This window comes from Mesoplodon mirus, assembly GCF_964341445.2.
Source record: "Mesoplodon mirus genome assembly, chromosome: 1".
Taxonomy (NCBI): Eukaryota; Metazoa; Chordata; class Mammalia; order Artiodactyla; family Ziphiidae; genus Mesoplodon; species Mesoplodon mirus.
The window spans coordinates 19,127,663-19,271,841 of NC_138976.1; the positions used below are offsets into that span (position 1 = coordinate 19,127,663).

General features: G+C 45.3%; 1 protein-coding gene across 5 annotated transcripts; it reads left to right on the forward strand.

Moving 5' to 3' along the window:
• The first annotated feature begins 6,080 nt into the window (after positions 1–6,080).
• TNC (tenascin C) lies at positions 6,081–100,753 on the forward strand. Of its 5 annotated transcripts, XM_082617862.1 has the most exons (28): positions 6,081–6,264; positions 33,072–33,665; positions 36,480–37,889; positions 39,188–39,451; positions 40,541–40,656; positions 41,404–41,560; positions 45,983–46,252; positions 47,010–47,195; positions 47,440–47,529; positions 48,977–49,240; positions 57,034–57,306; positions 57,866–58,138; positions 58,753–59,028; positions 61,831–62,103; positions 64,439–64,711; positions 72,779–73,051; positions 74,608–74,880; positions 80,767–80,889; positions 82,033–82,176; positions 84,033–84,152; positions 86,153–86,296; positions 87,062–87,192; positions 90,680–90,812; positions 92,419–92,570; positions 93,347–93,443; positions 94,322–94,483; positions 97,276–97,439; positions 100,030–100,753. In XM_082617862.1, the coding sequence occupies exons 2-28, from the start codon at positions 33,209–33,211 to the stop codon at positions 100,138–100,140; spliced, it is 6,609 nt and encodes a 2,202-aa protein (XP_082473988.1). In that variant the 5' UTR covers positions 6,081–6,264; positions 33,072–33,208; the 3' UTR covers positions 100,141–100,753. The 5 variants fall into 5 exon arrangements, with proteins under 5 accessions (XP_082473988.1, XP_082473990.1, XP_082473991.1 ...); XM_082617864.1 differs by lacking the exon at positions 58,753–59,028; XM_082617863.1 differs by lacking the exon at positions 72,779–73,051 and having other exon boundaries at positions 6,082–6,264.
• The last annotated feature ends 43,426 nt before the right edge of the window (positions 100,754–144,179 follow it).

The window sequence follows — 144,179 nt, forward strand, 5'->3', positions numbered from 1 at the left end:
AAACTCCATAATCACTCAGGGTAGTCCGTCCGAGTCCAAGAATGTCATTTTTGCCTTTGGGTACCTGTTAAATTAAGTACATGAGGAAGCACCTCCAATCACAGGAGGTTGGGGATGGAGCCCACAGCCAGGGTTTGGATCTTCTTGCTGTCATTTATTACTCACATGACTCGGACAATTTACTTAAGCTCTCTGTTCCTCACCGTTCCCATCTGCAAAATGGGAATAATGATAGTATCAACCCAATGGGCTGACTGTACAGATCGCTGAACTTCATATATGCAAACTACTTAAAAAGTGCCTAACAGGAACAACTCAGTCAATGTGAGCCACTCTAATCCATCTTTGTCCACAAAAGAAATCTAAGAAAAACCAAGAAGAGAAATAAAGAAAAGGGACAAATTAAACATCCTCACAAGTATCTAACTCAGTTGTGACAAATCAGTCAAAAAAATTCAATCTGCCTTGGCTTCAAAGCTGTGTATTCCCTCGGCAACCTGTATTAAGTCCTGAGATCCTTTGACTACTCATATTCATCACAGTAGCCTGCGTGCACACCAGTAAACATGACCAAAACCATCCCCTCAGCTCTTCTACAACTCCAGACCTTCCAACTCAGCACTGGTCAATGATCATCGTTTGAATCCTTCCCTCTTCCCCTTTGGCTCCAGCTAAGAGGTCATCCTTAGAAAGTATTAGCAAACAAGACAGCACCTGGTGGTTTCAACTCCCTTCTCTCCCCTGCTAACCCCTGCAGAGCCCAGAAATACTTTAGGTGGAAGCTGGGATTCATGCACAACACAGCTGTGCCAAGTGTGAGCTTTCGACTGCAATTTGGGGCAGGGGATCATTCATCATCAAAAAAATCTGCATAAGGCATCACAGTTTACTGAGCACTTTCTCTTCCACTCTGTTACTTGGTCTTCACACCAACTCTGGGAGGTACTCGAGGTAGGGATTTTTATCTGTCTCACTAATGAGGAATCTGAGTTTCAGAGAAGCGATATGATTTTCTCAAGATAATTCACCTTGTAAATGGTCAAGATGATTGGAACCCAAAACTGCTTGTGCCAGTCTTATGCCTTTTCCATCTTCCCCATCATTCGGCCAGTCAATCACTCATTTCATGGGAACATTAATTGACTTCCCGGTGCTTTGAGAAGGAAGGCACAGTTCTTGGCCCCAGGGAACTCTCATAGTCCCTTTGGGGAATTGGGTGAGTAAATCAGTGATAACAGTAAACACTCTAATCATCTAATAAATCATTTCAAGGAAGTTTTATGGTTTACCTAAATTCTGCCACAGATCACATGCCATTCTAAAAACCATGATATGCAGGAACGATATTAAAAATAATTAACTAGTGGCATGGCCTAGGCGCCAACAATAAACAGACACTGGCTCTAAACAGATCTGTTAGTAAGCACTTGAAAAGTGACAGGGCCTACCCTCAAAGTGTTCATGGCCTAATGAGCTAAAAAGGCAATTATACAGTATGCTAAAAATAAAAGATGGAAGTCTGGATGAGCATGGATGAGGTGCCCTTCTCTCTGAATGTAAGGTTATGGAAACTGTCTTAGAAGTCAATCTTGAAAAACAATATAGGAACTTGCCATGAGGATAAAGTCCAGGGAGGGTTATTCTAGGGACTGGGAATGTACAAAGGCTTAGAGGCCTCTAAATTATCCTTTTGATTTTTTTACTTAGCATTTTTAAGTTGCTAAGATCCTTAGGAATTGCTCATTTTGTAACCAGTACACCAAGAGCCAGAGAAGAGAAGAGATTTGCCCAAAGTCACACAGTAAGTTATGCATCCTCAGGACTCAAACCTACTGTAAACCAAAGTTCTTTCCACTTTTCCACGTTGACCACAGAGCCTACTTATTGGCTGATTCACCCTATTCCAGCTGGCAGGGAAGCTCTCCTCTATCTTGCCACTCATTCAGTGACCAATGACGTCTTTGAGCTTTTTTGTCCTTTCTTGTCTAAGGAGAAGTGAGAAGAGATGGAGAAGAAGAACACTGAACAAAGCCTTGCAGACAGCAAGTCGGGGAAACTTGACCTTAAACAAATGCATCGAATTGAATGACTAGCCCACTGTGTTGGACCCAAGCTCCTTCATTGCTTTGGGAGAGATTTCTGGCAACTATAGAGTCACATGGGACTTTTGGACGGGAGTTAGCACACTAGATGAATCCCAAAAAGAGGAGGAAGAGGTTGGGAGCAGTGGGTAAGCAAGGGGCGGGGAGGTGGAAATCAAGGGCTCCCGTGGGAAGTAAATGCTAGACTTGTCAAAGAAATGGACGCCCAGCTTCCTCAGAGAGTGCCAGTCCTGGCCGATATTCTACTCCCTGGATGATCTATCTCGGGAAAGAAAAAAAAGTATTGCATCTAACAGACCTTCAAGGTAATGAGAATGATCTCCCCTGAGGTGAGCCTCCACACTCCCTCGGGCCTCCAAACCACGTCCTCCACTGGCACCCTGTGAATGAGGATAGCAAACGAGCAACAACAAAATCAGGCTTTGGCCAAGAACTCCGTGCAGAAGTGGAGTTTGCAAGCGTTCACTGTGCCCTCTCACCTTCCTGCTGAGTTGGAAGGTCTGGAGTTGTGGAAGGGCTGAGGGGCTGGTTTTGGTCATGTTTACTGGTGTGAGCACCGGCTGCTGTGATGAATGCAAGTGAGTCAAAGGATCTCAGGACTGAACGCAGGTTACAGAGGGAATACACAGCTTTGGGAAAAAGTGTTTACCGTACTGAGCAGAGGGCCACCGTAAGACACCGGATGCCAAGAGGTGCAGCCTCTGCCAGACAGGAGGGTGAATGGGTATTGATTCCATAAGCATCCTCCGCTGTAATGTCTAATGTGGTTTGGTTGCTCAGTTTTGACCTTGATGACCATCTTCACGGAAAGCAGCCGTGGTGGCCTTGGATAAGTCATTTCTCTGCTCTGGGCCCTCTCTCCTCACCTGTGAAATGGATGTGTTGGGGAATCTAGTTTCTCTCTTATGTTCTAAGGGTGAAAAAAGAAGAATTTAATTATAAAGCACAGCATGTCAAACATTCACTTGTTCCTTCATTACTTCTTTCATTCAATAAACATTTACTGAGCTCCTACAATACCCAAGGCTCTGTGCTAGGCAAGGAAAAGCAGGTGTGATCACTGCCCTCTGGAGGCCTAGCATGTAGGAAGAAAAATGAGACATACATATAATTATACCATGTAGAGGCAATGAATGTCCTAAAAGAGTTACAACATGCATGGAAGCATTTGTTGCGGAAGACATCTAGGAAGCAACATGGTGAAGTTAGATCAGAATTGGATGCCAAGTGGATGTGAGAAGGTGGAGGTGAGGATTCCAGGTAGAGTACGGCGTTAGCAAAGGTTCAGGTATTGGAGAGCACAAGGTGTATGCAGACCCATTTGCCTGGAAGGGAGGCTGAAAAATGTCCAGAGATAGATGAAAACAAGTGCCTTATCTGGGCCCTTCTTACTTAAAAGCCAAGGTATGGCTTAAGATGCCACATAAGTTTTGGAGAAAACTCCTTTTACAAGTAGCCTCTGCTAAAAATACACAAATAAAGCTAATCACCTCTGGAATATACTTCTTTTTTTTTTTTTAATAATGGTAACATTTTTATTTATTTATTTATTTTTATATTTATTTTTGGCTGTGTTGGGTCTTCGTTTCTGTGCAAGGGCTTTCTCTAGTTGCGGCACACGGGCCTCTCACTATCGCGGCCTCTTTTGCTGCGGAGCACAGGCTCCAGATGCGCAGGCTCAGTAGTTGTGGCTCACGGGCCCAGTTGCTCCGCGGCATGTGCGATCCTCCCGGACCAGGGCTTGAACCCATGTCCCCCGCATTGGCAGGCGGATTCTCAACCACTGTACCACCAGGGAAGCCTGGAATATACTTCTATGATAGTTAACTTAATGTTTAATAATATTCTTGTTTGTTTGTTCCACTGGCCTGTTTCCTGCCTTGAGGGCCAGCCTGGTCATCTTTGGCTTTGTTTTCCCTGTGATTGGCTAAGCCACTTGTAGTAGGAATACTACAAGGATGGGGGGCTGGGTTTGGGAGGTTCCCAGAAGAAGCCATATGTTATCACCCAGCTTTCTAGCACGTGCTCTTATTCCATTTAAATATACATATGACTGCAAATATGCATTATATGTAAATGTAGTCTATATGCCATATGACATGTATAATATACTATTCTAATATTTCTATTCCCTAACCCAGGAGATAAACTCAGTAGACCTTGAGAAGCCAAGAGAAATGGAAACACTCACTACTGGTAAAAAGACACGGCCTCATGCTACTACAATATGCTTTAGCTAAAACACAGAGTTTAAAACTTCCAAAACAACTAACACTTGAATCAGCCAAAATAGTTCAAAAGTTCAAATGAATTGCCTTATGACATGACTATTTATGGGCTTTCTTGTTGTCTGGGAGGGTCACTTAAGCAGAGAATCCTAGGATACTGGGGCCAGAGAGACCATAGGGATGACCTAATCTTGTCCCCCTTTTTTCAGATTGGGAAACTGAGGCCCACAGCAATAATAATAAGTATGGGGGTGATATCATTCAGTACTGAAAATAGGCAGATAATTGAAACCTCTGTTATTCATACTTGATTTTTTAAAAAATCAAGGATCTCTGAATTAGCTCTATGGAACAAAGAAACATATCTTCCATATACAAATATGGCAGTGGTTTTTAGACAAGCAGTGTTACAATCTAACAGGGCATAAAACATTGTTTAAATATCATCTTACAATGTTCCTGGGCAGTAATGTGTAATAGAAAGAACTGTGGAGCCCAGTGTTGTCATTTAAATGCTCCCCAGGTGTATTCCCTCAGTGAGGCTCCATTACTTCTCTGAACTTCAGTTTCTTCGTCTGTAAAAAGGGGACAGCGCATGTGCCTATCACACTTTCTGGTTGTGAGGATGTAATGAAATAACGTCTAGAAAGTACCTTGGGTGGCACCTAATATAGACTTAATAAAGGAGGGTCCAGCGATAGCTACAGGTTACATGATGCCTCATTTCCCTCCAGGATCCCCAAAAGTACTAAGTGCTGTGACAAGCTCAAGCGTGGGTGCCCTGGCCTGACCGCTTCCCCCGCTCCCTCCCACGTCTGTGTGTGCCCCGAGGATACCCGATGCATGCTAACCACCAAACTCACCGATGACTCAGAGCTTGGAAAGAATCCACAGCCGGCTGGAGAGCAAAGGCGCAGCTTATGTTTCAAAGATTAACTTGTTACTTTTTTTCTTATGGAGGGCACCTTTCAGCATTGAGAAGAAACCTTGGAGACCTTTCTTTAGGAGACGAAGCTTAGAAGACAGGACCAGGCACAGGCCCTGTGCCAGCAGTCAAAAAGCTGCTCCCCTGTAGTGCAACGGGGCTGGGACAATACCGCCTCCAGGCAGCTGGACAGGACTGTGGCTGTCTCCCCAAAAGAGACTCCAGACTGATCTGTGTTCCCAGTGCTTTTCCCACCTGCTGAGAACTACTCCCTTATCTCTCTGCTGGCCCTGAGAAACCCCAAACACCCCAGGCTTTCGAAAGGCTTTATCTCCTCTTTCCAGGAATTCGGCTCAGTCCCTCTGCTCTCTCCGAGGGGCCACTGAGCAGCTGCTGCCCAGCGCCCAGGCAGGCTAGCCCCCGGTCTCGTTTCCATGTTTCTAGCCTGCCTGGTGAGACAGCCAGAGCTACTGATTCTTCTCCCTCTCGCTCCCTGGGCTTCTGTCTCACAATTAGAAAAACCAAACGGTTTGCGGAGCAAAGCAAAAATCCCACTTTACTAACAGCTGCTCCCAGCCAGGGGCAGGAGGCGAGGGGAGAGGGAATTCTTACTTTTGCAATAAATTGTATGCAAATAAGTTCTTCTCCTGGCAGAGAGCAGGGAGTGAGTGCGTCTTTCATGAGCTAACCCTGTTCCGCTGGGAGGGCTGTTCCTTTAATTCACCAACTGAAAAAGTGGGAAAGGATGTCTGGAGGCGAGGCGTCCCATTACAGAGGAAGGAGCTCGCTATATAAGCCAGCCAAAGCTGGCTGCACTGGCCACAGCCTGCCTACTGGCACAAGCTCTCCCGCGCGCGCAGACACACACCCCCGCCTGTCCTCCACACAAAGACAGCAGGCTCGGGGTGACACTGGGGCAGCGCACCGGGAGCCCCGCTGCTCACATCCAGGTACTTATTCCATGGAGCTGGTTCACTCAAGGATCTAGGTCTTTCCTAACTCCGAAAAGGTAAGTCTGTTTCACCCCATTTCCAAAGATGTGATACACTGTTTGCATTTCTGGGACCAAATAGGTTGTGGTGTTCTAATTCTAAAACTTTTGCTTTATCTTGGCTGCTGGCAAAATGGTATTTGCTGTGATCGGATGCACCTTGACTTGTTTTCTACTTGCCCCCTTCCAGTCTCGTGGATTTCTGTCTGCTTGTTTTAGTTCTATGAATAGTTCCACGTGCAAGGAACTTTTTAGGAAGTTTTTATCTCTGTCCTTCTTCTGAGGGAAAGTAAGAATTTACTCTTAACTCCCTACCTGACTGATTCACCTGTGAATATTTTTGTTTGAGGGTTAAGGAAGTAGCGTTTGAAAGTGGAGTTTGCTCATGGCCTTACTTTGGGGTGGGTTGGGGGAGACTGATAGACAATGGTAGAAGAACAATAAAATTTTGCATCTCAACAGCCCTTACCTTACAGTTTACAAAGAGCTGTGTATCCATCCTTGTGCTCCACAATATCCACCTTGCAGTCAGACATGGAAAGGGATGAGGGTTGGGGGACAGAACAGAGAAGATAACTCCTAGGGCCAGGTGGACAAGTGCAGACTAGGAGACAGGAGTGGTGGACACTGGCTTCTGTTCTGAAGGGCCGGGGGACTCCCCATGGATGCCTCCTGATTCATTGATCCCTGGGCTGGGAACCTGGGCATGTTTGGGGTGCTTAGAGCCAGCAGTATCCCGTATTTTTCTAGAATCACCTCTCCTTCCTCATCTCTCATTGCAGAAAGCCCTGAGAAACAATTGCCCCTAGGGATGGGAAGCACATCTCCCCTGGCCGTCGGAGGAAGGAACGCAGGGGTTTCTTGTTCCCAGCCGTGCTGTAAGGGGATTAGGAACTTGGGTTTTGAGGCCAGGGATCCTTTTAGTGTCCCCACCACCAAGACCACCACACATGTGACCCTGATGAAAATATGTGACCTCTTCGAGTCTCAGTTTTCACTTCTCTAAAATGGGGACAATAACTTCTGTTGTCATTATGAGAAAATGAAATATGGAGATTGGAAGAGCGAGGGCTCAAGAACTGGAAGTTTGGGTAGTCGGTGTCATTGCCCCAAACTGCTACCACTTTGGAAGTTAAAAGAGGCACTTAGCCAATCTTGGATTGTTTCTTCTGTGTTCCTCACCCCCCATACTCCCGCTCCCTGTCTTTTTATCTCACCAGGTCTGAGGGCATCTCACTACCTGGCAGGTCAGATTCTTGGCTGTATTTTACAAGCTGCAGGTTATGTTAGCACAGGTTGGGAGAAAAGGGAGAGGCCTGGGTTGGATGTAAATGTTTGAGTTTGGGCATTTGCAGATTCTGAAGCTGTCGGCTATAAAGTACCATGCTGCCAGGGGACTCTTTGGAAATGCGTTCCGTCCAGAGGGAGAGCGGGACAGGGAGCCCCATTTGAAGAATGAATGCCTCTTTTTCACGTTTTTGTGGACCCTTTCCCCCTTTTTTTGGAGTTTACCCATATATGCTTTAGAAATAAAACCTGCTGCCCACCCCAGCCAGCTTCCTGCCTCGTCCTGCAGTGTGGCAAGGCCAACTCAGGAGTGGCGAGAGCTTTGTTCGGGGCTATTGAAAGCTGTGACATGTTTACTAGCCTTGTGTGCATCCAGCCCTTTGAAGGAGACAACGGAAGTGAGTGTGCTTTGAACCTGTGCATTGCAGGGAGGTGATGGCATTTGGGGAAAGAAAGTGAGTATGAATGTTCTCTGATTTGCTCAAACAATGTGAATTGGATAAGGATTGAGAGGGGGGTTGCCAAACTCTACAGTTGTTAAAGATTACTTTTTTCTATGCTTTGCAAAACCTAGCTTCCTTATCTCGTCTCCCACTAACTGCCTCCCCCGCCCAAAGTGACCAACTTTCCAGCCGGCAGCTTTGTCATCCATATAAAGAGGATGACCATCTATAGCTCATAGGGTGCTTGTGACACTCAAGTGAGATAATATGTATACCAAACTTCGCACAGAACCTGGCACATAGTTGGAGCTCAATAAATGGAGATTTTCCTTGGTTTTCCTGCTTATCAATTTACTAGGACTTGTCCAAGATTAATGTTCTAAGACAGTGGTTTTCAAAGTTACTTTTAGCAGTGGAAATATTCATTAAATGAAATCGAAATGAATTGGCAAGACCCTAATATACGGCAGGTAAATGTGGGCCCGATTTGATTGAAGCAGGGGGTGGAGGGTCTAAAACTCACCCCATGGCTCTCAGCCTCTGGGACATTTCCACAGAATCCTGAACACATAAAAAAAACACAGTTAAAGATCATGAAACCAGGTGGTGTGCATTCAGGCTGCAGTTTTGCACTTTGACAGGATTTGTGCCCCTCCATGTCCAGTGGAAGTCCGAGCAATTTCCCAAGTAGTACGGTAGACAGACATATATGTGGGGAGTTTAAAATGCTTAGCAAAGGATGATTCTTTTAATTAATTGTAATGATAGCAATAGACAAAACATACGGAGAACCCACGCTCTCTTTGTATACCTCATCTTACTAAATATCCACATGTCTCTGAGAAAGGGACCGTACCTATTTGACAAAGGTTGAAAAGCAGAGAGAATGAGTAACAGAACTCAGAGGGATGGAGCCAGTTTTCAGACCCAGGTCCCCATGACCCCCAAATCAGGGCCCATTCCGCCACGTTCCTTCTGAATGCTGCTGCTTCTTGAACTGCCTTTAGAAGGGAAGAAAACGTTCTTTCTGACTAAATCCGCCCCTCCAGCCAGACTGTGGCTACCCATAAATGCAGCGGTAGCCTGATCATATAACCAGAATGGAATTTGGAAAGGGAATTCAAGCTGTCGGAATGAAAAACATATCCTCCTTAATCTTACCCTTTCTAATGCTCACAATGGACTATGAACACCTATTCTCTCCTTCCCCCTGGATTTCTACAAATAGCCATGTTTTCTTATAGGAAAAAATATGCAGCTGGCTTAATACATAAGTCATGCTGAAGTCACGGCAGTTTGAAATGCAGGGAGTAGGGAACAAACATTTAGATGACTCAGTACACAACCCCTCTGTGATGATAATACACACACACACACACACTCAAAATAGTTAACGTGGAGGGTTAACTACGTATCACATATGTGATAGGATGGTTTGCCTATGGTTTCTCATCAAATTCTCACTCTCACACTGCAAGTTATAAATTACTAGCCCCATTTTATGGCCAGAGAAATCAAGGCCCAAGGAGGTGAAATGATACGTCTGAGGATTTCCATAAGAGGGAAGCAGAGTTGGCTTTGAACCCAAACTTGTGGACCAAAACCCTACCCTTCTTTCCCTTATGCTGCATCGTCTCCTGATGTCAAGCTCTATGGGACCTTGAACGATGTCTTTCGGTGGCTGGCCGAGATGGCAGAGAAGCCCTCAGTTGGCATTGGTGTCTATTGATTTTGCAGAATAGCCCTGCGTATATCACTTTTCATGGTGCTCAGGAAAGGTCAGCTCATGGTGGTAAAATTCTCTGCCTGGAAACAGAAACGTTCAAATTTCAAGCCCCGAGAGAGAGAAGAATGACACTAGAGGCAGCGGTCAGGTCATTACTGCTGAGTTTCATCCCACCCTTGGCCGAGCTTGACAGGTGGGAGCTCTGACTGGGAAAGCAGGGCTGTACCTGTGCCTGCACCCTCTCTGAGAGCCAGGTGAACGGAGCATCTGGTTTTAAAAGAGCTGATTGGGAGATAAATTGAAATCAGTGTGCCCAGCCTCGGGGCAGTGAATCCCAGGATGGCCAGGAAATGGTTGTAAGCTCTGAGCCACAAGTCCCCCTGGGTTATGGTTCAATCACTTCTCACTTTAACATCACAGGGAATCCCCTTGAATTTAATCCCAGGCTAGTACGAACACCTTCAACATGTGGGAAACATTAGATGAAGGCTCCTTTCCAAGGAGGAAACCCCTCCAAACTCCTGCAAACTATAGGCAATAATTCCATCCGAGACAAAGAGCGGTGGCCTTACCTACCATAAGGGGTTCTACACACCCTATGACCTTCTTTGCAGAGGAGAAAAGCCTATGCGCCTACCTGATTCTAACCCTGAGGACCAGACTATTTTTTTCAGTTATGCCCTGAAGCCTTGCTCTGTTTCTTCCTCTGTTGTCTCATTTTTCCGCCTCTCCTTAGCTTTAGCAACAACCTAAGTTCAACACTTCATCACTCCCTTTGACCCTCCCATTACGGAAAAAAATTCAAATGCTCACACTGAAAGCAGATTGTGAACGGAAAATCCCTTCCATGTGTATTTTTAGTCTATTTGTGAGTGAAAATGAAAAAAAAATCATTTCATGCCAAGTTGTCTCAGATTTTTTTTTGAAATATACTGAAATTCACAGGCCCTTAATTATGCAGCCATGGTTGGTCCTTGAACTTCCCCTATGTCAACAGCCAGAGATATTTCCTAAACTCTGAAAGTAGACAGCTTGTTTCAGAATTAACCACTGACCAACCCTTACCCTGGAAGAGGTGAGTTGGCTGCTACTGAGTTCTACATGAACGTGTCTAAAACGTTTTTCAGGGAGGGGCTGAGGGGCTGATGGCAATAACTAATATTTACTGAGTACTCTACAGGCATTATGCCATTTAATCAGCAACAATTGCTTCCAGCAAGTGTAACTGCTCCCCGAATTCAAACCTAGGGGACCTGGGGCTGGAAAAGTTTAAGTAGCTTCCCCAAGGCCGCTCAGAGGGTGATTGCCAGAGCCAGAACTCAAACCCACTTCCAAGTCCTGAGCAAGTGGTTATAACCGTCACGCTCCACACTGAAATTCTGTTCATCTCTGACAACAGACGGGGCTAGACAGAGCAGAGCCCAGAAAGAGTCAGAGGCGTGTCTTTCAGACCCTAGTGTTACCTTCAGCAGGTGGCCACTGTTGCTGTCTCCAACTTGCTCCTTCAGGGCCCACTTCCTGCAGAAACTGTAATTAAATAAGTAGTGTATGATTTCAAGTGTAATATGTTTCCCCTACTGGGCTGGATGCTGCAGGAGGGTGAAGCCCTCCTGCCAGCCTGAGACATGAAGCATGGACGCACACATAAGCAAGTGCTTGCCCTGCAGACGGGCTTACACACCCCTCTGACAGTTCCTGCACAGGCTCTGCACTTCTCCCACTGACCTCTGCACATCATAACTGCGCTGATGATGTCCTCCCCTGCCCCACCTGACTGTATGCCATTGAGGCCAAGATCATCAGTGAGGCAGGAACCCTGTGTGCTGGAGCTCATTCTCCCCAGAGGTTAGCTACCTGCTGGCAGGTATCAGGTCCTCAGAAAGGTATTGTTGAAGAGACTCTGCTGTCCTAACTGAAATGAACAATAGCGCAACGCCGCTTGGCTTCTGAACTGTGTCCCACGGTGAATGAAGCATTTTCACATGCCAGATAGTTTTAATAAAGCAGGATTCTAATGAATTTATAAATGTATGAAATAACTTTTCTTTGCATCACTCTCAGAGTTTCCCAGCAACCAAATATTTTTTCACAGTTAAGTAAACTGAGGCCACAAAAGGTTGTCACTTGCACAAAGCAGAAAGTGGTAGCATTGGGATTCCTCTCCAGGCACTCCCCAAACTGCCTAACTCCCAGAACTGCACTTCTTCTGCTGTGTCATTGGGTATTCAGGTATTATTCCCATTTTCCAGATGAGAAAAGAGGTTAGAGGTAGCAGGCTACTTGCTAGAGGAAGAGTCACATTTTAAAAGGGTGGTTCAGTAGAGAGGGTGATGCTTGATACAAATACGAGAATTGCCAGTGATAGACATTAGGCAAGGGGATACTTTGGAGAGCTTAAATTTAATCACCCAGGGATGTGTTCCGGGTAAAATATTTAGTAGGTAGAAAAAAAGATGGCAGACTGAATATTGAGTGCAAGTCAGTATATTTTGGTTGAAAGCTCTATGCCTACGGATGCCACCCAGGGAAAGCCTGGCTAATAGCAGTGCCCTGGGAACTCTGCTAGGCACTTCAGGCAATATGCACACGCGTAACCTCACTGCAGAAGCGACACACCACAGCCAGCGCAAGAGAACCTAGAGCAGCACTGGACTCCCTGCCAGCCAGAGACCCTCAGGAACACTGCATCCAGGGTAGGCACCAAGATACAAAACAACAACAACAATAATAATAAAGCCCGTGAGTACAACCAGACAAGGAAGCCATGACTTTCCACCTAGGGAAGAGACAGTCCAGTAGAGGCAAATACCTAAGCAGCTCCCCCTGCTGGGGAGGTGGCTCATGGTGGGCAGAGACACCTTTAGTGCTGCCCCCAAGCAAGTGGCCTGCTCTCCGAGGCACTTATGCCCTGGGTCCTGGGATGGTCACACAGAGGTAGCTCTATGCAGAAATGTCACAGAAGAATGCTCCAATTTATAGGTAGGGTGTTTAAAAAAAATTCCCTTCAACCCATAGAATGTTGAAACTGAAAGGGTTCATTGGTAACCTCCAAGCCAGGGGCTTGGAGACTAGACTTAAAAGGCTCTTCCGAGGTATTAGGGGGCTGCCGTGGAGAGATGGGGAGGCCAAGCACTCAACCTCATTTCAACTAAAGCCCCTCCTCTTTTATCTGTTTTATGCACTGAGCCTCCTTGTGAAATGTCATTTGATGAAAGAGTTCTGCGGCCAAAAAAAAAAAAAAAAAAAAATTGGAAACCGCTGGCCTAGTTTATCTTCCCTCATTTTAAAGATGGTGAAATGGAGACACAGAGAAGGGGGAAAAAAAGTCCTAAGATCTCATGCCATTTGGCAACAGGGTCAGCACTGAGTCCTAGGTCTTCTCTTGTGCTCTTAGAAGATGGGGGCAATGTAAAAAATATCAGAGTTAATACATTCTTTAGAAAGGAAAAATTAGCAGAGTTTTATTCTCTGAACAGCTTTAGCACACATGGACTGAGCCAAGGAGTCCTCTGTATCAGTGATCTATCGTTGCACAACAAATTCCCACAAAACTTGATCATTTAGAACAACACACATTAATTACCCTACAGTTTCTGTAGGTCAGGATTCCAAGCACAGCTTAGATGGATGTCCTGCTTCGTGTTCTCTCATGAGGCTACAGTCACAGAGTTGGCCAAGACTGGGGTCTCATCTGAAGGCTCAACAGGAGAATGATTAGCTTCCAAGCTCACTTGTGTGGTTGTTGGCTGGATTCAATTCCTTGCTGGCTGTTGTCCTGAGGCCACCCTCAGTTTATTGTCACATGGGCCTCTCCAACATAGCCATTTGCTTCATCAAAGCCAGAGAGAGAGAGAGAGAGAGAGAGAGAGCTTGCAAACAAGACAGATATCACAATCTTGAGTAGCCTGATGGTGGACGTGACATCCCATTACCTTACCCATATTCTACTGGGAAGAAGCAAGCCTGTGAGCTATCCCACACTCAAGGAGAAGGAATTACACAAAGATGCGACCATCAGGAGGTAGGATCAGTGGCACCAGTCTTAGAATTTGCCTGTTATTGCCTCCAGCACTCCACTGTCACCGATTCTGACAACTTCTTATCAATCAGTTCATCCAACCCAACTGCACTCGTATTGATTAGCAGTTGGTACTTATGGCAGCCACTAGCATGGACTGTGTCTTATTTAAGCTTCCTATCCATTGATGAGGTGGAGCCAGATATCTTGCATTAGATGTCATAGTTCACTGGGGAGCCATGATTCCTCTTGAATATAACCCCAGAGTAGGATCTTCCAAGGCAATGACTTCAAATGTATTTTATTCAAGGGCAAGACAATTCAAAGGGACCAAAACTGAAACTCACCCATTGTGAGTTTCCTCTCTTAGCAGATATTATAATGAAGACGACGCTCTAGGATTAATTCCCTCTCCTTTTCCAACTTTTGGTTACTACCTCATCATACACCAAACCTGCAGACTCTACTGCCTTGACAAGTAAAACAGTTCACTGCCTCTCACCCTCCCCATCATCAGGCTAGTTCAGGCTGCAGCATCTCACAGAGGGACCACTGCAACAGTTTCCCCACTACTCCCCATCCACCAGCCTTCCCTTCCAATCTGTCCCTCAACGTTGGGTTGTAGAAATCAACATTCCTAGGCATAAAGTTTTCCAAATGGTTCCCTTTTGGCCATAGGAAGAATTCACATCCCCAGCCTGGCATTCAGTTTTCTCCATGATCTGGCCCTGGTCTCCAAACAGACCTTGTAACTTCAGCTCTCATTCAGGCTTTCCACACCAACCAGTTCATGCTTTTTATGCCCTTCCAAATGCCATTCCTTCCTTCCTAGAATGTCTTTCCCTGTGGTTTCACCTACTCATATCCCTCTTCAGTTCAGGATCTACCTCCTGCTGCAGAGTAGATGGCCCCTCATGTCACCCCTTCCCACCCCGTGTGTCTCTCTCTCATCACTTCATCATTCTAGAATTGCCTGTCTGCTCACAGGTCAACTCCTCCTGCCAATAAATTTTTAAAAGGAGAATTTGTATCTAGTTGATCTAAAATCAAGTACAACTGGAATAAAACCCATTGTCTTCAACAACGGGCAGCAGTCCTTGCTGTGTCCCAGATTTGGACTTCCCCTTCCTCATCAGAGTTTGTTCAGCAAGCCCGGAACTTGACATTGTTTTCATGCTCAGCCCTCTAGGCTGTCAGCTGTGCAAAGTGCTGTCACAACGCGTGACGGGGAGGGGAAAGGCAGCCCAGCCCTGAGACAGGAAACCATCTCAGGATGCAGACTTCAAGGAATGCCCTTACTTTCAGAGGTGGCCCCTAGGATCAAAGTTTGAACTGCCTGGAATTTTGAAAAACCAGTACCAAGGACAGAGGAGGCCCGTCTGGGGAATTTGAGGCTGAGTCACATGAGACGGCGGAAAATCTGGCAGTTGTAACAAAGATCTGTGTACAACTAGTGGGAGGAAGGAGAGGGTAAAGGAGGGATGAAGATAAGGAGTTCTCTAGCTTAGGGCACGGAGAAATTCACAGCCCAGGAGAAGGATTGCGTAATGGTTAAGAGTATGGCTCTGCCATCAGAAAGCTCTGGGTTTGAGAGCTCGCTATTTGCTCTAAGCCTCATTTTCTTCATCTGTATTAAAGGCAAAATAGTAACACCTACTCCATAAGGCTGTGGGGATGATTAACTGACATAGTGAAAGTGCATCGCTTCACACAGATGCACTCAATATCAGTATGTTACTGCTGCTGTTGTCATCTGTTGTTGAAGTAGTTCTTGGCAATAAGACTCCACTAGAGGAGCAGTTCCCCAAAGTGCGTCCTGTGGAACAGCCTTCCCATGAGATGCACCTAAAAAAGTGTTCTGTGGCTGAAAGAGCGGAGAACACTTGACACTGTGTCCTGTTCTTGGAGATTCATAGCTCATATGTTCACTCAATATGTAATTCTAAGGGTTAGAGATACAATGGAAAACAAGACTTGCAAGGCCCTTTTATTCATGGAGCTTAATGGTGAAAGAGGTAGACAACAAAAAAGGAGTCAAACTTACAATACAATCTCCGGTAGATACTTGCTAAGAAGAAATCTAAAATGAGGTAAGGGATCGGTCAATGGCTGGTGGTGAGGGGGGTGCTCTTTTAATTAGGAGGAGACATGGAGATGACCTTTGAGCAGAGATCTGAATGAAATGAGGAAATGAGCTCGGTAGGGAGCGGTGAGGAGTTAGGATTTTATTCGGAGTGTGATTAGAAGCCAATGGGAGATTTGAGGTAGAGGAGTGCATGATCTGAGAAATCCTACAGCAGTTAGTGTTCAGCTTTGTTTAATCCAGTACCCTCAAACTTACTTGAACACAAACACCCTTGTCCACAGAACATCTACCTAAGAACGTCTTGGAACATAGTCTGGTAAATTCTGCACTGGAGCACAAGGCTTCATAGATTTTAAAAGGACTGTAAATTTGCTCTCCAGATCTATGGTAAAAAGCCAAGCAAACCATTTGGGCTGAAACGGGCATGCCCAGAGTGGGAAAACCAGCTCCAGAGATAGAGACAAGGAGAGTATCACCCTAATTAGCAGCTCTTTTTGGCTAAGATGATCAGTGAGCACAGCCAGTCTTCAGCAGACTCTGGAACTCCATCTCGGGCCAAATAAAACTTGCCAACATCTGCCTAGAATCTAATAAGCATTTGAAAACAATACACCTTGGCTTAAGCATGCTCCAAGGGGGGAGTGTTTGAAACTTGAGGTCCAGCCAGAGGCTCTGGGAGAAAGACAGAGGTCAAATATTTCTGCGCTTACACATGGACAGCCACCAGATTGCTGCTGAAGCTCTGGGAAATGGAAGCTGAGGTATCTGCTCTCTTTATCAAGAAGCGCTCATTTAAGTTTTCACCTTATATGAACTGCGGGAAGTTGCTTGATGAGTCACCCCAGTGTAGTAGTTTAGAGCACACACTTTAGAGTCACAAATCAGGGTCCAAAAGCTGCCTTTGCCCTTATGTCAGTTGCAGAACCTCCCTGAGTCTAGATTTAACATCCAAATAGGCATAATGATACCTGTTGTCATGACAAATGACAAGATAAATGATTACATGTATAAAAAAGCATCTGGCATAAGGCTTGGCACTAAATAGGTATGCAGTAGGCCTTCAAAAAAATGTTAGTTTCCTTCCTGTCCATTTCAATCTGTATTTGCTTTTATAATAAGGTCATCATTTATTTTTTTTTATTTATTTTTTTTTTTTGCGGTATGCGGGCCTCTCACTGTTGTGGCCTCTCCCGTGGTGGAGCACAGGCTCTGGACGTGCAGGCTCAGTGGCCATGGCTCACGGGCCCAGCCGCTCCGCGGCATGTGGGATCTTCCCGGACCGGGGCACGAACCCGTGTCCCCTGCATCAGCAGGTGGACTCTCAACCACTGCACCACCAGGGAAGCCCGGTCATCATTTATTAACTACCTGCTATATTCCAGCAAGTGTCAGCAAACCATGGGGTGGCAGCCTATTTTTGTAAATAAAGTTTTATTGGAACACATCCATGATCATTCATTTATGTCATGTTTAGGGCTACTTTATCTACTATTGTAGAATTGAATGGTTGTGACAGACCATCTGGCTGCAAAGCCAAACGTATTTACTGTCTGGTCACTTAAGAAAAAGTTTACTGACTCCCACAAGTCAGTGTGTTAAATTTATGTATGTAATTTCCAATCATCACAACCTAGCAAGTTGTATATTATTATACTTATATGTATGAAGAGATTGAAGCAGAAATAAAGGTTCATCTAGTAAGTCTTCCTCCAAAAACATGAAGCCAAACTCTATACCTAAAGGAAGCTTAGAAAAATGATAGAAAAGTTATTCATTTGTATGATTCAGCCTCGATTTGCTCCAGACTACCTCTGAATTTTATCTCTCGGGCTAAATTTCTTGACTTTCCTGCCATATGCTGAACTAAATGATCCTATCTAGAAGGGAATCCACCCCCCATCCCTGCTTCCTTATTTATTTATTTGTTTGTTTGCTCATGTAAGTCCATTCTTTCAAAAATGAGAGTTGTAATTTCTAGACCCTCTAAAATGCTCTCATGTCTTAACTAATTTCTTGGAAGCCATACATTTATATTTAGCACGAGGCCCAATTTTCCATAAAGGAGAGATTTTTAAGCTCCCCTGTCTGCTACTTCTCACTTTATCTCCCTCTCACTTACTCACTTTCTTTCTCTCCAGGCCAGACTCACGGAGAATAGGCTGTTTCCAGGGGCTTTACAGATTTGCCTGACACATAGATATTGTAGCGCATTTGGCTTCGTGCCTTCCCTTCAAGTTCAAAACTGTAACTAAAATGGTTACGTGCACCCCAACGTCACCTTCCCAAGAGGTCCCATTTTAGGAATCCAATAACTCTCTTTATGTCAATGATGGTGGATGTCCTGCTGATGTTTATTGCATAAATATTAATTTTTTAAACTGAACAATGACTCTTGTTTCAAAAGATAACTTGGTATGGCAGAAAAAGCATAGGGTTTGGAATTAGACTGGGTTCTTAATTCTGAGTCAAATGATTACTGACTAGGCAACTAATTTAACCTTCCCAAGCCTTCAGTTCTCTTAACAGTAAAATACAAACAGTGCTTCCTAACTCATAAGGTTGGTGTCAAAGTTAAATGGCATCCCTAAAGTTCCAGGCACAGGACACATGTTCAACCATTTGCCTCACTCTTACTTTAAATTGCTAGAGAGGCACCATCCTGGAGCTTCACACTTATCACAGACCAGTCATAGCTGGGTATACCATTACTCTCATCTAACATATAAGGAAATGAAAGAGGAAAGGGTCTAGGATTTCTTCCAAATCTGTACTTTCCCCATTGTGTGCCATCAAACCTAATCCTGTGACATACTTCAAACACAGAATAATCAAGTAAGTTTGGGAAACACTAAACTCTCCCTTTCTTGGAGATTTCGGATAAACACAAACATATTAAAGACCCTAGAAAATCCTGAAGTAACGAAAGCTGGGTAATTTGTTTGGTATAAATAACATTTGGTTCAAAATATCATTTTCCAAATATGTTGAATTAGTCATCTCTTCCCCTTGCATTATTACAACATGTTGTAACTTACACCCTAGGAAAGGCTGCTTAAAGTGACCCAGCTAGGACTTCCCTGGTGGCGCAGTGGTTGAGACTTTGCCTGCCAAGGCAGGGGACACGGGTTCGTGCCCTGGTCCGGGAGGATCCCACATGTCACGGAGCAGCTGGGCCCGTAAGCCATGGCCGCTGAGCCTGCGCGTCCGGAGCCTGTGCTCCGCAATGGGAGAGGCCATAAGTGAGAGGCTCGTGTATCGCAAAAAAAAAAAAAAAGTTACCCAGCTAAATTAAGCCCAAGGCAAGGGTTGAAAATAATCTCTATTTTTCAGGCTCATGCGCAGCTTCTCCTGTTCTCTCTGTAAGTCATAAAGGTCTTTCATTGCTGATAGTCATTCTGGACCCTGATCACTGAGTCCTTCTGAAATTCGGCCTTTTAACTCAGTCATGCAAACCACTCCTTGACATCATTAAAGGATGGCAGCAAAGCCGATGGTTAGGAATGGGGCGTCCGATTCCGGAGTCAGTCCACCCGAATTAAATTCCTGCTCCTTTTCAGCTCTGTGGCCTTGAGCTGTGTGAGCCTCCGTTTTCTCATTTGTAAACTGAGGGGGAAAAGGTAGTTACCTCAGAGGTCTTGAAGAAGATTCAATAAGATAATCCACGTAAGATACGTAAAGCAGTTCCTGGCGCAGATGTGTTCAATCAATGTTAGTTATTATTGTAGCATTTAAATCGCCCCTTTTTGAGCAAGAAAAAGTAGACACTGAAAGTACGTTTGCCTTGCCTGGGGTCACACACATTAATTACTGGAGTAGTCTTAGCTTTCCCTGAGAGTCTAGTTTCCTGCTTCCAGTCTTAGAGGCATATTTTCATTTCAGGAGTCAACTTTCATCAAAATGTGTCAAACTTTATTGAAGTTGATTCATACAGGCTTTTAGAACCGTCAGTGACTCCATCTGGCTCCCTCGGACCTAGGCATCAGTCAAGCCGCATTCTATCCATTTAAATATCAGCACATTGGGTTGGAAAAGATTGCCAAAGCTATCTAGTCTTGCTATACCAAATACTTGGCACACATACCAACATTTCTGTACCCATAGCAGACATTGTTAATCCATCAAAACACCTTTCACCTTGAGTCCAAACATGGCCACAGAATCTTTCTCAAAGCAGCTCCAGGGCTTCCCTGGTGCCGCAGTGGTTGAGAGTCTGCCTGCCAATGCAGGGGACACGGGTTCGTGCCCCGGTCCGGGAAGATCCCACATGCCGCAGAGCGGCTAGGCCCGTGAGCCATGGCCGCTGAGCCTGCGCGTCCGGAGCCTGTGCTCCGCAACGGGAGAGGCCACAACAGTGAGAGGCCCGCGTACCACAAAAAAAAAAAAAAAAAAAAAGCGGCTCCAGGCAGCCATTAGTAGGTAATTGAAGTTGACACATAAACTGAAACTTGTCATCCCAAACCAATCCAACCTCTTAACCAATACTTGAATGACCTCTACAATATTATTGTCTATTTTTAAAAATATGTTCAATGTTGTAGAGCTTCCTGATAGGGGAGGACAAGAAGGAAAAGGAGAGAGGAGGAGAATATATAGTAACATCTGGGTAGCACTTATTATTCATATGCCAGGCATTTATAACTCCTTATCACATTCACCATCTCTGACAAATCTGGAAAGATCTCTATTTTACAGTTTAAAGAAGCCATAGTTCAGAAAAGTTGCAAGACTTTGTCCAAGGCTCCCAGCAGGTAAACAGGATTTGATTTCAGGTCTTCCTGTCTCTAAGGACTATTTCTTCTCTCTCCCAACACAGTGCCCCTTCTCTGGTCTTGGGTGGCTGATAACAGCTTCACAAAGGCCACCATGTCATACCGCCTTTTTCAGAAAATCTCTTTTTTTAGGGTTGAGTTATGAGTCCATCTGTAACCTGTCCTTCTTAGATAAATCTCTAATTTTTTAATCTTGGTTCAAAAGTTCAAGAATCCATGTTCCAATACTTGTGAAAGAGTCAACTAAATTTCTTAAAATTCTGGATGAAGGCCGAAACAGAGGAGGTCATTGTTTCACTGGGAAATGAATTCAAATCTATTTTTGAAACAATTTTCCAGAATTTTACAGGAACCTATATTGTTGCCACTTGGTCAGGCCCACTTTTTTATTTTCTTTTCTGTCTAGGCAAAGAAACAGAAGAGAGAAAGCAAGGGCTCTGCAGAATTTTTACTTCAAAAATTGAAACCAGACCACACCAGGGCAGTTTGTGGTCTGAATATATCAGTGGATCTAGTCATATTTCATCTTTCATATTTCTTAGGTATACTAAACCACAAATATGAACCTCATTATTGTGTCTGGGTGGAAATACTTTATGGATTAAGATTTGTGGGCTTAATTTGGTTGGTAATGAAACGTATGTTTGAGGGATGGGAGGGAGGAAACCATGAAGCACTACGGATGCTTAAGCCAAACACTAAAGAAAGAAACACTCGGTACTGCATGGGGAGCGGGGGTGTTCTTAATATCAGCCACGTGACTTGGGTCTAAAATGAAATCCAAAATTAAGTTCAGCAGAAATAGTGCTGAATCAACAATGGACTGCATGGCACTAGAACGAAAGAGACTCTAGAATTGAAGCCACAAACAACCGCTTATGTTACAGGAGAATCCGAGGCCCCAAGAGTGGATGTGACTTGCCACAGTGGTTGGCAGGACTGTGGCTCATGACTCGTCTTATAGCTCTTCAATCTGTGGCATGTTCTACTACACGGCCCCATGAGAGCCCCAAGTCTCCAGGAGCTTAGAAATAAGTACTGAACATTCAGAATACAAAAGGAGAAAGAGAGTGACCTAAATTTAACAAACAGAAAAACACTACAATGAAATTGGAAGGATTCCTGACTAACAACCCAGGATGCTTCCCTTGCACTGAAACCAGAGTTTTACACTGACTATCTCACAGGCCTGGTGAAGTCCACCTCCTGCCAAAGGTCCAGCTGAGTATACTTCAGTCAGACACAAAGCTTGTCTCAAAGCAGACAGTACTGGGCTCTCAAGAACTCTTGGGGTGTTGACTAGAATCTCATAGGCAGGAGTAAGTTCTGTCTTGGCCGTTTTTGTAACCCCTGTGCTTATGGCGTCTGGGACATAGTACCAACTCACTGAAGAGCTGAATGAGCAAAAATGAACTAATTCCAGGAGTGCGGCAGTGATGAATTCCTTGATACATCTTGCCTTAGAAGAGATCACAGGAGAGCTAATTACATGAAGGCCATCATGAAAATAAGAGTATTTGTTCATTCATTAATTCCATGAATAATGAGCACCAGCTATAGGTAAATTCAAATCAAAAAATATACTTAGCTTTATTTTATTCAAATATAAATATATTGTGCACTTACTATGATCAGGTTAGAGTGCTTGGTGTTGGGTATTAAGAGATGAATGACTCAGATATGGTTCCTGCCCTCGTGGAGCTTACAGTCTACATACAGTCTAACTGTGTGAAGATGAACTGCTTACAGTTTAACGTAAATACAAGATAGAATTTGCTTATTGCTCTAAAAGAGGAAAATATATATACATGATAAAACCACCCCAAATCATTTTTAGAATGACATGTGATGAAAATAATATTAGATCAATACTCAGAGAATTCAGAAGAGGGACAAAGTTCCCTGAGAAAACTTCTAATATATTATTTTTTTTGAACAGTATGTTGAAGGACAGAGAGATTTGCCTGCTCAGATGGCAAAGGAGCTTTCTGAGGAGACTTTAAGGCATCTGGAATCCTTCCTCAATGATAACTGAGCTTTGACAGCTTCTCCAAGGTGTCTGTCAGCATGCTTCATCTCTAGAGCACTCACAGGATATCTGGCTCCTTAAGGTCCTAATTCCAGGGTACTGATAGTATTCCCTCTTGAGCCAAGTGTTTACAAGTTATATAGACAGAGCTTGGGTCTGGTCTTGAATCACAACTCCTTTCCTTGGCTCTCCAGCACAAAAGGCTTTATAAGGTGGTGGCTCAGAACACTTACTTTGGACTCTGATAGACCTGCGTTCAAATCCTAACTCCACTACTTAATGGATATCTGAACTTGCACAAGCCACTTAATTATCCCATGCCTCGGTTTCCTTATCTGAAAAATAAGAATAAAGATACCATCTCATATCACTTTGTAAGAATTTAAAATTGAAGATTTAAAATGCTTAGCACAGGCTCTGACAATTAAGCACTGAATGAATGATAGGTAATGATGTCTTCATTACTTTTATTATCCTTGTTATTATTCCAATCTTTTCCTGATCTTCCAAGGCCTCTTCAATCAATATTTGGGGATCCTATGCACTTCCTCCTCCAGGAAGCCCTCTGTGAACTTCCAAGCTCAGAGTGACACTTCTCTCAATTCCTTCATTCAGACTAGCACTGCTACTGAACCTTGCTTGCGTATGTTCTAGTTTCTGAGATTTCTGGAAACAGAGAATAGGTCCTTACTCTGTCTAGTTTTCCCAATACACAGTACATAGTAAGTAAACAGCAGGTAGCTCTTGAAAGAACCTTAACATTTGTACGCCTGCTATTGGCTTAGAGTGTGCAGGGACACTTAAGTGTACCACAAATATTCAATCCACAATACATGGATTTAAAGTCAATTCTATTTTGTGACCTTTCCGGGGGAAACTGTAAGCTTTTTGATAATAGAGAACATGCATATCCCCTTCATTTTTGTATCCCTTGTGCTTAACTCAGGGCTTGGCATATGGTAGGTGTTTAATAAATTCGTACTGAAAAGATGCATAGTCAGATGGATGGATGGATGGATGGATGGATGGATGGATGGATGGATGGGTGGCAACTGAAGAAACCCTATAGCACAAAGAAATCTGGACATCTCTTAACACAGATGCTCTCCAAGATCCTATTGCTGATATTTCTTTCTAGGGACCATTACAATGACCACAGACTAAGAATTACTAGAAACCTTTCATCTGCACTTATTGTTGAAGGCCTCGCAGTGGTTTCGGGGAAGAGAGAAACCTTAATCAAATTCACTGACAAAAAAGGTAGGATATCTGGGTTTTAATATTTGCTTTACCACTAATTAGCCGGTGACCCTCTCTGGGTGTTTCAGTTCAGATATTCTCTTCCATGTCATGTACTAATTTTACTCAATTCAATGTGGCTGCCTGAAATGATATATTCGTAATAACTCTCAGGTGGGGGCATGGAAGCATGTAGGCATCAATTAGCAATGTCTGCCATGTACACTGGAAGGATGTGTGTGGGTGCCACAGGCTTGCCACCCCTGGACTCGATCTTCTACAGTTGATTCTAAGCCTGCTCAAGTCTGATGTTGATTCTATAATCCGATGTCTGTCTATGTCTATTGAAAGTACTGAAAAACTGAGCCAAACATTTCCCGTCAGAAGCAATGTCTTGAAAAACTAAACCACAGGCAGCCTGTTCTGGAGAAAGACCTGGCTGAGCAGCATGGACAACCATCCAGTAGCAGCACCGCCTCTTGGCCAGGGGACTGACCTGCCAGGAAAGAGCTCCACCCTGGGCTCACAGGCTTGCTTTTCTTGCTACCGAATGAGAATATGTAGGCTAGGAGGAAAACCAGGACTATAGACACAGCCTCCTCTTCTTCTAAGGATTTCAGAGTGTCTCTGTCACTTGACAAACTGAAACACTAAGAATTTTACACTTCTATGGAAAAAGCAACAGCGGGCAGAAGGGGGCTCCCCAAAATTCTCTTAGGAATCCCTCATCCTTCAGAGACTAGCCTTCCACGAACTGCCTTCTTCTAACAAAAGACACAAATCATCACACAATAACAATAAACCAGTTACTAAGACCTCCCTCCTGTTAGGCACTGTCCTCAATATTTCCATGTGTTATCTCATTTGATCTCATTTTTTTCTCACTTGCAGTTGAAAGAACTTTATTGTGGGGTTTTTATGAGTGTTGCCATTTTACAGACAAGAAAGCTGAGGCTCAGAGAGGCAATGTTACACATCTAAGGTCAAAGCTTCTAGATGGAGCTCTATGAAGTTCCCCCTATCCAACCATATTTGACCTATGAAAATGGCAATTCCATACGATTCAAACTAATAGCAAGTGGCAGGACCAGAATCCATAGTATTTGGCTGATTCTAGAGCAGATATTCACAAACATTGCACAGACTCTCCTTGGAGATTTGTCATTCTCCCCTATAAGTATTTGTTTGCCTGTCTGTTTCCTTTACTGGACTATGAACTGATTGAGAACAGGAACTACACATCATTGGTCTCTGAAACACCTCACTACCCCTTGATCTATCCCATAGCCTGGTCTTTATATATATATATATATATATATATATATATATACATTTATTTATTTTATTTGCTTTTGGCTGTGTTGGGTCTTCGTTGCTGCGCGCAGGCTTTCTCTAGTTGCGGCGAGCAGGGGCTACTCTTCGTTGCGGTGCATGGGCTTCTCATTGCAGTGGCTTCTCCTGTTGTGGAGCACAGGCTCTAGGCGTGCGGGCTTCAGTAGCTTCAGCACGCGGGCTCAGTAGTTGTGGCTCACGGGCTCTAGAGCACACGCTCAGTAGTTGTGGTGCACAGGCTTAGTTGCTACGCGGCATGTGGGATCTTCCCGGCCCAGGGCTCGAACCCATGTCCCCTGCATTGGCAGGCGAATTCTCAACCACTGCACCACCAGGGAAACCCCCAGAGCCTGGTCTTAACACTTATTCAACTCACCTCTGTTGAATGCAAGAATGAATGATTTAAAAAATGACTTAATTCACAGGACTCTGAAATGACTGCTGGCTCTACAAGCATCTGAACTGGGTGCCAGCTACGCCACCGTACTACCTAAATGGAAAAGTGCTTCTCAGTGCTGGAATTCCAACACCCAACACTCCAACACCCAGGGCTCAGAGGGGCTTTGCTTAGGCAGGCAGTGTTTGCTCAATTCTTTTAAGACACAGGTGGTGCTGGACTCAATCAAATGTAAGGCTCAGATATCCTCGGAAAAAATCCACACTTCGGGCTCTTTCTTAGCCCCTCTCTCTTCCTGACACATTCCAACAAGGAATTTATGGATGTTGGGAAGGACAAAGGGTGAGGAATTCTAGAACCTTTAAGAACGCCCATGTAAGTAACTCCATGCTTAACTGACTGTGCACAATAAAATTCTCTTGCCGGCAGGAAGAAAAATTTAATGTGATCTGTCTCAGGTGTTGCCAAAATGATGTGGAAAGAAATTCATCTGCATTTCTAAACAGTAGGAATCTTCCTTGGCCCCCGAGCCAAAGCTATTTGACGTAAATGCCTAAGTCAAACAAGATAAATATATTCCGTGAGTTACTAAAAGTGAAGTCATAAGTATTCTGAAATATGATTCTAGCCAGTTGGAAATTTTATCTTAATCTAAAAATGAAACTTTATTCTCCAGCTGTGAACCAGGAAACATTCAAAGATTGTTGATTCCTTCATCTAAGCAATGGTCTTTGTCCTGTGGTGAAGTGCCTAAAAATAACTGCCAGTTTGTTTATTCCGTGCTGCTTCCAAAAGGTTAGCTATCAAACAGCTCTACTGTAAGAAAAAAAAAAAAAAAAGGAAGATTTGATAACAAGCCAAGAGGCACCTCAACAGTATACAGTTGTAAACCAAAAAGCTCTTGGGACATGGCTGCCATGACACTGACCTGACCGAGGTTTCCCCATCTATTAAATGAATGTTACTTCACAGTAATGTTCTGAATAAAAATCTATAATGCCCAAATCTGGAGATATCATCCTACACTGGCCACAGCTAATATCAAAGGAACTGAAACAAGAACTAATTTTTATCTTTCATCAGTGATGAAGACCTAACATTTTTAAAATTTTTATTTCATATTGGAGTATAGTTGATTAACAATGTTGTGTTAGTTTCAGGTGTACAGCAAAGTGATTCAGTTAAACACATACATGTATCTAGTCTTTTTCAAATTCTTTTCCCATTTAGGTTGTTACATAATATTGAGCAGAGTTCCCTGTGCTGTATAGTAGGTCCTTGTTGGAAGTCCTAACATTTTAACACCTCCTCCCATCAAAAAAAAAAAAAAAAAAAAAGGCTTCAAGACCATTGTTTCACCTTTTTTTTTCTTCCTTTTTTTATAAAGGGGATGCAACATAAGTTTGCCAGGTATTTGCAGACCAAGGGACTAAATACAGAAGCCTATGTTTTCCCTGATCTTCTCCACAGATGACACTGAGCAATTAGGCACCTAGCCTTAGACAGACACAGCAATGCTTACTGGGCTCAGTACCAGCCCTTCACATTGACCATTCATGCTCTCCTCACTGGCTGTACCAACTCCACGTGCTCTCTCCTTTCCACTCCCCTACCCATCTTATACACCCCAGTAGAATCAGGACTTCAGTATTCCGTACGTGTTACCCCACTTTTGCCTACATCAGGCAGCTGCAGAGGGACCCTGCTGTTATAACTGTCTCCTTCCTCATTCTCCTCCTCACCCACGCATTCCTTGCCTTTTCTCATGCTCTTCCCTCTTTCTAGATGCCTAATCTAGAAGGGTAGGTGGGTAAGGTGCAAATTCAATCCACCTACTCTGTTATAACCAACCACTTTTTAGAATCCCACCCATCCTTCAGGCTCATCTCAGGTGCCACCTCTTTTGAGGTGTGTTTCTTCAGCCCCTCAAAAGAAAGTAGCCACCCTCCACTTTGAACCTTAAAAGACCTAGGTTAGCCAATCTCTTTTGTTACCTATTACATCATTGTCATAGCCATGATGTAATTCCCTATTTCTCCCATGCCTTCTGGATGCAAACTTTCCTTTCTAATCTACTCTCTATTTGACCGGTGTCGTTATTATTGTTTCTATTATCATTAGCTACCATGTTAAGTACCTACTATGTGCCAGGCACTGTGCTGGTAGCTTAAGATACATCTCATTTTATCCCATCTTCTCATAACTTTATAAAATAAGCATATATATATATATATAGCCATGCAGGAGATGAAGCAAGTGATACTCAGAGGGGGAAGTGAATGGCCACAGGTAGCAGCTACCAAGTGGAAGAGCTGGATTCGAACACAGGTCTGTTTCTCTGCAAAGACCAGGCTCTTTCTCCCATACCTAGCCGCTTCATCAATAGAACTGTTCAGACTACTGAAGAACATGGACCGAGTCCCCTCAAAGTCTGCAGCAAAGTAGTCCAGAGTCAACAGAAGCAGGAGAGCATGAGTTAATTTCGACAAACCTACCAGCTCCCAAGAGAAAGGTGAGGTAGGGCAGAACAAGATGTTAGGTGTAGCCAGAGGGGCTCCTGGGCAACCTATCTTCGGTTTTATTTGAGAAGTGTCTCATGGAGAACTTGGGGTTCTGAGGTATGCAGAGAGAAAAAGAAAAAACATTTCATATCCCAAGTGTAGGATGGGGGAAAGGATGATGACTTGGGGCAAGCTCCATGTCCCTTCACATCTGAGGAGAACAACAGCCATAAAGACCACTCCTCGCTTGTACCTGGATATGTTTGAACATGTAAGGTATGGAAATTACAGTGCACAAAAATATTTGCTTATGTTAACTAAAAAGATGTCATGTTCTCTAGTCTCCTGGCATCTTCAGGTGAGGTACTCACCAATTTTAATTAGACAGGAGACTTAACAATATCCTACCTTTCTTTTTTAGACTCCCTTTAACCTCTCAGAGTCTCAGTTTCCTCATTTGTACCATGGGCTTAACATAACCAAGCAGACTTCTAAACTTGCACTGCTAAAAAGAATTTCCTGCAATGATGGAAATGTTATTTATCCACACTGTCTGAATTATAGCCACTAGCCACATGGCTACTAAGCACTTGAAATGTGAACAGTACAATTGAGGATGGAATTTTTCATTGTATTTAATTTTAATAACCACTTGTAGCTAGTGGCTACCATACTGAATAATGCAGCTCTGGACCAAAGAATTCAAAGTTTTTTTCCTCTTCTTAAACCTTCTCTCTCATGAAGGAATCTTTAAGGTAGTTTTTTTTCCCCCCCTCCGGATTAATTATGCTTGAAAAGTTAACAGGAATGAAGGCACCTAGAGAGTCACAAACACAATCACGGAGTTAATTTGGCTCTAAAAATTTCTTTTGGTAAAAATAGAAAGTAGAGTCTGATCCACACGTGTATTTTTCTGCACTTAGCATATATGCCAAGGCAGGTTACAGAGCAAGGCAACATGCATGGCCTGGATATAGCCACTTTGTCCTGGATGTGTGACCCCAACAATCTATGTATTGAGCCAGTACAAAGGCTGTGTCTCTTCCTGCTGCCCTCCTTTCACCTTTGCAAACATTGACAAACAGATCCTTTAATCTCTCCATAAAAGATAGAAGATAGATAACTAGGTAGATAGAGTGTAGATAGATAGATAGATGATAGATAGATAGATAGATAGATACAGGTATAGACGTAGACAGGGATATGGTCATAGGTATAGGTAGAGATGTAGATAAAGATAAAGATGTAGATACAGATGTAGATGTAGAGATAGAGAAAGAAAGAAATATAGAGATATCTCCCAGGACATCTTTGCCTGGGGGATCTGAGACAGAGATTCCTTCACTTCACTGCAGAACTCACCCTTGCTTAGAAAAACAGAACTGCATAGGCCAAGGTAGGAGTTTCAAGAGTTGGGGGGAAGAAAATCCTGGAAAAAATACTAATTGAAGTCCATATTTTTAAAACAAAAGCTCCCCTTTACTGAGCTCTTGCTGCTGCCAGAGACTGAACCATTCCCACCACACACATTATCTCATGCACTTTCCACAGTAGTCCTACGAGGACACTCGTAGCATGCTTTATTGATGAAATGACTCTGGCCTGTGGTATAGATAGTTTTGCCCAAGGGAGAGGAAGTGGTTGAACAATGACTCAAGACAGTTTGTGTACAAACCTGTGCTCTTCAACACTCTTCTATTTACATTCCAGAGCCTTGGAGCTTGCCATGTTCTCAAAGGAGCCCTTTCTATTGGACAATTCCAATTAGAAACATATTTCGTCTGTCGTGCTGAAATTTGCCTTCATGTAGCCAACCCTCCTCTCCACCCCTAACATACACACATATTGGTGCTTGTTTTGTCGTTTGAGGCCACAAGGGACAAGCCAGCTCCTGCTTCCCCAGGATTTATACATAGGAATCCTGTTCCTCTCAATCTTGGCTTTCTCAGCTACAGAATAAACATGTACAGGTCCACACTCCTTCCCCCTACAAGATATTTTCCAGACCGTCCATGGACTGATCACTTCCTATAAAGATAAGAATCTGCTTGTGCTTTCTAAAGAATCTCTACAGAATAAGTTGCTCATTCTCCAATTTTAAAAGCCCTACTGTCCAAACATGGTCCTTCATGTCTAACCTAAATATCACAAACTGTAATCTAAAGTAATCTTCCCTAGGTCTATCCTCAGAGGAGACATTAACCAGCCAGTTGTCTGCATGAGAATATTTTACATTCTTTTTTTTTTTTTTAATTTTACATTCTTAAAGATTACTCTTTGCTTTGTATGTTTGCTTCTCTGGTGTAAATATTTCCAGTTCTAGTAAATTTATCTTCACAAGGTTCACCCCCTCACTCATCAGTGATTCTGCAGCTCCTCTTTGATCTAGATCCAAGTTGCTGTTGGGTTTAGTACTGGATTCAATGAAGAGGTCAAGCTTAAGCAAAAGGAGGCTATTGGCCTGGACTCATGCTAGGTTTTGTTCTTCAGAGCATAACAAAAGAGCAGCTACTTTTTAATATGTGCCTATTATGGGCTTGACACTATGTTGGGTGTTTTCTGTGCAGATCTTTAATTCATAATTCCCTCTGGAAGGATTTTGACCCCATTGTGAAAGTGAGATCATGGTTTAGAGAGGATAAATGTCAATAGCTTGCCCAAGTCACAGGGTTAGTGAGTGGCATTTGTACTCAGGTGTGTCCAATTCCAAAGTCTAGACATTTTCCACCACTCTGAAGGTATAATGGGTCTTTCCCAAAGTGCAAAAACATCCACCTGCCCTCAGACAGCCATGAGCCAATATGGAAAATACATAGCCCTCAAGAATCACACTTCTTTCCTCCAAACAATGCAGCATTTGGCTGTGCCAGTGCACATACAGAGTGAAAAATCCTCACTCAACCCATACTCTGGTCATTATTTCCCTAGATTTGCTGCCTTAAAGTCTCAACCAACAATTCTAACAGCCTTTTAGATGGAAGTTTAAGTCATTTAACAACACACACAAAAGTGTTGGGTAAAAGTCCAAAAGCATTTCAAACTTGGCCCATGGCCCTTTCTCATAAAAAAAAAAAAAAAAAAGAAAGAGCTAAGAATTGATGAGAAGAGGGTGAGAAAGAAGGACTTTGTGGAAGGCAAAGAGAGTTAAAACAATTGCAGTAGAATACGCAATCAAGAAATATTTGTCCGGTAAACAACTAAGATAGGCTATGGTAGTTTGAAAGAAGAGAACTTGCCAAGTTCTCCTCTTCATAATAATTTTCATTCAGTGGGCTTGCCTACATCACAGATCCGCAAATTCTTATTAGGAAACTAATTTGAATGATAAAGCATACAGATGGCCACCTTCTCACTGTGTCCTCATACGACCTTTCTGCTGTGCACAAACAGACACAGAGTCAGAGAGAGATCTGGAGTCTCTTCCTCTTCTTATAAGGACACCAATACTAGCATCAGATTAGGGCCCCACCCTCGTGACCTTCATTTAACCTTGATTACCTCCCTAAGAGCCGTACCTCCAAATATAGTCACACTGAGGGTTAGGACTTCAAGTATGAATTTGGGGAGGAGGGGAAGATATGATTCAGTGTAAGACACTCAGTAAGAACAGAATAAGTAGTTGTTGGGACTTCCCTGGTGGCGCAGTGGTTAAGAATCCTCCTGCCAATGCAGGGGACACAGGTTCAAGCCCTGGTCCGGGAAGATCCCACAAGCCGCAGAGCAACTAAGCCCGTGCACCACAACTACTGAGCCTGCGCTCTAGAGCCTGCAAGCCACAACTACTGAGCCCACGTGCCTAGAGCCCATGTTCTGCAACAGGAGAAGCCACTGCAGTGAGAAGCCAGTGCACCACAAGGAAGAATAGCCCCTGCTCACCACAATTAGAGAAAAGCCTGCACGCAGCAACGAAGACCCAACGCAGCCAAAAATAATTAATTAATTAAAAAAAAAAAAGAATAAGTACTTGTTGATTGCAGAAGACATCAAGGGCTCATGGACATCTTTCTGAGTCGCCTCTTGCCCTTGGTCATAGTTTGGATAACTGGTTCAGGAACATTCTGTCAGGCTCTTCTAAAAACTTGACCTTCTAAGGTTTTAGAAATAAATCGAAAAGAAGAGGAATTGAGGTTCAAAGAGGTAGAATACTATTCCAACAGCCACATAACTAGTTAGATGTTCAGTTACAGTAAAAACACAGTTTGTTTTCTAAAGTCTTTCATTTTCACCTCTGCCTCTCACAGCAGAGGAAAACCAGCAGATGGAGTTAATCTTAGATTGGAGGGTCAATAATAAGAGGGAGGAGGGCCTCCCTGGTGGCGCAGTGGTTGCGAGTCCGCCTGCCGAGGCAGGGGACACGGGTTCGAGCCCCGGTCCGGGAAGATCCCACATGCCGTGGAGCAGCTGGGCCCGTGAGCCATGGCCGCTGAGCCTGTGCATCCGGAGCCTGTGCTCCGCAACGGGAGAGGCCACAACAGTGAGAGGCCTGCGTACCGCAAAAATAAAATAAATAAATAAGAGGGAGGAGTTACTGGACATCTATGGGACTACGGCCTTCCTATCACTCAATGGGCTCATCCAGTAAATAGCGAAGGGCTTCATGACTATATGAATGATTTCTACTTACTGTTTTCACTTCCATCATTACTTTAACCTTGCCATTATGATCTTCACTGCACAGAAGTGAAATAAGACAAATAAAAGTTATATAATTACCCAAAGGCCCAGAACGAGAGCTGAGATCCAAATCCGCATCTGATCTGTCTTGTCCTTTCTGTTGTCTCCCTATACTTCCAAATATTGAATAGTGAGTGAAGTCATTCCTTCAAGATTGCAAAATTCTTTTAGAGACCATTTTATATCCACACTGTAGTGCACACTGAAGGAATAAAAGGAGACCTTCACACACAGGAAATATCAATCAAAATTCACTTGGAATTGCAGATATTCAATGAACAGTAGATACTAACAAGCTTATTGTTTTCCTTTGTTTACTTGTAGAAGAGAATTCCTTCCAGAAGATCAGGAACAACCGATTTGGATTCTACTCTCAGCTTCCAAATCCCCAATTCTGCCTAAGAGTGAGATACCCTAGGACCACAGAACCCCGGGAACCTTCAGCCTAACCCACCTCCACCATGGGGGTCATGACTCGGCTGTTGGCAGGCATCTTCCTAGCTCTGCTTGCCATTCCTGCCGAAGGTGGCGTCCTCAAGAAAGTCATCCGGCACAAGCGACAGAGTGGGTTGAATGTCACCCTGCCAGAGGAGAACCAGCCGGTGGTGTTTAATCATGTCTACAACATCAAGCTGCCTGTGGGGTCCCAGTGCTCGGTGGATCTGGAATCAGCCAGTGGGGAGAAAGACTTGGTCCCACTGTCAGAGCCAAGGGAGAGCTTCCAGGAGCACACGGTAGATGGGGAAAACCAGATCGTCTTCACACACCGCATCAACATCCCCCGCCGGGCCTGTGGTTGTGCCGCTGCTCCTGATGTCAAGGAGCTTCTGAGCAGACTGGAGGAGCTAGAGAACCTGGTGTCTTCCCTGCGGGAGCAGTGCACCTTGGGAGCAGGCTGCTGCTTCCAGCCTGCCGAAGGTAGGAGCTGGTGACTGGCCCAGGCCCTCACTGTACACGTGAGCAGGCCAGGATCCGTCAGTTGTTTTCCAGAGTGGGCTCCCTGGGGAACTAGCCTCACAAGGTGTTCATTCAAAAGAGATTTTATGGGGCCTCCCTGGTGGCGCAGTGGTTGAGAGTCCGCCTGCCGATGCAGGGGATACGGGTTCGTGCCCCGGTCTGGGAGGATCCCATATGCCGCGGAGCGGCTGGGCCCGTGAGCCATGGCCGCTGGGCCTGCGCATCCGGAGCCTGTGCTCCGCAACGGGGGAGGCCACAGCAGTGAGAGGCCCGCATACCGCAAAAAGAAGAAAAAAAAAAAAAAAAAAAGAGATTTTATGGACAAATGATTGTGCAGGATGTAATCATCTCCATTCTGCTTTTGGAGAGTCTTGGTGACAAATGTTTCTCAGAGGAATTTTCAGGCCTCCGAGAATTCCTGCTTTGAAAAACCCTATTTTAGTTTCTAAAACTTATTTGACAATGAAATCTACTCATTCTCTACCCTTAAAACCTGTGAATTTATTTTGAAATCACTAACCCAAAGATCATTCTCTGAAAAGTGGTGATGTAGCCCCATCACTTCGTTGTACAAATAGGGAAACTAAAGGCCTAGAAGGAAGTTGGGATTCCTCAAGGTCCTGCCATAAGTGGCCAAGTTAGGACTTCAACTACAGGATTCCATACCCCAGTGTTCCTGCAAAGTTACAATGCTGCCTACGGTGATGCAAAATCTGTGCGAAATAGAAAAAATGTTCCAGTTTAATGGCAGCAACGATGATGATTGCAATATGAATTGAGCCCCTTTATGTACCAGGAATTGTAATTCACTATCTCATTTAATCCTTCCAACAACCCTTTGAGATAAGGTTTAATACCCCCTCTCTAGAGATCTAAGAAATGAGACTCAAAAAAGTTAAACTGGCACAAGATGACTCAAAGAGTGATAAGAGATAGGAGCTTTGAAGGTGCCTGTGTGTCTCCACAACTCATGCTATCCCAGTGATACCGTCTCCAGGTGCATCTTTTTTTAAGGAATTGTGCCACTTTGGAATTTTGTCTTCATCTTCATCCCCTAAAATTGATAGAGCTACAGGGGCTTCAACAGCTTCAAATCAGAGATGAAAATCTCTATTTCTGCTGCTCATAAAAAGTATGAGCAGAAAGTATTTTGCTAGATACTAGAAAATATTTTGGCAGATTATTTCAAGAGCAGCCCTAATTGTTGTAAGTGGACAGTACTATAGGACATCCTTTAGGTTTCCAAGGCAAAAGCAACAACAGAAAAGTTCTCTTTATGCACAAATTACTTTATCTTCCACTTCTGTCAACTCCCTGGCAAAACGCAGGGGGGAGTTAAACAATAGGACTGATGCTAAAGAATGGGTTAAAAAAAATGGTTAATGCAGTGCTGTCTATTAGAACTGTAATCTGAGCCATGTATGTAATTAATCTTAACTTTTCCAATAGTCACATTAATGAAAGAAAAAAGGAACATGTAAAAATGATTTTAATCATCTATCCAATATAAGTAAATAATCTTTCAGCTTGGAATCAATACAAAAATTGTTAATGGATATTTTACATTCTTCCCTTTTATGCTAAGTCTTTGAAATCCAGTGTGTATGTAGTTCCCATTTAGAGCACATCTCAATCCAGACTAGCCACAATTCAGTTGTTTAGAAGCCACGTGTGTCTGGTGGCTACCATACTAGACAACATAAATTTAGATTCTCACTTTCCGAGCCAACGTTTTCTTAAAATTGACTTCCCTCCTGTTGTCAGGAAGGAGATAAAGTGTATTCATTCAACTGTATTTAGATGCAGAGAAAATGGAGTGAGTTTTGTTTGTTTCTTCTCCTTGGCTCTATGGAGACCACACCAGCCACTGCAGCAAGTTAAGCCAAGACATTACAGAGACTTCAAAGCGCCAGAGTCACAGCAGCCCTGACCACGTATTCCTCATATTCACCCACCACCGCAGCTTTCAGGATAGAGAGGAAAAAAGATGGAGGCACATGAGCTTTGCGAGGGCTGAGCCCAATGCAAAGCTGTCCTAACAGAATTAGAAAGCCACTCCTTAGCTACCTCATTTCAGTTACAAAAAATTTAGCAAGTTTTGGTCACATAAACACATATAACAACTTGAGTCAACCCAAAACACTCTGCAAAAGGAAATCACAGTGAGCACAACAGCAGGTCCTTAATGTCCTTATTTCACCTGATTTACCCAGGGAAGTGGGCCATTGGTCCCACCTGACCGATGAAGAGACAGCTCCAGAACGTCTAAAATTTTTTGCAAATGCAGCACAGCTATTGAGTCGAGGCATCAGAACTGAGTTCAGTTCAACAATTATTTCTTGGTGAAACGCTTATTCTCCTGTATGTCTGACCTTGGCTAGGTGCGGGAAAAGTAACAACACAGGCCAGCATATTGCATTGTACAGGCAGTGATGCGTAACCTTTGGGTCACGGGAATACTTGACAATTTGATGAAAACTATGGGAGTTCTCCCCAGGGATGGAAACACACACACACACACACACACACACACACACACAGAATCTGCATATGAACCTACAATTTCAGAGAGTGCAGGTTAAGAATTCCCACCTAGGATCATTAGATCAGGCCCCAACTCGTTTCACACAGTAAGCAAGTGGTTTTCAAGCCAGATGGGGCCTGAGGGTGCACCCCTGCTCTGGCTGAATTTGAATTTGGGTTTTGTGGCTAGAAACCAAGAAACTGGGCTGCTGGTGCTCAGTGGAGAGCCTCTGTTCTCTTCCCTCCCTGCAGGCCACCTGGACACCAAGCCCTTCTGCAACGGCCGGGGCAACTTCAGCACTGAAGGCTGTGGCTGTGTGTGTGAACCGGGCTGGAAAGGCCCCAACTGCTCTGAGCCTGAATGTCCAGGCAACTGTCACCTGCGAGGCCAGTGCCTGGACGGGCAGTGTGTGTGTGACAAGGGCTTCATGGGGGAGGACTGCGGCCAGCTGGCCTGTCCCAGTGACTGCAATGACCAGGGCAAGTGCATGAACGGGACCTGCGTCTGCTTCGAAGGCTACTCGGGGGTGGACTGCAGCCAGGAGCCCTGCCCGGTGCCCTGCAACGAGGAGCACGGCCGCTGCGTGGACGGCCGGTGTGTGTGCCAGGACGGCTTTGCCGGCGAGGACTGCAACGAGCCCCTGTGTCTGCACAACTGCCGCGGCCGCGGGCGCTGCGTGGAGAACGAGTGCGTGTGCGATGAGGGCTTCACAGGCGACGACTGCGGCGAGCTCATCTGCCCCAACGACTGCTTCGACCGCGGCCGCTGCGTCAACGGCACCTGCTACTGCGACGAGGGCTTCACGGGTGAGGACTGCGGCCAGCTCGCCTGCCCCAACGCCTGCCACGGCCGCGGCCGCTGCGACGAGGGCCAGTGCGTGTGCAACGAGGGCTTCGCGGGTGCGGACTGCAGCGAGAAGCGCTGTCCCTCTGACTGCCACGACCACGGCCGCTGCCTGGACGGGCACTGCGAGTGCGACGACGGCTTCACGGGCGCGGACTGCGGCGAGCTCCGGTGTCCCCGCGACTGCAGCGGCCAAGGCCGCTGTGTCAACGGGCAGTGTGTGTGCGACGAGGGCCGCACTGGGGAGGACTGCGGGCAGCTGCGGTGCCCCAACGACTGTCACGGCCGCGGGCGCTGTGTGCAGGGGCAGTGCGAGTGCGAACTCGGCTTCCAGGGCTATGACTGTGGCGAGATGAGCTGCCCCCATGACTGTCACCAGCACGGCCGCTGCGTGAACGGTATGTGTGTCTGTGACGACGCCTACATGGGTGAGGACTGCCGGGAGCTGCGCTGCCCCCGGGACTGCAGCCAGCGGGGCCGCTGCGTGGACGGGCGGTGCGTGTGCGAGGACGGCTTCGCTGGCCCCGACTGCGCAGACCTCTCCTGTCCCGGCGACTGCCACGGCCGGGGCCGCTGCGTGGATGGCCAGTGCGTGTGCCACGAGGGCTTCGCAGGCAAGGACTGCGGGCAGCGCAGGTGTCCCGACGACTGTCACGGCCAGGGCCGCTGCGTGGACGGCCAGTGCGTGTGCCACGAGGGCTTCACTGGGTTGGACTGCGGGCAGCGCTCCTGCCCCAACGACTGCAGCAACTGGGGCCAGTGCGTCTCCGGCCGCTGCATCTGCAATGAGGGCTACACCGGAGAAGACTGCTCCCAAGGTGAGTACCAGCACTCCAGCGAACTAGCGTGATGACAGCCACCATCGAGTTGGCATGTGCTGGAGAACTCTGTGTTATACCAAACACACACACACACACACACACACACACACACACACAGACTCTTTGACTCACCTGTTACAGAGCCACCTATTTGAGGGCTCAGAGGCTCAGAGAGGTTATGGAATTGTCCCAAGGACACACAGCTTATATATCACAGAGCTGGTACCTGAATCTGGGTAACTCATCTACGCTGAGTTTAACACCCAGTGCCCACGAAGAGGGCAGATGAAATGCTCACCTCCCTTTTGCTAACATCAACCTTCTTTCCTACTCTGTATTGACATGGAACCAATAATGAACTAAATCCCTCATTTGGATGGAAGTAAAAACTCAGCTAAGTTGAATGGACAGTGAGATTACATAAAACAAACTGTTTTAAATGCACATTCAGCTAAAGATGAGGTGCTGATCACCTATGAAGCAGGCCCGTCTCTTAAATCACCTTTTTGTTGCTGTCTTTTATCCCAAGGACTGTGAGCGCCTGAAAGGAGCATTATCCCAGCAGTTAGCACAGGGCATGTATTCAGTAAGTAAACACTGGTTGAGTGAAAACACAGCAAAGACCGATAATGCTCATGTTTAATGAGGGTCTTCTTTGTACTTCCCTCACCCACCCTTATATACTTGTCGTAATGGAGACTTTCTGCCTTGATTAAAGCCATTGGCACATAAAAACAAACCCACGGCTCTGTGTTTGACATGGCCAAGCCAGGGAAGCCTGGTTGGAAGGAAGACCAGGCTGGCCGGGAGGAGAGGTACATTCCACATTTGATGAGTAAGCAAAGTTGAGCAAGTCCCTCTGCCTCACTCACCTCTAAGAAAAGGAAAGACTTGGACCAGATGAGCCTAAAATACCCTTCCAGTGCTAAGAACGTACGACGTGAAGTTCAGAGCAGAAAGCCAAGCCCAGGCTGCACTTTCCCATGCAGATGGCCTGAATCTGAACTAAGGTCCAGGGAGTGGAGAAGTCGGAGGGGCCAGTTCACAGAGAGCCCTGAAGGCCACACTGCAGACCTGGAACTTTAGCCTGAAGGCAAGGGATGGCCACCAAAGGTTTTGAAGATGGGTCACAGCAGGAGGGTCCTTGATGAGTCTGCATTTTAGAAAATGGAAGCTGGGTTTCAGGGCTCCGTGACTGGGGGAAGAGACAGGTCCAGGGAAACAAACCAAGAGGGAATTCATAGAGTGCGTTATGACACCACCTGACCCAAACTGTCCTTCCTTATTCTTGCCAGTGTCCCCTCCCAAAGACCTCATCGTGACAGAAGTGACAGAAGAGACCATAAACCTGGCCTGGGAAAATGAGATGCGGGTCACAGAGTACCTCATCGTGTACACGCCCACCCATGAAGACGGCCTAGAAATGCAGTTCCGCGTCCCTGGAAACCAGACGTCCACCACCATCCAGGAGTTGGAGCCTGGCGTGGAGTACCTTATCCGCGTGTTTGCCATCCTGGAGAACAAGAAGAGCATCCCTGTCAGCGCCAGGGTGGCCACTTGTGAGTGAGCAGAACACCTTTCGGCAGCCTCATCTGCCCTCCTGTCCAGTACATACGCCCCCCATGAGTTACTGCCTCACCTTTGCCCCTGTAGCTCTATGGCTGTCTTTACGCAGTTACACTAGTTAAAACTCTGGAATCCAGTTAAGCCCAATGAATTTTTAAAAAATTTTATTGACGTATAGTTGGTTTACAAGGTTGTGTTAATTTCTGCTGTACAGCAAAGTGATTCAGTTATACATATATATGTATTCTTATTCCTATAACCCATTGAATATTTGTTAAAGAAAGTCCTCACATACTAACTCATTTAACTCACAATAACCCTATGAGACAGGAGCTACTGTTAACCCATTTTACAGATGAGGAAACTGAGACTCTGAATGGTTAAGCATCTCATCCCATATCACACAGTTCATAAGTGGTAGAGATAGGATTTGAACCCTGGCAGTCTTAAGTACTCTATTCTACTACTACCTTTCTATGGAGCTCACTGTCTATATATTTAAAAAATACAAAAGTGGAAACATCAAGGTTCAAGTTATTCTTCCTTTAAGAGTCCAACATCAGAATAATTACCTCCACTCCTAAAAAGCAAGCTGCGGCTAGAAATTGGTTCTTTTTTGCTTAGTAATAGTAACATTGGCTGCTTTTATTAAACTTGTGCTTCAGGCCAGGGACCATGGCCGGCAGTCACTGTGGGACTCAGCAGTCTCAAAACATTCCCAAGGGGTAGGCATACTTAGCTCCTTCTCTTGGATGAAGAAACTGAGACTCAGGGCATTTTGTTAACTCAACCAAGCACACAAAAGTTGTGACGATGGAGCTGAGATTCTAGCCCATCTGTATGATTTCAAAGTCAATTGTCATATTAGGTTTAAGCATATGAAATTGCCAATATTCAGTCATATGGTTGGTCCTTATATTGATATTAATTTCCATGATGCCTCATAGTAGACGGCATCCCAGGAGAACCCTTAAATAGACTCCAGCTCTGACAGACAGCCCTGCGGGGTTTAGGGAACCATGTCTGTCCCCTCCATCACACATGTAGTCATCTTTACCTCCTCTCTGTGCTCTTCCTGACAGACCTGCCTACACCTGAAGGTCTAAAATTCAAGTCCATCAGGGAGACATCTGTGGAAGTGGAGTGGGATCCTGTGGACATCGCTTTTGAAACGTGGGAGGTCATCTTCCGGAATATGGTAAGGAGCACAGAGGAGTGGGCACCTTCGACCACGAGGATCTGAAAGATGCTCACAGGGCTTTGTAGACTTTTCTATCAACTCACTTCCTTGGCTTTTGGTGTGGGACAAGGCTCTAAGTAGCCCCTGTGCATATGCATCTATTTTTAAGTGACTTAAGAAGTCAATAAGCACAGCACTTAGGGATGAGAGCCTAAGTAAATAGATGGCAAGTCATCTCTATGTTCCCATTACAGTCTTACAAATCTCCACTCAGAGGCAAAGAAGATAAGAAATGGTCTCTGTCTCAGAATGCCTCCAGGCATATCTGAGATTGAGTATCCTTTCTCTCTGTGCCTAAAAGCACATGTGAGCAGGAAAGAGGTCCCTGAGTTCAAAGTCAGACTCTGCCTCTTACTAGCTATGTGGAAGATGGGACAATGACATGACTTCTGGGATGCTGGCTTCCTCGTCTATGAAAAGAAGGATTGATTTGGTGGCTCCAGAGTTCCTCTGGTTCTCATGACTGTCATTTGACTTGAGTGTCAAAGGGGTGAGTAGAGAGGTCTGTGGGAGGGAGAAACCAACTTGAGAGATGTATTCATGTCTCTATATCCTCAGCACCTGCCATACCGATCAGATGCTTAGTAAGTGCCTAGTGATAGATGAAAGAATGAAAGAGGAAGGCATGAATACAGAATGAATGAATCACATAAATGAAGGAGCTGGTACCTCCTTAGGTCTTACAAAGGTGCCTCTATATTTCAGAATAAAGAAGATGAGGAAGAGATCACCAAAAGCCTGCGGAGGCCGGAGACCACGTACCGGCAAACTGGCCTAGCTCCCGGGCAAGAGTATGAGATATCTCTGCACATCGTGAAAAACAATACCCGGGGCCCAGGCCTGAAGAGGGTGACAACGACTCGTGAGTATCACCTTTAATACCACTGACACAAGGATAAAGCTGATTGTACTGCAAAGCATCTCTGGTTGATAACATGCCCTCTTACAGAGCATCTGTATCAATTAGCTTTTTTTTTTTTACAAATTTATTTATTTTATTTATATTTATTTTTGGCCGCGTTGGGTCTTCGCTGCTGCGCGTGGGCTTTCTGAATTTGTGGCGAGCGGGAGCCACTCCTCGTTGTGGCGCGCAGGCCCCTCATCGCGGTGGCCTCTCTTGTTAAGGAGCACGGGCTCTAGGCATGCAGCCTTCAGTATTGTGGCTCACGGGCTTGGTAGTTGTGGCTCACAGGCCGTAGAGCATAGGCTCAGTAGTTGTGGCACACAGGCTTAGTTGCTCCGCAGCATGTGGGATCCTCCTGGACCAGGGCTCGAACCCGAGTCCCCTGCATTGACAGGCAGATTCCCAACCACTGTGCCACCAGGGAAGCCCTCAATTAGCTTTTGCTACCTAAAAAACAAGCTCCAAACTTTGTGGCTTGAAATGATACTTTTCACATTGGTGATTTGGGGTTGGACAGTTTTTCTGTTCTTGACTGGACTCACTTATGCATCTGTATGGGCTGGGGGCTGGTTGGCCCAGGATGGCCTCAGCCAGGACACTGCTCTTCTGCCTCACATGGTCCCTCAGCCTCCGGTGGGTTAGCCTGGGCCTGATCTCACGGCAGCTGAGCAGGCTCACAAAAGACACTGGGTCACTTCCATCAAAGCATATCTCAAGGCCAGTCCAGATTGAAGGGGTGGGGGAAAAGATCCATCTCTTTATGAGAGAAGCTTCAAAGTGACATTTCAAAGGGGCACTGATACAGGAAAATAAATAAGTGAGACTCTAGCAAATAATCTACCATACTATCTGATTTAATATTAGTACCCAGTCCTACGGAAAAGGTAGGGAAAATATTAATGCTATTATTTTTCAAGAGTCAAAACTGAGGCTTAGGGCTTCCTTGGTGGTGCAGTGGTTGAGAGTCCGTCTGCCGATGCAGAGGACACGGGTTCGTGCCCCGGTCCGGGAAGATCCCACATGCCGCGGAGCGGCTGGGCCCGTGCGCCATGGCCGCTGAGCCTGCGCGTCCGGAGCCTGTGCTCCGCAACGGGAGAGGCCACAACAGTGAGAGGCCCTTGTACCGCAAAAAAAAAAAAAAAAGAAAAGAAACAAACAAAAAAACCCTGAGGCTTAAAGAAGCTGAATCAGTTTAACTAACACCACATGGTTAATACTATCAGGGCCAGAATTTTAAGCCTGGGTTTACTTTTATGACTTTAACCCCATTACCAGTAACACTGACTAGGCTCTGGGTTATGTAGAGTGTTGATTCCATGTCTTCAACAGGAACTTAAATAAAATGTGACTCAGTGCTAAAGAGATCAGAACTTCTTGGGTCTAGAGTAGGATTTGGTACTGCTAGGTCATTTGGTGGGGGATAAAAATCCTGAATTTGGAGTCGTTCTATCAAGAAGCAAATTTTTATAAATAAACAAACAAACAAAATTGTTTTGCACAGACATTTGGGAAAATCTCTTTATCTTCTTCAAGATAGCATATGTGCCAACTATTTAAGGTACTGACTCTTCTTGGCAGGGGGTGATTAGAAAATTTAAATCTGTTTACTAATGACAAGAAAGAACATCTTGCATTTAAATATTTGCACATTTTGTTTAACTCAGATCCAATTCATAAGATTGTCTTTTTCAGAAGCAAGTGTTTTCCATCATCCTGACAACATCGACACTGTGGCAGGTAGAAGGCGGGCACCAACAAGAAAAAATCATTAGATCACCAGAAAGGCATAGAAAAGATTAAGCAAATGCTTATTTGCTATAGAGACGGCCCACTGAAAATACAAAAGACATTTCTTTCATCTGCCCTTTTCTTTTTAATCTAAATTTAGGGATTGTCTGCTTTATTTTCTTCTTCTTGAAGGACAAACATCCCAACATTTGAAGTTTCATAATCACATAAATAACAACACTGAGAGGCAGATACTTACCAGTTTATTTTGCTGATACCTGATCTTTTTCCAGATTTAAAGGATCTTAAAAATTTCATATTTAGCTCCTTCCCTCTCAGCTCTATAGAGAGATTGTATGACAACCATTTCTGATATGTAAATATTTTTGAGAGCCATCATTTAAAGGAGAAACAGCCTGGGCTTTGGATCCAAACAGTCCTGAGCTTGAATTCCAGCTTCACCAATAACCATCACCTTGGGTAGATCCACTTCTTTAAGCCTTAGACCCACCATCTGGAAACCGGGTTCATATATCTTCCTACGGCACAGTCATGAGAGTTAAGACTTAAACAACAAAGCACTGTGCTTGGCACAGGGTGAGCACAAGACAATGTTAATCTCCTGTATTGAAGGGTTCTGAACGTAGGGCGAGATCGGTGTCCTTGACTGAATCTCAACTTCTTTGATGAAAGGGGTGTTAAGAAAGGTAGTAGGTATGGTTCAGGTGTTTCCTAGCACCTTGAAGATCATAGGATGGGAGGCTTCACTGCTGAATTGCAGTATTATTTTCATTGTGGATTTCACGGCTTCAACATCTGTGAGCTGAGACTAATGTATCAACTCACAGAGTTCAAAAACTAAACTCTGCAGGTTTCTCACAATCAGCTATGAATTATTCCTCTTTCTCATTCCCTTTATAAAACCAAGTTCCTTTTATTTGATATTGTTTCCTCAACCAGTGCGGAAAACACAAACTTAACTATTTTAAAAAATGAAGAAACATTGACTGAATGCTTTAATATCTTAATTTTCAGCCTGGTATGTTTTACTGTATAATGTTTTAATGCATTAAAATTATTTAACTAATTAGAAAAAAAAAGAGTAAAGACATAAATGGCAAAACCTGATGCTACACTCGGGATTCAAAAAGGTCAAAGACCGACTCTCTGAATGACCCTATCTAGATTGTATAATACAGTTTGAATAAACTGTAGAGAAATCTGTTACAGAATAGTGAGAAAAGCACAATACTAGGAAGCTCTTATTTTTGATTGTGGTGAGAACACTTAAACGGAGATCTACCCTCTTAGCACGTTTTTTTGTTTGTCTGTTTTTGTTTTTTGCGGTACACAGGCTCCGGACGCGCAGGCCCAGCGGCCATGGCTCACGGGCCCAGCCGCTCTGCAGCATGTGGGATCTTCCCAGACCAGGGCACGAACCCGCGTCCCCCGCATTGGCAGGCAGACTCTCAACCACTGCGCCACCGGGGAAGCCCTTAACACGTTTTTAAGTGCACAATAGAGTACTCTCAACCAGAGGCATAATGCTGTACAGCAGATCTCTAGAACTCAATCATCTTGCAAACTGAAACTTTATACCCCTAGGGGAAGGAGTATGTGTTTATCTGTTTGCAACAGGGTCAGACAATGGTTCTTGTTAGAAAGTGACATATGAGTGGGATTTTGAAGGATGAATAGGAGATTTTTAGAGGGAGAGGAGCAATCTCAGGAAGAAGAAACAGAGGAACAGCAAGTGTAGAGGCCGGGGGTGAGAAACAACACGGGGTGCTCTTGGAGGAGAAGTATGCTGTCAGAGCAGGAAGCCCAGAGTGGGTGGGGCAGGAGGTGCGCAGCAGGGCAGGAGGAAGGCCAAGATGCGGCCTCAAAGACAGGCAAGGCTTGAGATAGCCGTGACGTTCTTGCTTGAATTATTTTCATCAAAACTAACTTTCCATACATTGTCAAGACGGTCATTGCCTCACTTTTCTGTTTCATTATTTGGATAGAGAAGTTACCAATTAGGGAGTTTTGCCTAATTAAAAAACCATAGGGCTTCCCCAGTGGTGCGGTGGTTGAGAGTCTGCCTGCCGATGCAGGGGACGCGGGTTCGTGCCCCGGTCCGGGAAGATCCCACGTGCCACGGAGCGGCTGGGCCCATGAGCCATGGCCGCTGGGCCTGCGCGTCCGGAGCCTGTGCTCCGCAATGGGAGAGGCCACAACAGTGAGAGGCCCGCGTTCCGCAAAAAACAAAAACAAACAAACAAACAAAACCCATAGAGGCTAAGTCAATGTTTTTCAAGGGAAGTAGCCCGTAAGTGTGTTTCTTCAACTTATGATGATGGTGATGATGATAATATAGTCATAACCATTTGTCATATAACTACTACATTGCAGGCTCTGTGCTAGATGCTCCACATGCATTAGTTCCTTTAATGTTTGAAAAAAACAAAAACCCTACAAGGTAGTTGTCATCATCCCTACTTATAGCACAGCAAACAGGAAATTGAGGTTCCAAAAGACAAGATAAGGTCAGCTGGCCAGTTTGCACCTGAACGTACACTCACGGATCTGGAAGGCTACAAGCCCCCTCTCTGCTCAGCCCTTGGCACTGGCCCTGATCTCTGAAACCCCTCTGTCCTCTGCCTGTCACAGGCTTGGACGCCCCCAGCCAGATCGAAGTGAAAGACGTTACGGACAACACCGCTCTCATCACCTGGTCCAAGCCCCTGGCCGAGATCGACAGCATTGAGCTCACATACGGGATCAAAGATGTGCCCGGCGACCGAACCAGCGTCGACCTCACACACGAGGAGAACCAGTACTCCATCGGGAACCTGAAGCCAGACACAGAGTATGAGGTTTCCCTCATCTCCCACAGGGCTGACATGTCTAGCAGCCCCGCCAGAGAGACCTTCACAACAGGTAACGGACCTCCCCCTGCTAACAGCCCCAGCAAAGGAAAGATTGCCAGACTCCCATCCCCACTATATGTCGGGGTGTCTTCCAGGCTCCTTTTACAGTAGAAACAATGGAAAGGGGATTTTCATTCCTTTAAGTTTTATTTTAAAATACTGTAGCAATTGATTGATTAATATTACCCCAAATAACCTTCTAAGGCAAAAGAAAATTTTTGCCTACATAGAAAATTCTGGTCTGAGATTCTCAGACATTTTGGTTAAAGTAAAATTTAAATAAATATTTTAATAATAAAATGCAGTATATGGAAAACATAAATGACAAAGATGCCTTCTAACCTCTTAGCCTACAGCACTATCTTAAAAGTACCAAAGTGTCAACCATTCATTCACTAAATATTTTTTCAGAGCTCGGTAAGCTCCGTGTGAGTTATTAAAAATCCAGTGATGAATACAACAAACCTGTTCTTACAGTCACAGAGCTTATCTGCAAGTTTCTGTACAGTTTTTATTAAGCACGAAATTGGTGGAAAACGTGAATGATTGAGGTATCGTGCGCTTTAATAATGAGGAAAGTGTCAAGTATGTAGGTAGTATTTGTTTAGATGTGTGCATTAGCTATTGAACCAGAGGAGTGTGTGGGCAATTCTGTCATTTCTCTCCAATGGCAGGCACCTTTCATGTCTCACCTTGAACTGTCAAGGACTCCCTCTCTCCTGGTGCCTGGTGTTCTCAATACCAATGCCCCTTCCTCTCCCAAACAGGCCTGGATGCGCCCAGAAATCTCCGCCGCATCTCCCAGACAGACAACAGCATCACCCTGGAGTGGAGGAACGTCAAGGCGGCCACCGACAGTTACAGAATTAAGTACGCACCCATCTCTGGAGGTGACCATGCCGAGGTAGAAGTCCCCAGGAGGCAACAAACCACAACCAAAACTACACTCACAGGTGAGCTCCGCATCCCTGACCCAACTGGCCCTGGGGGCATGTCCCCCCCATTGCAACCCTCCAGAGAGTGAAAAAAAATGGTTCCTGGCTACCCATCTCACTTGGGCATCAGTGAGTCAGGCTGTGAAACAGTCCAGACATTGAGAAATCGTAGCCTTCAGGGACCCGTTCAGGGCCATTTTTATGGCCTTCTGAAAGTCTGTCCAGTTTTGGGCTGAATCTCAACCTGCATGTTCTCTCTTAGGTCTGAGGCCAGGAACTGAATATGGTATTGGAGTGTCTGCCGTGAAAGGGGACAAGGAGAGTGACCCAGCCACCATCAATGCGGCCACAGGTGAGGCCCGCCTGGATCCCCACCTCCACGGGACTAGCACCAGCAGACAGAACAGGGCCCAGAAGGCAGGAAACCTACTTAAAAAGAAATAGTAGATGCCCAGGGGAAAGTGGGGCTTCCAGGATCATCCAGCCCAGATGTCCACATTCAAAAGTAGCATAAGCACTCCCCATGTGAATGATCCTAATGCTACTCTCTATGCAGGAAGGGGGGACAGGGGATATTTTACAAAAAATTGGAACCAGACTTTATAAGAGATCGACAAACTTTTGAAAGTTGGCAACCGATTCCAGTTTTTTATAAACCACTGAATAATCAAAACACATCTGGGGGCTTTTCTCTTAGCAAACACTTAACTTGTATTGCATACCCTCATCATATAAATTATAAGTGGCAGGCGTGTAGGTTAAGGCAATCTTTGCTCTTACTTATTGCATCCTGCAGCTCCAGCCTCTGAGTGAGGATGCTGAGGGGCTACATGATTTGAGGCCACTGATTCTTTCTGCAAGTTTGTTTGTTTTTTCTGGAAAATTTGTAAAAAAAAAAAAAAAAAAAAAAAAAAACCTCTTCCCTTTACCTCTCCACCAGCCTCCTGCTCATCTCCCCCGGGACTAGGATGATAAGGGTGGCTGGTGTGGGGACATCATTATACAGGGTCCAATGCTCAGCACTTATACATATTCTTTTTTATCTTTTTATTTGGGGTAATTGTAGATTCACATGCAGTGTAAGAAAAAATACAGAGAGATCTGTACCCCTTGTCTAGTTCCCCCCATTGGTAACATTTGTGTAACTATGGAAAACTATCACAACCAGGAAACTGACATTGATACAGTCTATCAACTTTATTCAGATTTCACTCAGCTGTGTGTGTGTGTGTATGTGTGTGTATTTAGTCCTATGTTATCACTTGTAGATTTTGGAATCTACCACCACAGTCAGACACCAAATAGTTCCAATCCCAAGGGTCGCTCTTGCTACACTTTTCTACAGCCAAGGCAACTCCCACCCTCCCCTTCACCTTAATCCTTGGCAATCACTGATCTGGGCTTCATTCAGTTTTGTTATTTCAAGAATGCTACATAAAAGGAATCATACAATATGCAACCTTTAGAGATTGGCTTTTTCGCTAAGAATAATTCCCTTGAGATCCATCCAGGTTGTGTCTTGTATCAATAATCAGTTGCTTTTAAATGCATTTAATTGAGTATCACTTCATGGTATGGATATATCACTATATTATTTTTAATCTTTCAAAAACACAGTGAGGTACCGTACAATAACAGCATCTCACAAAGGTGAAAACTGAGACTCAGACAGCTGAGTCACCTGAAGCCACACAACGCTACGGCAGACCTAGAACTGTAGTCCACAACCAGCTTTCAGCCCCAGAAGCAGTCCTGCCCTGTAAGCCTGAAGGGTGTTCAACTCTCTGTTTTCCTCCCAGACCTGGACGCGCCCAGGCACCTTCGGGTTTCTGAAACTATGGAGACCAGCTTGACCCTGCTCTGGCAGACGCCACTGGCCAAGTGTGACCGTTACCGCCTCAACTACAGTCTTCCCTCGGGCCAGCCAGTGGAGGTGCTGCTCCCCAGAGGCACCACCTCCTACGTCCTGAAAGGCCTGAAACCTGGGCAGGAATACACCATCCTCCTCATAGCAGAGAAGGGCAGGCACAAGAGCAAGCCGGCACGGGTACAGGCATCCACAGGTGAGGTCAGCCTCTGAGCTCTCGCCGCACCCTCTGTTGCTTCTGAGGTTGCAGACCCATCAGCCAGATTGTCCTCAAATGAGAAGACCACGTGGGAAGACGTGGGGATGTCTCTACTCATGACTGCTCTAAATCCCATTTGAAAGAGTTACTTACCTATCTTTTCCTCTTGTCAACTGACTCACCAACAGCGAAGTTCCCTAGCTGGGCAATCAAAGTGGTTTTTAAATATTTCCTCCCAGGAGAACTTAAAGCATCAAAGTTTGTGTTTGTCTTTGGTTCTTTTTTTTTTTAATTTTGTGCATTTCACAGAATCTTTTAAATTTTTCTCATTTTCCTCCCTTTTTAGCACAATTAATTAACTTTTCATTTTATTTCTTTTGAAGATGACCAAGATGTTGGGAATAATTCCTTGGTTTTTTCCCATTAATTGTTTTTATTCCAGGTCTTTTGCTTTCCTCTCAGGTTACCTGAAACACTGCACACGGTCCTTTGAGCCTTCCACGGTGGCCTTCTCATTTTCTCTTGGTCATTAAGAGGTGAACTTTGTTTTTCCATGACAGCTTAATCCTGACCTCCAGTATCCCTTCTAGCCCAAGTATCCTGTTCTTTGTACCTGCTTCCATATTTTCTCAATGGCTAAATTGAGAAAAAAAATCAGTTCTTCCTATATGAAAATATACACATTTAACTTTGGCCCCCAAATATTCAAGAGGTTCAGGGGAAAAATGTTAATTCTTCAGGGTCTGACAAGTAATAGTCTTTAGTTTCAATTTAATAAGTAAGTATGTATTGAGAACCCACTGAATATATTGTAGTATGCTGATATTTGAGGGGAAAAAAATGGGTTATGTACTTAGCACTGCTATTCTGACTCATGTGCACTTACTCGCAGTCCCTGGGGGAAGACCAGATGGTCAGAATGTTAGACAGCACTCAAGCAAGGAAAGGGAGTGACTGGGCAGCACTCAAGCAAGGAAAGGGAGTGAATGGGGGAGTCAGGAGCAGCCAGGGACAGTGTCTTGGCAGAGATGCTATTCCAGCTGAGTCTCCATAAGCAGAAAATGTGTTGCACTGATGGGCATATTTGGAAATGCTTTGAAGCGTCTTTGTCATTTATGGATACTTTCACATGCATGTAACAGAAATCTCAAATAACAGTCACTTAAGCAAGATACAAGTTGGTGTCCTCTCATAAAATAAGTCTGAGGTTAGGTGGTTCAGGGATGGCACAGCAGTTCCAAATTATCAAGGATTTGGGCTCCTTCTAGCTTTCTGTTCCACTAGTCTTAGTCCTTGGCTTCCATTCTCAAAGTCACCTCCATGTCACAATATGGCTACTTCAGTACAGCCTTCACATTTGTGTTCTAGGCAGCATGAAGGAGGAAGAACCAAAACCAAAAAAAAAAGTAACTCCTAGATGAGAGTCTTTCTGGAAACCTCACCAATGACTTCTACTTGCATTTCACTGGCCACTTCTAGCTGTAAGTCTAGGAAAGTTAGACTTCTGGCGGAGCATGTTGCCGCCCACATAAAATTGCGGTAGTTTGTAAGGAAGAGAGAGAGAAGGGGTATTTAGTAGACAAAGAGCAGCCTCTTCAGAAAGTCTAAAGTGAGCTCAGGTGGTCAATTCTGTTGACTGTGCATGGACTGCTTCCCACGCAGCTATGAGATGATCATCAAGGATGCTCGGCAGGGGGAGGGGGTGGGGGTGAGGGTTGGGGGGTGGGTAGCTTGATCATAGATGAGGGGGGAGGGGAGAATAAATTGGGAAGAAATAAATCTACGGTAGAGATTTGAATGGTTCAGCTTTATAAACATGAGCTTGTTATAAGATGCGAAGGGACCACAAATGAATCAGAGAAACAAGAGAGGGAATTTCTTCTTCTCTTCCCTCCTCCTCTTCCTCCCTCCCTCTCTCTCTTTCCCTCTCTCTCTCTCCCTCTCTCTTCACTTTTCCCTGAGTTTTACAAATGCTAGATTAAAGAGAGTTTCCTATCTCCACTCAATCATCTTACCCTCTGGCTATAGCCACTTTAATCTCCTATCTCCAGCAGGGAATCCCCAGGCTTTAGCCGCTCAGGGAGATGAAAGCTTTCAAGTGAATCACAGGCTGGAATTACTTTGTCTCTAACTAAGAGCCCAGTTTTGGCATGCCAAGGGCTCAGTGGTTTCATTTCCCCAGCCGTGCATCTTTAACACTGTTTCAAAGAAATCACGTTGTATATTTAAAGACATTCTTCATTACAGGAAAAATGTGCAAAGTCCCTTTTATGGGCTCTTCCCCCACTGTCTCTAGAATATTTCTCTCTGTGGCTTTCTCCATAGAACTATTTTATTTTATTAAAAGTGAGGTGGACATTTCTCTCCATCTCCTGAAGTCTATCTTCCCAATAAATATCTCCTACAATATCCTCCCAGTAAATATCTCCTTTATCTACTCAGCCAATAGTGCACTACAACCATGCTCTGTGCTAAGTCCTGGGGATACTACAGCAATGAAGACAAGTCTGTGCTTCCAAGGAGGTAACAATCTAGTAAACAGACACCTTCACTTGCTGTAACTAGGGGTGTGGGGTGCAGTGGGAGCACGGGATGCCTTCTGAGCATCAGGATAGGCTTAACGTGAGAAGAAGTTTTGGGACAGACACGGAAGAGGCAAGCAGGACTATGCTGTGGAAGGTGTAAAGAAGCAGAAGCCCAGGCACCTGGCCTTGGGAAGCACATGGGGAGAGAAAAGAAACAGGAAAAGTGGGAGTGCTTAGAGGAAGGTACCATGTGGTTATGAGTCCCGAAATGTCAAAGGGTTGTAGGTTCAAAGGTCAGAAGAAAGGGATTCCCAGCTCTGCATCACTCGATTCTTAATAGCAGAAGTCTGCAAAGTGTCGCTCATTGTCTGTGGGTTTTACAGAGAAGATGTGAAATTGGCTGCCCCAAAGCATTCTTCCCAGAGAATTCCAGGGCTCTAGTCACGGCGTTGAGCCAAAGCGCAAGCTGCTTGATGCAGCAGCAAGTTAAGTTAAAAGTATGCATTACCTAGCTGCCCATCACACCTGAAATACAATGCAAAGACCCTATCACAGGCTACACAGCCCTACAGAGTCTGGTCCTTCCCATCTCTCTGACCTCACTCCCACTACTTGTCCCCTTGCTCATTTCACTGTGGTCACCCTGGCCTTCTCGCTGTTCCTTAAGTATGCCAAGCCTGCTCCTACCTTAGGGCCTTTGCACATGCTACTCCTGCTGCCTAGATACCACTCTTCTCCCCGTTCTACACCCAGCACCTCCCTCATTTCATTCCGCTCAAGTCTCATCTCAACAGACCTCTCTGTCAACCAGTCTAAAATGGTGCCCTATCCTGATTTACCCCTTCATGCTGCTCCAGAGTTCCTCATGACACTTGCCTGATATCAATTACTAGCTGGTTTACTTACCTATGGCCTGCCTCCTACTTCTAGCCAGAAAGCACTCTGTCTCATTCATTCAGTGCTGCAGCCCCAGTACCTTGAACACAGCCAAACACGTGGCATATGCTTCATGAGCACCTGGGGACTCCAGCTCCTCCAGAGGCAGTATTTCCACTGAATCTTCTGATCTTTTTCTTTCACCTCTGTATCAAAGGCCCAAATTCTCTCTCTTAAGGATTAAGGGAAGGGAAGTCATTCTCCTGGAGTCTTTAATTAAGCTTACTCTGGATGAAAATGGAAGGAAAGAAAGAAGGAAGGATGGGAGGAAGGAGAAAGGGACGGAGGGGGGAGAAAGGAAGGAAAGAAAGAAAAAAGTACTATCCCTGTTAGCACTGAACAAAATGAGTATGTGCCAGGCATCTCCCCCTCTGGCCCCATATTTGTATTCTAATAAACTCAACAAAACCCTGCTTGAAGTGGAGGCCGTGATTTTCTTTGAGCAGTAAGGGACATAAAGCAGGGAGGATATGCAGAAACACAAGGCCAATAAAGCATCCTCCCACACCGCGTAAGACTTGACAGTGATACCCCAGTAATTCTCAAGGGTTTGGGAAGCAGAGAGGTGGAATTTTGCTTTTAGCCACAGCTGCAAGTAATAGAAAACATTCTGCTCTAATTTTCCATTTTGATTTTCTCATGGAGCAAACTGAAATTTAGTCAAATATCTATCCATCCAACAAGTATTTATTTCTTACCTGCCATGGGTCAGGCAGCGCTGGTATAGAGAAGAGAAAGACACAACCCCTCCACTCAGGAAATGATACACATTGCAGTGAGAATGAGAGAACCAAAACCAAAATTATAGGAACGTAACTAGTCTGCTTAGAGGAAAGTGTGGGAAGCTACAGGAGCACAGAGGCAGATACCCATCCCAGACCCGAGCAAAGTGAAGGCAGCGTATCAGAGAAGGCTTTTTGGAAGAGGTGATACTTGGCTGAATCCTTAAAAAGGAAAATGAGTTGGGCAAGTGGAGAAGGGAGTAACGACATTTCCAGCTGGAGGAACAGTATGTGAGAAGCTCAAAGGCATGAGAAACTTTATGTTAGTGAAACCACCAGCTATACAGTCCTGCTGTATGATGGAGCTGGGGATAACAGGGTACAAGGTTACAGACATTATCAGTACCATCTACAAAGGGCAGTGAATATCATGCTGAGGGGCTTGGGTTTCATTCTTGACAGTGTGAAGAGTCACCAGAAAGTTTTAAGGCAGGCAAGGCTTTTAATTTCAATTAACTTTACAAGATGAGATCCAAGCAATTTAATCTACCCTTAGGGGTCCTGAGGCTTGAATTTGGCCATCCCGCTGCTGTTGGAGAATCACTCTCTCTCCCATCGGTGAGCACTAAAAGTGGATTCCTCATCAGTCAGCACTTGGTAATTACCATCTACAAGACGGTGGAAATCTAAAGATTTAAAGTTGGCACAGCCAGAAATTCCCCCAGGCCAGCTGGTCAACTCACCATGAGCACAGAAATGGGATTTTGAAATTCTGATTTCCCAGGCCCACTGACATTGTTCAGAGGGTAGATGCCAGTGCACAGCTGGAAGAAAAAGACAACAGCCTTTTCATAAAGAAAGGCCAAGAAATTCAGTATGGAACTACACAATGGAAACACTGGGCTTCTGGGGCAGTAAGCCCACAAGTGTGTCATTTGCTGTTGAAATGCAGAGTCCGCATTGATGTGAAGCCTCTGATCTCCATCTCGACTGTTGTCTGCTGTATTTTTATTCACGTTTTTCCCTCTCTTTTCATAATTCTTACCTGCCTCCCTTTAATTTATCTACTGATTTTATTCATTGAAGTCACACCTTTTACTTATCTGTCTAGCATTTGTTTAGTGAAGGGTTTTGGGTCGGGCACCAAAAGCACCCACCCAGCAGTGGTCACGGTCACAGCACTAAATATAACTGATTTTTTTTTCTTGATCTGCCTAACCCCCTCCCCACGCACACACACAAAAAGTGGAAGAATAGGCAAAAATTTTGGTGGAAGTATCATCACCATGACTACTACCATTTACTGGGCAATGTGACGTTTTATGAAAATTACTCTATCCACTGTAAGAAGAGATGAAGCAGGATGTGAAGGACATTGTATAAAGTATCTGCGGCTTATAAAAAAAAGCTGATTTAAAGAAAACAATGGTTCTCATGAGGAAGAGACATTTTCTAATGTGGATCTCCTCCTCTCTCCGACCATCTTGACTACAACGGCTTAACAGACAATCTGTAACCCCTCCATAACCCCTCCCTCCCCCAGTTAGGTAATTTCCCCACATCTCTTGCAACCTGGTACCTGAAATCTCTTTCATGGAAAAAAATATGCTTTATGTCATAATCAGAGAAAGAACTTAAAAGGCAGTTACCTGAGAGGAAACACTGACTTAATTCACACAAGGGGGGTCAGCTCTCAATGTCAGCTAAGTTCTTGACAAGAAGTTTTGACAGCAGCAGGAGAAAAAAAATAAGAAAGTGGGATAAAAAGGAGAGTTTATGGGCCACAGAACTGATTTCCTTAACTTTACAGTTTGGCTTAGATTGGTTTTTGTCTGATGTCTCTTCATGCATGAGGGCTCTTGGGATATTGGAAAAGGACACACTCCTGAGTTTAGTTGTGCCAAAATCCCAAGGTCAAGGAGATAATTGCTACAACTGGAGCACTGCTCCTGGCCTCACAAGGGCCGCCGGGTTAAAAGATAGCTGATCTTTTTCCCTTTCTTTCCCCACAAGCAGATACATCACTTGGAGCTTGGGGCCCTCTTTTTCTCACCTAGACCATGTTTGTGTGGTTAAGAACTGCTATGGGGTCTTGGATAAGGGCCCCAGGACACAGATTTGGGTTGAATGAGGAGTCTGTAGAATGAAGGTCAAGGTCAGGTATGGCAAACATTTTCTGAAAGGGCCAGGGAGTAAATATTTTAGACTTTTCAGGCCATATGATCTCTGTCTCAGCTCTTCTACTGCGCCACTGGAGCACATAAGCAGCCATCAGCAATATGTAACTGTGCAGGCATGGCTGAGTTCCAATGAGATTTTACTTATGACATCAAAATTTGAATTTCATATACTTTCATCTGTCATGAAGTATTCTTCTTTGGATTTTTCCAACCATTTAAAAATTTAAAAACTGTTGTCAGCTCACTTATTACCAAGAGAGGCAGCGGGCTGGATCTGACCCTCAGATCATAGTTGGCAGTCCGCTGTTCTAGATCAAACAAGATTTGAAGGAGTGTCAGCTTTGCCAAAATGGAACAATTAGGAAGAACCTTCCCCAGAACGTAGAAAAGTCTGAATCAAACAGATTCTTGAAAAGAAACATTTCCCCTCTGAAAGGATATCTTCTATCCAACTGCAAGCTAAGATTTTCAAGTGAGACGTCTGCTTTAATGGACAGATGGGATTGATTTGAAATGAGCAGCCAATGTGAGGCATATAGAGAGATACAACTTGTTCACCTAAATGAGCTCAAGGCAGTTCTTACTCTGTTGTTTAGAGGACCTGTTTCCAGAGAAAATCCTTTCTTCCTAGGTGATGCAAAGTCCATTTAGGCTCAGCCCTGGGCAAATTTATCACCTTGAAGACATATGCATTCAGACAAGTGAGTGTTCTGTGCTTTGCTCATTCTAGAGATGAATAAAGACGGCAAATTTTCATTGAGCTTAATAAGCTATTTCTCCCAGGGCCCCTCAGTCTTTCTTTCTATCCAATGAGGGACAGTTTTGCAAAGACTCAGTGACTTCGCTCAGGACAGGCTTACTTGTACTGTGTTAATTTACCTCTGATCTTTCTGCAGTGGTTTATGTAAACTGATTTGAGCCCCAGAAACTGACAAAAATCCCAACATAAAGAGACTATAAAACATGCCTTCCAGGAGAGATTGAGGATGCACGGAAAGGAAGAGAATCTAAGAGGAGGCAATTTCCTCAAAATACAGAAGGCTGGACGGCTCAGACCAAGAATCCCAAGAGTAGCCGAAGGCCGTTCCTATGATCTCACCTTTAAGATGAGAGCCGCTTTCCAAAGTGGAAACTGCAGCCCAGAGCAGTACTAACACAGACGTGTAGCATTTTCCGAATCCACAGGACACTGGTCAGTAGAAAAACACCGTATTCAAAAGACAAACCCAAATACACAACAAGGCAAAATAAGCATTCTATTGATTTTTCTGTTGGTGTTTTGATGGCAACAGCATGGCTCAGGGATGCAGGTGGCCCTGGGGCCCCCATGGCCTCGCAGCATTGGCAGCGGGTTTGCCATTTCTGAGTTCCCAGATGGAAAGCATTTCAGGAATGATGTAACTGACCCCATCTCTGTCATTATTCAGACCACGCCCCTGAAATGGAAAACCTCACCGTGACCGAGTCTGGCTGGGATGGCCTCAAACTCAACTGGACCACAGCTGACCATGCCTATGAGCACTTTGTCATTCAGGTGCAGGAGGCCAACAGGGTGGAGGCAGCTCAGAACCTCACGGTGCCCGGCAGCCTGCGGGCTGTGGACATCCAGGGCCTCAAGGCCGCCACCCCTTATACAGTCACCATCTACGGGGTGATCCAGGGCTATAGAACACCGATGCTCTCTGCTGAGGCCTCCACAGGTACCTCTTACCTTTCTGTCTATAGCTTCTGCTTTTCCCAACAGGAACCTGCCCAAGGATAATCAGACGCAACTCGTTTTTGAATAGATTTGAGTACCTTCAGTTATAGCACTGTGGTGCCTAATGATGGGAAGAAATCAAGACGCACAACTCCTGGGGTAGCTTTCACACTGCACCCCATGTGAACCACAGCCTCTGGGGCTGTGCACAGCCCAGCCTGGGGACTATACACACAGCCCCAATGGCAGGGACCTTTGGCTTCACAAACAGGCTCCCTCCTGGTGAGGGATGTTAAGGCATTATATTTAGAAGGAAAAAAATAATAATAATCTCTTTGTCTGCCAGAGGCTAGGGCAATTCCTTAATGAAATAAGATCACAAATGTTTTCCTACGCCTCACCCCCTTGGCTCTATTTCTCAAATTTAGGAAGCTGCATGGTTATCTAAAGAAAGTCACTTTTTTTTTTTTTAAGTAATATAAAGCCTATTCTTTCGTTAAGGAGTCCCTGGATCTTGGTGTGTGATTTGATCGTTAAACTAGTTCTTTGTCCTTCTCCAGGAGAAGCTCCCCATTTGGGAGAGGTCACGGTGTCCGAGGTGGGCTGGGATGCCCTCAAACTACACTGGACGGCTCTGGAAGGAGCCTACGAGCAGTTTCTCATTCAGGTGCAGGAAACTGACACAGAGGAGGCAGCCCAAAACCTCACTGTCCCGGGAGGACTGAGGTCCGTGGACCTGCCTGGGCTCAAGGCAGACACTCACTATAGTATCACCATCCGTGGGGTGACTCGGGACTTCAGCACACCCCCTGTCTCTGTTGAAGTCTTGACAGGTATTCTAGGCTACTTCATTAATTTGTTTCCTCCCACTGTCTCTGCTCAGGAGGCATCAACGTTCTTCCCTCCTCTAACTGGGTTCAGCCCCTACCCCAGTGGGAAATACCGGTGAATCATCCCTGCTTCCATACAAAGGTCCTGTCCCTTATTTGGCTGAGTCCTAGTCCTAGCATGGTAGCCAATTCCATGGAAAGTTCCACCTACTCTTCTTTTATATAAGTTGAGGTGACTTTTCTTTTAAAGCAAGTTTCAGTCGTAATAGCTAAGAAGTTGGAAAGCACGCTCTGCGAGTGGGGAAAAAAAAAACAAACGTTGATCTGAGCTCATTTTAAGAATGCATCAGAGGACTCCCCAAAGCACCATTTGTATGTCAAGAATGGAAGTTGTGAACAATTCTGAGAACTATGTTTCATTTCCAAAGGCTGACTAGAAAAGCCCTGGCTTTAGTGCCAACAATTAGAGTGTCCTCAACTCCTGCTGTAAATCATGCATCTGTGATCAATACTCACCAAACAACTCACCCCAACCTCAGCCAAAGTGCCATCTCGCCTGAATCCCAGCATGCAACTGCCTTTTTTTAGTAACTCAGCAACTCTGTCTTCTTATGCAGAGGAGGTTCCAGATCTGGGGAACCTCACGGTGACTGAGGTTAGCTGGGATGCCCTCAGACTGGACTGGACCAGCCCAGATGGGATCTATGAGCAGTTTGTCATTGAGATCCAGGAGGCTGACCAGGCCCAACAAGAAGCTCACAGTCTCACGATTCCTGGCAGCCTGTGCTCCACGGAAATCCCGGGCCTCAGGGCTGGTACCCCTTACACAATCACCCTGCGCGGCGAGGTCAGGGGCCGCAGCACTCAACCCCTTGTTGTGAAGGTCATCACAGGTATACGACCCTCCTCCCAGACCAGGGACCTGATTGTGTCAGCCAATTCACTGGAATAGAGAGAATTCCCCATGTATCAGGGCCCTCTCTCAAAGCTGTTGGCAGGCAGCGTGAACACAAGCTCTAACTCCAGAGGGTGTGGGATGGAATTCCACCTTTCTGGCCGAATATTCTTGGGTATCTCATTGTTCACCTCTGAGCCTTCATTTCTCACCTTCAAATCAGAGATAATACTCCTACCTCAGAACACTGGCATAAGCAGTCAATGAGATAATGAACGAAAGCACATAGCAAAGCACCCCTCCTGTAGTAAATTTTGAATGCCAAATAGCTAAATTTATCAGATAGCAACATATCATAATATAAATAGCATAAACAGTAGGGCTGTGACACAAGAATAGGGTCAGAACTTTCTAGAGAAATCTTATCATGAGTGGCCTCAGAGTCACTTACTGCCATCCATCTGGTAGTCAGACCTCCACAGAATAACCTTTGAAATGATTTATCATCTTCTGCTGAAGTTAGCCAAGTCTCTCTCTCCTTAACAAGGCAGGGCTATTTCTACGAAAGGAGAGTCACATTTGACCTCAACAAAGTTTTTGATTCAGTTTGGAGAGGAAAAACAATTCATCTCAATTTGTCCCCTGAAGATGCGCAACTCCATCTGTAATAGAAAACTCTGTGCTGGTCATACGGTTTCTAGAAACAACTCTAAAAAAGGCCATGGGAAAATGAGCCTGATTTGGGGGAACAGGGTTTTTATGCTGGGCCCTAAGCCCATGCCCTTCTCTACACATACTGTGTTTTGAAAATGCCGCCCAAATAACTTAATCAAATGAATTGTTTTCCTTGCTCATACATACCAAATAAATCTGGCCCTTGCTAGAAACTACACACAATTCCCCAGATAAGAAAAGTAATGTTGCAATACACCTAAACCGGCCAAATTATCAATGGCCTGTGTTTCCCAGAATATTGTCAAACCAAACAAGAGCAAAAGGGGCCTTTGAGACACGTGGGATCTGGGAGCAGGATGCTAATGATCCGCATCTGTAGTTTGTAAACTTTTTGTTTTTAGCAGCAAATTCCTTTTGCACGTGAAATCTTACAAGGAGCCCCACTATAGGACAGATAAATGAACAGCTATTCTTGGTGAGCTGGGAAGGAGGAGAGGGCTGCCCATACCCATGTCCCCAACCCAGTTCTTCCATAAAAGGACCAGTTCTACAGTTTGAATACAGCCCCTCTAAAAGGTCAAGTGTGCCCAGACTCTCCTTGTGCACTGAATCCTGGAATATCTCATACTCTTTCTGGGGGAAATCTTGCAGATATTTTCTTTTCTGACTTCACATCCATGGCCACTTCAGCCTTAAAAAGAGAGGCTGCGAGATTGCACTTAACCCTGAGCAGTATTCCACTAAGTAGTGAGTGTTTCCATATCCGGAACCCAAACTTCCTAAACCAGCAATGACTACATTAAATTTCCATCCTACCTTGTAGAGAAATGAATAGTGGGCCCTGCTCTGCACCAGCTGCTGAGCAAAACATAATCACTTTTAATGAAGAGTAGGCACCAACGGCCTTGTCTGTGATGCAGACATTCTTCAATCAGACACAAAGTGCTATCAGGAGAAGGGGGGAGGGAAAATGCGAAGCCAAGAATCCAGTACCGTACGGAAACTTTGATCTCTGAAGGATGAGAAAAGTCCAAAGATAAAACATTGGACTTGTCCAAACCTGATTCAGCACATGCTTTATACACCCAGTCAGACAGCCTGTGGCCAGCAATGGGATGATCTCCCAAAGCCCAGTAATGAGACGAAGCAGGTAATTCTCTCCCACGTGACCAAGAAGTTCCAAGGAGAAACGTCGAAACAGTGATACACAGCTCTGCATTCTCGGAGCCAACCCACTGAGGATAGAAACTATGAGGGACAAAAATTCCAGGAAGTTCCAAAAGGCAAAACTTGAATTTGCCACGTGCTGGTAACCACACACATAGCATTTGCATTGCATTAGGTATTACAGGTGATCTAGAGATGATTTTGTAGAGTATACAGGAGGATGTGCATAGGTGATACGCAAATACTACACCATTTTATGTGCATCCTCAGCTTGTTATCTATGGGGGTCCTGGAACCCATCCCCCAAGAGTACCAAGGAACAGCTGTGTATCTGTTAGGCTGCCATTTACCAGGTCCTCACTACGTATCAGGTGTGATGTCAGGTATGTGTCAGGTCTAAACTCAGAGGTTTATAAATATTATCATCCAATCATCACACATTCCAATGAAATGGTGCTGTCAGCTCCAGTTGAAGATGAGGGGCACAAGGCTCAGAGATGACCTGGGTGACGTGCCCAAGATTACGCAGCTAGCAAACATCGGGGCTGGAATTCTAACCAAGGCCCATCTGCCTCCAAAGCCTGTCCTTGTAACCAACTCCTACTTCTCTTACCCTGACCCACAATCCCACATTTTCCATGGGCCTTTAGGGTGCTAGTCATGCATGATCCTCAGAGACCTCCCAGCAGTGGGTTGTCAGCGGTCGTGACGGCATTGCCATCTCAAGGATGAACAGTGTAGATATTCTCCTTTCTGACCATCTTCAACTCCTGAAGAAAGCTGTGGCCAGATTACCACAGTTCAAACGGGAAGCTCCCCGAGACCAAGAATGACCACACACACAAACACAAGAAACTCTCTTGCCCCTTTCTCTCTTCCCTAGAGCTGGGCTGTGGGACGTTCGGTTTCTTCGCTTTCCGTTTGCAGCACTGACAAATTCCTCTCTGTCCTTCTTCAGCGGAGCTCCCCCAGCTGGGACACTTAGCCGTGACCGAGGCTGGCTGGGATGGCCTCAAACTCAACTGGACCACAGCTGACCATGCCTATGAGCACTTTGTCATTCAGGTGCAGGAGGCCAACAGGGTGGAGGCAGCTCAGAACCTCACGGTGCCCGGCAGCCTGCGGGCTGTGGACATCCAGGGCCTCAAGGCCGCCACCCCTTATACAGTCACCATCTACGGGGTGATCCGGGGCTATAGAACACCAGTGCTCTCTGCTGAGGCCTCCACAGGTACCTTCCTCTCCCTGTCCATGATGCTTTCTCTCCAAGAGGCGTGTGGGGAGCCAGCTTCTGTCCATATCTAAATCCTTTCCATGTGCCCGTCGGCTACTGAACTTGCATGCTCACACACCTCCCTAGGGGCTGTGCCTTGGTCCAGATGCCTTTGACATCTCAAGAATGAACGTGCAGGTGCTACCTTTTCTGACCTCTAGCCTCTAGCCTCTCCCAGACCTTACCTATCCAATCCTATAACTACATCTCTGCTAAAGGATGGCTTTCCATTTCACGAGACAGCCTGATGGCCTTAACTCTTTTCTCCAGTGCTTGGCTATAACTAAAAGCCGACCCTTCCGATGTGTGAGTTCTGGTGGAGCGCAGATTATTTACCTCAGAGAGGCTTTTTGCTAGTTGCAAATGGTGCTTTACTATCCCAGATCCCTCAAGGCTATGGGCATGTGGTTCTTGCATTTAAAAGAAATGTTTTAATTTAAATGTTTCTTTAAAATGCACGGAGTATAATAAGAGAACTGAATTACCCTCCTCCTCCGGGCAATTCTCTCAGATACTCAGTCACTGTTAGAACATCAAATTAGCAAATAGCTAGAACAAAAAAGAAAAAAAACAAAACATCACACAATTATGACTGGAGACAGTACCAAAGAACAAGCCATTCATTAGCAGAAGTACACACAGCAGCATCTGAAACAAAGAATGTCCCGGGCTCTGAATGTCAAAGATCTGATGCCCTTTTTGTTCTTTTAATCGAGAATTGCTCCCTGGACTGTCGGCCTTTGCATGGCACACTCTCAGCCCGGACCCAGGAGGGCGCATTATAGTTTACTCATCACTCTGCTCCAGTGACAGGGCATTCAGTGTTTCCCTGCAGCCTGCGCAAGAGCCCAGCCCTCCCCAGCACTGGTTTCTGTGTTTCATCTTCCCATGTGCCTCCACTGGTGTGAAATTGAACAGAGGCTGTCAGGTTTGGTTTTGCATATGCCTGCCCCGTTTTCCTATAATGATTTCCTATAATGATTTCCTGTAATGATTGCTAAACTTTTCTGCAAACCTGTGTGTCCTAGTGGATTCTAGCAAAAACGTAGCTCTGCATTTTAGCCTCAATCATTTCAGTAACTCTCGCTGAGATAAGCACACAGCACAGACAACTGCTGCATGAATGGTGACCCTGAAATGCCTAAAAATTGCAGCTGAGGCTGCCCTGGATGGACTCAGGGCTCTTTTATCTAACATCCATAAACAATCCCTTCTCAGAAGGCAAAGAAATCACCCACCACTTTTGATCTTTCCTGAAGATCTTGCGGTTTGGGTGTTCTTAGTATTTTTATATGTTTTCTTTTTCTTTATAAGGATAGCAACATTCTTGCTCCTGACAAGTTGGTCTGTGGGGAAGAAGGGCCATAATTCCATCTGACCTGCGTTTCACCAGATCTCTTGGGATGTGAAGTCTTTCTCCTGCCTGGCTAGAGAGACAATACTAGCTTTTCAAATCTTGCTTCTGCCTGCCCTCTGCACGTTTTATTCCTGTCGCTCGGAGAACCACTGGTAGGGTCATCTCTGAGACAAAATGTTACTTCTTGGCCAAACAGGGTTCCCTGATGGCCTTGTCCTGGCTCAGTTCTCTTGGTTGGCAATGCAATACTAGCTTTCTTGGCCCATGTAGAAGCAGTTAAGAAAAGACAAGCTATTTTAGCAGAATATGAGAACAGCTGGCCCTTGTCAGAAGTATGATGAAAATACCAAGAATTACACTGACAAATTGCCAATTCCCTTTAAGTCACAAAATCAGAAGCCTCAAGGTACCACCTTGGGAGGGTAATGGCGTCAGAATTATTTAGTCGTCATCTGAACAGATGGGAGGTCCCTCAAGGCAAAGGATGTCTGCCGGCTGGAGCCAAGTACTCGTGGTCTCCTGAGTGCAGTTGAAGAGACTAGAAGCCGCCAGCGCTCGTATCTTTTGACCGATGGCCAGCATCCCTGAGGTGTGGCTCCCAGAAGCATCTGGGCTTCAACAGAACAGGTCCTGCTGCCGTCACTGGGCCGGTCTCCTCACACACGCCAGATCTCGGCCAGACCCTGATCTTGTGTGGCAGCTCCAGAGCAGGGAGATCTAATTGCCATACCTTCCTTTTTGTATTTTTCTTTTAATAGATCCCCTTTTTCTCTCCCATTGGCACTGACTGGTAACATCTCTTCATGTCACCCTAAGCCTGAACTGTCGGATCTTTCTAGCTGGCTATGGTTCTGTTAACAACTGCAGTCTTCAAACCCAAACGCAATGATTAACTCAGATTTATTTGTTTCTTCTCTCCTACCCCTCCTTTTTCAGCCGGAGAACCTGAAATTGGAAACTTAAATGTTTCCGACATCACTCCTGAGAGCTTCAATCTCTCCTGGACAGCTACCGATGGGGCCTTCAAGACCTTTACCATTGAAATTATTGATTCCAATAGGTTCCTGGAAACAATGGAATATAACATCTCTGGTGCTGAACGAACTGCTCACATCTCAGGGCTCCGCCCTAGTAATGATTTTATTGTCTACCTCTCTGGACACACTCCCGGCATCCGGATCAAAACCATCAGTGCCACGGTCACCACAGGTACATGCACATTCGCCCGCTCCTAACACCCTCTCTCCAGAACCTTTTTTGCAGGGCAAAGCCGCTCCTTCCTGCCCATTGAAGCACAGGCCACAGGGCACTAACTGTTGCGTGACACTAGGCTGGAGCGCTATTTAACATAACTCTCTTCCAGCAGCAGCCCAAATGGGGACTTTCCTAATTTATCCCTGACCAGGACATTTGCAGCATAAAATGTAGTTTGGTCCAGAATTCCAAGTTGAATCTGGAGAAAAGAATTCTCCTCATCAGTAGCCAAAAAGCCATGAGGAGAGATGTCCCTGACTTGGAAAGACGTCTATATTGGTCAGAGAGGTCTTAAAAATTATATTGTGTGTTATCCAACTGTCTTTGCCTTTTCCTAGTGCCTTTGACTTCCTAATACCCAAATATTCCAATGATTTAATGAAACTGAATTGGGCAAGTGATGAGGAAGAGCAAAGATTACTCATCACATGAGTGCACGAGGAAGTCATGCCATTCAGACCACTCCAATTCCAATGCCACCTCTAGGAGAAAAGACCAGAACATGCCGGCTTGCTTCCAGAACAGTGAATGGTAGATGGCAAAAATAAAAGTAGAGTTAACTAAGGAACTTGGTCAACAAAAGAGTGAACTGCTTTCACTAAATCCGCAGTATCTGTGACATACACGCTATGGGAAATGCTCTCTGGAATGCAGCAAAAGAGAATTCTATGTGAATTCAGAAAGGAGAGCCTTGTCCATTCAAAATAGCATTCTTAGCACATTTTGGACAATGCCTTCTCTTGAGAGATAAAGTTAGACATCACAAACTGAAATTTAAAGTTATCTGTGGAGTAAGCACAGGAGAGTCTTTTCTTCTTGATCACAAAAAGGGGTTCCATATTCTAGGGGAATTCAAGAAAAGGGTTAACATTGTAGTATCAAAAGCATCTATCGGGCTTCCCTGGTGGCACAGTGGTTGAGAGTCCGCTTGCCGATTCAGGGGACACGGGTTCGTGCCCCGGTCCGGGAAGATCCCACATGCCGCGGAGCGGCTGGGCCCATGAACCATGGCCACTGAGCCTGCGCGTCCGGAGCCTGTGCTCCGCAACGGGAGAGGCCACAACAGTGAGAGGCCCGCGTATCGCAAAAAAAAAAAAAAAAAAAAAAAAAGCATCTATCATTTAAGTCACTCACAGCTGAGGGAGAGTCTGTCCTCATTCTACATGAGTCTACAAAGTGTTATCAGCGTGGACCACAGGAAAAGCTGTGAGCCAGCAATACCTAGTTCTCATCCCAGCCAGATGAAAGTATACCAAAACCTAGGGAAATTAGTCAAACACATATATTTCTTCCTCATGGCTCAAGTTGGTTTTCAAAAAAATGCAAGTGTCTTTACCAGAGGGTTAAGGCTAAAACTTTATGGATTTAGTCTTACATGTTTTGATTTTGACCCTCTAATAGTGGTTTTTTGTTTGTTTTGGTTTTTTTTTTTTTTTTTGGCTGCGTTGCATCTTCAATGCAGTGCAAGGGCTTCTCATTGCGGTGGCTTCTCTTGTTGAGGAGCACGGGCTCTAGGCATGCAGGTTTCAGTAGTTGTGGCTCATGGACCCTAGAGCATAGGATCAGTAGTTGTGGCACACGGGCTTAGTTGCTCCGTGGCATGTGGGATCTTCCCGGACCAGAGCTTGAACCCTTGTTCCCCTGGATTGGCAGGCAGATTCTTAATCACTGCACCACCAGGGAAGTCCCTCTAATAGTGTTTTGAATTGACACACTTTCGTATTTTTTTCTTCTTGCTTTAGTAGCTGAACCTCTCCTTAGCTGCCTGTCTCAAATGTGACCTCGGGCAGTGTGTCCATCTCATGGATAGCTCAGGAGTCTGCCTTTGATAGCTTTCTTATAGAAGTTAGGAATTCTGACCACCTCCAGGAAATGGTGGTACGTTCTGTGCCTGTGGCGTCTCGCAGCTTTGTCATTGCCAACCTCAAAGCTTCTTCTGATTACACTGTCCACCTTCACGGGCTGATTGGCAGGCAGTGTGCTCAGACCCTGATGGTCCAAGCAACCACAGGTATTTCCCACGATGGGTTCTTCACTCTCCCTTGAACTTCCCCTGAAGAGCATTCCCAAAAAATCAACCTCTACCCATTTTTCACCCTCCTGGTCCCTCCAGATCCTTCTCAAATTTGAGAGAGACATCCAAATCAGAGCTTTAAAACTTTAAAAAGAAAAATTCTCACCCCAAATTAAGGAACTTCTGTGTCAACCTCTTTTTTCTAAATACCCACTCACATCTGGAGTTGCTCTGTTTGTTTGTATAGAGTTAACCTGATGTGCTTTGGTTGAATTTCCAAACCATCCTTTCATCTGATCTTGAATAATCTTTTCCAGTTCCCATTATTGTCTGCCTGTGGTCCTTCTAATCAAAGTTTGCCCATGTCTTATTCAAAGGGGTGTGCGCATGCCATTGTTGTTTTCCTCAGTCAGAACGATCTACATTCTCTTTCTCTCCACCAAGATTTTATTTTTTTATTTTTTTTTTCCACCAAGATTTTAAAAGTAGTGTCACTAGCATGCAGAGAAAAAGACCCCAAAGCACAGCCCAAGTCCCACACGAGAGGACCTAGTGGTCTCATCTTGTTCTTGAGACTTTTATTTGTCTGCATTCCCTACAGACTGCTCTTTTTTGACATTTACTCTATCAAGCATGTTTTGTCATCCAATGACATCTGTCACAAAGTGTCAGAGTCTTCCTTTCATCTATCATCTTGTTCACATCTTGGTGCATGTGGTGAGCATTCAGAGTATTAAGTTTTTGAAAATGTCTGTCTTTCCTGGAAGCAGACAACATGTCAAGAAATTGTTTCAAAGGGTTAGAAGTGGTAAAAGAAAAACATCCCTAGCTTGCATGCAACACTGACCGGACCCTAACTACCATTCTCTGAGTTTTCTTCTTGCATCTCGCTTTTCAGCTTGGTTGCATCCTTTGGGAGACAGCTAGAGGTTAAGCTGACCTTGAAAACCTAGGTCTTATTGGGTTTTGGCAGTGCCAGTCTCTGGTAGCATGAAAAGAGTCCTACCATGCGTCCTTAATTCGGGAGATTCCTTCCACAGCAAAATATAAGGAAAAAGCAGACAGAGTCCCATTTGAAGGATTTCACTTTTTCTGTGGTTGAGGTAATTTGCCAATGCTGTTACCTGAAAATTATAGCATCATTAGCTTCTCAAACTAATTGCTAAGGAGGAAATCCCATGCCATTCCTTACGGCTATCCTCTGCTTCTGAGCCAGATTCATTTGTCCTTAGAGACTTTATGGCATTGAGTTATGCTGTGCAGTTGTCCAGTTACAGTTTATCCAGATGAGCTCCTTCCTTCCTCCAAATACTGGAGCTGCAGCAAAACAACACCCAAGTCCTTGGAAGAAAGAGTCTGCTTCTTCCCAACCCCAAATCCTGATCCTAGTATCTCAATCCTCCAGGACGGTCGCCTCTCTCTAAAATACAGTCTGGGTTGAACTTATTTTAATGTTAGTATTATTTGATAAATGTGCATTTAGGTGGCCAGACCATATACGTCCCAGTTGAAACTAGCAGTATAGGCCCCTACATTAAAAATGAGTTGTTCTCATCACTGATTATCCAGATTTTAAGGGACAAGAGAAACTTAACCTCAGGGGAACCATCCATCTTTCCAAATGATCCAATAAGTGAATTTCATAATCAGAAAATGCAAAGTCTAACTTCAAGTTTTCCTTTAACTTTTACATAGACCAGGAATTTTTAAATAGAGGACATTTTCACCTTTATAGTGTTTAGAGTGAGATATAGATTTTCCTATGGTGCATACATTTGGGTTTTTGACTACTACAAAGAATTTCTCTTCTGTGGATATTAACCTTTAATTTCTACAATCCAAATAGATCATAGAAGACTAAATCGGGAAACTCCAAAGTAGTATTTTCTAAGGCATGCTCAGTGGCACACCAGCAACTTGAGATGTTCAGAGAATATTCCTCAGAAAAGGTATCCATTGATAAATTTATGAAGTGCTGGGCTAAACAAAATTAAGTAGGTTTCTTTACAGAACCAGCATTCTGAGGCCTTTAAAATGCTAGTATGCTTCGTGAACCTCTAGGGTGAGATATAATATTCAATATAATGTGAAGCTATCTTTTCTTGGAACATCTTACAGAGCTAGTGTCCCATCCCAAACCTTAGAAAATGTACTCTTAATACATCTTTACAATAGTTCACCTACTGCTGTAATGGCTTCTTCACTTTTCTTCATACATGACCAGCAAGTGGTCACGTCTCTCTTTAAAAAAAAAAAAAAATGCAAGTCCACACCTGCAGAGAAAGCAATATATTTTCTAATATTATAACCAGCGCAGGTGTGGACACAGCCTAATACACTACCTTTCTGCAAATATCTGGAGGGACTGATACGTTCATATTCTATGACTACGTCCTGTAGAAATCCTCTGCTTCCTCTCATAATGTGTCTCTCTTTCTCTCTGCCCATGTTCCTTTCCCTCAGAGCCAGAGCCACTGTTGGGCACGCTAATCCTTAGCAATATTTACCCCTGACAGCTTCAACGTGTCATGGACCACTCAAGCCGGGCCTTTTGCAAAGATTGTTATCAGTGTTAGGATTTCTCCCTCGCTGCAGGAGCCCCAGCAGTTCACAGTCTCAGGAGACGCACAGCACGCTCACATCACAGGCTTGGTGGAGAACACTGGCTATGACGTTAGTGTGGCAGGGACCACCTGGGCTGGGGACCCCGCCCGACCCCTCACTGCCTTTGTCGTGACAGGTACTCATTCAAAGGTTCTCGCTTGTCTGTTCAGAATTCTAAAATGGGGAAAAGAAAGAAAGAGGATAGGCATTCTAAAGGGAAATTCAACCCCAAATATAGTCTTCATTCCATATGTAAACTTCTACATGAAAAGAAAGCAAATACTCTTGCAAAGAGAGACCTTTCACAGCCACTCTTAGGAAATGGAGCCCGTAGACTCAACAGTTGTATAAAACTGCCAGGGAATTCTGTGCCCAGTTTTATAGGCTGTCTGATTCACGGTTTGGAGATTCTGGCTGAAGAGTGAGTTCTAAGTTAGAAATGGCCCAAGGCAGGATTTTGTCCATAAGTCATGACAGGTAAAGCAGCCCATGAACTACCTGCCCCAGAAATAAAATAATTTATCTTTTTCTTCTAAAAAAGTTACTTCTTAAGATTGAAATCTACAACAGGTTAATGAAGGTTCAATCTAAGATAGCAAATAAATCTCAATTTTAATTAAACCGTAACCATTCATTAAACTCGACTTCTTACTTCTCTTTGAATTACAAAAACAAGTGGTTTTCTATTTCCTTTCCTGAAATTATCCTAAATCCATGGCAAAGGCTGCAAATGGTGTCAATTTACCAAATCTCTAGCCTGAAAAGCCTCAGAAAATATTTACAAGTCTCTTGCCTTCCACTAATGATAATTTTTAGGAGACCATCTTTGCTGGCTGATTTTCACTTTAAACCAGGCCCCTCTTGAGGTCTGAATTGCTATAAATTGCTATTTATCTATATAAGTAAAATACATTAATAAGTTCAATTACATATTTAACTAGAGGCAGCATGATTTCCTAGAACAGTGGGGATCTTGAGATCAGGCTATGTCGTTTCTAATCCTCTCCCACATCTTTTTAGCTATATAACCTTGGCCAGTTCTTAACTTCTCTGAACCCCACTCCTTTATGTATGAAGAGAAAATATTCAATTCACAGGCACCTCTGGCAGCCTTTTCTCAGGGATTAAATGGATGTGGTTCAATTTAACTGCCTGGCATCCCGGAGGCATTTTACAGTTGCTGGGTCCTTTCCTCTATCTTCCAACAATATGAGGAAAGTAGCATTCTTAAAAATAAGCAATAAGAAAAAAAAAAACGAAAAGAACAGAAAGAAAGAAAGAAAAAAGCAACAGCCTAGATGGAAACAACAGACCTCTGCAATCATGACTTTCCTATTATTTTTAAGAGAACACTACATGTTTTCATGTAAGATCAGAGAGTAGTTATGCTTTCTGTCCAGTTAGCTAATGTGAATTCAATTGTTCAGTCTTCAGATGCAGAACAAGTAATTCCTTAGTGGGGTGAGCCGAGGAGTAGCCATGACTAAGAACCTCACTGCCCAGGAGGGGAAGCATGGCCGGCCACAGATCCCATCAGGCTCTTAGTTGTAGCCTCTTGCAGGACCTCCCACAGAACAGAGAGAAGAAAGGGAGGCTGCTCTTGGGAAGCCTAGATCCAGTTACAGCATTGTCTCAGCTAATCCTTGATGTGAAAAGACTCCGCATTTTAAAAGAAGCATATTTTAAAAAGAGAAAAGAAAAAAAAAAAAAACTGAACATAAGGGACTATAAATAACAAGCCCTTGATGGACTAATTAGCCTGAACGCCCTCCTTTTCATCAGAATTCTCTGCTTTGATGGCATGGAAGTGCAAGGAGGCCAGTTATCAGAGAAAGGCGCCACTTATCTAAACAAAGCTCCGCAACAGAATTTGAAACCCTTGCCTTGCAGACAGAGGCCTGTTTGCACAGTATATGTGATTTCATCTTTGTCTTTGATAGAGTTATGATTTGGGGGAGATCTTTATTTGGTTAAAAAAAAAAAAACTTCAAGACAAACACCAAGTGGTTCAAAATAAGTACAGGAAATCCAAGCCACAGCAAAATTTAAATTTCTGCTTAGGGGGTTAGGGCATTCATTCACTCGTTCTTTCAGTCACCAAACATCTCTTTTTAAACATTTTTCTTTACATTCCATGGATTAGACTCTGGGCATTAGTGTAAGGTCATTTATCTCTTTGAATGCTTCCATTTAGCTTCAGTGAAAAAGCAGGCTCTAACCTAGATGCGGCTAAAGCAGCCTTGGCCATGGAATTCCCATCCCCATGCCCACTTTGATGAAAAATAAACACATTCACCATGACTGTGTTTTATGAGAGGGGAGCCACTGGACCTTCTCCACTAACTCTGCTTATGCCTCAGGTCTTGCCAGCACCCATGGGGTTGACTAATTATTAGACTTTGGCTTAGGGTGTGGAAAGAACATTGAACCCGGAGTCAGATGATCTGGGTTGGATCCCAGCTCAGCCGCCTAGTGGATATGTGACCTTGGATAAATCATTGACCTCTCTACTTCCTTTGCTGCCATGGGGGAGAAGAGGGGGTAGTAATATCTACTTACAGTGTCATTGTGAGGACTCAATAGGATGATGGATGTGAAGCCTTGTCAGTTGGGAAGTACTGACAGAAACCAAGCTGATATAAGGTCATTCCTCTGGGGAATCCCTTGGCACCTATGAAATAAGAGTGCCTGAGACACAGATGTCTGGTGAACGAATGAACAAATAGTCACAGAACTTACTGAAGAGCCTAACTTTATCCAGGAAAATAAACAGCAAGAGAATTAGCAAATCTTAGTATTCCTTACTGGGCCATGATCATAAGTGGTTACATTCGGACACATGAAAAATCTTACCTCATCCCTTTATCTCAGCTGGTGAGGATGTATGTCACTAACTGGCCTATTCAACTTAATTCAAAATAGGAACTAGGAGTGGAATAGAAACATATGAAGTATACCAAAAAGGAAGTATACTTTAAAAAATAAAATAAAAAAGCTGATTTCCTTCAAGACTACAAGTTAGTGGGAAATAGACAAAGGAGTCCAAACCCAACACAAGATATTTGATTTTATCGGGAAAAATTCATGGCCTTTGGAGTCAGACCCAGCTAAAACCTTGCTCTCTCACATACTAGGCTCTGTGACTTTGGCCAAGTCAATCAACGTCTTTGAAGCTCAGTTTTAGTACCTGTATAATGGGAATAACATCTATCTCATAAGCTTGTTGAGAGATTTACACAAGACATCATCTGGCACCCAATAAACTCTTACGAAATATGTACTTTCTGAGTATATAACATGTTTAATGATTCATTGGGTATCTATCAGTGTTCGTGGAGGCTTGTGCTTTCTCAGCAGAGTCAGTGCTGCTAACCTGAGTTATTTTCACCCCTCCCTTCTTTCAGAGGCCCTGCCCCTTCTGGAAAACCTAACCATTTCCGACATTAATCCCTACGGGTTCACAGTTTCCTGGATGGCATCGGAGAATGCCTTTGACAGCTTCCTAGTAACGGTGGTGGATTCTGGGAAGCTGCTGGACCCCCAGGAATTCACACTTTCAGGAACCCAGAGGAAGCTGGAGCTTAGAGGCCTCATAACCGGCATTGGCTATGAGGTCATGGTCTCTGGCTTCACCCAAGGGCACCAAACCAAGCCCTTGAGGGCTGAGACTGTTACAGGTATTTTGGCTCAAGTGAGCCATTTTCTCCTCTTCCTGGTTCCCTTCCATGTAATCCATCTACGAGATCACCACGGTTTTAACACCCCTGTCCATGTTCCCTACTTAATCCATAGATGTGGCCTGTTCTTTATGTCACCCCCCCCAACACTTTCTCTTGTCTTATGTCTCTAACAAGCACTCCCCTTCTCCCACTCCAGATAGAGAAGGTCGAAATGTTTCCACTAGGCACCCCAAATCCTTTAGGCCATGTCTTGTCTGTAGCTCTTGTGTGCTTACTCCACGTCACCCTCCTCTGTGTTCATCATGGCTGGTCCCCAGCTACATTTCAGCCTTCTCAAAAGAAATATACCAATGAGTATATTTCAAAAACTTATTTACTACGTTTGTCACCTCAAAGCCTCAACTGTGATCTTGACAAACTTCCCAGGTGGGCTTGTCATTGGAAAACCAACTGTGAACTTATACTGGTAAACACTAATATCATCGAGATTCTTCAGCACAGACTAAATCTATAATTTTCTCAACACTAATAATTCCTAGAGAAATATAGCATGAACAACTTTAACAGTCCGCAATCTGTATTTCCCAAAGTCTTTCTAGAGATTACTAACTCCATATTCAAAGGTACTACTTAGTGAAGAAGTTCCATGTTCAAATAAGTTTTGGAAACACCGAGTTAAACATAGTTTAACAGGATCCTTGACCACAAGGCTTTAGAGAACATTCTAATGTGCATGCTTCTCTCCAAGAGGGACTTACCCAGGCAATGTTTCCCAAACTTATTTTACAATGGATTATGATCAAACAGGAATAGTTTGCTCTAAGTATACTTTGGGAAACTCAGTTCTAAATTTACCTTGACATTGAGTTTTGTCTAGTTAAGGCAATCCAAGATGATACCTTGGGTCTGACGTATGTAGCACAAGAGGTTCCAAGTCTTAGTTCTACCATCTGAACACTTACTGAATGGTTAACGCAAAGCAGGCCAGTCAAGGGTAGGAGCCTTCTTTAGTAAAGCAGCTCCAAGAAAAAGACCAAAAAGAACATAACGTTTATAACATTTTTAAAGCCATTTTCCTCAGGATCAAGGGAAATATAATCAGTAGTATCATCACGGGCAGCTCTACAGATCATTAATGCTGGTTTATGTGTCTTTTCAAAAAGAAAGGAAGAAGGTCTCACAGAGCATGGGCACTCAGCCACTGGCGGACAGAGAGTAAATGTAAACAAGTTACTGACTTTGAACTTGTTTAATAATGCATGGGAGGGGCCACTGCTGAGTCCAGATGTGGATTTAACAGAATTGCTTTTAGACAAAACTCACACATGCAATCACCCACTTGGCTTGTATTGAATGTGTCAACTCCATCCTTCCCCTCTCCTAGATCTACTAGACATGTTCGTGTTGGATAATTTTATTTTTGGTATCTCAGGACACTTCTAGCTCTGAGAGCTGGGGCGTCACTCCATATTGATAGCCCCACTGGAGAGAAGACTGCACGGGCTGCTGGATGATATTCTCTCTCCTCCTTCCACCATTTTCTCCCCCTCTAGAAGCCGAGCCAGAAGTTGACAACCTTCTGGTTTCAGATGCCACCCCAGACGGTTTCCGTCTGTCCTGGACAGCTGATGAAGGGGTCTTCGACAGCTTTGTTCTCAAAATCAGAGATACCAAAAAGCAGTCTGAACCACTGGAAATAACCCTACTTGCCCCCGAACGTACCAGGGACATAACAGGTCTCAGAGAGGCCACTGAATACGAAATTGAACTCTATGGAATAAGCAGTGGAAGGCGATCCCAGCCAGTCAGTGCCATAGCAACAACAGGTACCGTATACAAATGGGAGAGAATAGAGAAAAGGTCTCTGTTCCTCTTCTCACAGGGCTGGGAAATGACAAGAGCTTCGGATGCAGATAAGCTTGTGTTTGAATCCTGACTCCTGAGTACAGACTAGGTGACCATGGCTAAGTCTTTACGCAAAAAGTATGATGCCACTTAATAGTGTTGTGAGGATTAAATGAGATAATTCAAGGAAAGCCAATACAGAGGCCCTGGCACACAGCAAGGGCTGCGCAAATGAGAGCTATTAACATTTTTATTATTGTCATTAAGACAGTCATTACAATCATTGCTTTTTTTTTTAATTCCAAAGGCCCTTCCTTCTATCTATTATCATGTTTTATCCAGAGATAGACTTCCTTGTTCTTTGGTCAAATGTTCAAACTATGCAGGTAATGATGAAGAAGTGGTACCTCCACTTATAAAGATGAATACTTATAAAATGCTCTGTGTGGAATGGTCAGTACCCTGATCAAGAAGGAAAAAAGAGGAGTCTGGCAAGGTTGGCAGGCTGCTTGCTCTTCATGAGGCTCAGTCATTTTATTTGATACTCATAGCAACTCTAAATGGCACTGGAGGGAGAAATGAAAATCCTTTTCAATATGAGTTGTTTCAAGGAGAACGAAAAAAGATGGTTATAACATGACTGTTTATAATGATAATACTAAGACTAATATGGCTCTTTAAAGAGAAGAGGAATGACCTTCAACAGGTAGGGTGGATTCCTTCAGGAAACTGAGGCAGGTACAGAAATGGAGCATTTGCTAGAGACCACTGCTTCAGAGGAACTAGGGGAAAGAATCACAGAACCACAGGCAGAGGTAGAAGGGACCTGAGAAAGGTTGTAGCCCAGACTCTTCTGTTTGTGCATGAAGAACCTGTGGCCCAAAAAGGTGAAGTGATCTGCCTAAGGTCACGCAGCCAGATTTGGGGTAGAACCGAAATGCCAAGTTATTTTAATATTATTAAATATAAGTGGGCTAGGTGACAGATAACCAACGAATATACACACTTGCCATCTCTGACAGGCAAAGAGCATAACACTAGCCAAAACCTTCCCTTTGTCCAGAGATGAGTATTTTTTGATGCCAAATTTCAGGACCTAATGAGCTCTGAGAAGGCACCTGTAGAAATCATACTCAGTATTTGTAGACGTGGAGCAATTCAGCCAGAAGAAATACGCTGTTTCTTATTAACACAGACCCTATCCCAGGGACGTGGGTCCTTGTCTCCTCTTCCCTGTGGCTTCCCATAAAACAACTTCAGATCAGAGGCAGAGCCTGATTCTGACCTTGGTTTATAAACACTGCTTTTCAAAGTTTACTTCTGATCACTGGTTTTGTTTTGCTGATCTTTTTTTTTTTTCTAGAGGCTCCGCAGTTCTAAAGCAAAAATGAAAACGAATAATCATGAGGTTTTTTTTTTTTTCCCTAAGAACAAGAGAAAAGAAAAGGCCCTCTAGGATTGCCCTTTCTTTGATTTTTTTCTCTGGGGCCTTGTGTCTCACAGCCGGAGAGAAGTGTGTGCGTCGGTGTATGCGTGTACACACGTGTGCTCCGGTACTTGGCAGGGACGGGAGAGGTGACTCTTGATCACAGCAGACGTTTCCAATTGACCTCATCAGCTTCGTAAAGTTTCCCTTTTGTGTTTTCATTCTTTCTCCTTGTAAACCCTTCTCTCTGTTCCTCTTTTTCCCTGTAAAAGCTGCCGCAGGTTCTCCTCTCACTCCCTGAGCATGAGCTGGCAGCCCTGAGTGCCCCAGCGCCAGGGAGCATGCGTAGAAGCAGTGTAGCTGAATGGTTAAGCCTGCAGCCTCTGGGCAGATCCCCTGGAGCCGGATCCCTGTTCTACCTCTTCCCAGCTATGTGAGCGTGAGCAAGTCTCCTTTCCCCTCTGAGCCTCAGTCCCCTCATCTGGCCAATAGAATTTAACTCCAAGGTCAGCCATGAGGTTCATGTCACATCATAAATGTCAAGTGTTTAGTTTCCTTGCCCACTGCAACAATATTAGCTAATATTATGTTTGGGTGATTTAATGTACATTTTATTTTTTAATGGCCCAGTTGGTTCAAAATTCAAAAGTTAAAAAAAAAGGATAGGGCCTCCCTGGTGGCGCAGTGGTTGAGAGTCCGCCTGCCGATGCAGGGGATGCGGGTTCGTGCCCCGGTCCGGGAGGATCCCATATGCCGCGGAGCGGCTGGGCCCGTGAGCCATGGCTGCTGAGCCTGTGCGTCCGGAGCCTGTGCTCCACAACGGGAGAGGCCACAGCAGTGAGAGGCCTGCGTACCGCAAAAAAAAAAAAAAAAAAAAAAAATAAAAGGATATACAGTGAAGTCTCTATTCTACTGTGTCCCTGACACCAGCTGTTCTATCTAGAAGCAGTCAGTATTACCACTTTCTTCTGAATCACTGCAGAAATATGCTATACAAACAGATAAGATTAGACATAAGTCTATGTTCTCTTTTTTTTTCACCTTTTTCTTTTGGCGTGGCGGTTAACATACCCACTCTTCCACATGTTGGGGTGTGTGTGTGTGTGTGAGTGTGTGTGTGTGTGTGTGTGTTCCTTGCTTATTAATAGATCTCAGAGATAATCCCATATACCTTATTTATTTAACTATCCCCCTACTGACAGACCCTTAGATTATGGGTTGTTTCTCCCTCTGTCAATCTCTGCATTTGCAGTGGCTCCTCTTCCCCTCCGTGGTTTGAGCCACCTCGTCACAGTAGCCTGGGCTCCGCTTTGGGAAGCCCAGAATTGTCAGGAGCTTCTTTTGCCTCTGGGGAGTTAAATGCCAACATGCCTCTGTATACCATCGGGACGGTCCCCAGAATAGACAGAAAGTAGTTCAAAATCCAAAACCAGAGTAAGAGGACTTTGTCATTCTCTTCTGGAGGTTCCCGTTGTTCACCTCGCGGGTAGTGAGGACCCTGAAATGCTTCTTTAACCTGCCCCATCACCACCCCCAAACATACACCCTTTCCACCCCCAAAGCCAAGGGGGCAGCCCCTCTCCCAACTCCCAGAATGTGCCCCCTCCCACTCCACCTCACTTCTCCCAGCCAGGCAGCCTCCCAGCTCCCCCCGCTCAGTTGCAGTTCAGATGGACTTAAAACCACACACCACACAGCTGCAATGGCATCGTGTCTGGGGACCCGGGTCAGCAGGTCTGCAGAGACACGTGCTCAGCAATCTTCCCTTCTAAGTGAAACAGGCTCTTCAGGCTTTAGTGCCTTTGCCTCTGACTCTCATAAAGTGTAAACTATCTATTACAGAGCGTGCACTTCATGCCACACAGCAGGGCAACTGACACATTTTACCTCACTGATTCACGCGACACAGACAGTCTAAGTGCCACATTCAGCCCCATTTCACAGAGACCTAAGGGGCTCAGGTGTTTTTAGCTAGTAAAGCCAGAATGGAATTCAAACCCAGGTCAGTGTAACTCCAAAATCCTTGCTCTTAAATCGCACTGGCTACAATAAGCGTCCCCTGAGCTTATCACGATTCACATATTAAGTATTGAATAAAAATATGTTGAAGGGAGAATTTTTTAAATGATTGTTAATGGTCACATTATTAAAGACATTTGCGGGCTTCCCTGGTGGCGCAGTGGTTGAGAATCCGCCTGCCGATGCAGGGGATACAGGTTCGTGCCCCGGTCCGGGAAGATCCCACATGCCGCGGAGAGGCTGGGCCCGTGAACCATGGCCGCTGAGCCTGTACGTCCGAAGCCTGTACTCCGCAATGGGAGAGGCCACAACAGTGAGAGGCCCGCGTATTGCAAAAAAAAAAAAAAAAAAAGACATTTGCTCCAGATTTGGGGAGGCAACATTTTATGCAGAGAACAGACAGAAGTACTCTTCATCCTCCTTGAGAATTTCTAGCAATTCCAAATGTTTTCCTAATGGAATTTTTATTGAAAACCAAGAGTTTGCTTGGAAAGAGAGAGAGAGGCATTGCCTTTCCTGGGTCTCCCTAACTTTTCAATAGGTATGATTTAGTTGTTCTCTGAGGCTCAGCCTTCAGGTTCCTATTGACCATCTCTTCCGCTGTGGTGCTGGAGACCTGCAGGCCCTATTTGTGGCAGAAGGACCACGCTAAAATAACAAGTTGTCTTCCACACCTAGGAAGGTCTGTTGCCTAGAAATGCCATTGACCCTGGAATTCTACCACGACTGTGCCATTCTTCAGATGACACATGGCTATCTATCTTCCTACTGTCACCTTCATCAAGCACATCCCTCAGGAGTGCATGACAGATGAGGTTACTAATTCTTATGGTTTTTCAGACAGGGCAGATAATATTGCCATTTTGCAGATGAGAAAATTGGGATCGAGAGAGGAAAGCTGTGGCCACAAAGATACACTTTCTAAGATGTGCCAGGACCTGCCCCAATGAGGTTCACGGTCAGATTGAAGGTCAGAGTGGACTAGCCTGGAAGAAGGAGAGCCCCAGTGCCTGAGTCTACACACCCCACGGGTTTTTTTTCTCATTCTGATTATCTAGATCTTTCCTGGGGGCTACCGCAGAACTCAGGTGGCCCATGGAGAAAAGAATCACGTGGGAAAGAAAAAAAAAAGAGAGGGCCAGCATGTTTACTGAATTCTTACTGTGTGCCAGATTCTGTGCTAGGGTTTCACATCCATTATCTCTGCTAGTCCTCAAAACATTCCTGAAGGTGGGCACCAGTTTTCCCACTGGAAAAATGGAGACGGAGCAACTGAGGCTCTCGGAAGTGAAGGGAACTGCCCCAGGTTGCCCAGCCTCTCCGTGGTATTTGGACAATCAAGATCTTCCAGGCTCCAGAGCCCCTGTGGCTTCCAAAGCTTTCTAAGGAGAGGGCAAAACCCCAGGCAGCCACAGAATCTGAGGGTGGCTAGCAGGTCACAGGAGAACGCCGTAGGAAGAGAGAAAAAGACAGAAATAGAGAGAAAAAAAGCTCCCCAAAGTGGGCTGTGGGTTTCAGAACTTAACGATCAGTGTGGGATGCAGAGGGGAAAAGATGAGGAAATGAGCTCCCTGGAGACCTGAAAATTGTTTCCTGAATTCTATGGTTAAGCATGGTCAGCTGAAGAGGGCAAAAAGCTAAGCCAAAAAATACACAGGGAAAAACCAAAGGAAACTGGGTTTGCGGGGGGTTGGCATTTACGAAGCAGGAACTGTCCCTCAGGCATGGCTTTCCCCCAGGTAGACCCAATATCCAAGGGGTGTTTGTTTTGGTGAAAGGTCTGAGGTTGCTCCTCTGGCTCTGGACCTCCATCCAGTTCTGGGAATGGGTTTGTCGAGGTCAGTTTCCACGTGAACATTATTTCCAAGATCCCAGGGCTGTGCTCAGCTCTGCTCCTGGGACTTAGAAAGGTCATATCACAAGAATGTTCATTGGAGAACTTAGCCTCAGTTTAGTCCTCTGTAAAATGGCTATAACCACGCCTCAGTGGTTTCTAAATGAGGGTTAATCCTTATAAACTGCAAAGAACTGTACAATTGTCAAGTCTTGGTATCATTTAATGAAAGGAACTACAAAGCAAAGATTTGAAAAAATGCTAAACATCCAAACTTAAAGGAGGGTATATTCCAAGCTGTGAAACCACTCATTCACCCTCACTTCCTTAGACGTCAGCTATGGTGCTCACGTTCTTGAATGAAACCAAATGGCAGCTCTACAGCTCTGGGCCCTGTACCTGAATGAAAGAACAACTGTTTCCATCAAGTCGTAACTTAATCACACATCACCACATTCTCCATCCTAAAGGCTTGGCTGGGACATAAACTAGGGACTGAGTTCTCATGGATCAGGAATTCGGGAAGGATCGCTGATGAGCAAGATACGTAACCGTTTCTGGGTTTCTCCTGTGCTCTTTCCTCGACAGCCATGGCCTCCCCGAAGGAACTCGTTTTCTCAGACATCACTGAAAACTCAGCCACTGTCAGCTGGAAGGCACCCACTACCCAGGTGGAGAGCTTCCGGGTTACCTCTGTACCCACTGCAGGAGGTAGGGCACTTGGGGAGGGGAGAGGGAGGACGATCTGGAGGGTTTGGGTGGAAGAGTGAAGTGACCCTGATAATCCCATCCTCCCAAACATCACGGCCAAAGAAAACTACTTCTGTATAGTTGAGACCATCTGGATAGACTTCATTTGTAAAGTGCTATGAGACCCTTGGAAGAAACTATTTAGTAAAGGGTCATGTTAGGAAGATCGTTTCCAGGCTCATAGTCTTAAAATTCTATGAGCTGTAGATCTCCAATGATGTTTTCACACAATGACTGAAGACTCTAAATCCACTGGCCTTTTTCTCTTTGAACACATGCATCTGCAAAGCTGGTCTTAACCTGGATATAGGTGAGGTGTTGCCTCTTGGTCCCAAAATCTGTCTGTCTCAGCGTAGGATGGGAAGCTGTGACTTAGCAGAGTTGGGAGTTCTAGTTCAGAGCACACGGGCTATCACAGAGACCAAGGGGGTTGGGGGAGCATAGTCAAGTATGTCTAAAGACATTCTGGGAGGTAGTGAGCTCCCTGTTAGTGGAAGTGTATACAAAGAGGATAGGTGATAACCTCTTCAGAGACATGCGGTAGCATCTCTGTGGGGAGTTTGGCCAGCTGATATTATACAAGCTCCTCACTAGCCCCCAATTTCTAAGAAATATAAACTTTGGACTTTTTCATAAATGTAAGCGTACAAGCTTGACCATGACCATTTTCTTCAATAGTAGAACCTCTGCTAGTAAGGGATGAGTCTATATATTCTTTAGCTAATACAATGGATGAAATATATCAGATATACCTTACATAGCAAGCTTCCCATATTCTTTGTGGGAAAAATAGGTAAATAAAATTTGTGCAACATGGCCAGCTCTCTACTGAATGGAAACTTGCCATTTTTAGCACATTGTGACCTCATGGTTTTTCCTCCCCTGGCTCAGTTTTTGGCATCTACGTGGATGGAAAAAACATTATACAAAAAGTAAAACCTCTTCTCTTATGCCAGAGGGTAGGAGCAACTGAGAAGTCAAGAAAGTGGTGTTGGATAAAGATATAGTTTCACTGCCAAATCGGATACACCCATTCTTGAGACAACCGTGAATAAGTTTCAGTGAGGTTCACCTTTCCCCATCTTGCTTTTTACTGTGTTCTAGGTACACCCTCAGCAGTAACTGTGGACGGGACCAAGACTCAGACCAGGCTGCTGAGACTCTTACCTGGAGTGGAGTACCTCGTCAGCGTCATCGCCCTGAAGGGCTTTGAAGAAAGCAAGCCTGTCTCGGGAATGTTCACCACAGGTGTTTTTTCTCACCTTCAGCATTATTTCTCATGATTCATAAGCTAGAAAAAAAGGGGTTTTTTAGGAACTTCTCAGGGAAAGTGGGTTGGATTTGGCGCACCAGCGGTCTCATTTCTGGTCCGTCTGTAGCCTCTTCTGAGCTGCATCCTCAACCTCCCTGGGCCACCGTTTCCCAGGGTATTGTGGGGAAAATAGCACAAGTTGGGGAGTCATGCTGACCTGGTGGAAATCCCATGTTCTGCCACTTCTAGATACATGAGCTGTCAGTTAATTTCTCGAGGGTCTAGCTAGTTCCCTACTCTGTAAAATGGGTGCAATTCTGCTTCCTTTGCAGGACGCTGTAAGAATCACATGAAACTGTATATGTAAAGCGTCTGCAAATATAAAAAATGACTGTACACATGAATCCACTTCCTTCCCTTCCCCGATAGTGCCAGGACCAGTGTGAGGATTCTTCCAAGCAGGTGCTTCATACAGACACTATAAAGTAACTACTCTGGATCTGGCAGCTACTGTATTTCAGGCTCTGTTACTAAACCCTTCACATGTAAACCCCATAGCTATTATCCCTCCCATTTTACAGAGGAAACAACTGAGACCTGGGGAAATTAAACGCCTTGGGCAAGTCCATATAACTAGTACATGCTGAAAGCAAATTTGAACTTAGGTCAGTCTGACTACAAACTCTGTATTCTTCTAAAATAAAGGGTGATTTTCCCGTTATAACCTGATTTGTACAACACACTGTAAGGAGGGAAAAATAATGAATTGCATTGAAGGAGAATGAAGTGGAAAATTTCTCTTCAGGCAGCCATGTTCCTAAACAATTTATCCTTTGATATATGAGCAATTATCCAGCCTAATCTGTTAAGGGATCTAAAGAATGGGCCTCACAGGAAAGTTTAAAAATATCCTAATAGTCTTAAAAGGGTTGCTAATATGCAATTAAAACCTCCTGTCTGAACCCAGAGCTCTGCCCACTCTGCCACACAGACCCTCGTTTCCCCCCTAGAAATCTTTCATTCACGGGTTCTCCACGGCAACTGGTTGCAAAGTCTGGATCTGTTTCCTCCGGAGGCCCTGTTGTCCTCATCTGTTAAAGGAGATTCTGTATGTGAAAGATGGGACAGGAAGGACCTCAGAGTGGACGGGGTGGGCCCCAAATCACTCTACCACCTCCTGACTCTCAGGCCAGTCATTTCATCTCTTGGGGCCCAGACACTCATCTGTAAAATGAGCTGACGATGGCTGCCGCACCCCCCTCCCCCATCCTCCCAGGGCTGTCGTCCTGGAGTAATTGAGTCATAAATGTGAACAAAAGCGGGAACTAGTCATATTTAGGTTGGTTTCTAAGAAAGGGATGTTGGGTTGTAGCAGTGGTGAGTTAAAAGGGCCAAGGCCCTGGGACTATCCATCCTTTCTCAGTATAAGTCATTTGGAAATCATATTGAAAACTCCAAATAGCTTTAATAATCATGTTAATAACAACTGCAATTATTGAGTGCTGCCCCTAACACATTTCACACACATCCTCTAGTTCAGCGGTCCCCAACCTTTTTTGGCACCAGGGGCGGGTTTCGAGGAAGACAGTTTTTCCATGGATGGCGGTGGGAATGGTTCAGGCGGTAATGTGAGCTATGGGGGGGGATGGGGAGCGATGGGGAGCAGTGGGCAGCGGCAGATGAAGCTCCGCTCACTCTCCCACCACTCGCCTCCTTCTGTGCAGCTCGGCTCCTAACAGGCCACAGACCGGTACTGGAGTCCAGGGGCAGTGTAGACAGCAGAGCAGCTGTGGTCTGATGTCCTACCCCATGACTGCCCATCTCTCCAACACATCACCATCTTTCCTTGCAGCTCTGGATAGCCCGTCTGGCCTGGTGACAGCCAACATCACCGACTCAGAAGCCTTGGCCATGTGGCAGCCGGCCATCGCCCCTGTGGACAATTATGTCATCTCCTACACAGGGGAGAGAGGTAAGGTCGTGTCCAAGACCCTCCCCACCCTGAGGAGTGTCTGTCCTGCTGTAAACTCTTCCTGTTCTCCCTTCTTTGTGTCACACTTGGTGCATGGTAGCAAAAATGCATGGGTAGGCTGGAGAGTCCAGCAATGTCCCTGTGGCTCTCGACTGCCCCCTCAGAACAGACTCATGGGCTGGGGCTGGGGCTGGGTGGGTGGGTGTGGAGGGACCAGTTCAGGCGGTGGCAAGAGAGGTCCTACCCATATCCCCTGCTTGTTGTCAAGTGAAAGAGCATCAGCACCATGGTTGTATCAAGGGAGGCCAGCAAGGCCATTTAAGGAAAAGCAGAGGGTGCGTCTCTAGCCTCTTCCTCCTCTCCTGCTAGTTTCTCTGCCGTCAGAGTGAGTCACCCTCTCCAAGCAGCAGCTCTCACCTCTTACAAAGAAGGAGTCCAGAATCTGAAATCTTAAACAGACTATTTCAGGTAGCTCTGGGGAGCCCGGGCTTCTTGGATGCCACAGACAAGACCCATTACAGCAGACCTGATTGAGAAATCAGAAATTATTTTTCCTTGTCTTTGCAACCATCTGTGCTAATTTACTCAGTTGGAGATTAAACACTTGTTTGGGGCACCAGCAAATCAAGGCTACCAGAAGGTAAAATTAAATACAAATAAGAAAGAGAAAGAAAGATTCCTTTTCAATGAACAAATCCATACTTTTGTCATGAGCTAGACTAGAAAAAATATGTTGTTATTTTAATCTCAAAGTATCTGTGAGTTTCATATTTTATGGTTCAGTATTGTTTTACCTTCAGTAACAATATGAGAGGGCACCCTAAGCTGTTCTGGGGCCTCTGAAAATCTTAATTCAGCCCGGGCAACCCCTTACGAGGACAGAGCAAAGATGGGGCGGGGCCAGAGGGATGCTTGGGTTTATTCTTTTTACTTTTCTATTTTTAAATATTCCCTGTGAGCAAACTCTTCCAAGTCAGGAGAGATGATGTTGTCTCACCTAAAATAAATCAGAGTATAGTTCGTGGGAATCATGGAAATTGTGGATGCAAGCGTAGAAGTTTCCTAGAGTCCAGAAGTGTGCGTGAGGCTGGGGGCGTGGGCTCATGACTGATGAACAGAGTGACCCGCTCATTCCACTCTTCCCTGGACCTTCCCAGTTTTAGCCCTGGGAAACCTCTTAGTCCCTGGCAAGCCAGGATAGCTGGTCATCTGTGATTAAGAAGTAAGCACATGTACCCTGGGCACCATGGTTTGGGGTCCACCATGGGTACTGACCCAGTAGGACTGAGAGCCAGTCATCAGGCTCTGGTGTGTCTACGCCACCTGATTTTTGTGATCCCCCAGCCTAATGATTTGACATTTGGCAAATAAGAGGACATGAGAGTAAGTGAAAAAAAAAGGGGAGGGCAGGGCTTCCCTGGTGGCACAGTGGTTGAGAGTCCACCTGCCGATGCAGGGGACGCGGGTTCGTGCCCCGGTCCGGGAAGATCCCACATGCCGCAGAGCAGCTGGGCCCGTGAGCCATGGCCCCTGAGCCTGCGCGTCCGGAGCCTGTGCTCCGCGACAGGAGAGGCCACAACAGTGAGAGGCCCGTGTACCACAAAAAAAAAGGGGGGGGGAAGGCAAGCAATGGGACAAATTAAATTTGAGTAGCCCAAGTCTTAGAGATGTTACCTGCAGCTCTCCTGTAACTGGGTCGTGTGCCTCAGCTGCAACGCTGTCCCAGTGGCACCATGTGCAAAAGTCTCCTGACGCCCAGGGCCCCTTCCTTCTGACTTGGTGCCTGGAAAACTCCAGTACCATATGATAAATCCTTTGTATATGAAGTGATTGCTCAAGAGAGAGAGACAGGAGTGTGAGTCATCTCAGAAATCAAACCTGCTTTTCTGTAGGGTCACTGAAAGTTTCTACGTGAGAAGGTGTGTGTGCTCTTGGCCAAGTCCGCTGATGGCCCAGACAGTGGACTGGTAACTGTCATGGTGTGTATATTTCCTGTTTAGAGCCAGAAATTACCCGCAAGGTGTCCGGGAACACGGTGGAGTATGAGCTGACCAACCTCGACCCTGCCACAGAATACACGCTGAGGATCTTTGCAGAGAAAGGGCCCCAGAAGAGCTCAACTATCACCACCAAGTTCATGACAGGTACAAAGACATCGAGAGCTGGAAGATGCCCACCCACAGCCTCTATCTTTAACAGTATCCCTCTCCAACTCTTATTTCCCCAGTCAGCTCCCTGCAATGTGATGACATCAGCATCAGCTAAAGTCACCGGTGCCCACTCAGTCAAGACCTTAAGAAACACACCATTTCCTTTTGCACTGAAATGACCTTGCTCTCCCCACGGACTAGGAAATGATTTTAAGAGGAGGGCTTTTTAAGTGGAAAACCAGTCCCCACTGACCCTAAACCCAGTATTTAATGATCCATGTTCTAGGCAGGGAAATATTTTTTAAGAGAAAGATTTTAAAGGCAAGTTTTCCTAGATGTCCATTGGGGTTTTATACAGTGAGATCTTTTTACAAACTACAGCAAGCAGAGAAACAGAGGCAGTGTCCTCTGAGTAGGGGGGAGCACCAATACCGGCATTCATCTGTCCACTTCTTCAGAAACAAGGGGGGTTCTAATTACGTTCATGGCTGTGTCTTTCTTCCCAAATCCAACTAAAGCCAGTCAATATCGGGTTGGGCTCAGGAAAACGTGGCCCTTGGGATGAGATGAACCACAGAGAATGTACGCCTTTGGAGGTCACCTGGCTCAACTTCTTCACTTACAGATGGGAAGGTTTTGCCCAAGGTCAAATAAGTCAATGGGAGGGAAAGGACTTGAACCCAGGCCTCCTGATACCCAGCTGGGGACTTTGTCCTACACCTGCTGACTTATTTGATATGAAATTCTTATCTTCTCCAGACCTCGATTCTCCAAGAGACTTCACTGCTACTGAGGTTCAGTCGGAAACTGCCGTTCTCACCTGGAGACCTCCCCGGGCATCTGTCACTGGTTACCTATTGGTGTATGAATCTGTGGATGGTACAACCAAGGTACCTTGAAGTATATTAAAAAACTCCCCACTGCTGGTTGAAACATTTACATGATCCTCAAAGGAGGGAAGAATTATCTGGATGCTGTTTCTCCTATCCCAGTGCAACTGGGGAGTTGGAAAAAAATTAGTAGGAACTGGACACCATGCCAGACCTTCTGAATCATAAGCTCCAGCCTCCCTGTCTCATTTTAACCAGACCCCAGTTTTGACAGCCAGCCAGGGTCAAGAACCACTGCTCACAAGACTTGAGGACATTTTAGGAGCTGGACTCTTTGTCCTTAAATGTTTTATTGAGCAAAGGCCAAAAGCTTCTTCTGAATCTTTGCCATATATCTCACAGATGACATCATTCCATTATATAATGACATATATATCACCATGTGCTTATGACATCAACGGTTTACAGTAGTTTTTATTTGTATTCCCTACCCATGATTTTTTTTCTTCTACTTTTTAATTTGAAATAACTTTAAACCATCACACAAGTGAAAGAAATTTTCTAACCTTTACCTTCTAAACTTGTTTTTGACTTTTTAATTTTGGTCACCATCCTTTACACTTCCAAGATCTTTTACTTATTTTCTGCACATTGATCTTTTGCTAGCATATTGGTTGCATTTCCTGTTATCTTCTTCTCTTTATCTCTAAGAATATATGTTCCTGGCATTTTCTTCCACAGCCTACATAGTGTTTCCTCCAAGGTCTCTTTTCTGGTTTGCTGCTGTTTGGTTTGGTTTGGTTTGAGTCTCCATCTTTCATGTTGGAGACTTCCACCTAATGCTTGTTGGTCTTTTTGTACTAGAGCCAAGAATGAAATAGCCGATTGGGAGGTCTAATTGCACAGACAGGTGTTGTCAACTATGGGGCTCGCTGTAGAGTGATTGGGCAAATACCCAGCAATTTTCTTGGGGGACTCCCAAGCATCAGGACTGTAAACTATTTCTCTCGAGATCATCATCTCCTTGGAGGATCCTCCACCTCCTTTGAACCAGGCTTCCAGGAGCCTTGCTGGAGAAGGAGCCTGGGCTCCCACTGTGTACACACCTTCACTTCTCCTGTTTCCAGTGCAGCACCCGAGCCTCCCTTGCAGCTGGGCCTGATGGATTTGAAGCCAGAGTCTCCTCTCTGGCTCAGCCTCTCCAGGGAGGAAACCTCAGCCTTTCATCTGGGCCGGGAAGGACAGTCACCCAGACTGCTGGGGGATGGAGAGAGCTGGGGATCTGTTTATTATACAAAGTTTTAAACAAACCTTTGCTCAGCCATGCCCCACACTGGCCTTCAAAGGCTTCTCTGCTTTCGCATACATTTCATTCCTGAACTTGCCGGGCTCTGCAGCATTGTGGCTGCACCCACTAGTTAGTTAGCTCCTGGCTTTCTCTATTCTGTCACTTCAGCTGTCACTCCACCACTCCACACTTTCCACTGATCAAGATTCTGGTGACATCAAGTACCTGTCTCCTCTGCCATTTCCCTCATCCTTGTGAGTTTATACTTTATATCTCTTTTGCTTTCATTTTAGTAGAGATAAACTGGCTTGTTCGATATGCCATGTTTAACCAGGAGTGGACACACATCTCTAGTTACCATTACGGTCCTTCTTGGAGTCACTGTAACAATGAACTAACTCACTGTGTGAAGAGAGGCAAGTCCCTCGCCTTCTCTGGGTGTCAGTGTTCACATCTGTAAAATGAGTGCACTGAACTCCCCAGTCTCTAAGGGCCCTTCCTGGTCAGGCATCCTAGGATTCACTGTTTACCTTAAGTCATGAGTCTCATTTCGATCTACCCTGATTGCCTAGAAAATAACTTTGAACAGCAGCTTAGAAAGCTGATAGGTAATTTTATCCCCAAGTAATTCAAGGAACCCAGCTTCGTACCTGATTCTTCCCCAAGGACCAGACCTGGGGGCCACACAAAGGTCACTGGGTCACTGGTATCAAATAGGCACTCACCTGGGTTTACTTCCCTGCATGTCCAGTCCCCAGCTTAATCTGTTTCACTCAAGAAAGTCAACTTGGTAGAGGAGGAAAGAGTCCTGGACAGGATGGTAGGAGACAGGATGCAAGACCATCCTCTGCCACCAACAAATTATGGAGTGAGTGCAAGTCTTTTAGCTTCTTTGAAACTACTTACACCTCCAACACCCACCCCCTCAAACCCTGCCACATTGGAAAAATTAGGATAACTTCACCTTCCCAGTTGTGAGGAGGCCAAACAACCTTCCAGTGGCCTCCACATTGATTCATTACTGCCTAAACCCAGTGGGCTGTGTTTGAAGGTGGTAGAAAGCACTGTTGTGTTTGGTTTACTAGGACTGCAGGTTGAATTCCAACCCCTGGCACCAAGGTCATCTGCTAAAAAGGTGATTTCACAGGCACTGGAAGGTAAAAAGAGGATTTGAAAAGAAAGAGGGTCACCTGCAGAACTGAAACCGATCCCCCTCATCTGGACAGCAGCACAGTGACCAGTCACAAACAGCAGGTGTAGTTAGAATAGGTCTACAGCAGCTGTACACATCTGCCTCTCCTGGACATCTCTGTTCTAGAAAAGAGACATGCTGGGTCAGCTTGCACTGTCATCATGCCGTGCCGCCTGAGCAGCTGTAACCATCTCCTGACTCAAGAGATCCCCTGAGTGACTATGCATCAGAATCATCCAGGGAGCTTCTTTTTTTTTTTTTTTTTTTTTTGCGGTACGCGGGCCTCTCACTGCTGTGGCCTCTCCCATTGCGGAGCACAGGCTCTGGACACGCAGGCCCAGCGGCCATGGCTGACGGGCCCAGCCGCTCCGTGGCATGTGGGATCCTCCCGGACCGGGGCACGAACCCATGTCCCCTGCATCGGCAGGCAGACTCTCAACCACTGCGCCACCAGGGAAGCCCCAGGGAGCTTCTTAAATATACACCTGTTCAGGCTCCACTTCTGGCTCTTATGATCCAGTCATTCGAGGATGAAGCCCAGGCATTGTTTTATTTTAAAGCTTTCCAGAGATCTATGAAAAAGAGCCATATTAGGGACCACTGACTTAACTGGTCTCAAAGTCTAAACCTTTGCCCTTTGTGTGATTCATCTTCCTACCAGATTAAGCTGAGATCATGGCATTCCTTTTTTCAAAACACTTTCAGGAACCTCCATTCCTTATCATGATAAACTTCAAATTCCATAGCTTGGCACTTAAGGCCCTTTGTAGTCTGGTCTTTGCCCACCTCTTCCACGGCTTCCCTAACTGAAGTGTGGCTGAGGTAGGTCGCTGCCTCCTCATATTACTTGAATTTGCCCTGCCCCTTCTGGCCCCAGGAGCTTTGCTCATGCTGCACTCTCCCCATGTCTGAAGCCCTGAAGTGAGCACGGGGCCTGGCACAGAGAGGGGACTCAGCGGATTCTTGTTGAATGAAGAAATTAATGGATGGGTGAATAAGTGAATGCATCATCTGTACTCTGAGGACTTATGTGGCCAAAAGCTATTATATTTTTCTTCTGCCCTTAGGAGGTTGTTGTGGATCCAGACACCACCTCTTATAGCCTGGCAGAGCTAAGCCAATCCACCCACTACATGGCCAAGATCCAGGCACTGAATGGGCCCCTGAGAAGCAAGATCATCAGGACCACCTTCACCACAAGTAAGGGGCTCTGGAGGAGACTGAACCAACCCTCCACTTCTCCTCTAACTGCTACTTTAAATGTTTCCATCAAATTTCTGAAAAGAATCAGTTCCCTGCTATTACCCGAAAAGCCAGAGCAATGTGGATGCAGGAGGTTACAGGCCTCGTGGTGAAAGGGAACGAGGGTCAGCAGTGAGAACAGCTGGATTCATTCCCCATCTCCACCACTTGCTCTGCGTGACTGAGGAAAGTTACTGCCATTCTACGAGCCTCAGTTTCTTCATCTGTATAATGGGGTTAATAACTATCCCTTCTTCATAAGGACCTTGTGAGAATCTTTGTATTGTATTTGAACTCCCAGCCCAGTGGGTAGCCATTGTCAAGGCTCATTATAAGCTTGGTGTTCTCCTTCAGGCATTTACAAAGCCTGTTCATATTCAAAATCACCAACAGTCCTCCCACGAAGCTGGTACATTGGGCCAGGATTATCAAGCCCAGTTTTCTGGTGGGAAAACGGAGGCTCTCAGAGAGTAAGTGACCTGCTCAGGGTTACACCATGAGTTGGAGTCAGATCTGGGTTCAGGTGTCCCAGGACCAGGGAACCACCTCCACACCTGGCCACTAGATCTCTGCAGGTGGCAAATGGGCAAGCTGCTCCATTGGTGAAGAGGAAGCATGCTTCTCTGAGGAAGGGAGGAGGGGGTCTTTGCAGAGCCCTGAACCCGGGTAGATGGAGTGTATCCCAGCGCTGTCTCCTGCCCTTTGCACTTCACCCTAGTCACTCTACACACACCTGCTGAGGGAGGGGCAGAGGCAAAAGCACCTCTTTGCCAGATCTCACGGCACGTGCTAGGAGCACAAACATACGAGTGTGCCCTCAAGATGCGCTCAGACTAGGGCTGTGAAACAGACAAGAAAACGGCTAATGATACCACCTCAGGTGAAGGTAAAGTACAGTGAGAGGTCAGATCAGAACAAAGAGCCGCTACTACCGTCAGTTCTCAAGCCACCTGCTAAGCATAGCCCCGAGATCATTCATTGCTATCGAGTTTTTAATTTTTGCACCACATTATTACACGTGGAAGTTCCCCAGGCATGCTGTGTTAGCCCTCTAAGATCCCCAGGCTCAGAAGGCAAGGCAGTGGCAAGCTCAGGGCTAGAAACCTTGTCTTTGGCTTCAGAATCCTCTGAACAGCCTGAGATGCATCCAGCCTGACAGAGCGCCCTCACCCACAGTGAGCCACCCCCTGGGTGCTAGAGACCCGGCCATCCTGGCCAGCACCCGGGTGTTCATCGGGTGCTGCTCCCTGGCTGCTCCAGGTCGATCGTGGTCCACCTGACACGTGGCCCTCACAGCGGTTCAGCTCTCCTCCCACTGATATCACTGGTGGCTTCCATCAGTAGAAGAGACTGGACTGGGTCCCTTTCATCTGTAACCTCTAAGCCTCACCGCACCCCCCTGCAAAATAGCTTTAATCCCCATCTTGTGCGTGAGAGAACAGAGCCTCAGAGGGGTTGAGCTGCTTGCCCAGAGGCGTCTAGTCAGTAAGCACTTGAGCTGTGATCTGGAAGCCCCTGCTCCAGTCCTGCTCTGAGAGAGCCACTCTTCCTTCTTACCCCGCAGGTGGAGTCCTGTACCCATTCCCCAGGGACTGCTCCCAAGCCATGCTGAATGGAGACACGACCTCTGGCGTCTACACCATTTATGTGAACAACGACAAGACCCAGAAGCAGGAAGTCTTCTGTGACATGACCTCTGACGGGGGTGGATGGATCGTGAGTATCATGGAGACAGACTCCAGAGCTCTCCAGCGGGGGGGATGGGGGCAGAGGAGAGGCCGAGGTCCTCCCCGTGCCCTCTGACACTAATGTGCATGAGGTTCTCCAAGACAGTGCCTGTCACGTGGAGACACTCAGGAATTCTCTCTTAAACAAAGTCATGGGAAAGAAGCTGAGGAGAAAAACCAGTTCCCCTGTTTCCCCGTAATGTATCTCATTGGATCCTCAAAAAACTCTGTGATCTATAAATGACAGTGGTCATCGAGCCCCTTACGTTTATTAATTAACATTGGCCATCTACCAGGCACTGTGCGAAGAGTTTTACATGAATTATTTCCATCCCATTACCATATGAGCTGGGTAGTATTCTTTTTAATTATTAAACTTTATTTCTTAGAGAGGTTTTAGCTGGGCAGCAAAGTTGAGCAGAAGGTATGCTGAGTTCCCGTGTACCTCCTGTCCCCACAGGCATGGCCTCCTCCTCTGTCAGCGCCCCACACCAGAGGGGTTCGTGTGTTACACGTGGCGAACCTACACTGGCACATCACAGTCACCCAAAGCTGGGTGGTAGTCTTACTAATCTGTGTTTTTCGGGTGGGAACACTGAGACTCAGAGAGGGGAGGTGACGTGCACTGAATCACATGGCAAATTAGTGAGGACAGAGGCGGGGACGGGTGCTTTTCCTACGGTGGATGTTTCTTCCTCTCAGAAAGAGGTCTTCTCTTTCCTTCAATAGCTTAAGCGCACCCAGATTCACTGGTTATGTTTATAGGTGTTCCTGAGACGCAAAAATGGACGTGAGGATTTCTATCGAAACTGGAAGGCCTACGCTGCTGGATTTGGGGACCTCAAAGAAGAATTCTGGCTTGGTAATACAGCCTGCATGTTTGTGTCCCAAATGTCCATTTCTATACTCCTTGTCATCTGTCCTAACCCACAGCGAACTGTGGGAGAGGAAACGGGTTAGGAGGGAACAACAGCTCTGGTGGTCGACACAGGGTGTCAGATTCTCTATAGAAAGACTTTAAATTCTCTGGGTCCTTAAAAATAAAAATCCAGTCAAAGGAGAGCCAACAGCCAGGCCTTGAGAATAAGCCTAGCCTCAAGTCAATCACGGGGCCATTTAGAGAATTATCCTCACTGATGTCATTCACTGCTTCCATCCTATGCTAAGTCCCTCAGGGCCACAACCTCTAAGTCTCATAGCACCCCACAAGGTACAAAATTCCTATATTGCACCTGGGAAAACAGAGCCTCAGAGAGGTTACACCGCTGGCCAGAGGAATCTAGCCAATAAAGAGTTGAGCTGCAGTGTGAACTCTCCCAAGCCAGCACGGCAATGCCATCATCCATCCATCCATGCAGCCCACACTGCAACAACCGACCGGCACAGGGCACTGTCCTACGTTCCAGCACCCAGGCCGGGGAATGTCCGTCCCTGTCATCCATTGCCTTCACATGTAAGGAGCTTTACAGTTTAAAAGGTACGCACTCCACCTTATCTCCTTGATCTTCATAATACATTAGGAGGTTGGCAGGGCAAAGATGTCAACACAATTTTAGCTGAGGCCCAGAAACCGTATATGTCTCACCTGGTGTTGCAGCAGCAAACAGCAAACCAAGCTGCAAGCCCAGGTGTGACGCAAACCTCTTTAGAGCACACACAGCCGCTGCTCTTACGGGGTGAGGAGGAATGAGGGCCTCGGTCACTGCGCTTCTTAGGCAACCCCTTGCCTGTCGTCCACAGGGCTGGACACCCTGAACAAAATCACAGCCCAAGGGCAGTACGAGCTCCGGGTGGACCTGCGGGACCACGGGCAGTCAGCCTACGCCGTCTACGACAAGTTCAGCGTGGGAGACCCCCGGACTCGCTACCGGCTGAAGGTGGAGGGGTACAGCGGGACAGCAGGTATGGACAGACATCCTCAGAGCCCAGGGAACTGCAAAACCTTCTCGGGTTTTCAGCCAGTTCCTCCCCTCCTCATTCCTTCCTTCATGGGTCCATCCGTTTATCGACAAATATTTGAATCCCTGCTAGGTGCCAACCAGCAGAACTACAGTTGAACAAGGTTGGGTAGATATTTTGGTCACCAAAACACAGAGTAGGTTGGGAATTAGGACAATCAGGATGGACTTGTAGCTACCATCACTCAAAATATGGCTTTTTCTTATCCATGTTTAGATTTGGGAGCCTTACTACTCATCTACTCTTGTGCTTCTCAATGTATGACATGTATATGACCCACTGGGGCGGCCTATTAGTGTGCTGACACAGTATGTCTGGGGTGAAATCAAGATGCTGCATTTCTGATAAGTTCCCACATGATGCCACTGCTGGTGGCTTTGCTGGTCTGTGGCCTGTACTTTGAGTAGCAGACAGTCCACTCCATCACCCAGCTGGATGAATCTCTTCTAAGACGTTCCTGCCACGTGGCCATCCAGCCTCAGCCTGCACGCCCCCATGACCAGAAGCTCACTACCTCCCCAGCAGTCCTTCACTCCTTGACTGGTACATAACCTAGTTCGGGTTTTGAAGATTTCTTTGACTTGAAATGGACTGTGTGTGGTTTCCTGGCACCACCTTATAGGAGAAACAGATAAGGAAACAATATGCATTCAGGCCCACTAGGTAGCAGGTTCTTTTGCAGATACTTCATATGCATTACCCTCTTTTCGTTCTTACCAAAAAAAAAAATTTATATATATACATATATATATATATATATATATATATATATATATATATATATCTCCAGGTGATATTGCTATTATACAGATGAGGAAACTGAGGCTCAGAGTAACAGCTGTAACAGCTTGTGGACGGTAAGCCCACGGTACAAGCCTGGCTGCTACGAGTATTCTTGGTAACAAGGGGGATCAGGTGTAAGACCGTGACCACGCCATGTCACACCCTGCCCACTCTGGGGCGGTTTCCAGTTACGTTTCTTGAAACAGAAGAGACAGATGCTATAGCACGTTCCCAACCTCTCAGCCCGGAAAGGATACGTCCTTAATGGGAAAAGCCTCCACACACGATTTGCCAAAAGCCAGGCTCAACCTAATGAAAGACTGAGCTCTTTAGAGATCAGTCTGGTGGAAATGAAGAGAGAGACCCAGGGGCGAAAATTGTTTTCATTCTTGCATCCCTCAAAGAATTCTGACATTTTATTACCTGGCAATAAATACCTCTTTTGTTGAGATGGCTTCAGGCAAGGAGGATATTGTTACAGGGCAAGCAAAGGCACTGAGGGGCAGGAATGTGGCCTCCGCCCATCCCTTTCTGTATTTCCAACAGAAAATGAGCCATGCTATGCCCCTTCACTGAGCTGACCCTTGGAGCTACATCCTCCTGTGTGTATTGATGGCAACCAGCCCCTCCACAGGAAAGCATCTTATTTCATCAATATCTAGCTGCCATCCTCATGCTCTTGATAGCTTCATCAGTTAACAAGGCACCCAAGTCCCTCTGACGACTTGCTCCAAAATATCAGGATAGAATGCCTTGATGTCTTGAAATTTTTCTGCACTGCATTGACCAGGGTTGGGAGTGAGGGGACACAGAAAGAAATGGCACTTAAATGCTCCTAAAATTTAATATATTCAATTACAAACTAGATTCTCATATAGCACTACATATACCTGGACTTTTTGTCTAAGAATCAGGGAAAACTGGTCCCATAAACACTTTGAAAAATAACTGTACGATATACAAGCTATTCGGTGACATCTAAAACCCGAAAGGTTTGATTATAAGTATGGCTCTGTAGGCTGAGACTCAAGATAGACTGTCTCAGGATAGCTCTGGAAAACCAGCATGGCAGAGTGGAAAACTAAACTCATACTAGAACTTGATAAATATGAGATGGGTGAGTGAATAAGTGAGTGAATGTGAGTTAATGAATAAATAGACAATAAATAAATAAATACATGAAAAGAATTGTTTTAAAGTATGGCTCTGAATACTTGCATTTGAGGGAAAGCACACCATTATTAAATACAAATTTCCCACCTTACTCTCTGAGTTCCTTTACGTAAAGTGAATGCAAAAACAATCATAAAAATAGCAACGGGCTTCCCTGGTGGCGCAGTGGTTGAGAGTCCGCCTGCCGATGCAGGGGACACGGGTTCGTGCTCCGGTCCGGGAAGATCCCACATGCGGTGGAGCGGCTGGGCCCGTGAGCCATGGCCGCTGAGCCTGCGCGTCCGGAGCCTGTGCTCCACAACAGGAGAGGCCACAACAGTGAGAGGCCCGTGTACCGCAAAAAAAAAAAATAGCAACAATCATGACCGTTTGCACACCATACTACCTGTTTAGTGTACACCCTCATATCCATTGCTCCAACAGCCCTCTGAGGTGGATCAAATCAACATGCTAGTTCCATTCTACAGATGGGAAAACTGAGGTTCAGCAGGAGGCTTGACCTGTGCAGGGTCACAGCTAAGAGTGAAAGAGATGGGATTGGAGCTGGACCCTCCAAAGCCACCTGTAGCCCTCCTTCTACCACTTTATGCTGCTTCTATCAGAAACGAGGCTCGGGGATGACACTCATGTCCTATCCAGGCCCACGCTGGATCCTAATTCGGGGTCCAGTGTTCGAGGCCGGCCCACCCCAGGGCCCTTCAGTCGTCACCCTGGCGCTGCCCTTCACAGCCCACAGGGAGCTCCAACTGGGCTCTCAGTCTGTGCTTTCTCTCTCCCAGGTGACTCCATGGCCTACCACAACGGCAGATCCTTCTCCACCTTTGACAAGGACACAGACTCGGCCATCACCAACTGTGCCCTGTCCTACAGGGGGGCTTTCTGGTACAAGAACTGCCACCGCGTCAACCTGATGGGGACATACGGGGACAACAACCACAGTCAGGTGAGCAGACTGCGAGGCCCTGGGCAGGGCCGAGGCCAGGAGGCAGGGAGGACCTCAGGTCTAAGACAACAGGGTTTTTCACAGCAGGGAGAAATCTCCATGAGACTGCAGGCCAGGAAAGATCACAGAGAGAGCACGTCTTAAGCCACGAAGATCCCAAGGAGAACCACCGGTCAGGGAGACACCAAACATAGCAAGCTTTCCTCAAATTAAGTCTTTGTCTGAACCCCAGAAGGAAACAGATGAAAGTGGAGGCCGTCTAGGTGAACCAGGGGTGATGCAGGCCCAGGGTGCTGCTTCCCCACCCTGGTGTAGAGGCACCTCCAGCACCCCAAGAACATCTCAGAGCAAAGACCACAGATTTTAAGTCCCTTCCTTTTCTGATTCCTAAGATCGAGGTCCAGAAAAAGGTGACTTCCCTGAGGTCACAGAGCAAAGCTGGAGGCAAAGCCAAATCTTCCAGCCCTCCAAATTTCCCTGCACCACACAGGATGCTGTGACACAATTTCTGCAATCACAGAAACAGATTTTTTAGATTCCCTGTGGAAATAAGTGAGCAAAACCAAATTCAACCACTATCTCACAGAGTCCTGCCTGCACGAGCAGGTGCCTGAGAAGTGGGCAAAGTCTAGTGGGCCCAGCTACTTAACCATGATGGTTCTTCTCAGCGGCCATCCCTGCTCCAGGGAGGAAGGATGGGTATTCACCCAGACTGATCACCCTGGGCTGGGCCTCAGCAAGTCTTACCCAGTCTGCAACCTGGGATCCCTTTGTAAAAGGGCAAAGGTACAAATCACACCAAACAGCCCCAGGAATTCGGATGGGTGGTCCCGGGTGGGATGCAGCATCTCATCAGCTTGCTTATTTACACTTTTGTTGTTGGTTTGTTTTTGTTTTTGTTTTTACCTGCCGCTCTCTGCTATTAATGATTTTGATACATGTGTTTATGTTGATGTGACTACCAGCAAATGATTGTCGTGACCTTAAATGTAGACCTTACCTCGACATAATTTCTGACACTTTTCAAAGCATTCTCACCGTGTCTCCCATGTGCATCCCTTTTACTCTGCAAGGGGACCAGGACATGGCTTTTCATGCCTATTTTACAGAGGAGGGAGGACTTGAAGGACACCTCTGGACACCAGTCCTGTGTTTTCTCCATCTTATCATGTGGCCTCAATAACACATCCACTCTGAGAGCTACTGTATTGCCTTTATCTCCTTGTCCCCTAACACCAGTGTAACACAAAGTCCTTTGGGAGGGGGAGAAAAAGCTACATGCCAAAAGGAAACTTCTTTTTCCACCTGATTTTGGAAGAAGGAGATGGCATAAAAGACCACAGAACAATTATGGGAGTTCAGTCCCAGCTCTGGCTCTGTGTGGCCTCTGTGAAGGCACTTTGCCTCTCTGCCTTCAATCTCCACCATAGAACGAGGAGGGCTTGCTTCCAGTTCTGAACCTCTATCAGAGGGGAGGACGAGGGCAGAGGAAGGCAGCACAAGGACCAAGCTGAGTAATTACAAACACATTTCCCCATAACATGAGTCAGCTCTTCTCAAGTCCCATCTCCCATCAGATATAGAGACTGTCCAATACCAGTCAATGCCAAAAAATTAGAATCCAACAAAACATCTCTATTTTCCCTCATTTCACCAGCCATTATCTTCTCTGTGGACATGTTCCCTCCCAGCCCTATGAAGCTTAAAGACAAGAGGTGTCAGTGTGCAGGGTAGAGGCCTTCTAGGAGGATTCTCTGAAGCTGACTCCCACGCCCAGTAGGACAAGGGGTCTGTGGGATTCCATGGGCAGATTCTACCATCTGTAGACTTTGCTAAAGAGTCAGACCTGGAACTAGGAGGCCCGGAAGCAAATATAGTCTTTCCTTGAGGAAAATCTTTGGCCAACATTCCGAGAATATCTCTCCCTTCTTGAGATTGGGGAAGAATATTTACGGAGCACCTATGATGTTTCCAGCACCATGGCAGCTCCTTTACCGACCCATTTAATCTTCACAGCATCCTTCCAAGGTTAGCATTATTGGGCCTTAAGAAAAAAATAATGAAACTGAGGCCCAGAACATTTTAATAACTTGTTCATTTATCTCTCAAGCAAGAACACTCAGATTTCACCTTATACATCAGGTCGCAAAACTTGTGTCCACGTATGCTCTTCATGCCGTTCCATAGGAACCCCTGTTAAAACGCTCCATAGGAATCCTGTGAAGTATAGACACCCCTGCATATAGCTACTCAATTCTGTAAGCTCCAATCATGATCCGGATTCCTGCAGTACCTAATCCTAATGATGGCGAGTTTCATCAGCCACCACTTTATTTCAAGGTGGCAGATCAAAGCTCAATGCAAACTCAGGTGACTTCTGCCTAAAGTAAAAAAAACTGAGTCTGATTCAGCCAGCCCCCTTTGAAAGTTTTCACTACACAGATCAATAAACAGATCGGCAAGAGCCCGCTGTGAACTACCAAACGGTCTAGTTGAAACGGAACTCATCTCGTTCCGTCAATGAAACAGCAAGGGTCGGTGAACACCTTGCCTGATGGAAACCAATCTGAAGGTCTCCTCTTTTTCACAGGGTGTTAATTGGTTCCACTGGAAGGGCCACGAGTATTCAATCCAGTTTGCTGAGATGAAGCTGAGACCCAGCAACTTCCGAAACCTTGAAGGCAGGCGCAAACGGGCATGAATGCTGGGGACAACTGGGAGAGAGAAGAGTAGGGCCCAGAGAACGAAAATAACGTTACCAAAGCATCAATGGGAGCAGTCTGACCATTAAGCCACACCTGGGCATCTGGCAGGAGCTAAAGTTAACCATGGATCACCCAGGCCGGCGGCGGCAGCGCTGGCCTCACCCACTCTGCGATGAATTCCCTTCACACCAAAGACCACAGTGTCCGACAGGTTTCCATTTTGTTGTTCGATTCAGCAAAAGTCTTCCAGTGACGGCATCACAATGATTTTCCTTCTCTTGGGTGGCTCTGGGAATGAGAGCGGGGTAGGCTGTACAGTGGTAGTTTGTTTTAGAACCAGCTATATTTTACACAAAGCTGTATAATTAATTATCATTATTTTTGTTAGCAGTGATTCAATGTGTGTCTTGAAGCCGTCCCTTTTTTTACATTTCAGAAAAGCAATACTGTTTCGATTTTAAGGATATGATTAATGTTATTAATATAATAATGATGATGATGATGTAAACTAAGGATTTTTAAAGAGATCTTCCTTTCCAAAACACATCTGGACAGTACCTGATTGTATTATTTTTTTGTTTGTTTAATAAAAGCACAAGTACTTTTGAATTTGGCCATTGGTTTTCCTTTCATTGTCGAGCCTGAATTCCACCAAAGCCACCAAATTCCACCAATATGTTTGAGCAAAGGAGGGATGGTGGCCAAGCAGGAGGGGAAGATGGAAAGGGAGACTACAGGCTGGGAGAGAGGAAAACAGGTTTGAACAAAGCTGAATACGTTTGGGAAAAGCTTATAACTTAAGATACAGCTTCCTGCTCAACACTTCCAAGACTAACAGTTTATCGTTTTAAAAGGCACTTTTTTTTTTTTTCTTTTTTTTTTTTGCGGTATGCGGGCCTCTCACTGTTGTGGCCTCTCCCGTTGCGGAGCACAGGCTCCGGATGCGCAGGCCCAGCGGCCATGGCTCACGGGCCCAGCCGCTCCGCGGCATATGGGATCCTCCCAGACCGGGGCACGAACCCGTATCCCCTGCATCGGCAGGCGGACTCTCAACCACTGCGCCACCAGGGAGGCCCTAAAAGGCACTTTTATACCCATTTTCTAATGTAGTCTCCTAAAAGTTCTATGACATAGATGAGGTGACAATTGTTATCGTGCAAGGGTTAAGGTCCCCAGAGGCAGACTGCCTGTGTTCAAACCTTGGCTCCACCATTCCTTAGCTCCCTAACCTCGCTGTGCCTCAGTTTTCTCGTCAGAAAAATGGGGATACACAGACTTCTTAATTTCATAGCATTTTTGTGGAAAATAAATGATATCATCCCCATGAGGCCCTTCGCATGGTGCCTGGCAGATATCAAGCGCTCATAAGCATGGGCTGTCGCTACTATCACTTGATATATGGTGGACTGGGGGGCGTCATAGGATGGAATGACTTGCCCGTGGCTATTTACCCAGTTAATAATAGAACTAGGATTTAAACTCAGGCCTTCTGGCCCCAGTGTCCTTTCTCTCCCCCAAGCCTCTGGTGAAAACCTCTCCTTCCCTGAGCGTACGTGTGCTGTGGTGCAGAATGAGGGGTGTCGGAAGCTACCTGAATCCTTCATCAGGCTCCTACAACCCAGAAATCTTAGAGAGAAAGTCTGTTAGGAAGGTCTCCTTGTCCCCTGCTCAACGTCCCCCAAAAGGAAGAGAGCCTGTGTCACCCAGTCTGGTCCGACTACATCTAGTGATGGAGGGAACTCACTGCCCAGAAAAGCAGACCTGTTTATACTCAGAGAACGTGAGTCAGGACCGCACATTACACATTTGTCTTTTAAAACAAGGATGGTGGTGGGCATTGCAATCCTCAGTTCATTCTCTTGGGGATTTTCAACAAACCGACTTATTTAATGAAAATGTTTGGGCTGATAGGCCTCACTTAAATGGAATGTGATGGCTCTGAAACGAGGATTCCAGTCAGATCCTTTGCTGCTGAGTTCGTCTTGCTTTAATAAATGCAGTCATGTTATATACACAATTTGCTGCTCCAGATCATAAGACTTGCTGCCTACAATCCAGCCATAGCAACACTGGCCTTGCTGTGTAAACTCAAACAAACTGGCTCCCTGCAACAACCAAGCCTTAAGTGAGGGGCTTAACCCCCTATTGGCTGCTGACTTGGGAGCCCCCGAGCCCCAACTTAACCCCTCCCGAGAGAGACAGATGTAACTAAGCTGGTAAGGTATTCCCCAGAAGCCACACAAGAATCGAAGTCTCTTGGTGAAGACGCCGCATCAAACAAGAGGCCTTAATCGTGGCCTTCAGAAGGTCGCAGATGCCTCCACATGGAGACTGGGTAGGCAGAAGGCCCGAGGCCATGGCATTCAAAACCACCACAGTGGGTTTCAGACTGTCTGTACTCCACAAGTTCTGGTCAGAAGTGTGGGCTTGGTATTCCTCAAACACATCCTTCAGTGGCTGGCTCTGTGGCTTTGTTCAAGCATCCTCCTCTATCTTGAAAGGCCTTGTGAAATTCTACTCCACCCTCAAGGTCCAAGTCCACTCCCACCTCCATGATGCACTCTGTAGCTCTCCACTGAAAGTGCATTTCCAGGGTGTTTGGTCCCCTCTTTGCCCCTCCCCTATCTGTTCTGCTCCCCTCTCCGTGCTCTGTATCCTTAAGACCACCCTTTATGAATTAGACCAATGGACTCCCATGCTCCCAGGCTTCCAGCAGGCAGCACAGGGACATGGAAGGGAAGAGACTGATGGAGATGGAGTGGGGGGTGAGTCGGGGAACCCCTTTTCCAGCTCCATCTCTACAGCATCATGGCGGGTGGGCCGTCATGGTGGGAGAGTTTCCCTCAGAGGAGTTACAGTGCCTGTCAACTGACTGTCTCCACACAACTGCTCCCCGCCCCTTGCCCCTTCAGGCCAGGGGTGGTCTCTGCACATCAGCTGCTGCTAGACCTGGGGAACCGTGTTGGCCTTTGTGGTTCTCCCCCAGCCTGCCCACCCCTTTGGCAATAGGCCCTCTAGTTAAACTTTTCTCAGGGACCCTGATGGGCATGCCCATTCTTGGGGATACCCAGGCACTAGGTACCACTGTTACAGTTGCCTGCTGGCCTTATTCCATTACTTCTGCTCATGCCTCTCTCCCTGTAGTACATGTTGGTCATTTATTGGCTTCCCTGCATCCCAACTCCTTTCTGGTTTTGGAGAACTTCCCATTGGGTGAGGGCTCTTCCTCCCACCATGGAAGCCACAAGGGAAAAAATACTCTTCCCTCTTCCCCATGGTAGCCGGGCTTGGGCACACAACTTGAGCTTGGCCCGCTGGATACCTGCAGAGGGACTTCTAAACTTCAGCAAGGAATGCAGACCGAGGAGCCTCTGAGGCTGCTTCCCCACACCCACCATCACAGCATCTACCCACATAGCCCCGTCCTTTGGGATTACAATCCATCCCACCTGCTCCCTTTCTCGGCTTGCCCCTCCCAAGCCTTTCTCCTTCCCACCGCACCTCGCCAACTCCAGAGTATCCAGGGGGCTCCCTGTGGGCTGTGCTGAGCGGCTCTCTTCTCCCAATATTCTCATTTCCCTTTTCATTTGAAATTCAGTAATGAGTAACCCCCATGTGCCCAGCACTAAGTGAACAAACCTGCCCTCATGCAGCCTCCACACCAGGGAGAGGATGGCAATGTGAGTTATACATTCACAGCAGACAAGCGGATGTATAACTGCAGACTGAAGGCATGCTCTGGAAGCAAATACGAGACGCTAGGAGAACACCTGATGAGGATCCGACCAGGATAGCTTCCCTGAGGAAGAGCACATGAATTGGGATCTAAATGGCAAATAGGAGTTAACCAGTGAGCGAGGCAGGGGAGGCAGAGGGCAGAACATTTTGAGAGGCCCTGAGGCTGCCAGCCTGCTCAGAAAGAAAGTCAGAGGCTCAGGAGAAAGAGATGCTGCAGCAGCAACAGGAACCCTGTTCTGCAGGTTCTTTTGGTCCAGAATGAGGATTTTAATCTTCTTCCTAAATGCAATGGGAAGCAACTAAGGAATTCTGAGCAGAGAAGTATTATGCTCGTGTCTGTTTGTTGGTTTTTTTTAATCTTTTTGGGAATGAAATAATGCCATTTGCAGCAACATGGATGGACCTAGAGGTTATCATACTAAGTGAAGTCGACCAGATAGAGAAAGACAAATATCATATGATATCGCTTATATGTGGAATCTAAAATAAATAAATAAATAAAAATAAATAAAGATACAAATGAACTTATTTTCAAAACAGAAAGAGACTCACAGACATAGAAAACAAACTTACGGTTACAAAAGGGGAAACGGGGGTGGAGGGAGGGATAAATTAGGAGGTTGGGATTATCATACACATTCTACTATAAATAAAATAGGTAACCAACAAGGACCTACTGTATAGCACAGGGAACTCTGGTCAGTATTTTGTAATAACCTATAAGGTAAAAGAAACTGAAAAAGAATATATATGTAAATGAATGAATACAGGAATGAATCGCTGTGCTGTACACCTGAAACTAACACAATATTGTAACTCAACTATACTTCAATTTAAAAAAAAGAAAAACACCTTTTTGTTGCAATTTGTCTTTGGGCCGGGAGGTACAGATGGGAAAGAGCCGTAAGGAGGTCACTGCAGGGGTCCAGTTGAAAGGTGACTGAGTTTACATCTGTGGTCCTGGAGATGGAGCTTATAGCTCTGAGAGATGTTTAGAAGGTAAAACCCATAGGGCTTGAGGTCTCAGAGAGCTTCTTTTTTTTTTTTTTTTTTTTTTTTTTTTCTTTTTGCGGTATGCGGGCCTCTCACTGTCGCGGCCTCTCCCGTTGCGGAGCACAGGCTCCGGACGCGCAGGCCCAGCGGCCACGGCTCACGGGCCCAGCCGCTCCGCGGCATATGGGATCCTCCCAGACCGGGGCACGAACCCGCATCCCCTGCATCGGCAGGCGGACTCTCAACCACTGCGCCACCAGGGAGGCCCTCAGAGAGCTTCTTCATGTCTACACCCCATTTTTGAGCTGCTCTCAATTCCTACAGGAGATTTTCCCTGTCGTCTCAATTAAGCCAGACTAATCAGGGATGTGCGGAGCTGAAGTCAAGGCTCCATTAGCTTCCGGAACAGGAGGGCTACAGGGTGCCGAGGAGCACTAGGGCATTGCTCTTCAGAATTTGGGTAGGGTGAGCAGGAGAATCGGGGGGGGCCCTGGAGGTTACTGTGGCGATGCCAGGGGAAGCTGTGGCTGGACACCAAGGGTGACGGTGGTGCAGGACCTGGCCTTGAAGGCTTTGCATCCTCTGAGCGCAGCTGAGAGCTGGAGATATTTAGGCCAGGAGACACCAGCGTTGCCCTTTAGAAAGCTCACTCCTGCACTAGAGAGGCATCTGCCTGTCCACATGTGTCCTCTGGCCCATGGGGTGCTGCACTCCTCACACATGAGCCTTGCCAGGATTTGGGCTGGTGTGGTGCATTAGTGGCCAGCACAGGGCTCACTCCCTCATCCTCCTCCCTCCCCAGAGAGCCCTGCAAAAGAATTTAGAGCCTGGAAGGGAAGCAGGGAAAAGCTGTCCTCTTGAGAATCGCTCCAACCCCACCAAGACTGGAAAATAGATTTCAAGATGTTTCAGAAAGAAAACACACACACACAGTCGAAATAAGTAGCTCCCACGTTAGCCCAGTACATTTGCAGTTACAGGCAAAAAAAGTTGTGTATCAGAGCAATGAGATGACTTCCCCAAGTTCACCGGCCCTGAAGTGCCAGAGCTGGGGCTAAAACCTAGGTCGGCTGACCCCTCGGGCCACAGTGCCTTGAGGATCACCCATCCATCCGCAGATCTATTCCTGTACCCACTTTTCTGTTCAGCACACACGGAACACCTGCCATTTGCTGGTTCCCTCACAACACTCACAGTCTGCAAAGCTGATGTGATCGTACCAGCTTCTTTAAGTAATTGTGTTTGTAGTCAGAGCCAAGCTCGAATTCCAAGTTTTCCAATTACTGAATGATCTGGGTCTAGTCACTTAATTTTTCTGAGCATCCCTAAAAACGAGAATGAAGAGGACCTATGCTGATGAGAATTTGTGAGGATTTAAAAGAGAATATGGGCAGTGCCTGGCCTTGAGAAAATGCCAGCGCAGATCTGTCCTTGACGTTGAAAGACCTTTGTCCAAAGCCAAGCATCTGAGTGAAATACTGAGGTCAACCAGCAGATGGCAGCCTACCCCGGCTTTAGGAGAGCACATCCTTGCGGATGTGTTGACGGAACGAGGGGCTCCCAGGCTCCCAGACACCTTCAGGGAAACACCTTCTCTGCGGTCACTCTAATCCCTCTTTCGAGGAGGGGCTGACGCCCAGCCCAGGGCAGCAGGGCACGGCAAGCACCTCTTCTGCTCCTTCCTCCCCCTCTGCTACACAAAGCCTCCTGTCAACAGCCACAAACCCTCTTGCTTGTCACCTCTTACAAATGTACGCTGTGTGGGGAGGGGAGGGGAGGACAGGGTGGGGACAGGGAAGGAGGGTTTCTGGCTCTGAGACTGGTATCCAGTCCCCACTCAGATCCTACAAGGACCCCTGGCGAGGACCCCCCCCCCGCTCCACTGTATTGATGTCCCATTACCAATTCACGTTCGCCTGCTAACCCCGATTGCTGCTTGTGAAGGCCAAGCTCACACATTTTCTCCTGTCCTGTGTCTGTCCCTTTGGCTTGTCCCTGGCCCCGCAGCAACAAGACCTCTGTCCCCCTTCCCAATCGCTTCTCTCTGCAGACAGAGCGAGGCACGTCTAGAACTGGGGGCTCATTCCTATTGACGTTGGTCGCTGTTGATTTACTTTCCCTTCACCTCTAGAGCCTGGTTTAGATGCTGATCCCTCCAGATTGTCCTGAGCAGCTTGGACAGCACTGAAAATGAAGCCAAGGACCCGCTGTCCCCCCAGAGCCATCCTCCTGAAATGCTGAGTTGTGTCACCTCATTCCGCTGCTTAAAGGCCTCCAAAGCTCACCTTCCGGCTTAGAGCAAAGCCAAGGTGTCACAGTGGCCTTGGAAGCCCCGAGTGATCTGTGCCCTGGTGCTTCCCTGCCCTCAACCCCTCCCTCATGATGTGCTAACACACTGGCCTCCTGCCGTTCTTCGAACCCAGCAAGCACTCTCCCACTGCAGACCCTTGGCCTGGAGCACTCTGCCACGCCAACCTCCCCCTCATGCATGGCTCACTTGTTCACGTCCTTCAGGTGTCCTCCCAATGTCACCTTCTCAATGAGCCTTTCCTCACCTCCTACATAAACACACATCTGCATACTCACATGTGCAAAAACACATGCACACATGCCCTCCCATCCCCAGTACTCTTTATTTTTCTCCATAGCACATAATTTCATCAGACAGACATACTACTGGTTTACTTAATTGCGTGTATGTTTTCCAGAAATCAAGCTCTGTGACAACAGGGACTTCAAATGCGTTTCCCCTCTGCTGTATCCCAAGCACCTAGAATGGAGCCTGTTTTGTTTTTCTCAATCATTACATGTTTACAGAATACATGATCAGACCTGGGAGGAGAGGTCTGATTAGCCTCACCTTATTTTTCTATTCAATTCACTGAGTATTGACTTTGTCCCCAGATCATCATTGTAAGTGGAAACAAACAAACTCAGAAAAGAAGTAACTTTTCCAAAGTAGCCATGCAGTCAATTTGGATTCATACTCAGTTCCCGTTCACCCACCTCATTGCCTCAACAGGTCAGAAGCTAATGGTGGGATGTAAAGAAACAGGAAAGGAATTGCTCTATCAAGAGCCCCAGACAGGGGCCTCCCTGGTGGCGCAGTGGTTGAGGGTCCGCCTGCCGATGCAGGGGATGCGGGTTCGTGCCCCGGTCCGGGGGGATCCCATATGCCGCGGAGCGGCTGGGCCCGTGAGCCATGGCCGCTGAGCCTGCGCGTCCAGAGCCTGTGCTCCGCAACGGGAGAGGCCACAGCAGTGAGGGGCCCGCGTACCGCAAAAAAAAAAAAGAGCCCCAGACAGCAGCCTCTCCTAGGGAGGGACGGGCTATGGGCGGAGACTGTCTCACAGCCAAGGAGGGAGAAATCCAATAGGACATTTAGAGGAAAAAAACACTGTAAGTATCAGTCATTTCAAAGACAGAGGATAATACGTGCCCAGTGAAAATTACTTCTGCAGGGACTTTCCACACATGTGGTCTCTTGGAGAGCATCCTCCAGTTTTGGACAGAGGTCCTACCACCCCACCACACAGAGAACCTTCATTTCTCGAGGATGGATGGGAATTGAGCAAAAGCAGCTGACCGCTCAAGCCTTTTATTTGCAAGAGTTAACTTTGAAAGGTTACTAAAATAACAGAGAAAAAGAAAGAGAGAAAGGGAATTTTCCAGGTATGGTAGGAACATCACTAAACTGGATTCACCTGGTTGTGGGTTCAAAAGCTTCTCCAAAAAGTGCCTCTGTTTTCCAGTGCAAAATGAGGCCTGGATTATCCCCAGAGGCATTTAGCTTCTCCGTGTATATATTTCTCCACAATCAACGTCTTCTAAGCAATTAGCAAAAGAGAGAGTAGACCAGGCCCCAGGTGTGCAAATGAAATCTGGGAGAGAGGGACATAGTAGACCCAGCCCAGTAGAGGCAGAAGACCACACTCCACCTGGGCACCTCTCAGGTGAGCATCAGAGTCAGGTATGAAAAGGCATCTATCTCCACCCAAAAGCCCAGTTCAGGGTAGTAAAGAGCCTCCAACTCAGTGCAACACAGGGTTAGCTTCAGAGTGGGCTACAAATTCCATGAGGGCATGGACTGTTCTGCTACGTTCACATCCACAGGACATGGAGCTTGAACACAGTAGCTGCACAATTAATGTTTATTTATTAAGAAATCAATTTATAATAGCTGCCTGGAAGTTACTGGGAAGGACAGTGAGGTCACAACCAAGCCCATTCGAAAAGAAGGTTGCACTCAATTAATAGACGATTCATTAATATATCTGTCATTCTTTGAACGGTGCATATTAGACAATCAGGATAGTGGGAAGACTACAATCCCCAGCTCTTTAGAGAGAGAAAAATGGAATAATAAGCAGTACATAACCTCTGTCTCAAAATCTCTGAAGGTCTGTCATGGAAACGAAAGAGCAGACATTCTGTTAGGTGACAGCTGGAAGAACGAGGGTCCCATGGTTAAATCTACATGGCGACAAACGGCACTCAAATAAGAAAAGAAATTGTAGTGACCAAAGCCACCCAGAGACCAGGCAGTCATAGAAGCAATGAGCCCCTGATACTGGAGGGACCCCAGGTCTTGGTAGTGGTTAGACATTAAACAGAGTGGTATAAGGTCCCTTCCAGCCTCAAAATGGACTTACTCTGTACCTCTGGTTCAGTCAGTTGTTTCATACAAGGCGTCCAGAATGTAGTTATACTCCAGGCTTTCCAGGCTCCATCCTGAGTCTCTAATACAACACGAGGAAGGGCTGTCAAGAAAGAGTTAAGACAGTGAAGTAAGTCAGAAAGAGAAAAACAAATATCGTATACTAACGCATATATGTGGACTCTAGAACCATGGTAAAGATGAACCGGTTTGCAGGGCAGAAAGAGAGACACAGATGTAGAGAACAAACGAATGGACGCCAAGGGGGGAAAAGCAGCGGGGTGTGGGGGGGATGAACTAGGAGAGTGGGATTGACATATATACACTAATACATATAAAATAGATGACTAATAAGAACCTGCTGTATAAAAACTAAATAAAATTTTAAAAAAGAAAGAAGGAGTTAAGACACTACAAAACACAGATATTGTTCTTAAGAAGAAAGTGGCCGTCTGGGAAGACAGGAGGGGTGAAGAAAAACCAGAGTGCTGCCTGGCTCTCTGCTCAGACAGAGCCCTTCCTCCGGGGAACACCCTGGGGAGGAGCCATATTTGCAAGCTGGCAACACCATGAACCTCCTAAGATTTCTGGGTTTAATTAGTTTCTCCGAAGCAAGCTCCTTACAGAAAAAGAAATATGCAGCCTCAATCAACCATGACTTATTGCCAGAGAATCTCACTGCCTTGCCTCCCTGGGCCAGGATTTGCTACAAGAGACTGTTCAAGGCCGAATTTCACTTTCTAAACTGCTCTTAGGAAATTATAGGAGGTTTGTTCAAAGACACAGTCTCCATAAAGGAGATCTTAAGTGTAAAACATATATAATATTATCATTCACCTCCCTATCTCAGTCACCACATCATCCTTTCTTCCCCATTTAAGCTAAATACCACGAGCATTAAAATGGAATTTAAATGGCTTCATGTACAGCATGTTAATACACATTTTTAATACTAAGTCTTGAGATCAATCATAACACGACCACTGGGCAAGGAGCTAGAAGAGTGCCTCTCCAACCAGACTGCAGGTATGGAGAGGGCAGGAATCATTCCTTGGCAAACTCCGGCAAGGAAGATAGAGATATGCTCAACCAATGAATGATGGCTTCAAGCTCTGGCTCTGCTGCAGAACTAGCCGTGAGACCTTGGTTAAGTTACATAACTTCTCTGAGCCACAAATGCTTTCATCTATAAATCAGAAATAATAATAGCTACCTCGGATGATTACAACAAATGCAATGATGTGTTTGCAATAATGTGTATGCAATAGCAGAAGCAAGAAGTCCTGCAGCCTGTGGAACAAAAACCACATTCACAGAAAGACAGACAAGATGAAAAGGCATAGGGTTATATACCAGCTGAAGGAACAAGAAAAAAATGCAGAAAAACAAATAAATGAAGTGGAGATAGGCAACCTTCCAGAAAAAGAATTCAGAAGAATGATAGTGAAGATGATCCAGGACCTCGGAAAAAGAATGGAGGCAAAGATTGAGAAGATGCAAGAAATGTTTAACAAAGACCTAGAAGAATTAAAGAACAAACAAACAGAGATGAACAATACAATAACTGAAATGAAAACTACACTAGAAGGAATCAATAGCAGAATAACTTAGTCAGAAGAATGGATAAGTGACCTGGAAGACAGAATGGTGGAATTCACTGCTGCGGAACAGACTAAAGAGAAAAGAATGAAAAGAAATGAAGACAGCCTTAGAGACCTCTGGGACAACATTAAACGCATCAACATTTGCATTATAGGGGTCCCAGAAGGAGAAGAGAGAGAGAAAGGACCAGAGAAAATATTTGAAGAGATTATAGTCGAAAACTTCCCTAACATGGGAAAGGAAATAGACACCCAAGCCCAGGAAGCACAGTGAGACCCATACAGGATAAACCCAAGGAGAAACACACTGAGACACATAGTAATCAAATTGGCAAAAATTAAAGACAAAGAAAAATTACTGAAAGCAGCAAGGGAAAAATGACAAATAACATACAACAGAACTCCCATAAGGTTAACAGCTGATTTCTCAGCAGAAACTCTACAAGCCAGAAGGGAGTGGCATGATATACTGAAAGTGATGAAAGGGAAGAATCTACAACCAAGATTACTCTACCAGCAAAGATCTCATTCAGATTCGATGGAGAAATCAAAAGCTTTACAGACAAGCAAAAGCTAAGAGAATTCAGCACCACCAAACCAGCTCTACAACAAATGCTAAAGGAACTTCTCTAAGTGGGAAACACAAGAGAAGAAAAGGACCTACAAAAACAAACCCAAAACAATTAAGAAGATGGTCATAGGGACATACATATAGATAATTACCTTAAACGTGAATGGATTAAATGCTCCAACCAAAAGACACAGGCTCGTTGAATGGATACAAAAACAAGACCCATATATATGCTGTCTACAAGAGACCCACTTCAGACCTAGGGACACATACAGACTGAAAGGGAGGGGATGGAAAAAGATATTCCATGCAAATGGAAATCAAAAGAAAGCTGGAGTAGCAATACTCATATCAGATAAAATAGACTTTAAAATAAAGAATGTTACAAGAGATAAGGAAGGACACTACATAATGATCACAGGATCAATCCAAGAAGAAGATATAACAATTATAAATATATATGCACCCAACATAGGAGCACCTCAATACATAAGGCAACTGCTAACAGCTATAAAAGAGGAAATCGACAGTAACACAACAATAGTGGGGGACTTTAACACCTTACTTACACCAATGGACAGATCATCCAAACAGAAAATTAATAAGGAAACAGAAGCTTTAAATGACACAATAGACCAGATAGATTTAATTGTGATACTTATAGGACATTCTATCCAAAAACAGCAGATTACACTTTCTTCTCAAGTGTGCATGGAACATTCTCCAGGATAGATCACATCTTGGGTCACAAATTGAGCCTCAGTAAATTTAAGAAAATTGAAATCATATCAAGCATCTTTTCTGACCACAACACTATGAGATTAGAAATGAATTACAGGGGAAAAAATGTAAAAAACACAAACACATGGAGGCTAGACAATACGTTACTAAATAACCAAGAGATCACTAAAGAAATCAAAGAGGAAATCAAAAAATACCTAGAGACAAATGACAATGAAAACATGATGATCCAAAACCTATGGGATGCAGCAAAAGCAGTTCGAAGAGGGAAGGTTATAGCTATAGAAGCCTACCTCAAGAAACAAGAAAAATCTCAAGTAAACAATCTAACATTACACCTAAAGCAACTAGAGAAAGAAGAACAAACAAAACCCAAAGTTAGCAGAAGGAAAGAAATCATAAAGATCAGAGCAGAAATAAATGAAATAGAAACAAAGAAAACAATAGCAAAGATCAATAAAACTAAAAGCTGGTTCTTTGAGAAGATAAACAAAATTGATAAACCATTAGCCAGACCCATCAAGAAAAAGAGGGAGAGGACTCAAATCAATAAAATTAGAAATGAAAAAGGAGAAGTTACAACAGACACCACAGAAATACAAAGCATCCTAAGAGACTACTACAAGCAACTCTATGCCAATAAAATGGACAACCTGGAAGAAATGGACAAATTCTTAGAAAGGTATAACCTTCCAAGACTGAACCAGGAAGAAACAGAAAATATGAACAGACCAACCACAAGTAATGAAATTGAAACTATGATTAAAAACCTTCCAACAGGGGGCTTCCCTGGTGGCACAGTGGTTGAGAGTCCGCCTGCCAATGCAGGCGACACGGGTTCATGCCAGGGTCCGGGAAGATCCCACATGCCGCAGAGCAGTTGGGCCCGTGAGCCATGGCTGCTGAGCCTGCGCGTCCGGAGCCTGTGCTCTGCAACGGGAGAGGCCACAACAGTGAGAGGTCCGCGTACTTCAAAAAAAAAAAAAAAAAGTCTTGCAAGAGGGCTTCCCTGGTGGCACAGTGGTTGAGAGTCCGTCTGCCGATGCAGGGGACACGGGTTCGTGCCCCGGTCTGGGAAGATCCCACATGCTGCGGAGTGGCTGAGCCCGTGAGCCATGGCTGCTGAGCCTGCGCATCCGGAGCCTGTGCTCCGCATCAGGAGAGGCCACAACAGTGAGAGGCCTGCGTACCGCAAAAAAAAAAAAAAAATCTTCCAAGAAACAGAAGTCCAGGACCAGATGGCTTCACAGGTGAATTCTATCAAACATTTAGAGAAGAGCTAACATCCATCCTTCTCAAACTCTTCCAAAAAATTGCAGAGGAAGGAACACTCCCAAACTCATTCTATGAGGCCACCATCACCCTGATACCAAAACCAGACAAAGATGCTACAAAAAATACAGACCAGGGCTTCCCTGGTGGCGCAGTGGTTGAGAGTCCGCCTGCCGATGCAGGGGACACGGGTTCGTGCCCTGGTCCGGGAAGATCCCACATGCCGCGGAGCGGCTGGGCCCATGAGCCATGGCCGCTGAGCCTGCGCGTATGGAGCCTGTGCTCCGCAACGGGAGAGGCCACATCAGTGAGAGGCCCGTGTACCGCAAAAAAAAAAAAAAAATTACAGACCAATATCACTGATGAATATAGATGCAAAAATCCTCAACAAAATACTAATACTAGCAAACAGAATCCAACAACACATTAAAAGGATCATACACCACGATCAAGTGGGATTTATACCAGGGATGCAAGGATTCTTCAATATATGCAAATCAATCAATGTGATACACCATATTAACAAACTGAAGAATAAAAACCATATGATCATCTCAATAGATGCAGAAAAAGCTTTTGACAAAATTGAACACCAATTTATGATAAAAACTCTCCAGAAAGTGGGCATAGAGGGAACCTACCTCAACATAATAAAGGCCACATACGACAAACCCACAGCAAACATCATTCTCAATGGTGAAAAACTGAAAGCATTTCCTCTCAGATCAGGAACGAGACAAGGATGTCCACTCTCACCACTATTATTCAACACAGTTTTGGAAGTTTTAGCCATGGCAATCAGAGAAGAAAAAGAAATAAAAGGAATACAAATTGGAAAAGAAGAAGTAAAACTGTCACTGTTTGCAGATGACATGATACTATACATAGAGAATCCTAAAAATGCCCCCAGAAAACTACTAGAGCTAATTAATGAATTTGGTAAAGTTGCAGGATACAAAGTTAATGCACAGAAATCTCTTGCATTCCTATACACTAATGATGAAAAATCTGAAAGAGAAATTATGGAAACACTCCCATTTACCGTTGCAACAAAAAGAATTAAATACCTAGGAATAAACCTACCTAGGGAGACAAAAGACCTGTATGCAGAAAACTATAAGACACTGATGAAAAAAATTAAAGATGATAACAACAGATGGAGAGATATACCATGTTCTTGGATTGGAAGAATCAATATTGTGAAAATGACTATACCACCCAAAGCAATCTACAGATTCAATGCAATCCCTATCAAATTACCAATGGCATTTTTTATGGAACTAGAACAAATCATCTTAAAGTTTGTATGGAGACACAAAAGACCCCAAATAGCCAAAGCAGTCTTGAGGGAAAAAAACGGAGCTGGAGGAATCAGACTCCCTGACTTCAGACTATACTACAAAGCTACAGTAATCAAGACAATATGGTACTGGCACAAAAACAGAAACATAGATCAATGGAACAAGATAGAAAGCCCAGAGATAAACCCATGCACCTATGGTCAACTAATCTATGACAAAGGAGGCAAAGATATACAATGGAGAAAAGACAGTCTCTTCAGTAAGTGGTGCTGGGAAAACTGAACAGCAACAATGTAAAAGAATGAAATTAGAACACTCCCTAACACCATACACAAAAATAAACTCAAAATGGATTCAAGACCTAAATATAAGACTGGACACTATAAAACTCTTAGAGGAAAACATAGGAAGAACATTCTTTGACATAAATCACAGCAAGATCTTTTTTGATCCACCTCCTAGAGTAATGGAAATAAAAACAAAAATAAAGAAATGGGACCTAATGAAACTTCAAAGCTTTTCCACAGCAAAGGGAACCATAAACAAGATGAAAAGACAACCCTCAGAATGGGAGAAAATATTTGCAAACGAATCAACGGACAAAGGATTAATCTCGAAAATATATAAACAGCTCATGCAGCTCAATATTAAAGAAACAAACAACCCAATCCAAAAATGGGCAGAAGACCTAAATAAACATTTCCCCAAAGAAGACATACAGATGGCCAAGAAGCATATGAAGAGCTGCTCAACATCACTTTAGAGAAATGCAAATCAAAACTACAATGAGGTATCACCTCACACCAGTTAGAATGGGCATCATCAGAAAATCTACAAACAACAAATGCTGGAGAGGGTGTGGAGAAAAGGGAACCCTCTTGCACTGTTGGTGGGGATGTAAATTGATACAGCCACTATGGAGAACAGTATGGAGGTTCCTTAAAAAACAAAAATAGATTTACCATCTGATCCAGCATTCCTACTACTGGGCATATACCCAGAGAAAACCATAATTCAAAAAGACACATGCACCCCAATGTTCATTGCAGCATTATTTACAATAGCCAGGTCAGGGAAGCAACCTAAATGCCCACTGACAGACGAATGGATAAAGAAGTTGTGGTACATATATACAATGGAATATTACTCAGCCATAAAAAGGAACAAAATTGAGTCATTTGTAGTGAGGTGGATGGACCTAGAGACTGTCATACAGAGTGAAGTAAGTCAAAAAGAGAAAAACAAATATCGTATATTAACGCATGTATGTGTAACCTAGAAAAATGGTACAGATGAACCGATTTGTAGGGCAGAAGTTGAGACACAGATGTAGAGAACAAATGTATGGACACCAAGGGGGGAAAACTGCAGTGGGGTGGGGATGGTGGTGTGCTGAATTGGGTGATTGGGATTGACATGTATACACTGATGTGTATAAAATTGATGACTAATAAGAACCTGCAGTATAAAAAAACAAACAAAACAACTAATACTAAACTTTCATTGGGTTATTTGTATGGAAATATGTTAATATAAATGTTTCAGACATTACATGAAATTTCTAAAAATCTTATATGTTCTTGTATAATGTTATAAGTCATAATTCTAGTTATTACTTTAAAATGTATATCTCAGAAATAACTAAACTTCCTTGTCAATTGCATCATTATGAACTTTCATCAAATCTTTAATCATGGTCATTTTTAAGTCTTTTGTCATTTACAGACAGTTCTGGGTGTACTCTGATGCTTTTGCAAATATGTTCCTATAAGAGGGTTTCATCTTCAAGGAATTCATGGAAAAGACTCTGACAAGTACAGGTTTCTGGTAACTGACTGTACTGCTTAACTGAATTTTCAGAACTCTAATGAAAAACTGATGAACTCATAAAAGTGTTAACAAAAGATCAAGATGAAAAAAAGATTAATTACATGGGACTGAGTGAACGGATGAGGATGATTATAATTTTTGTGACTTTTTGTTTGAATTTTTAAAAATATCCCACAAGGACTCAGAGGCAAAATAATAATAATAATAATATGTATGCAATAAAGTGTCCCAGAAAGTGTCTCGCACAGACTTAGGGCTCAGCAAATGGTATCCTCCCCCTACTCCCTAGATCCACACTGCACACAGTGACTGACTGGTGAATGTTTGCCTGGCTGATGTATAGACGGAGCTGATATGAATGCTTGCAGTTAAGTTAGGAAGAGCAGACAGGTGAGTTCATGTGCCTTGGGTTCAGGTAGCTGCTCCATGGAAGAGTTTGGGGCAGAGGGAGAGAAGGAAATCTAAAATTTAAGTATACCTCTGCTAACTGTGAGAGGCAGCTAACACTCATAATGTGTTTTACGTCCACACTATGATTTTTAATTTAGTGTTTCAGCTCCAGAAAGCAAAGTCCCTGGATCTGCCAGAGGATTCATGTAAGATTCACACATCTGACAGCTTTTCATTAGTAAAACTGGGTACACAGCCACAGGAAATTCCACTCAGAGTCACTTATACTTAAAGGAACCACATAATAAATTCCTATTGTGTCTGGTCTGCCCTCCCTGCCCCCGCTGAGTTTATTTCTGCAAATGAATGTGTATCTGATGCCGTGATGAGGAGGAGAAACATATATCATCCAGCACGTCCCCTCACTGCCTTAACTGCAAGGAAATTAAGGGCAAATTCATTGGCCACTATTCCAGTCATCACAGCTCAGGTCTGGGGCATAAACTATTCCTTCTAGATCCTTCTAAGGGTCTCCGTTCTCTTTTTCATCCCAGTGATTTGATTTTGCTTCTGTTTAATCCATAAACCATCGCAAATCTTTCTGCAAAAAGGTAAGATAGATCTTTAAAATAAGAAAGTGCACACAGGTTCCCAGTGTGGGTTCCCCTAGTTTGAAAACAATATCTGATTTCTCTCCCTCAGAGTCACCAACTTTAAATGAGTGATGATACTAAAAAATAATAACATCAAACACTTAAAACAGCTCCAGATATATGCCAAGTACTGTTATAAGTGCTTCCCATGTAGAAACTTATGTAATTTTCACAAAAATCCTAGGAGGTAAAAAATGCCATTATGTCCAATATACAAAGGAGGAAACTGAGGCACAGAATGGTTAGATAACTTCAAAACTACACTCTTGAGGAGGTGCTTTACTTAATGCAATTAGGATTAAATGGAACACTTTAATTTAGAACATCATGATCTGGGAACCATGAAGACAGCTGTGGATATAGTCAGGCTGCCCTCCATATCCACGGTTCCACATCTGCAGCTCCAGCCAACCAAGGTCCAGTAGCATTTACTGAAAAATATCCGTGTATTCGTGGACCTGCACAGTTCAAACTCGTGTTGTTCAAGGGTCAAGTGGACACTTAATACACTGCAAAGGCTGGCAGTGGAGGCTTCCCACACAGTACAGACACTGATTATAAGGGTAAGGAATAAGTCTTTCCTCTACCATTCAAGTTTCACTCTCAGGAACTGCAGAACCTGACTGTACGGACAACAAAAGCCAAGAGTTTGTTTGCTGTAACTGAGTCATAAGGGCATGCAACCTAATGTTTTCTCTGCCTGCAAGGCAGACACATCATTCTGCAGGCTCTTCCTGACTTGATGCTTTTCCCCCAGTGTGGAGAATTGAGACAGGGTTCTCGAGGTCATTGTGAAAGGAACACCTGCATCCCCAGCTTCTGACCACAGTCTGTGACTCACACTGTATTCAGGCAAGCTGGTCCTGCTGAGCTGGTCTGTAGAGAAGTGGCTGCTCTCACCTGTGGCTCGGAAAACTATGGTCAGTGGAAGGCAGTGTCCTGCTGGTCTGCATTCCAGAGTCTCCAGAATTCTAGGGGTCACTTCAGGATGCTTCCCCTTTGGACCAAGACTCAAAAAGAGATTCTTTCCTGGTCTTAAAACCCCATCATGGGCTTCCCTGGCGGCGCAGTGGTTGAGAGTCCACCTGCCAATGCAGGGGACACGGGTTAGTGCCCCAGTCCGGGAAGATCCCACATGCCACGGAGCGGCTGGGTGCCCGTGAGCCATGGCCGCTGAGCCTGCGCGTCCGGAGCCTGTGCTCCGCAACGGGAGAGGCCACAACAGTGAGAGGCCCGCGTACCGCCAAATAAATAAATAAATAAATAAATAAATAAATAAATAAATAAATAAATAATTTTAAAAAACCCATCACCTTCAGGGTTTCAAAATGACCTACAGGATAGAAAGGCATCTTCATTGAGGTGTGTACAAAAGTTGTCACTTCTCCCAACCTTTAGTGACATCATTGGTGTGGCCACACTGAGGGAGAGAAAGCCAGAGACAGTAAAGTGCTCTTTAAATGACAAAGCAGGACCAGGAAGTGCATCTTGTCCATTCCCAAGAGACTTCTGCTAGCCTGACATTGTCTGCAGAAATAACACTGGACCTTCCTTCTGGTCTCCTCCTAAGTCCCCACTTCCTACTGCCTGGTTAGTTTCTGCTGGGTGCTTACCTTGCCTGCTGTGCCTGACTGACATTTTCTACCCCAATATCTGATCATCAACCAAAGTTTTAGCATTCCTTTGGCACCTGCTTCCTGGACCAGCATTGGCATTTGGCCCCTAGTTTTCTGTAATGACCCCAACCCAAGCCTGATGCAGGTCTTGTTTGAACCTATCCCAACACCCAGAGCCATGTACTGGCTGATAGGTTTTAAGCTACACTGTCCAGGCTGCCAGAGAAGAGTCATGGGAAGAAAAATATTGGGATGGAGTAATCACAGGTAGGTGTCTACAGATAGGATGCCAGGAAAGCCCCTTTGGAGAAGGCGACCTTTGAACCTAGACCACTGGTGTGGGCAGGAAGAGCAAAAGGCCCCAAGTGAGAAGCAGCTTGCAGCTTGCTGAGTATGGGTCCAGTGGACACTTCCGGTATCCGACATCATCTCTGCCATCAGTGTGGCTGCAGTGGACAGGTTGCCCTTCAAGCACGTGCCTCTAAGTCTCTCCATCCTCTGCCTCAGGGCTTTCTTCAGAGCCTGGGAAGCCCACTCAGATCTAACTCAGGAGCGTTTCCAAAGTGGGAGGTGGGACATCCCTGGGACCCCTCAACTAGTGAGGGATGGGAGGCCTGGATGAACGCCCGGGCTCCTCTCCTTCCATGGGACAACTCCGAGGCACGTTCCGCAGGCCTTCTCGCAGGAACTCCAGTGGGATGGAGCCATGGCTGCCCATGGCAAGAACTGAATACCAAAGCACACACTGGTCCTGCCCTCCTCCCTGCCTCACCCTGCCCCCGCCCTCACTCCTGCATCCTAGGAATACCTGCCAAGCTCTTGTCTCAGGCTGTGCTTTAGTCCTGATAAGCTGAGGTGGAAGCTCATCGTGGCTACAGTGAGAAACAGGAGGGCTATATAAAACCAGGTCCGTGAGGTCAATACAAGCCAAACCATGAATGGGCCATGGAGAAACTTTAGATTTTAGACTGCACTGCCCAGTGGTCAAGATGGTGGAGCCCAGCCTGGGAATCCAGACCATGGGCCTTCAGGTGGCAGCGGTGGCCAGGGATCTGGCCTGACTGGATCTGGCCTCCGTGAAGCCAGCAAAGATTCAGGGAAGTGACTGAGAGAGGCAGGGAGGGGACACTGAGGCAAAAGTCCGCTTATTGAAATGGGGCCACCTGGGAAGCCGCAAGGTAACATTCTGACTCAACCCTTATACAAGTGCCCAGAATTCATCTCTCTAGCACATTGGACATGGCATGAAAATAACCGCAGCTTTCCTGACTGCTGTCTTTTTTCAATCTGCTCAGCAGTTTTCATAATGAGCTCTTTCGTTCTCAAAACGACCGTGTAAGGCATTCTCCCTATTGTATAGATGAGGAAAGTGAGCCCACTAAGCACTAGAACCAAGACTCGAACCAGACGTACTAGATTCCAAATTCCACACTCTGGCCAACCAACTACACTGCCAGGCTCCAATGGTGCTGCAGCCCAGGTTCAATGCCAACCACTGACCCTGCGGCTATAAGCTTGATAGCTGCAGGTGGGAGGGGTTGGGAGAGGCGGGAACTGATTCCCAGCATCAACACGTACACACAGCACGTGTTCACCGCACCATCTGGGGAGAGATGCTCCCTGTGCTTTAAATCACAGCGGCAGTGACCATGTCCTAGGCGGTCACACTGCAGCTGTCTTTCCATCCTTGAAGAATGTTCCTCAGATTTGTCATCTACTTTTTTTTTTTTTTTTTTTTTTTGCGGTACACGGGCCTCTCACTGTTGTGGCCTCTCCCGTTGCGGAACACAGGCTCCGGATGCGCAGGCTCAGCGGCCATGGCTCACGGGCGCCCAGCCGCTCCATGGCATGTGGGATCTTCCCAGACTGGGGCACGAACCCATGTCCCCTGCATCGGCAGGCGGACTCTCAACCACTGTGCCACCAGGGAAGCCCTGTCATCTACTTTTAGGGCCTTAAAGAAAATGATTCCAGGTCGGGGTGGGCAGGCTGCTTAGTTCTTTGTCCCTTAGAAAAGAAACCACCACCATGCTTATATCTGCAGGGCACACGCCCATTTATAAAACATATTCCAGGGTGTGAAGTCTCAGTGCTGAGCATGGGCAGAACAGGCTGCATGATTCCCACTCCTGGGAGGAGCAAACAGGATCAGAGACGTTGAGAGGCAGGACAGTGTGGTAGAAATGCCAGCCCCCGGCCACAGAGCGAGGAATGCCCGTTCTAGCCCAGGCTATGCCCCTGACTGGCCCTGGCTCACAGCTCTCTACTAGCCTTGGACACTGACTTTGCAGGCTGAGGGTTGAAGAGGGAAGTGTCTGCAGAGGCAAGGAGGCTGACTCCCCCAAACAACCCCAGAGAGCAGAGATCAAACCCAAGAGCACTGGGCTGTGATGTGAGCAAGCAATCAACTGGTATAGTGCTCGGCCACAGAGTGTATGGGGTTGTCTGTTGCGGCAGTTAGCCAACCCTGGCCAATACAGTCCCATGCAGCCAAGATGGCTTTCTCCTCGGACCTGAGTCCAGCGGATTCAGCATCTCCATCTGGTACGTACCAAGCTGGACTTCACTGAATGCACATTCCTTGGCTTCTGGGATATTCGTTCCTGCCCCCAGTCCTTGCCCCCTGCCCTTCTGCATCGCCCCGGAAATCAGTTAGACAGCAAAGCCATACCCGACCCGGCTCTCCTCCCTGTCAGAGAAGAGCCAAAAGCCAGATGAAAGGGCTCCAGACACAGGCACAGGAGACCTGGTACTGAACTTAGCTTGGCTTCCAATTCGCTATGTCAATTTGAGCACGTGTTCTCGGTTCCTCGGTCTAGCTTTCCCATTATTATGAGAATTACAAGGTCAGCCTCACTGATACCAAAGCATCCTGCTCACATCTTAAAATCCTAAGTAGATCTCTCAAGGCCCAAGAGAGAAGGATATAGGTTAATTAGTCAAAGCTGTGGGATAATTAATGAAGGTGATTTCCCCAGACTCTGAAGGAAAAAAGATTTCATTGAAGTGGAGAGAACCGTCGAGCTGATGTCATGTTTATGAAGGCAAAAGATCAGACCAGTTCCATTTTAGCAAGTCCCCAGTGTTGGAGAGGTAGCGGAAGAGAATGGAGAGGCCGCAGGCTGTGGATCTGGACAGACCTGGGTTCAAATCTTGCCTTCACTCCTAACTGACTGTGATGTCAGGAATTCACTTCTCGTTTCTAAGCCTCTGTTTCATCACCTGTAAAACAGTATATCTCAGAAAGTCGTGGTAATTAAATGAGCTAGTTTGAGTAACACATATTGTTAAGTCGTGGCAGGGACTTCCCTTTACTCTGATGCTAGGGTGAGGGAAGAAGCTAGTTTGGGAAAGCAAGGGGAGCATTTCATTCATTCGTGTATCTCTTCATTTATCTCAACATAATGTGTCAGGAGCTGGCAATACCGAGATGAATAAAGCACAGCCCCCAACCTCAAGAAATTCAGCTTCTAGGTGGAAAGACAGACACACACATAGGTTATTGATCCCCTAGTGTGAGAACTACTGCATACAAGTACAAGAAATACAGCAGTCCACTTCTAGAAGCATGCCATAGAGAGATAAACATGTGTGTCCATGAAAAACACGGACAGCGGTTCCCCCCTTAATTTCGGGGGATACATTCCAAGACCCCTAGTGCATGCCTGAAACCGCGGGTCATACCGAACTCTCTATACACTATGTCTTGTCCAGCATCATTACTCTTGCACTTTGGGGCCATAAGGGTGACTTGAACACAAGCACTGAGATACCACAACAGTCAATCTGATTACTGAGACAGCTACTAAGTGACTAATGGGTAAGAAGCACTGGACAAGTGTATGATTCACATCCTGGGTGCGACAGAGCAGAATGGCATGAGATTTCATCAGAAGAGCAAGCAATTTAAAAATTACAAATTGTTTATTTCTGGAATTTTTCCATTTAATAGTTTTTGGACTGTCATTGACCACAGGTAACTGAAAGTGCAGAAAGTGAAATCATGGAGAGCCAGACCACAGATAAAGGGGGACTACCATATAGAGATGTCCACTGAAATCGGGCTATAAATTTAAAAATTAGGGAAAAAAAACTAAATGCCTATCAACAGGAGAGTAAATAAAATGTAGCAGATGAATAACTAGAATCATTAGCGTGTAGTCTCACAAAGATTGAACGAAAAATGCAGTTATTGGATTATATATACAGGTGGGTACCACCTGATTAGATTTTAAAACACACAAAATATTTTGTATTTTTCACAGATGTGTGCATTTGTATATATATAAAGGTATTTTTCCAGTGGACTAGAACACACAACAAACTCATGAACCTGGTTGCTTCTGGGGAAGGTAGGAAGAAAACGGGTCTGGGGATAATGGTCAAAGGGGACTGTAATTTCATCTGTAGTGTTTCACTCGTGTCTAAAAAACTAGAAACAAATATGACAAAGCCTTAGCGTTTGTTAATCTGGATAGTGGTAATGTGCATGATATTATTCTTTATACTTTTCTACATTTTTTTTATTTCTCAAAATAAAAGTAATGAAAGCAGAGCAATGCATTGTACAAAGAAGAATGTTAGAAGCGTCCGTCCTTCAGTTAGCCTAAGCTGACCTTGGAGTGAATGTTAGAAGGCCACGGCCAGAGGGTGGGATCAAGGCTGGTAGGGGTCAGTCAGCGGTCGTGGAAGACTGTGGAGACTTTTGGTGCATCATGTTAACACTGTCTGGGAGTCAGCAGAAAACTTTGAAGAAATGAAGACCTAGGTTTCACTCCTTACCACTTACTAATATAACAAGGTCACAAATGCAATCCCACATCAACTTTGAAATGTATTACTTTCTCTAATGAATCTAGAGACCTAATCTTCATGCCAGTTAGCAGATAAAGTGTGGACTTTAACTTTTATATAACTTATACTTAACTTACGCCAATAATTTAAATAAACCCTTTAGAAACTTCTCAGTTTCTCTAGGAGAATAAGGTCCAATCTCGAAAGTGATGGTTTTCACCTACCGCCCCCCGCCGCCCCGCAACTCCTCTTCGAGATGGCACCTGGGTGTGGCTTACGGAACCTTAGGATGGAAGGGAAATGCTGGAGCCCTGAGGCACAAAGCCAGTTGGAGGCTGGTGTCAGAAGTAACAACCTTGATCTACCTAATTGCAGACTGACCTGCTCTAGTGCTTGCAACTGAAGTCTGCAACAGGTGAAATTTGAGGTCTGCTGTGTTTCTCTCTCTGTTTGGGCAAAGTCTGGGTGCTCCCTGGCTAACTCAGCCCCGCCACTTCTACACCTTTCTGAGGTCTGGCTGTGAGTCCCTTTGACCTCAGACCAACTGGTTTGTTATGTCTGCAGCCTTCTCCACAGAACTACCTTGGTCTTCTATGAAAGATCTTCTAACCAGTACCCCACCCCAGCACTCTGCTGTGCACAGCACATGGGAATCAAAGGCAACTTGAAAGGACTAAGGCTCTTGGCCTCACAGATGCTTCCCTGCCATGTTTACTTTTAGATAGCTGCCCTTACATTTGTATGATAGCCTGTGAAGCAGTTCTGCCTGGCAGCTCCACAACCACAGAGTGGAAATAAGAACCACCTTCTGTTCTAGATGTTTCCTTCATTTATCTAAACTACTTCTCTTTTCTTGGTCAAATGCCCACATAGGATGTTTCAATCCCCTCTCCTTCCCACCCAGTCTCCTTTCCATCAAAGCCTTAGCTGATGTGATGGTTGATTTTATGTGTCAACTTGGCTAAGCCATGGTACCCAGATATTTGATCAGCATGTCTGGATGCTGCTGTGGAGGTATTTTTTAGATGAGGTTAACATTTAAATCAATAGACTCTGAGTAAAGCAGATTGCCCTCCATAATGTGGGTAGGCCTCATCCGATCATTTGAAGGTCTTAAGGAAAAGACTCACCCCACCTCAAGGAAGAGGGAGTTCTGCCAACAGTCTGCCTTCAGACTCAAGCTGCAACACCAACTGTTCCTTGGGTCTCCAGCCTGCTGATCACTCTTTTTTTTTCTCTCTAGTTTTCAAGGCTATGGTCTTACTAAGGAAGACAAGTACCTGTAATCTGAGATAATGAACTTGAAGGAGGTAGGAGACTACAAGGAAACCATGGTTAAAGAAGAAATATGTGAATTTGTTCTTACAAATTTTCATCGCTATTACACTATGTGACCTTGGACAAGTCATTTCACATCTCTGAGCTGCTATTAGTCTCACAAAGTTCCTCAACTAATCAAGATATTATCATCCTTAGTGTCAGTACTTGTTTTTGGAGGTTCTACCAAGCACCAGTCACAGTGCAAAATTTAACTGGGATCCTGGGATTGTGAGTGTTGGAGTTTGAGGTTTTGCAGAGGTGGGGATCAGACGATGAAGTTGGCACTCAAGGGTCACAGTTAGGGTTGTAAAGGCCAGATGTACACAACGTAAGTGTTAGATGACCAAGTCATGGCTGGATTATAAGATCCAGGTGGAGGGTAGAGCTGAGACCAGCACATGGTCAGCTGTGATAGGACCAGTGATGTGGAAGCAGTGGGATCACAGTTGAGAGACAGAGAGTAACAATGGCTATTTCTTCCCACATCTCTTGGCCTAGAAGATGGGATCCTAGTAAATTTGTCTTTGATCCAAAAAAAACCATCTGTGCTAGAGCCAGATTTACCTTCTGCCCTGCCAGGTAAGGAGCGAATGTTCTAGCAAATTCACCCATGGAGTCTGAGAATGGGAAATTCCCCTGGAAGCCCAGAATGAACCTGGGCCAAACTCTGGGCTTTTTCTGAGCAAACATTTTGAGAGAAACCATAGCGATGATGATGTGGAAGAGCGACCGGGGCTGTCCCCTTTCACAGAAGCAAGGCTGATGAAAACACAGGGATTAGAACAGATGAATCATTGCCAGTCCTCTCCCTGAGACCGTCTGCTAGTGGCAACTCAATAAATACCGGATCTCCGAAAGCGCTGACGAGTCACCCACCGGGCCTGGGAGTTAGAGAGCTCGCTTCCGAACTTGGTGGGAGGAGAAAGCGGGAGTGGAGACATGGGGGCGTATCCCCCTTCCCGAATTCATGTTCCTCCTTTTGGTAAGATAATTTCCTACTCTTTCAGAAGTGTGGGTGATTCTAGAATCTAGATGAATGGTGCCTGCAATCCCAACCTTCCATCCCTCCGGTGTGGGTGGGAATTCATGGGTGGGCTCCTCTATGACTTCTGCCCTTTGATGGCAAGGAGGAGTATGCTTGGAGGCAAGGGGGCATCTGCTCTGCTTTGGGTTATTAACAGTGAGGACAAATTAAAGGTCTTTAGAGCACGTCCTCAGACAGAATCTAAGGTGAGTAGAGCTTTAAAAGAGGCAATGTTCCGTTTGGTGTCTTGACTACAGTGGTGGATACACAAAGTGACATTCGTGGTAAAATGTACAGAACAACACACACAATACATACATGCACAGAGGCAGAGGGAATGAGAAAAAGAGACAGACAGAGAAGTACAAGTAAATTTGGGGAAATTTAAATAACATAGTGGGTTCTATCAATCTCAGTATCCTGGTGTCAATATTCTCTCATACCATAGTTTTGCAAAGTATTACCATTGGGGGAAACTGGGTGAAGGATACACAGAATCTCTCCATACTATTTCCTTAAAAAAAAAAACAAGTTTATAGAGATATGATTCATGTAACATACAATTCACTCATGTAACGTGTACAGTTCAACAGCTTTTAGTATATTCACAGAGTTGTATATCCATCACCACAGTTTTAGAACATTTTAATTATCCCCAGAAAAGAAACCCTGCCTCTGTTATCTATCATTCCCCAATGCCCCCATACCCCTAAGCCATAGGAAACTGCTAATCTACTTTTTGTCTCTATAGATTTGTCTGTTTTGGATATTTCATATAATTGAAATCATACAATAGGTGGTCCTTTGTGACTGGCTTCTTTCACTCAGCATTTATTGTAGCATGTATCAATATTTCATTTCTTTTTATTGATGAACAATATCCCATTGTATGGATATACCACATTTTATCATCTATTCATTAGTTGATGGACATAGGGTTGTTTCCACTTTTCGGCTATTATGGATACTTTCACTATAAATACTCTCTTAAATGTATACCTAGCAATGGAATTGCTGAATTATATGTTTACATTTAACAAATTTTTGACAAATTGCCAGACTGTTTTTCAAAACAGCTACACCATTTTACATTCCCATCAGCAGTGTGTGAAGGTTCAAGTTTCTCCATATCCTCACCAACACTTGTCATTTTCTCTCTTTTTTTATTATAATCATTCTGGTGGGTGTGAAATGGTATCTCACTGTAATTTTCATTTGTATTTCCCTAATGGCTAATGAGGTTGACCATCTTTTCATGTGCTTATTGGCCATTGTATGTTTTCTCTGGAGAAATGTCTTTTCAAATCTTTTGCCCACTTTTTGAGTTCTTCATATTATTATTATTGATCTCTGTATTATTTCTAACAATGGCATATGAATTTACAATCTACAAAATTAAATTTTTTGAAAGAAAGAATATTGGGGAAAATGGAAGGGTATTTAGGGGAAAAAAAAGTGTGAGTGAAAAAACAACCTCAAAAGGTTATATACTGTATAATGATATTTATGTAACATATTTGAAATGGCAAAATTATAGAAATGGAGAACAGATTAGTGGTTGCCAGGAGCCAGGAATGGGATGGGGTGCAGGAGAGGGAGGTGGATGTGACTATAAAAGGGCAACACCAGGGCACAGACCCGTGGAAACGCTCTACACCTTGATTATATCAATGTCTGCACCCTGGTTGTGACATGGTGCCACAATTTTGTGAGATGTTACCAATGGGGAAAAGTGATAAATCCAGTAATACACCAGATCTCTTGGACCGGTCTACCTTATCTCTAATAGTAGTGAATCTACAACTATCTCAAAATAACAGTTTAATTTAAAAAAGAGAGAAAGGCAGTTCCTTCACAGATCTACTTACAGTTCTACCAGATATTAATTGTGAGATTTTTGGGCAAATTAAGATTGTCAGTTTTTCCACCTGTAAAATGGGGATAATATCTACTCATGATGGTGGTAAGAATCAAATAAAAATAAAAAAGTCAACTACAAGTACATCCATGGAGGTGGATAGAGTCTTAAAATAAAATATTGAGTGAAGGGAGAAGAAACTGAATAAAATATATATCATGGCACCATATATGTATAAGTTAAAAGCTTACACATTCACCGTGAATACTACACACTTTAAAAAATATACACACATCCTTATGATGGGGTGGGGGGGGATAAAGGAGGGGACCAAGGGTGCAAGGAAGAAACTAATATTAATAAAATAAAAATGTAACAAGAGGCTGTTGTTCCAATGATGATACTATGCTCTGAGACAGAGTATATAACTCAACTATCCCTATAAAAATATAACTCTAAATGTAAAACTCCGATCAATATCATACGTGTATACAGTAGGTATGCAATGAATGCTAATTGCTTGACTTTACGATAATCTACAAAGACTGTCTAGCGTGCCTTCAAGAATTCCAAGTAGTAATGAATTCCAAGTGGTACTGAATTCTCAGTGGCTGTTTCTAGGTTGATGTCACACATCCTCTGAGTAGCCCCCTGGATTGGTCCTGGTCCCCCTACTCCTACACACACACACACACACACACACACACACACACATCCTGAACTCCTCTAGTTCAGGGTGACCCACGACCAAAAGTCACCCCTCCCCAGCACCATGGGGTATCTGAAGCCAAGCTGACTTCCCTGAAACAGACTTCCAGACCTAAGAGTTGAGCCAGGGGGACACTGCTTAGGGACTGATTCCCACTATCACATTTTACAGGTGGGAAACTGAGGCCAGAGAGGGGCAGAGACTTGAGGAAATCGCACAATGAGTAAGAGGCAGTTCCATGACTAGAACCAGGCTGTTTTCCTTCCATACGTGCACACATCCTCCCTCTTCCACACACAGCCTGCAATGCCCTTTATCTGACCTACCAATATAAACCAGTGGCAAGGCTGCTGAGATAGAATTTCCATGTTGATGGGGCAGATATTCATGTCTAGGGCACTGCTCACCAGCCCCTGGGGAACTCAGACATCAGGAGGCCAGGAAATTGCTATGGGGGCCATGAGTACCCTTGCAGACTAGACAGAAGTGATAACCGCCAAAGGTGTCATTTCTTAATGCATAATCACTAAGATGATCACTAAGAGTGATAGAAAGTCAGGCCCGTAGGTTGCCTAGCATCTTCGCCTCAGAGACAGGGTGGGTGGTAGATGTAATAAAAGTGGTGGTCGGGGGAGGGGCAGGGGCGTAAGTCATTTTGTGAGAGTTGTCTCATATTCCCGAAGTGTATACCACTATCTCCTTCTTAACAGACACTAAGAGACTTCAAAAGGCTAAGTAACTTGCCACAATTATTCATAAAGCTAGTGAGAGGCTGAAAAGTGATTTCACAGAGTGTGTCTGTCTCCAAAGCCTTAGTTTCCCACCCCCCACCCCACCACCCCCAGTCCTTGGACCCCAAGAAGACAATACGAGGTTCCATGGAAGTTTAGAGAAGAAGGAGCTTGACAACGCGGGTAGATCCAGGAGGATTTCATGTGCCTCCACCACTTGACGCAGGACCTAAATGAAGAATATGATGGGTACAGGTGGACTGGGGAAGGGCGTTGCAGCTGGAGAGAACACAGGGATGGGAGAGCACAGTGCAGACCTGGTCCACCAAGCGGTGGTAGGATGAGAACCTCAGGTGAGGGAAGTGGAGCAGAGACAGATGGGTATGAAGGATGGCTCCCTGCAGATGGAGGGAAGCCCCGCCAGCAGGATGAGGGGTCAGTGTGCATCACAGGGGGCCCTGCAGAGTTCGCTTTGTGGAGGGATTTTAAAGTGGAGAATGGCTGGGGCAGTTCCCCATCCTCCCCAGAGCCATTGTGGCTGAGAGAGGGGAGGGTCAAGAACACAGGTTTTGGGTCAAAATGACTTGAGTTTGAGTCCTAACCTTGCCAGGAAGTTAGCTATCATCTTGGGTGAGAGGCTTATCCTCTTATATAACACTTAGAACAGGCCTAGCACATAGTAAATACTCAATAGGAGTTAACGATGATGAGGATAATGATGATGATGATGAAGAAGAAAAAGGTAATGATGACAACAAAGAAGAAGGAGGAAGGAGAGGAGGAGGAGGAGAGTGCAGTAAAAATGTGTTGTGATGTAGAGGGGAGGGGGCTCCATGAGCCAGGACTTACTGAAGAGTGAGGACTCACTACGTCTGTCCAGCTGGTAGGATTCTGAGAAACAGTCTGGAGACATGGTCAGGAATCTCTCCATGCCAAGACTCTCGTCTTCTGCTTTGCCTGTTCCGTGATAGTTCCCAGCGCCTTGCTGGATCTATATACAACAACAACAGTAACCAGGCATTGAGAAACCCCACGTGCTACCCACTCTGCTGGGCGCTAGAAATCAAATCCTAAAATGAACTAGACCCCATTCCTGCCCTCAAGGAGCTTGCAGTCTAGACGGTGGGGTTGGGGAGAGGCACATACACACAGGCAACCACCTGGAGCCTGGAGGAGAAAAACCGAGCCCTTGACTGCTAGGTTGAGCTTCACGTGAAGAGCTGGGTGCTGGGGCGGGGTTGGGGGGGGATGCGAAGAGGGGGGTAGGGGCAGGGGAGAAGAGGGTACTAAATAAAAGGCATTCGGGAAGAAAGAACAGAGGCTCCATGAGCTCAGCTCCCTGAATCTGAGAGAAGACTAGAAAACCAAGTGTGAAAAGAACAGAAATTGGGCAGTTCCGGGGTTCTAGGTGGCAGGAAATAACCAGTAGTTTTGACCATGCCTTGGAATGAATGTACTCCAACTGTTTTTCCATTTTCGCCTCTTTTGCTCAGGATTCAAAGTCCTGAAGGTCCATTGTTTGGTTTCAGGGAGGTGGGACATGATGAACTTTCATCATGGAAGCAGGTTCATTTCCAGAAAGAAAATCCAGTGGGTGTTGCCAAAAGTGAGGAAAAGATATAGATGACCAGAGAGAAATAAATATTGACTATATCTTGGGCAGACACAGCTAGTTTACCACCCAGTGTCCTCTGATTTGGTTCAATGAGGCAAAGTGCCCAGTTCAAAATCCCCCCGCCCCCTCCCAGACATTCTTGCAACTAGAAGTAGTTGTAAGATCCAGTTCTGGCCCATGAAACACGGGCAGAATCCAATGGCTGGAGCTTGTGGCTAACCTCTTTGAAAGGAAATGCCCCCTTTAGCATTTGATCTTTCCTTTCTTGGCACCTGAAAACAGTTGTGACACCTATAGGAGCAGCAGCCATCCTGTCACCTGAAATTGAAAGCAATATTCTAGAGCTGCAGATGGGAGGGCAGAAGGAAGGAGCCTGGGTCCTCGATGACTTTGTAAAACTACTTACTTTATAGTGGAGACAGATGGAAACTCAAGTAGTCTGACTCCAGAACCCACTTTACATTAATTTGACCAGTGTCTGTGGTAGGGGGTTGGGGGAGGGTGGTCTCCTTTCATTGGAGCTCAACTCTCAAATGACTCTACGTAGGAAGCCTTGCCTGAGCCCCAGAAGAAATCAAGAGGCCCCCATTTTGTAGGTTTGTGGCTCACCAGTCTTTTCCCCCAGGCAGTTACCACAATTATTGGTGCCACTGTTTGTATAATGCCTGTGTCCATTACCACATTCTGAGCTTTGCAAGGGTCTAGTCAATATCTCTATCTCTATCTCTCTATATCCATATCCACATCCCTATCTATATCCATATCAATATCCACATATCTATCACCTATCTATCTATCTAAAACCATGGTGTCCCTAGTGCCAGCACAGTGCCATGTATGGCATAAGTCCTCAAGTCTTTGCTAAGTAAGTGAATAAATGAATGCATTGAATGAAAGCCATGAGTAGAAACCATATCTTCAGGCTCCTCCATTTCCTTTATTTCTACTGAGAAGAAGACATGGATAAACAAATTGGGGAGTCCTCGGTTCTTTATAAGAGCACAGAGAGCTCAGAAGATTCGGGGGCTGATTGTTCAATGTGTTGTCTCTCCAGGGACTTCCTTTGAGCATCACCTGGCTTCTTAGGGTGCAAACCGATTCTAAGGGCATGTCTATTTCCCTCTTTAGGAGAGCTTTGGTGGAAAAAATGTTGGTCCCGCCTAAAGTCTGGGGATCAGGTGGGTGTGATTACTGAGATTCATGCTCTCTGCCATTGCCCTGACTGTTCCCCACCACTGTTCGATCCCTGGGGCTGGTGGCAGAAAGCAGCAAGCCTTTCTGCAGCTCTGAATCAGGGCTGCCTTTGCATCGTGCCCTGTCAAAGCCACATCAAAGGCTCGAGGTGGGTTGCCGGGTCTACAATGAAAGTCCTTGGGAGCCACAGCTCAGGGAGGCTCGGGGTTCCTGAGGCAGCCGCTGGCTACCTGGGGGACCAGGTACTTTCCTGAAGAGAACACATCATTTAGCTCTTCCTGTGATTTTACTGTAAACTCTTGGTTTATTACGCATCTAAGAGGAAGGACGGGGAAAAGAAAGAGACACAGAGATACAGGGGAGGTTTGATCTGAAAGAAGCACAGCAAATAACACCGGCTTCTTACATGTTCAGAGCAGTGAGACACAAGCCCCCTTCTGAGAAGTGGAGACCAAGGCCCAGAGAGGGAAAGTGACTGCCCGTGGACCAGGAGGCTGAGAGGGCAGGAAGAAAAATCCAAGCCTCATGATGCTTTGCCCACTGTTCTTTCCACACATCTGGACAGCCACTTTTCCTGAGACACCCCCCCAAAGAAGGAGGGGCGGCAGCTTCATGCACTCAGGGCCACGTAGCTCATGGCAAAGTGCACTTAGATGTCCTCCATTCTACCAGGTGCCAGTCACTGCATCGGGCATCTTAGAAAACACAGAAATGAAAAAGCCAAGGGCTCTACCCTCACAGAGCTCCCAATCCAGTGGAGGAGACAGCTACATGCACAGCTCAAGCCAATGCCGGGCCCACTGGGAGAAGGGTTAGAGGTGCACAGAGGAAGCATGGAGGGTGAGGATGGGAGAGATACGGTGGACTGGGAATCAAAAAAGGCCTCCTGGCCTTTGGGGTGAGCGTGTGTTCACTGGAGGAAGAAAAGTCAGAGGGATACGCATGGCAAAGGCCTCAAGGCGGGGAAGTACGCGGTTACATACTGGTGAGTCAGCGCTCTGATGACTCTTAGCTTGTTTGCGGGAGACAGTTGCAGAGGACTAGGAAGGTAATTCCAACCAGCCCTGAAACCCCCAAAGCCAGGAACCTGGCCTTGTTCGTGTCCGAGTGCCCAGTACAGGGCTGGGCACAGAAGAACCAGGCACTGAACGAACGGCATTGGGGCCTGATTGTGGCACCTCTGGGCCTTAATGAAATGTAAAAGAGTGTTATCAGCGTCATCTACTACTACCTTGGAGTTTGGGTAGAAACCCCCCCCAAAGACCACTTACAAAGCAGTACCTATCAAATACCTTATATTCTGAAGCATGAACATTCTATGTCAAGACTTGAGGGCAGGTGGCCAGACTGACCCTGTCACTCACCTGCAGGCTTTAAGAAAGGGCTTGCAATTCATTCTTCCAGAGGATGAAGAGATCAAAGAACTGGGACCTTTATAGAGAAAGAATTTGCCGGGGTGCTTTGGTTTCCTTCATCCTCAGCCCATCACAGGGGAGGGGAGGGGAACGCACTTCCCCCAACCTCAATCCAAATGAAGGGTCTTTCCAGAGGCTACACAGAATGCTCCACCTGAGGCCCCTGGAATGTGATGGGTGTGAACTCTGGTAGGGAAGGGAAAACTACCTACTGGATCCTTCAAATCTCAACTTCTTTTATACTTCGTATGTCTGAAATTGAACATAAATAGAACATATTTACATTCAGAACGCATCTGCAGCATGGTTTTTTCACTCGTTGGAGTGATTTGTAGATTTGCCCTTGCTGTCGTATTTAGATCTAGTTCATTCAGTTTTAATTGCTGTATGATAGGCCATCATGTTTCATTTATGCATTCCTTTATTTTTTTTCCTAAACTACAAAAGGAATGGATGCTCAATACAGAGAACTCAGAATATAAAAGAGGGGATTTTTTAAAGCCTATTACACAGAGTGGTGATTTAGACGAATCAATCCTAGAATCAGTCTGCAGCGTGGAGGCTGGATTGGTGAGGCAGAAACAGGAGGCAAGAGAGAGAATCCTGGTTTGAGTTAACAATGACCTCGTCACACAAGTGATGACTGGGAGCCAGGCTTCAAAGCCCAATTTTGCTCAGACTGCAAACCCCAAGCTCTTTTTCAGGATGTCATGTAATATATCAGCAATAGGGTGCCTGTCAAGACACCAGACAGGGTATCTGTTGAAGGGATGGATTTTAAAGTTATGCTAGTCATTCTTCTATTTAGATATGGAAAAAGAAATTGCTTAGAAAAAACACCTTCTGGGATCCCTGAGTTACGTAAATGTAGGTGATACTCAGGGGCAAGGAGAGTCAGGAACTGAATCTTGTATTATTGCGCCACAGCTGTTACTTCCGCAGACCAATTGTATACAAGGCAGCTTGCTGAGAAAGAGGGGTCAAGTTATATAAGGGATACAGGGTGGGTCTTCCGGGAGAGAAGTGACAAGAGGACTCCACTGCTGCTCACTGAGATTTGATCAGAGGTCCAGGGAAAGGCAACAGACACCAGGAATAAAATTACCTTTAGGAAAAGGAAACACAAGCTAGCATGCAACACAGGGAAAGCTGGTTCAAGTGCAGTACTCAGGCAGAGTGAAGTGAGGTGGGCAGAAATGCCTGGGCTTAAGAATGTAATTAAAAAGAACCATTACTCTGGAGACCAAGTAAGATTTTCAGCCTGGACAAGGACCTGGACCAGCAAGCACATTACTGCAGGCAGGAAAACCAGCCACAGGGCTCTGCAGGACTGATCTACAACAGCTCCACTGTGTGGCAGGAAGAAGCAGGTGCTCAGAACCCAGTTTTCTCTCTGGGCTTGAAATTTAGAAAAGAACGGATTCTCCTCGAACTGAGTCAGTATCTAAGGCTCCTAGAAAATCTGGAGAAGTGGCAAGAGTCTTAAAATGAAAAGGAAATACTTCCTTTCCTTCTAGTGGGAATGTAGGCTAACAAGCAATAATGAGTGTGACCTTATTCATATCCATCACAGGTTGTAGGGATTTTAGAAGAACCTTTTCTCCAGTCTATCAAACTCTATTTTCACGTACTTTCCCCAGTTCATATTTCGAAAGTCAAAAAAAGTGGGAAGCCATTGCCTAAAGCCATCCTCACCCACCACCCAAAGATAGCCTTAAAAAATAAAAAAAAGAATATTTACCTATTTTTGTGAATTTCATGCATGTCTCATTGAATTAACATTGGATTACGACATTCTTAGATTATCTGATCCTTGGAATCAAAATATGGAAGTGACAGAGGAAAAAAAAAAACTGAAAGCATTTAGCTCTAGGAACTGTCTGATATTAACGGAACTCACTTCTAGTACTGATGCTGTCCTACCCGACGGGGCTAATCTACAAATCCCAGAAGTCTTTCCTTGCTCAGATGGAGTAAGGCAGAATGGAATTTATGCAGGTGAATGTGAATTCTTGCTCTGCTATTGATGAGCTCTGTGACCTGGGGCAAAATACGTAAACTCTTGAAGCTTGTCATGGGTACAATCACGCAGACTTTATACTAGTAATATCAGTTCTGCGTATTTTATGAGATAACACTTACTAGAAGGTGGTGGGAACACAGTAAATAGTGGATGCAGGAGATGTGTTTATCCATCTGTTCCTCCCTCATTCCTCGCATTCCTCTGACTCCACCCTGGAAAATCCAATTTGTGGATTCCAGGCTAGGCATGAGGGATGGTGAGCAGCTGTGGCAAGCATTCCTACACATTCCCCCAAGGGATGCTCTCAGCGAGTGTACCTATCACCCACGCAGCCCTGGGGGAACTAGGCTGCAAGTTGGGGTCTCCAGCCAGGTTCCTGGTGCTGTGCGAGGCCACGGTACTCTAAGATAAGGTGGAGATCCCCAAATGCCTATATCTCTGCCGCAGGCAATCCCATCGAGCTGAATAGCTCCAGCATTCTAATTGGGTGTGGGAGTTTATGTTAATAGATGCTAATATCAATTTGAAAAATTGAGAGGTATTCTCATAATACCATGTATTTGAACTGTCTCCTAAACATGCATATATTCATTATCTCTTTTGGTCTTTACAACAAACTCATGAGGTTCATTGGGCAGGTACAGGTATCTCACCTTAGCAGGTAAAGAAATTGTAGCTAAAAAGTGAAGCATTTTGGGCTTCCCTGGTGGCGCAGTGGTTGAGAGTCCGCCTGCTGATGCAGGGGACCTGGTTCGTGCCCCGGTCCAGGAAGATCCCACACGCCACGGAGCGGCTGGGCCCGTGAGCCATGGCCGCTGAGCCGGTGCGTCCGGAGCCTGTGCTCCGCAACGGGAGAGGCCACAACAGTGAGAGGCCCACGTACCGCAAAAAAAAAAAAAAAAAGCGAAGCATTTTGCTCATGGTTACAAAATTAGTAAGTAGTAGAAGTGAAGCCAAACCCAGAGGGTTCATCCTTATAGAGACATATTGGGTCAAGGGTATCCTCAGTTTTTATATCCATCCATGTCTCTGGGTATCAGCAATATGACTTATTTTAGTGCCTGGTCATTGTGTCCTGTCATATGCCCCACAGGTTACCCATCCCATCTCACTGCTAAGTGCATTCATTAGTAGCCATGAGATTGTTAAAGAAATGCAAAGGGAAAAAAAAGGAGAAGTAATCACAATTCTTTTCATTCATACTTCATGTTAACACTTGCTACAAATGATACACTCCCAACTCTGTAATAGTTTTTGAAGCCAAGATCCTGGATATCCCAGTATATGCTAGGAGAGAATTGTATTAACTTATTATTTCATCTAAAATTAAAACAGCAAGTATTCTGATGAACAGGAAGACATCTTCATTAAGAAAAACATGTTAAATATGGAAAAGTATAAAAATAAAATATTCCATAATTCCAAAGTATGTATGTGTGTTTGTGTGTATGTGTGTTTCTGTGCTTTCCTTCTTTTCTCTGCTTATGAAACTTGTGACCCTGGGCTTCCCTGGTGGCGCAGTGGTTGAGAGTCCGCCTGCCGATGCAGGGGACACAGGTTCGTGCCCCGGTCCGGGAGGATCCCACATGCCACGGAGCGGCTGGGCCCGTGAGCCATGGCCGCTGAGCCTGTGCATCCGGAGCCTGTGCTCCGCAATGCAAGAGGCCACAACAGTGAGAGGCCCGTGTACCACAAAAAAAAAAAAAAAAAAACTTGTGACCCTGACTCTATTCCGCTTACACTCACACTCTGTGGGCAGGAGAATCATAAATCCTACTGTTACCTCCTTTCTACTTATAGAGTGCAGTGTGGGGACACCATGACTAGGAATCTTATCTGGCCAAAGATGCAGAAAACCTGCTGTTTCAAAATTTCCTCCTGGTCTTTTCGTGAGCATCACTGGGCCCATGCTTTATGATGGTACCCCTTTCTTTAAAAGTAGACAGGTTCTGGGGGACTGCCAGTTCCCCAAAGAGACCTCCATTTATCAGGCATAGTTGAGTTTTTACTCATCACATAAGGGAGAACAACACCTTGAGAGGGTTTTAGTGTATCTCAGAAAGGGGAGGTCAAGGGTGTAGTCAATAGTGTAGGATTGCAAAGTCCTGAAGGGTGTGTTCATGAGTAAACAGTTGAGCAAGATGAGCAAGAGTGTTTGCCCTGTTGAGTAATCTACCATCCTGAGAAAGGTGATGTTTGCCCAGGTGAGCATTCAATCATCCTGAGCAGGATAAATGGTTTTTATGAGCTGCCTGAGGTTAAGAATGAGGTTATTTACTGGTTTGCAGCTTTATCTTTCTGGGGAAACATTTTCTGGAACAAACTGTAAAGTCACGTTGGGCCTCAGCTTCAAGTCCTGATCGCTGAGCTCTGGAAGTGCAGGTATCTCCATCCACCCTGGAAACCAGAGGATGAACCAAGAGAGGAAAGGCTGCTCTCCATCCTCACCGAGCCCTGCTCCCGCCATGGGAATGCTCCCACAGTGGGCTGCCTTAGAGCATTAATATCTGTATTAATATGAGAGGATGAAGATGTGTTTGAGTGGTGCGTGTGTGTGTGTGTGTGTGTGTGAAAGGAGGGGGCTGGAAATCAGGAAGAATCCTCAATTTCTACTTCTCACTGGCAACAATAATTTAATAATCATCAAACTTGGATATTCACCAAACTGGAGGAGGGAGTGTATGGTTGAGCTCCCCGAGGGCCATGTGGCAACGTCTGGAGACATTTTTGGCTGTCTCAAGTGGGAGAATAGTGCCATTGGCATCTAAGGAGGAGAGGACAAGGATGCTGCTCAGCATCTTGCAAAGCACAGGACAGCCCAGCCCCTGCCTGCAACTAGGATTGTCCAACCCACGATATCAAGTGTGCAGAGGTTAAGGAACCCCGAACTATAAAAAATAAAGGTTCACTCAGGACATACGAAGAAGGAGGGCAGAAGCAGGGACCAGAAGACAGGAAAGCAAGGACAGGGAACATGAGGACCCTCTGGAAGGCAGTCAACTTAAAAAGTGGGTTAGAACAATATCGTACACATTGTTAGTAATCTTTTGTTATGGTTCAGCATTGTAGTGAAGCACCATTTCTGTTTAACATTCTAATATTATGGGACAATCATATATCAGAGAGGACGGGGGGTACCCAAACTCACACAGCAATGTAGCATGAGAGCTGGGTCTTGAACTTAGGACATCTAATTGTTTACTCTTCCATACCATGCATTGCACTCAGCTAGCTCATCCAATTACAATCTATAAAAATACATTCCAGAAGATCTATTGCATAAATTAACTATTCTCCTTTGAATCCTGGAGATCAGAATCTCCATTTGCCTATATAATTGGTGTTTTAAACAGCTTCCATAAAACTCCAGTGATTTGTGTAAACTACCCATGATGCAATAGCAGTTGACTTGAGCAAGAGACAGTCATAAAATAAACGTATCAATGACATCTTGCTGGTGGCACCAAAACAATAAAATATAATCCTAATGTCACTTGCTGCCTCCAGCCCTTTAAAATCCAGATAGTGACTCAAATCACTAACTTCATGCTCCATGGAAAAGCAAAGCCTGTAAGATTTCTGCAGATTTCCAGGGAGGGATTGCATTCTCATGTCTCCAAATCTGGGTTCCTGATTCTTCAAGTGCTGTTTATTCCACATTGCTACAAACCAGACAAGAAATCCAGCCCTTCCTCAATTCCTACATACACATTCACACACATGTGTGGCATCTTGCACAAAGAGCTGATAAGTATAGTATACTTACTTGAAGATTTACATAGGAGATAGGAAAGGGGTTGCATACCAACAACTTCAAATTGAACATTAAAGATCTTCCTTGTGAAACCTTCCTTTGGCCACCCTGCCACAAGGGAATTCCCATGGTATGTTTTTCCCAGGGTCACCTGGAAGCGGTAGAGGCACTCCCTCCATGTACTCATAGACCAAGGGACTTGGAGAGCAAAGCACTGGTTTCATTGCAGCCCTAACCTGGCCCCTCAGCCAGCCAACCTGAGCAATGGCAACTTTCAGAACCTGCATACAGTGGCTCTGGTTTTACCCCATGTAGTCCTCAGTCACAGACCATCTCTCTAGCCCCTCCTTCCCCCCACCCCCGGCTCCCTTATATGTCCCTGATTTCTCCTTTTCCTCATTGATACAGAGATAGAGACATATCTCTCAATTCCTCTTAGGTTCCCAAGTTGGACAGCTTAGCCAGTTTTTCTTTTGCTTGAGCTCTTACCAACCCTCTTGGAGTCTTACCTGCCACTCAGAGTGACTTGACATGTGAGCTTTCCAAATAAGAAGAATCCCTTGATAGATGAATTCTGGCACCATCTATTAAGATAATAAAAAGTTTACTGAGTTAGCAAACAAAAATATACAATACCTCCAAGACATTTTTTTTTCACAGAGGAAGATACATAAATATACCTCCCTGAAAAGCTGAGGCCAGGGGTGGAAGAGATCATAAAGTCCTGTCAAATGCCCCATTCAGTAGTTGTCACTCTTTGATCCACCTCCAAGAAGGGCCTGACCAGCCTCTGCCTAATGGAGAGTCATTCTTTGCCAAGGCAATTCTGACCTACTGTACCTGCCATCATTGGACCTGGTTCCATCACAGGATGAGGGAGAGGTGATACTTTTTATGGCTCCCACAGCACAGGTTCAGATGTTTTAGCATAGAATTTGAGATTCTTCACTCTTTGGAAGCCACCTGAATCTCTAGCCTTCCCTCCCTCTTCTCTCCCCTACACACTCTGGTTTTCATGCCTCTGGCCTTTGTATATGTTGTTTTTCCTGCCTGGAATTCTCTTTGTCATGTTTCTAAACCTGGAAAAGTTCTGCTCATCTCTAAAATCCACTGCAACTTCCCCAGGTGGAGTAGTTCAATTGCTCCTTTGTTTTCCTGGAGCTCCTTTGTTTTCCTTTGTTTTTCTTTATTATATAGCACATAGCAGACCATATTGGAATGTTTCGTTAAATCCTCAACCTTCCCCTACTACATAAAAGAAACTTCATCATCTATTTCTCCAGCTTTTAGCACAAGGCCTAGGCCACTGTGCATAATATACATTATTACTGAATTACTGTACAAAAACTGTATCCCCTCTTCGACAGCCTTCAAATGCATGAAGACAATGACCTTGCCCATCCTATTCATCTCTTCTCCACCTAGACTCCTAGAATCTTTCACTAATCCTTCCTTCACATGGACCCTGGCTCCCTCTCCATCTTTGTCCCCCTCCCTTGTATACGCTCCCATTTCCCAAGGTCACTCTGACAACTGGGACACAATGTCATACTTTCAGGAGAGCCCTGCAGGTTCTCAAGAACTGGCACCTGGAGGAAGAAGTGATTGTGCTCATGTAAATATTCAGGACAGCACTCCCCTACAAGAGCAGGGAGAGGGTCCCTCAGATCAGGCAGGGCCAGGCTCCTAGACCTACCTCAACATTAGATGGGGCCCTTGGGTACATTTGCCACACACCTGGCCAACTCCAGATCCTCACAGCTCTGAGCTCTGTCCTGTGCACTCTACTTGCACAACTGCCAACTTCCAGATTTTTTTCTGCATACCTGGAAGGATATTTACATTTTTTAATAAAATTTTGTCATCTCACACATGCCATTTTGTAAACTGTTTTCTCATGCAAAAATTATGCTGTGCACAAATACCTTTCCAGGTTATTAAAGATACATTTAACTTAGGGATTCTTAACATAATGTTCCATGGACTGACTTTAGGAAAATTGAGATTTCTAAAATTGAAAGTTGACGTTTATGTGTATGTGCATATATGGCATTTTTTTTTTTTTTTTTTTTTGTGGTACACGGGCCTCTCACTGTTGTGGCCTCTCCCATTGCGGAGCACAGGCTCCGGACGCTCAGGCTCAGCGGCCATGGCGCACGGGCCCAGCCGCTCCGCGGCATGTGGGATCTTCCCGGACCAGGGCACGAACCCGTGTCCCCTGCATCAGCAGGTGGACTCTCAATCACTGCACCACCAGGGAAGCCCCCATATATGGCTTTTTATGGGGAGAAGATCTATGGCTCTTGGAGACTCAAAAGCATCCACTAGCCAAAAATTAAGAACAACCCATCATCACTTTTATTGGACACACAATATTCCACTATATGATTGTGCCATGCTTTATTTTAAAAATTCCCTATTGTTGGACATTTAGGCTGTTTCCACTGCCTTGATACTACAAGGAATTCTCCTCTGGCTACTCTTGTGGATACAGGTACTCATTCATTCATTCCTTCAGATGAATCCCAAGAAGAGAATTGTTTGCCTAAAGGACATGAACCTTTTTAAGGCAATTCTCTGGTTTTTATTTGATTCCTATTTGAAGGTTCTAGCCCTTGGTTTTTCAAGTCCAACTCTGGACCATCTCAAGCTCTGCCCTGAAGCTCCCCCCAGTGCAGCATCATCTCAAGTCTGCCTTCATCCAACCACCCTTCGCTCCAGTCAAGTGACTTCACAGCGAGCTCCTTTGGCTTCTCTCAGCTACAGGCAGCCTCCTTGAATGGATCTGAGATAGAGCATTGGACTTAGTCTCAACAGACTTTTGCTCAAGCTACATCTCTGTCACATACTGTCTGTGTAATCTTTGCCAATTCACTCAACTCCTCTGGGTGACTGGAGAAAATCATTTTTGCCCTAAGAATAAGTGTCTCATTTTACAAGTGAAAATTTTGACCCTGACTTGATGTGACTTATTCAAATAACGATCTTCTTTGCACTCCAGGCTCTAGAAGGACAGGTGAGGATTTAGAAACCGAGGCATCCCTTGGAATTTCCTTATGAACTATCTTGCCATTTCCCTACTTGCCACCAGAGGCGTAATGAAAAGCTTCAAATTTCCAAAGAGGCATTTAATGATATGAAATTAATTATGTGAGTCACAAAGCAATTCAATTCTGGATTAATTGATTGAGAGATTATTTCAAACCTTCTCATAAAGGGGCGGGGGGGGAAGACTAATCAAACTGAAACCTGAAACCTTTAGGGAAAAATCTCCATGTGCTCTTTTCCACCTTCTTCTCCACAGTGAGTTATGTCTGCCAAAGCACTAGGTGAAAACTATGGGGTGAGCCCTGAGCCGCAGGAATGCATCTGCAGAGACAGGTAGCTGGGGAGACAGAGGAGAAGTTATGAGTCTCTAGGCAGAGCTTCACTCATAATGGCAAAGCTCTAGCCTCACAGTCTGGTCTCCTCTAAACAACCCTACGTGTCCCAACATGACAATGGTATTACTTGCTTTAGGACTGCACTAGGTAGATAGAGTATAGGTTTGGCTGATGTAACATAGACCCAAATTGGCAATGGTACAAGCAAGGTTATGTGTTAGTTCTCTTTCCAGGGCTGGGATGGTGCCTCCATAATTCTCAGGGCAGCATATCACAGCATCCACTGGAGTCCACTGCCTGTGCTGCTTGGACCCACTTCTTCATATTAGTTCTGGAAACATTCCTTCAGGATTCTAAAAGGCTTAGAGGGAAACGACAGCCCCGACCATACTGCTTTTTGTCTTGGGGCTTTAAGTCAGTCATCATTCACTGCTCCACTCTGCGTTCTAGATTTTCCCTCACCCTCAGCTAGAAGCTAATGGCATGACCCATTCACCCATTCATCCTGGAAGAGTCTGAGGCCATGGTCACCTGCCCTCCTTAGACCGTGACTGCTGCATTTGTCCATTTACTATCAAGATGGGGTAGAAGAACACCAGCAGAATGCCAAAGTGGATCACCTGGAGGCCAAACATTACTTCTTACTGAGCACTTTCTCCTCCTTATCAGAAATAATTATCTTCATCAGGATGGTGACTCCTCTTCTTGCATGATGTTCCCTTGGGACAAGGAGCCCAAAGCTCCCTGGAAACAGTAATAAACTATATTTCAGTGGTCTCTCTCCATGTTCTCTTGAAAGTATTCCCTTTTGTTAACCAAGACCTCCAAACACTCAGCGTTCAGATTTTCCAA

Excerpts from the sequence above, each read along its gene's own strand:
- TNC (XM_082617862.1), top strand. The coding sequence starts at position 33,209 with ATGGGGGTCATGACTCGGCTGTTGGCAGGCATCTTCCTAGCTCTGCTT. Across the intron at positions 33,666-36,479 it reads CTGCTTCCAGCCTGCCGAAG|GCCACCTGGACACCAAGCCC; the intron begins GTAGGAGCTGGT and ends CCCTCCCTGCAG. Across the intron at positions 47,530-48,976 it reads CACCATCAATGCGGCCACAG|ACCTGGACGCGCCCAGGCAC; the intron begins GTGAGGCCCGCC and ends TTTTCCTCCCAG.